The sequence below is a fragment of the Nannobrachium achirus genome (genome assembly GCF_963921795.1).
Source record: "Nannobrachium achirus genome assembly, chromosome: 23".
NCBI classification, from domain to species: domain Eukaryota; kingdom Metazoa; phylum Chordata; class Actinopteri; order Myctophiformes; family Myctophidae; genus Nannobrachium; species Nannobrachium achirus.
Window position 1 is genome coordinate 34,833,646 of NC_137830.1, and position 124,536 is coordinate 34,958,181.

The 124,536-nt window shown below is 43.2% G+C and overlaps 1 protein-coding gene across 1 annotated transcript; it reads right to left on the minus strand.

Annotated features, from left to right (window-relative positions):
- Nucleotides 1-5,882: 5,882 nt before the first annotated feature.
- On the minus strand, nt 5,883-114,527 carry pcloa (piccolo presynaptic cytomatrix protein a; the record flags this gene model as incomplete). Its single annotated transcript, XM_080754347.1, has 27 exons — nt 5,883-6,026; nt 9,061-9,206; nt 10,592-10,726; nt 13,222-13,283; nt 13,469-13,610; nt 16,005-16,220; nt 17,660-17,947; nt 18,817-19,075; nt 19,672-19,743; nt 22,069-22,162; nt 23,347-23,373; nt 28,375-28,505; nt 29,635-29,685; nt 32,110-32,318; nt 36,801-36,865; nt 38,136-38,244; nt 42,305-42,430; nt 44,799-44,874; nt 49,323-49,405; nt 52,513-52,560; nt 54,300-56,328; nt 59,264-60,723; nt 61,251-65,352; nt 68,774-70,909; nt 105,515-106,483; nt 109,258-109,957; nt 114,322-114,527. The coding sequence occupies 27 exons, from the start codon at nt 114,525-114,527 to the stop codon at nt 5,883-5,885; spliced, it is 14,085 nt and encodes a 4,694-aa protein (XP_080610473.1).
- Between the last annotated feature and the right edge of the window lie 10,009 nt (nt 114,528-124,536).

Sequence of the window (124,536 nt, forward strand, 5' to 3'; positions counted from 1 at the left end):
CCCACTCACTAAACCCATTGGAAATGCATTGGGTGCTTAAAGTTAAACATTTTTATTTTTTATATTTATACTACAAAACATTTCAAAACCAAGAATACAAGCACACCTGTCCTCAGTAAGCTGAACACATAAAAATTTGAATGGTGTTGAAAGGTGTAAGCGTTTAAGAGATGAAGCGCGCCAAAGTTTTGAGGAGATACTGACTGACTGATAGATAAATAATGAAGATAACATACGTGTGCTCGCCTTCCAGGCGAGCCCACAATTATTCATGGACAGCTTGCCTCAGAAGTGCCTCAGAAGTGCCTATAAACATCATATTTGTGTGGGTTTTTCTAAGCGGTGAAAGCTGCTTCCAAGGAGTGGCTTTGTGTGTCCCGTACATGTCCCGTGCATGCAGAATTGAGGATTGGTCAAGCTTCACATGACAATTTGGCCCTCCAGACAAAATCATTCAGAATTCAGAATTCATAAAAATATAGAACTAAAGCACATAGAAAGTATAGATCTAGAACACAGAATGTATAGATCTAGAACACAGATTTCATAGCTCTAGAACACATAGAATAAAATGTCACGCTTCACTTCGAACCGAGGTTTGATTTCTTTCTATTGATTACTCACGCCATGGAGACTTGATTTCAATAATATTTCTTGTTTTTTGTCGCATTCCAAGGACAATAATTTTATTACAATAAATGTACCCCCCTGGATGGGGACCCAAATGCATTCGGGACCCCATCAGGAATCAATGGGAGTAAATTTACTAGGCCTATAGGTTTGGTGGTGTGAATGAAGGGGTCTCAGAAGTAATGTTGGATAACCCAGACCGGTGCCCGTTGGGCTGTCTGTCTGGCTGGCTCTCTTTTATGCCCATATATGGTGTTCTGTGTCCAGGCCAGTCTGTGATGTCCTCAGGTTCTCCAAAGTTGGGCATTGTTGATGTCAGTTGGGCATTGTTACCATGGTGGTGACTCTGTTTAGTATCAGTGATGTCAGCATGCAGACAGACGGTCAGACGGCGGACAGACATTCGGTAAATTAATAGTTAGATAACACCCAACAAACCTATCAAGTTCAGTTCAAGATGGTGTTCTCAAAATAGCCTAAAACTGACATGAACAAGTCGCTCAATACTGCCACCGTGGGCAAAAGCTATAGGCCTATTGCAACAGATGTTATAGTGATACACAGCTGCCTGCTTGACTGCAGCTAATAACACAGTAGGCCAGGGGTCTTCAACGTTTTCAGGCCAAGGATCCCTTAATTGAGAGAGAGATGAAGCAGGGACCCCCACAACCTTTTCATAGATTCCATATAGGGTATTTTGGATTCATGTCAATTTGTGTTTTCAGATATCATTACCTAATAAACCTTTCCCCTCTACACCAAACCTCTTTGCCGAAAAATAACTGTTCTACAAGCTCACAACTCTAGAAATCAAAGGCAACACATACACAATGATAAATCATTTGTACAGATATTTAATATTTAGTAATGGGGCAACAGCCATTTTTACAGCACAATTTGCATAATTTCTCAATACCTCCTGTGTACAATCACAAAACCATGACAGCTGATTATTTTTTTTTTTCTTCTCTTTACGTACAAGTGGAAAACCAGACAGGTTTTTTACAAGCATAATCTTTGTACAGTCAGCATACATTGTTAAATTATTTGAATATTTTTCTTCATAAGCTCCCTCTCGATAGCATTTTTGTTCAATGACTTTCTCTTAATATCTGTCTTGTTTTTTTTGTCGTTTTTTTAATAGTAATTGATTGGACACAAAAATAGTATGAAGCACCAACGAAACATGCGACAACATCCAGTGTGAGCACATTGAAATTCTCCTGCAACTACTTGAGTTGATAACGTAAAGCCCAATTCATGCTTGGTTGGACGACGGCCTCACGCGCTGAAAACAGCCAATCTGATTGGCTGTTTTCTGCACGCAGCGGCCGGCATGCGACGGAGCATAAATTAAAGGAGTAGTTCACCCAAAAAACGACTTATTTTTTCTATTGTTTCTTTATTTTTATTTTCTTATTCATTCTTGAGGCAATAATTTGATTGAGTGCTACTGAGCAGCCACCAGGGTCATCAAATTATTGGCTTAGGAATGTGACAAAAAGTTAAAAAAAAAACGTCAACGAATCCAAGGCGATCATGGGATGTGTAATTGTAATTTTTTGGGCGAACGATTTCCGTAAGGCAATATACTTTCTGTGTGTTTAGACTCGGGTAAACCTCTGTGTGTTCAGTGTCTAGGGCAGCAGGGTACATTTAGGGTCCATATAGACAGATAGCAAGTCATTCCTCTCAATGTATCCCCTGTACATCGATCGAGAGAATAACACTTTGTTAATTTACTGTTGGTCAAACGATCACATGCCTCATTAGTCTGGTAAAAGACCTATTTCCCCCCCCCCCCCCTTCCTTGTAGAAAAAAGTTAAGTATTTACAAGGTTGGAAAGAAAGAGATGGCATCTGGTCTGTGTGAAGGTTTTTGTCGTATGCAAGTGTGATTATTAGTGTGTGTGCGCGCGTGCGTGTGAGTGTGAGCGAGTCATTATCTCAGACAGACAACATTTAACAGAGGAGAGGAACGCTGAAGACAATACCATGCGATGGTCTTGTAGGCTACACGGTAAAATCCTGGGTGTTCGTTTACAGGTTAATGCAGGGAGGGGTCTTCAACGTTTTCAGGCCAAGGAGCCCCTGGTTGAGAGAGAGATGAAGCAGGGCCAGGGACCCCCAAAATATTGTCATAGATTCCATAGTTTCATTGTTTGACAGCACAATTGTCAGTGTGTTTTGGATTCATGTCAATTTGTGTTTTCAGATATTTAACCACTTGAACCGTCAATACTTGATAAACTTGACCTTTCACTCTGTACTTAGTCTGCTCTTTTTCCCCTAACCCTAACCCCCGAAAATAGCCGATCTACAAGCTCACAACGCCTCGCAGCGCAAAGTTTCTATCAAGATTTGGAGGACCCCCTGCAGTAACTCTGAGGACCCCCTAGGGATCCCGGACCTCCTGTTGAAGACCCCTGGGTTAATGAGTTAAATGAACACTCAGAATGATACTGTGTGTGATGCTGTTGCTGCACAATAATAATAAAAAAAAGAATGAAAAAATGTACAAATGCGGACCTCGTAAAGATAAGATAACAAAGATTACTAATCACACATTTGTTGAAACTCTTTTTTGGTATTTGTTTTGAAAAAATATAACACAAATACTGGGGAAGAGAAACTATTAAGTAGGAGTGCGTGAAAAGCTGCAAATGCTTGGTGTTGGAATGATTCTTTTCGCTATAACTTAAACCTAAGTGTGGCATTCATAATCTGTGCATGTGTTGTGCATGTGCAAGGGCTCGAAAGTTGGTTCGCTGAGTTTCTTGCCCTCTAAAATTGTAAACAACCACTACATTGTGTATAAAAACAAAACTTAGCAATTATCTAGTATGTACAACTGACGTAAACAAACATAATACAACGTAATAAATAAAGAGGTAATAATAAATAACATACGTAGCCTTAGCGTATAGAAAAATAAAGTTACACAAATCAGAGGCAAATTAAGTGAAGGTGACATCCAAACTGGGAACAACATAAAAATACAGATGTTACAAAAAGAAACCACAGAAAAAGTGTCACATGATTATAGAATATTACTTCTTGAAAGCGAATCAAGATTCAGTCACATGACATAGAAATCACGCAACCAGTACTCTTGTGACAAAGTTTGACACAACACCTCCTGACCCTTGTAACCTTGTATACGGAATAGCCTTCCCCACAAAGTCTGAGACTGTCACCGAAGTGACACTGTAGATTTTGGTTTCATCAGGACAGTTAAAATGATAATAAATTGTTATCATTTGAGCCGTGCCCGGTAAGTGACCGACGGTATGAATACTCATCTACTTAAAGTTTGGAATTAGTTTGGAATTATGTTTAAAGACAACATTAGTAAGCATATTTTAAATATATATATTTTTTCTTTTACTCCTAAAAGTCATCTAACCTCAAACTTCCCCTTTAACCCTTGTCACATCGAAGTACAGTATAGGGCTTAAGTCGTTAAGACAAACACAAGGACAAAATGGAAAATGTCTTAAAATGTGGATAATCCTCTCATATCCTAACCTCACAACACTGTAACGCTAATGTTGCTTCTCCAATTCCTAACCTTGGAAATCTCCCAGACCAAATCTTTAGACGCAGGGAAGTTGGTTCTACATTCTGAGAAGAAAGTGCAAAGTAATATGTAAGTGTGCATTGTTACAGGATTGCCCACATTTGGTTCAACCACAGGACTGGAGAACAACTATGAGTGTGGATTTCATAACACGGTGGGTTATGAGGGGGGGTAAATTAAACGTTGGTGCTTAAATCTCATATTCTATCTGTCTCACATTCTAAGGGGCAACATGAATAGATAAAATATAATGCCACAATCATTAAGACGGGATTGTCTGTGATAAACATATCTATATCTATCTCTCTATATATTATATTTATTTTCCAACTATGACATTTTACTTCACTATATACAAAGTGAACCTTACAGGTGATATTTGTGCAGATCATGTGGCACTGGATACCACCGTAGATGAGACTCATCCTGTGCACAATAGATAGTGTCCAATTTGATATAGTAACATCAATTCTCAATAGAACAATGATATACTATCATCTCATAGAATTACATTTACAGGGACAGAATATCCAAAAGTAAACAAGGTAATATTTTGTCGATGGATTTAAAAACATGCTTACCGAGTAAATCTTAAATTGGAATGCTAGGTAGAGTGTTAAAAATATATCATGCCTCCCAGGGTAGAAATTCTTCAGTACTTAAATAATTGAGGAGAAGACAAATGATAGAACTATTATGCTATTATAATACTACTAATAATAATACAAAAATAAATAAGAGGTCTTCAATATTTCATTCCCAAAATGCTTTGTAAATCAGTACAACTCAGGAGATTAATAAAGCAACGAGGAGAGTCTATTTAAATAATCTCACTCTCACTTCATGATTAAAACATCTACAAATAAATAAATTGTAATCTACAAGTGTCCATTCCCTGTATATATTCAAATATGTATCTTTCTCTTGAGTGTATATAATGTGTGCAATATTGTAGAATTATGATTCTGTGTGTGTGTGTGTGTGTGTGTGTGTGTGTGTGTGTGTGTGTGTGTGTGTGTGTGTGTGTGTGTGTGTGTGTATGTGTGTGTGTGTAATACCTGGTTGATTCGGCGCTTGTCTTGTCATCTCAACAACTGTACCCCCGCCCATTCTACACTAGTTCCTGTAAACACAAGTTAATTTCTTGTAAACACACTACTGCTTCCTCCAAACTACCTGTATCACAACATCATCTCCAGCTGTACTTTTTTAAATTCATCTTTTCTCCAATATGACCAGTCGCTCTTTGCAAGCTATTCTTTCCCTGAAACAGAGATTCAAAGTAAAGTTCATCACACACCGGGAGTTCTTTTTCCCCCTGCGCGATTAAGTCGCCTGAATTCTTTTTTTCCTCAACACTGTTGTGTCATGAGTACATCAACACAGAAAGGGAAGGAGATTTATATTCGAAACGAGGCCGACTTCCCACCGCGAAAAATAGCATCGACCAAGATGAACGACGCCTCAACTAGGCTATATATCCGAATGCGAAATATCCATCCATTCCGCGACTCTCCCGGTGTGTAAAGACATGAACAGATATTGTGCCCCGACCCCTGGCCTCATCGTCATCATCATCACCCGGCAGTGGACCTGTGTGGTGCGATCTGTAAAGACTTGATCGGTGACATAGAACGGTGGCATCTGCTGAAGCTCTGACGGAGTCTTCGTTTTATGAATGGATCTGGGCCGTGCTGGCCAGCAGTTTATGCCAGCTGACCACTCGCTTGCGCAGGTCCACTTTGTCCAGCCACACGTACGCCTCCCCGATGAGGGTCTTCTTCACAAACTTGCCCCCGTTCGACACCAGGAACAGCTTGACGATGCAGGAACAGAAGTAAGAACACAAGGCATAATATTTGATCAGTGGTGGAAAAAGTACTCACATTTCTTTTTAAGTAAACGTGTCGATACTGCAATGTAGAAATACTCTGTTATAAGATCGGAATTCAAATGTAGGCTACTTGAGTGAAGATACAAAAGTATTGGTATAAAAATGTACCTAAAGTACCAGTAAGACTCCCTAATCGGGAGATAAGCGACCGTAGGTCACTTATCTCCACAAATAGGGCAAAAATGTGTTTTTCCAAAATCTTCCTGATCCATGTTGATGACATGAGTGTAGACATAGTGTGTAGTGAGTTTCGTGATTTTAGGGCAAAATCTGTAGGAGCAGTGTCCAAAAATGTGTTTTAAAAATCGGCCTGAAGGTGGCGCTAGAAGAGGGGCATGTGAGAAATGAGGGGTGGGGTCTCCGCGTTGCCTTGGCGGACGAATAGGTACCGGGCCCGGCTCTCCCGGACGCTCCTAGCCCGAGTTACGGCATTTTATGTGAGCTGCAGTGGAGGGGGTCCTCCACTGGGGGCGCCACCACTTTTGCATCCGTTCTGGAGCAGCAGGAGTGGGTGGTCCCCAGGAATTCCCCGTGAGCAGCCCCGTTGGGGTGGTCATTTGGTCATTTTTGCACATGTGGTCATTTTTTACACCTGGGGGTCCCCCAGGGACCTGGGGGTCCCTGGAGCTCCGGGGGTCCTTGGAGGTTGTAGTTTGGCAGTTAAGGAGTGTGTGTGCAAAATTTGGCATGGATGGGGGCAACGGTTGTGGAGATATGAGCAGGACAAAAGTGTGACGTGTGACTGACGGACTGACTCACTCACGGACAGCCCGTGGAGGTTTTGGTAGTAAATGCGACCTACGGTCGCAACCAAAAGTATAAATGCAGAATGTCCCCTTTCACAAGTTTTCAAATGTATGAAATGGATAAAAATCTTTTGAAAATATACTGTATGGCTATTTTCAAATGGCCAAAATGTATATAGGGCTGAAGTGGTTAGTGTATGTTTTGTAATAATAATCAAAATCTACAAAGTAACTAGTAACTAAAGTTTTCAAATAAATGCAGTGGAGTAAAAAGTACCAGTAAGACTCCCTAATCGGGAGATAAGCGACCGTAGGTCGCTTATCTCCACAAATAGGGCAAAAATGTGTTTTTCCAAAATCTTCCTGATCCATGTTGATGACATGAGTGTAGACATGCTGTGTAGTGATTTTCGTGATTTTAGGGCAAAATCTGTAGGAGCAGTGTCCAAATCGGCCTGAAGGTGGCGCTATATGGGACAGATTCATGGTGATGGGATGAGTGTAGACATACTGTGTAGCGATTTGCGTGATTTTAGGGCAAAAACTGTAGGAGCAGTGTCCAAAAATGTGTTGTAAAAATCGGCCTCATGGTGGCGCTAGAAGAGGGCCATGTGAGAAATGAGGGGTGGGGTGTCCGCGTTGCCTTGGCGGACGAATAGGTACCGGCCCCGGCTCTCCCGGACCCTCCTAGCCCGAGTTACGGCATTTTATGTGAGCTGCAGTGGAGGGGGTCCTCCACTGGGGGCGCCACCACTTTTGCATCCGTTCTGGAGCACCAGGAGTCGGTGGTCCCCGGGAATTCCCCGTGAGCAGCCCCGTTGGGGTGGTCATTTGGTCATTTTAGCACATTTGGTCATTTTTTACATCTGGGGGTCCCCCAGGGACCTGGGGGTCCCTGGAGCTCCAGGGGTCCTTGGAGGTTGTAGTTTGGCAGCCAAGGAGCGTGTGTGCAAAATTTGGCATGGATCGGGGCAACGGTTGCAGAGATATGAGCAGGGCAATAGTGTGACATGTGAGGTGTGACAGACAGACGGACGGACAGACTGACTGACTGACGGACTCACTCACAGTTTGTGCAGGTTTTGATAGTAAGTGCGACCTACGGTCGCAACAATATGCGCCTCTGAGATGTAGTAGAGTAGAAGTAAAACAATTGCAAAAACTCCAGGAAATTAAAAAAATAATACCTCAAAATGTTGGTACAGTACTTGACTAAATGTACTTAGTTACTTTCCACCACAGACTAAAACATACTATGTTCATTGCAGAGCGTATATTCTGCGAGTGAGGTAGTCAGAGATTGGATGGGCACCTGTAGGGAGTGACCAGTGGGAGTGAGGTAGTCAGAGATTGGATGGGCACCTGTAGGGAGTGACCAGTGGGAGTGAGGTAGTCAGAGATTGGATGGGTACCTGTAGGGAGTGACCGGTGGGAGTAAGGTAGTCAGAGATTGGATGGGTACCTGTAGGGAGTGACCGGTGGGAGTAAGGTAGTCAGAGATTGGATGGGTACCTGTAGGGAGTGACCAGTGGGAGTGAGGTAGTCAGAGATTGGATGGGCACCTGTAGGGAGTGACCAGTGGGAGTGAGGTAGTCAGAGATTGGATGGGTACCTGTAGGGAGTGACCAGTGGGAGTGAGGTAGTCAGAGATTGGATGGGCACCTGTAGGGAGTGACCAGTGGGAGTGAGGTAGTCAGAGATTGGATGGGTACCTGTAGGGAGTGACCGGTGGGAGTAAGGTAGTCAGAGATTGGATGGGTACCTGTAGGGAGTGACCGGTGGGAGTAAGGTAGTCAGAGATTGGATGGGTACCTGTAGGGAGTGACCGGTGGGAGTAAGGTAGTCAGAGATCGGATGGGTACCTGTAGGGAGTGACCAGTGGGAGTAAGGTAGTCAGAGATTGGATGGGCACCTGTAGGGAGTGACCGGTGGGAGTAAGGTAGTCAGAGATTGGATGGGTATCTGTAGGGAGTGACCAGTGGGAGTAAGGTAGTCAGAGTTGGATGGGTACCTGTAGGGAGTGACCAGTGGGAGTAAGGTAGTCAGAGATTGGATGGGTATCTGTAGGGAGTGACCAGTGGGAGTAAGGTAGTCAGAGATTGGATGGGTACCTGTAGGGAGTGACCAGTGGGAGTGAGGTAGTCAGAGATTGGATGGGTACCTGTAGGGAGTGACCGGTGGGAGTAAGGTAGTCAGAGTTGGATGGGTACCTGTAGGGAGTGACCGGTGGGGTTCATGCAGAAGCGGAACGTCTCGTTGAAGGAAGGCTCGCGGTCGTGGCGACACACTCTCGTCTTCTTTTTGATGATCCTCTTTTGGGTGGCGATGTTCACCACGTACAGCTTCACGTACAGGTCTACACACACACACACACACGCACGCACGCACGCACGCACACGCACGCACACATGCATACATGAATGTTCATTCGGTTAATCGTTCTATACGTTCAGTCTATCAGTCTATCCATTTATCCACCTATCCATCCAAACTATGTATTGACACAACGCTTGCCAGGTATTCAATAATTCATTCATCCGACTCTGCCTGGGTTCCAACGCTGTCTTGGAAGGTCGGACGATCTTTTTTTCTTTCTCCCGGAAAAGAAGAATTGTAACCGCGATGATCCGTTTAAAGCTTGTTTTGAGCGAAAACGCAATCTGGGAAGAAGAGCTAAATCGATTTTTCTAAATCCGATAGCTTTGGAGCAGAAATATAGGGTGAATAGGTCAATTCCGGTTCTAAGCATCGCATAGCAACCGGGGACGCTTCATAGAGTGACCGATTCATTCATACTTCCGTGATCACTGAAAAAAAAATAAAAAAAAATGGTGGTGAAGCGTGTATATCTCTGCTGTCGGGCTGAAACCTCCTAACTCCAAAATGTTCATTTTCGGGGAAAATGAGCTCAAGTGGAGTTAGGAGGTTTTGTCCCAAGCACCTTTTACTACTTTCCATTGGTTCAATATTATTTTAACCAACACTAAGCTGTAAAGGGTGTTCAATAGCCCTGATTTATGCCAAAAAATCAAAAACCTCAAAAATGGAGTTAAGAGGTTTTGGCCAGACAGTGATATATATGTCACGGTTTGTTAGAGAAACAGTACGGTCGAGAAACGGAGCACTCGCCGTGCGGCACGGGGCGGAACAAGCGGTCGCCACAACAACGTCCTCCAGGCGGAGCCGCTCGATTGTCCACGACATTGCAAGCGGCGCGAAGGCCAGCGGACCTGCTCTTCGCCCCCGAGCGCCGCAGGCGCGAGTGGCCGCGAAGAGCAGGCCAGGGCCGCGCGGCCGGCGGAGCGCCGCGCGAGTTACGAAGCCGTGGTGAATGCAATCGTTATATTTATGCCCAGGCCGTAAGGCCTGGGCAAGCCCACGATAAACACCCTGTCCAAGTGACTACAATGGAGCTAATGGCTAATGGCTAATGGCTAATGGCTAAACACTGCCGAGCTAGGCTAGTAAATAAAGAAAGAGAGTCGCAAACGAGTGACGTCAGCGCCTTCACTAGTGAATGGCTGTCGTCGCCATCTGGTGGTGATTGGTGTGTGGTGAACGACAAAACAAGCGCTCTTACAATGAACGTACTGAGTTACCCAACATACTGTTACAACATACTGTAACATATATATGTATGTACGTCCTTGGTGGCGAATGTCTAAAAATGCATTAATGCATTGAATGACCACTTTAATCCTCACTGTCTGTTTGCGTGTGTGTGTGAGTGCGTGCCCTGACCTGGCAGGTGGTCTGGTGTCTTGAACTTGTAGGTGATGTTGCGACACTGCAGGATCTCCAGGACCAGATGCTCCCCCTCCGTCTTCATCTCCTTCTTCAGAGCAATCTTTATCTCCCCCATCACCTGCGTCTTGCCTGGACACACACACGCACATGCACGCACACACGTCATTTATATTACTTTGCTTCAACTTTTCAACATTTCAGGATGGTGCTTTGAGTTATGCCATTTTAATTTTTGGCATTTTTAATTCATAACCCTGAAGTCAAAAATAGCCAATAGCCGTACAACCTAATAAAATAAAATAAAGGCTATGGCTTTGGGAACCGAATCACAATGCACTGGCAATTATGTAACCTGCAAAACATTTGATGAACTATGACTGAAATGACATGTTTGTTCTCTCTTATGTATGTGAACACCGCCCTCTGCTGGACCATAAGTGTACTGTCAACATGAGTACAGACAGTGTGGCAAACCAACCACATCAAGCACCTGAAGATGTTCTAAACAGCCCGGAATGACCCCCGGTTGCCTTGGCAACTGAAAGGAGAAGTCATTTTCTTAAGCTTGATAAGCAAGACTCTGGTAAACACTATTAATAAATCAGTAAGTGGATGACCGAGGAAGAAAGATGGAAAATGAGTTTTTTTCTATTGGTTAGTCACGCCATGGAGACTAGAGTTCAATAATACTTTTAGTTTTTTGTCGCATTCCTAAGACAAAAATGTGATAACAATAAATTTACCTCCATTCGTTCCGGATGGGGACCCGTTTCGAAACGGGTCCCCATCCGGAATCAATGGGGGTAAATTTACTCGAATAAGATTTTTGTCTTGGAATGTGACAAAAAACAAAAAATATTATTGAACTCTACTCTCCATGGCATGAGTAATCAATAGAAAAAAAGTCTTTTTGGGGGTGAACTACTCCTTTAAGTACAGTACTTCAGTAAATGTACTTGGTTACTTTACACCACTGCTGTCAGATGCCGCGTGAATTTTGTGACGGATAATTTAACACCTCTGAGCTGTTTTCATGTCTGTCAGGTCGTGTCACACTGTTCCTATGTCACGGTAGTCCTACAGTTTGTGATGATTTTGTGACAACTCAGAATCCAATTTGGCACAGAGGGGGGGAAAACCCCTGTCAGAGTCTGGTGAAAATAACCTGTACACGATGAGGGAAACGATGCGTGTGAAGCCCACGCAAACACATGGAGATGGAAACACAACAACAAACACATTAAAGCCCTTTGCACACAGGACAGTTGCGTTTCTTCCGTTTGCTGTATGAATAAAAACGCATTGGATTTGGTGTGCAATGCTGTGCGGAATCGGTGCTGCGGATCCCAAAAGGAGTCATAAAAGGAGTGATACGTTTTTTACCTCATGCGACAAGACGCACGAATCGAACTGGGTTCGATCGAGAAAAAACCGCACGGCCGCAGCCACTCGTTGCACGGCTAATTCGGATCCGGTGTGCATGAGGTCGTAGAGAATCATTGTTTTCTTTAAAAAAAATGAAATTGTCAGTTTTATCCGTGCGGATAAACGCGCCTGTGTGCAGAGGGCTTAAGCCAGTGGTTCTCAAACATTTTCATGTCAAGGACCCCCCAAATCGACACTTATTAGCCCGTGGACGCCCATTTGAAATGATATGCCAGGGACCCCCATAAGAGAAGATTTTTACAGCTCTAGCAGTGATTCTCAACCACTTTCATTTCAAGGACCCCCAGTTTGACATGCATTAGGCTACAGAACCCCCATTTAATGGCATTTCTATCTCTGAGACCCCGATCTATATTGTAAAATCAATGTTTGTTTAACTGAGTGTACAAATGGAACCAAATGGACATGTTAGGGTCCATTTGGTTCCATTTGTACACTCTCTGAGTTTGGTTCCTAAGGGTCCATTTGGTTCCTAACTATCATTTAGCTGGACTCCCTGGAACCCCCTCAATGACCCCTGGGGGTCCCCGGACCCCACTTTAAGAACCAATACATTAAGCTAACTATGGGGTACACAACTCCTCAGTGTCATGTCTGCTTGCTTATCACTGCAATCAATACTAATCCTCAAAATCTAATGAAAAAAGAAAACAATACTTTTATGTCTCTTTATATTGACATCAGAAAGTAATTTCAATTCATAGCAGAGTAAAGTACTCTTCTGTTAAACAATAGTGTTTGCTTTTGGAAATGGTCTAAGACAACGCGTCTTTCGTGCCGTGTTGTGAGCTTGTTGATCGGCTATTTTCACTACTTCTCAAACATTTGTGTTCTAATTTATGTTATTTCTTTGATTGCGCCCGTAGGTCGCATTTACTATGAAAACCTGCAGCTCCCGTGCGTCAGTCAGTCTCGCCTCATGTCACGCTCCATATGCTGTATACATACATACGGACAAGCTGTGCCGGTTCTGACAGTAAACTGCGACGTACGGTCGCAATCAATACCATCAAATATGGTAAAAGTAACCAACATTAATTTGTTGAATGTATGCATTCATGGGTACACATAAGGAAATGTATAAAAAGGTGTATAAATGAGATGTAGAGATATGTCCTGAAGAAAAGCAGAAAATAGTTTAGCACAGATGGACATGCGCCGATGCGCGCAAATCTAACCTTCAGAATCACTGTGTCCCATTGATGATTTCATCACGTCAGTGCCGTTTGGTATCTTTCCACTAGAGAGAAGAAAAAAAAAAGGTTCTTTAATATACAGCATAAAACATTCACATATAGTGGGGCAGAACTGAAAAAAGACCAGGAGATGAGGTTGAGTCTTATCATTGTTTAAGTTATAAAGATGCTCATACAGTATGACACTATAGGTCTTTATGAGCAATGTGAACTGAGTGAGCAGACTCACAATCGTGGGACCTGGAAAATGGCACTGTCCACCTCGTTGGTCTCTCCCTCCTCATCCAATAGGCTGTAGGCGCTGCCACTCAAACCGCTGTCCAATGAGGCTGCCGTGACGGGGGCGTCGCCAGACCTGTAGCCGGACCGTGCTGTGTGGAGATCGGAACGCACAGGTCACACAAGAGAAACACATGCGCTGCGTCCGAAATTCCTTACCAACATACTATTTGCTTTAGTGTGCCAAAATAGGATGTGAGATTTTTTTGTGTATGTCAGAAAGCTTAGTAGCTACTCAATAGTACGTGAAATGCATACTACATTAGGGAAATATTACCTTGAGCAATACTGGACACTTCGGTGTTATGAATGTACCACAATGCAATGCGGTAGTGATGACGACAACAACCTACACGAATTGGCGGACAGTGATCAAATTAAACGCACCTAGAATGTTGTTATTTGTTGAAACCGAGGACCAGGGCCGCAACAAACCATGTTGGTGCCTGAAGCACAACTGCCCCCCCCCCCCCCCGCGAGTGAAATGTCCGCGAAATTTGCGGGGTTTCCCGAGTTTTGCATGCAGTAACAGCAACCATGATCACATCATATAACAGATACAGTAGGCTATCTAACAGCACAGCACCATAACTCCACTGCCATGTTGATATAGTTGTTGAGCTGGGCAGGGATAAGTTACTTCATAAGTTGATTCTTACTTGCAATGTATCAGATCAGATCAGTTTATGACCTCCACTGGGTGAGTGTCTGTCTGTGAGTGAGCGCAGATGACTCAGAGTGTAGTGGACTGTGCTGCGGCCCCGCCCCCAGATCAAATGGATCGGCTTGGCTCTTCTTTTTTCTTTTCTCTCATTTTTAGGACAGTCCAGTAAACAACCTTAACTTTTAAACACAATGATAAACTATTCTATACTGTACTTCTGCTGGCCACCATGGGACACTTTGCTAACACAACTGAAACGATTAAATTGTGTATGCACTCAAAAGAATGTTGAAAAATAGCTAATAGTGATTAGTGTGTAGCATGTAGTGTCTTCTAGAGTGTGATTTTGGACAGGAGAAACAGGAAGACAAGCACTCAAAGATCCATGAATGTGCCACCAAGAGCCAGGAAACATCACTGAACAATTCAAAAGCCATCAGAATATATCTGTTAAATACAATTATAATTACCTTCTACTGTATAAATAATACAATGCAAAGTTAAACAAAAACATTGAATTGAATTGTAACGGACATTGTAAGGGAAAGCACATAAACACTGGTGCGAGGCATGTGGACAGGAGTAGCATACTTAAGGGGAACACACACTGGACGCGGAGGCGGCACGGAGGCGGCACGGAAGCGGCGCGTCAAAACATATGGCCCCATTATTTTCAATGTACTAACCCACATCGGCACCTCGCCTGCCACGCCGATGCGCCGCTGTTCTATTTTTCCAGCGTTGCAGCGCGGTGAATATGTTCTCCCATGGTTCTCCCCACCGGGGGAAATAGATGTACTGTGTGGCAGCGCGCCACATCCAGTTGGGGTTACTGTGCGTCACTTCACGTGCGTCGATACCGCGACGCGGCGCTGCGCAGCCGCCTGCGTCCAGTGTGTGCTCCCCTTTAGCATACTTTCTTTCACAGAGACAGGACAGGTAGATGTACAGTACTAACCCACATAAAAAGCATCAACGTAAAACGGATAAAAAGCCATAGGAATATTATTACACACACAGGTAAGGACAAGGAGTAAACAAGAGGTTACGTAGACCCTAATGACAGCGTTAGTCGTCTATATGGAAGCGCTACGTGTTACTGTGTGTGAGAATCTACCATCTGATTCTATTTATGGCTAAACTTTGGTTTTTAAAAGTGCTTTAATTCTTCTTTGTGTCTTAATGTAATTCCTGTCAAAAGACAGCCCGTTTGCACATTTTGTTTTCCAAACGTGAACAAGGTGACAGTCGATAAGGCATTGAGGTCGAGCATGAGTAATGTCTTAAAGATGCATGGATGTCGTTGTCACTCAGTATGCATGGCGACATGGTTCACTTTTGCGGCTCATCAACACCATGTGATGAAGGAAAGGTTCATTTATTAAAAAGTGTTTTAATAACCCAAAAAACATTCCCTTTCATGGTATTACTGAATCCCGTGAAAAGCCACTAACCACTTTTAACCTGGCGTCCCTATTTTTGGGGACCAAAAAGTATGTTGTAGGACTTTTTATGGTTAAGTAAGTAAGTTATGAATCACTGGTGACGTTTCTGAGTGCGTCTCTCTGTCCTATTCCTGTCATTTTTTTTAAATAGCTTTTTTCCCCCCACATTCCCTTCTTTGTTTCCTCTCTGCAGGTGTGCGTTAGTAGCAGCAGTTTCCCATCATCCTCTCTTTTTCTCTCACTCTCTCGCTCTCTCTCTCTCTCTTTCTCTCGCTCTCTCTCTCTCTCCTCCACCCCTCTCTGCTTCAGTCACACGACAGGAGAGGAGAGGAGGACTCGTGGTTGAGGTGAGGGGGAGAGAGAGGGGAGGTTCTCACCTCCGGCGGCCTGCGGCCTCTCTTCCGACGCCGCCTTCCTGAGGGTCATGTGTCTGCCGTCCGCTCTGCTGCTCCCACCGCCGCTGGCCGCCGCGATCGAAGGCAGGGCGGGCAGCCAATCGGACGCTTTCTGCACGGTGAGCACGCCCGCCACGCTGTGCCTGTGGTGCCTCAAGGTGGCGAGGCGGCCTCGTTGGCCCGGCGGTCGGAAGGCAACTGGCGAGGTTTTTTTTTTTTTGTTTGTTTTGTTTGTTTTTGGTTTAGCAGAGCCCGGAGAGGTCAGAGGTCAACGCCAGGAGACAAAGGTCATGGCCGGATGGGTCATATAAGTCAACATGGGGGAGGGGGGTGGGGGGAAGGTGGGAGGGCGAGATGGAGACTCAGAGAGAGCGGTATATCTTCATCATGGCAAACCAGCTTGCAGTGTTGATTTCGTCGACTAAAACTATGACGAAAGGGTTTTTTAGTTTTTTAGTAAAATTAGACTAAAACTAATACTTTTCAGGTGACTAAATTATGACTAAAACTAGATGACATTGTATTCAAAAGACTATGACTAAAATTAAATCTAAATTTGCTGTCAAAAACAACACTGCCAGCTTGACATGTCAATCACATGCAGCCACCAATCAGTGCGCGGTGCACATGTGCCCTGCCCCGCGTGTCACTAAGGGGTGGGGCGGGGTTGTGCAGCGTCTACTGAAGTGCATTGTGGGTCCAGTTGTAGTCAAAACAAGAGAGAGGGCGGGGAGGGGGCAGTGGACTACATGCACAGCGATGTCACCGGAGCAGCTTCGCAGCAGAGCCGTCCGTCGTTTGTTAATTATTAAAACAAATCAAAAGGAACTAAAATAAAAGGTTAGTGATATTTAAGAAGAAAAAGGAAGGGAGCAACTTTCTTCTGTTTCAGTGTTTGCGTAAAACAACAAAGTGTCCGACTTTTAGATAGACGTTTGATTGTTAGATCAAACATCATTTTTTTTTTTGTCATTTTATCGAGTGAACAACTCCACTGAGTCCACTCATTAGATGTGTCATAAATATTTATATTTTCTAGTTATGGGAACATGGGTGATTTGTGACAAGCGATCAACAGAACACTGATCCGACCTTTCACTCTGCGGCCGTTATGTCTGTTGGTTTGGGTCCAATTTAGCAAAAAAGCAAACAGAGTCGTCCAAATGTCATAGGACTCTAAACAAAGAAGTGAAATCGAGTGCAAAATCTCTGCTTTGAACCAATACATTTGAACTTTAAAAGAATATTCTTTTTTGTATTTAAATTGTTTTAATTATTCATTATATGCATGCAGCTTGATCATATATTAAATACCTTATTAATCAACAAGGTTTAGAATTAATTAAAGGTTAAATTAATCAATTTAGAGGTTTAAAACAGGCGGGCGACCTGTTTGGGTCGATTTGTGAACAGGGTGACGGCGCGGGTGAGGAGCTAGGAGATCCAGGCGGTACAGAAGAAAAGCGGAGTGACACGGACGCACTGTGGACACGAGGTGGAGGGGGGAGGGGGGTGTAAAAGAGAGTCAACTGAGGAAAAGGAAGGGAAAAAAGGAAAGAACGTAACAGAAGGTGGAACAGATGAGTGCTCGGAGGCCATGCGGCAGAGCAGGAGGCTTCATTTGCGTCGTGGTTTACTTGATTGGAGGCGCTGCTGGGGCGGTGGCTGCTGCTGCTGCTGATGCAGAGGCGAGTCGCCCGTGGCTACGGCGGCATCGCTTTCACCGCTTCCAGTGGCGCCGTCTCGGTGGTGGTGGTGGTGGTGCTGCCGCGAGGCAGCGCTTTTGCCGGAGCGTGAAGCGTCGCGTGAAGCGCCGCATGAGCGAGCGTGCTGCTGACCGTGTCCGTGGGTTTGGCTCTCGGGCGGGGAAGGCTTCGAGGCGGCGGGGCTACTGTGAGATTTCTCAGTAGCTGCCGCCTGCGGGTCTAAAACAACCAGATTCACCAAATTACCAAAAAACTTGCGAGAAGCCAACCTACAGTCTGTTGACTGTAGTCTTTCTGAGTCGTGTGTTATGCCGTTTAGCTAACTTGGCTTGTAACTTGATTTCATCCTGGTAATTTGAATAATATTTAGCACTAAATCAGGGTAGAATTCAAAGCCTTCCACGGCCACGTTGCCCTCAGTGACAGGAAAAAGCAGCGTTGGGGGAAGCTAGAGGCCTCTAAGCTGAGTGAAGACATGGCAAACAAAAGGAAAACACAAAGCAGCGGAAAAGCGTGAAGCTGAAGCTAACATGGGTGATGAAGAGTGTTTATAGAAGAATCTTATGTTGATAATCAGAAAGATAGATAGATAGATAGATAGATAGATAGATAGATAGATAGATAGATAGATAGATAGATAGATAGATAGGGCACATTAAAACATTTAAATGTATGTATTTAGTTTTAACAGCAAACAATTGACAATCTACAAGCTCACAACGCGTTGTGAACTTGTAGATTGGCCATTTCCGCTATTCATCATACAACAAGGTAGTAGTTCACCCCCAAAATGATTTTTTTTGGCACGAGTAATCAATAGAAAAAAAGTCATTTTGGGGGTGAACTACTCCTTTAAGGAAGAAATAAGGAAAGAGAAAGACAGAGAGAAAGGAAAAATGGAAGAAAGAAAGAAAGAAAGAAAGAAAGAAAGAAAGAAAGAAAGAAAGAAAGAAGAATGGAATGACAGAAAAGAGGACAGAAAAGAGGACAGAAAAGGCACAGATGACAGAAGATTGTGGTAGGGGTGGTGTTGGAGGTGGAGGTGGACGACACGGGCAGGTGAAGCGGGGAATGCCATCATCTCTTACCCTTGGCTGGATCGGGGAAGATCCCGTGACTGCGGCTCTTGATGACCGACGACTTGGGCGATTCCTGGCTGTCCTGCTGGGCCGAGCCGGCGGTCTTGGGAGAGGAGTGTTGAGACTGAGAGGAGGACGGTTTGGAGGAGTGCTGCCGGCCCTGGCTGGAGTGAGACCGCCGGTGGTTGTCGCCTTCAATCTGCTCCTTCAGAGGGATCCAGCGAGGGATGTTGTCCAACTGGACCGTGTTGGACAGATCTATGAGGACCTGGGTTGAATTGATTGATAGAATATCAGACTGTGCTACCCCTTGGACATATTTGTTTGGGAAATATGACTATTTATTCATGAGTGTAGAATAGCGATGGGACGGTAAGCGATATTATCGTTTATCGTGATAAAAAACACTCGCGATAATCGTATCGTGGAGATTTCATTTATCGAGATATCGTCCTCCGTCATGCACTGGGATCAATTCAACTTTTATTTGCCGAGCTGCATATCCGGTACCACTTAAACCCTCTATAATTGGTAAAAGGTACTTAATAATATACATACTTGATACAGTCTTTTCTTCACTCTCCATCAAATGTCTTTGCCAAAAAATAGCCGATCTACAAGCTCACAACGCGTCACAACGCGTTGTGACCTGGGATCAATTCACCTTTTATTTGCCGCGCTGCAAATAAAAGACGCGTTGTGAGCTTGTAGATCTGCTATTTTTTGGCTGCCCCGGGATAATGGATTTTGATTATCGCGATAATATCGTAAATCCCGATTTCTTTGGTCGCAATAAACGTGATATGAAAATGTCATATCGTCCCATCCCTAGTGAAGAATATGCGAGCTGTAAATTGATCTTACCTCCCCTAAGAAGTCGTTGGAGGAACACTTGTCATAGTCCCACACGCTCACTTCTAAGGTCTTTTTCCTCAGCTGAAATGCACATGTCGAAAGGGTTAAGTTACACACACAAAAACCACCTTATCTTGGCCGAATGACAGGGGGAAAAAAAGAAACAAAACGACAACGAGCGTTAGAGAGAAAAGGCTTGATGTCAGCATCAAGGCGAAAACAGACATCTAAGACTGTCTAAGAAACTTTAAACACGCATACCAAGAGAAACCCCAACAAAACACACCAAGTCTGTGATTGATATGGGCTCAGTGGATCATGTAAAATAGGATAATTAACTCCCGATGGTGTTGCCATCTGCTCTGCAAAAACGATTGACCCCCCCTTCAATCACAGGGGGGAATTATATTAAGAACAGTTCCGCACTGGTAGTCAGGGCCCCCAGCGGCAGGCACGAGGGGGGGGCGGCAGTGGGGGGTGATTTGTCGTCTCAAACTAGCAAGTAGACGGGGAAAAGGTACAAGTGAGGTCATGCAGCGCAACGGTAATTAACACAAAATCTACTGGAGACAAAAGACTGCTGAGTCTCAGTAGCCTAACGTAGAAACGATGTTTGTACTGAAGGATATTGTTGTGATGTGCTTGTTTGTTTGTATGTATCTTCAACATTCACAGGTTTTGAAATTCTTTGAAAATTCGAAAGATTTGGGAAGGTTTTCACCTATGACCAAAATACGAACGCCAGGTAGACTAGAAAGTGGTTTATACTGATGCTTTCGTGCATTGCCAGTTGCCTGATAATGTACAATTGTACAATAATTGCTGCTTGATAATTTGTGTGCTTGTATCGGCGCCGATTCGGCGTTGCCTATTTAGGCAGCCTAAGCAAATTCATAGATAGTAAAGTTAATGCACCCTTTTCCATAATGACACTGTACAAATTAACCCTAAACCCAAACAACTGTGCCTCCCCTGAATTAAAATGAATGAATTGAAAGTTAAAAAAGCCTAACACCCCCCCCCCCCACCCCACCCCCCCAAAAAAAAGGAAAACAGCCCAACCACAACCAAAAATTACTGCAATCCCATAATCGAGTAAACATGGTCCACATTTGAAGTCTGTCTGTAAGGACTGTACACTCCAAATTGATGAAACATTTTATCTCTTTGAGGGACGTCACGTTAGCTTTGTGTAGGACATACAGTACAGTACGCACCCTGGCTTTAGGGCCGTGGTTCTCAACATGGGGTCGGTTGCAGGGGGTCCCCAGAAAAATGTAGGAACCAAATGCACCCTAAAGGGGTTTTTACTCCACGACTGTACAAACGGGGGTCCATTAGGTTCCATTTGTACACTCTCAGAGTTAAAATAACTTTTACAGTGTATATTGGGATCCCAGATATCTTTTTTATTTTTATTTTATCCCACGATTTTGTAACCCATTTTTTCACCCAGTGCCAATTGCCTATGTAATCCTGGGCTCTGCTCTCCCTCTGCCGCGCCTGGGGAGACAGACGGACTGACCTCATGCTTCCTTCAATGCATGAGTAGTCAAAGTTGTTTCTTTTCACCTGACAGGGGGGATTTCCGCGGTATGGACGTAGCGCGTGGAAGTAACACGTTATTCCAACCAGTTCCTTTCCCCTCCATCAGGCGCCCCGGCTGGCCAGGGGGAGGCATTATTGAGACCAGGATTACTGCATGTTTTTGTGAGGGTCTCTACCCTAGGAGACACAGGGAGAACATGCAAACTCCATCTGGGATCCCAGATAGATAAGAAAAATCCTGTCAAATAGGGGGTCCGTGGCCTAATCAATGCATATCAAAATGAACGTTTTATTACGTGGGTTCAACTGAGACTGAACAAGCTGTAATCTCTATTGTCCCTCCTCAATCAACTCATTCATTTCTGATCCAATCAGATTAGCCTAACTCATGACAGCGTCCCTTTAAAAGGACTCCTCCTACTTCCTTGTCTCACTCATGCTCTGCTCTGTTCAGGTCACCCACCACCTCCCCGACACCGCCCAAGCAGCAGGCACCACCAGGTTGGCCCTATCTATCTACAGGGGGGCGGGCTCCTGAAGAGCCCCCTGCCTTCATCAGGCAGGATCTGATCAGGACGGATCTGATCGGAATCTTCTCTGCGATGGGGCCCGCGCCAAAGTGTTTAAACATGTCAAATCAATTATAATTGCATTCTCTATTAATGTAGCGTCACGGCCGGGAGGCGAACCCGGGACCCGCCTACATTAATACTACTGCAGTCATGTCTTAATCATATTCATAAGTGAAGTCTCTTAAGTTGAACTGGGGGTCCTTGAAATGAAGAAGTACTGCTTTAGGGAATGTGTAGCCAGTGTAGAAAAATGAATACAAATAAAACGTCCCGGGCCGTGCTGTACCTGCTCCAGGTGTATGTTCTTATAGATGACCGTCTGGTTCCACTCCGGGTTCTGCGTCCTGCCGGCATGTTTGGACCGTCTCTTGTTTTCAGCACTGCAGGGGAGGGGACACACAACACACCGACACTCCGGGTCAAAGAACGAGGCGTACCGGTCCGGGACGCACGGAACGGGAGCGGAGCGGAAGTTTACGGGGAAAACCACAATGCAACGAGCAACAACACAGGAGCAACGATGTCACGCTACGCTGCAAAAACCCAACCAGCATCAATTTAAGCTCGGGAGACTTAAATGTGAACCCGGGATTTTGCAGTGTAGAAGGCATGTATATGAGGGCGAGGCGTAGTGTTTGGTGATGCCACATGTGACCACAGTGTAATAGCCTGATCTATACTCCGTATGAGGACGGTGTATAGATGAAGCTTACGTATATGGATGCCAAGAGACTTTGAACACAATGTATATATTGTAATATTAGGTGATATAGGTATGATATGATGAGATGTTAGGGGTGTCAGTAGTTTTAGTCTAATGTAGAACTAGGGTATACACTGTTAGCAGGGTACGGAAGGGAGTACATGACAATATATGGCAGAAGTCTACCACAATGCCTTGTGAGGGGTTTTGTGGAGTTTAAATGTATTTGAGAAAATAAAGAATGCAGGGCAAAGTAATGATTGTGTGTGTGTGTGTGTGTGTGTGTGTGTGTGTGTGTGTGTGTGTGTGTGTGTGTGTGTGTGTGTGTGTGTGTGTGTGTGTGTGTGTACATACTGTATACTGTGTGTTTTGTGTATTATTAGGCTCAATGAAGAACACTAGTGGAGGATTCTGAACACAATCACAAGACCAATCAACCCAGAAGGTGCAGGGCTCTATTATGTTTCATGGTATCAAATCACAATGGTTAGGAAGACAAACATGGGCGTCTAACGGGGGAGAACACAAGAGTTAGTTGGGAGAGAGGAGGATATCGTCAGCATACAGTAGTATGTTACAGTGAAATGGCTGATGTTAATATTTTAGTTTAAGGGGCATAGCTTTGCTCTAAATTGCATGGAAGGGGGTAGGGGGGTCAGGGTGACACACAAGTGTGTCAGGATGAAAAGGGGGTTGGAAACACTGAGCTAAATTGACCTCCGCAAGCAATGGCCTACCGGTTGAGGGTTAAGAGTACGGCATCGACTGTTCCGCAACCGTGACCAACCAACAAACCAAATTTCAACCAAGGCAAAACAAAGGACCAAAAGTGTCATAATCAATGTGGGACAAGTCACATACCTGGCGTTCTGGACAACCATGACCTGACTGAGGGGTCCAGCATGCATTAGATATAGAAAACAACATACAGAAACAATGGTCAGTGGGCAGTGAAGGGGTCAGAGTGGGTCTGTGGATGCTTTAACCCATTCAGGCCTAGAATTATTGAATGATTTAACTATTGAAAAATAGCAGATATACAAGCTCACAGCGCGGCACCGAGTGCCGCGCTGCGAGCTTGTAGATCTGCTATTTTTGAAAAAGTCGTGAAAAAGTGCGCAAATCTTTGAATATTATGTATTTTCAAAGCGAACGTTTGTAACTGAATTTTTTCTTCTGGGGTGGTCCCTGGAACTAGATATTTTGAGATGGGGGGTGGCCAAATACATATCATTTTGGGGGTCCTTCACATGAAAAGGTTTGAGAACCACTGACATAGTAGTCTCTCAAAAACAGACTAACTGTGAAAAGGACCTTTTCTTTGACGATGGCTTGCCAGATTGCTGACATAGAAACGTAGGTTTTTCCAAAAATCTTAGAAGGATTCAAAAGACACTTATGGAATCGGGTCAAAATTCTAATTTTCACGATTTTTCAAAAATAGCAGATCTACAAGCTCGCAGCGCGGCACTCGGTGTCGCGCTGCGAGCTTGTATATCTGCTATTTTTCAATAGTTAAAGCATAAAATAATGATACACAATAATGTGTACCCGTTCTGAATGGGCTAATGTGCGTGTGTGTGTGTGTGTGTGTGTGTGTGTGTGTGTGTGTGTGTGTGTGTGTGTGTGTGTGTGTGTCATTGTGTGTCACAATTCACTGCAAGATATTCCAAATACCCCAGATATTGTGTTCATAAATGAAAATAGAAAAAACTGCTACTATCCTTGAAATAGGCTGCCCTTTTGATTTGCATATGGACATTTGTTTTACATCCAAACTAATGAAATATCAGCCTTTGGTGGAACGTATTATGGCTTTGGGATATAACTGTCAACTTATTATCCTTGTGTTTGGGAATCTCTGGGACACGTTCACAAACTCATGCTTCGCGGCCTGCAATTGGGAGGATTGCAAAAGACAAACGCAAAAAAGTACTAACTAACTTCTGTCTCAGCTATAATGGGCATGTCTGTCTATCTGGAGAAGGCGATGTTTCGTTTATCCCTGAGTGTAAAGGTAAAAAAAAAAACGAACATCTGTTAAATTTCTGTATAGTATGTCATCAATGTGATATCTTGTTTTCCTCTGTGTGTTAAAATTTAGGCCTGAACACATTATTACGCAATATGTTATGCTTTAAATATTAAAAAGTAGCAGATATACAAGCTCACAGCGAGCTTGTAGATCTGCTATTTTTGAAAAATCTTGAACATTTGTGCAAATCTTAGTCTGTTTTTGAGAGACTACTATTTCAGTGGTTTTTCACGACTTTTTCAAAAATAGCAGATCTACAAGCTCGCAGCGCGGCACTCGGTGCCGCCCTGTGAGCTTGTATATCTGCTATTTTTCACTGGTTAAAGCATTCAATAATAATGTAGGCCTAAATGGGTTAATACTCATGTGCAGCAGCTGTATCTGGTATGACCAATATAATGTAACCTTCTTCTGATCAGTATTTGGATCTATCTGTATTCATGGGTTGCATTTGTAGTCCTAAACCGGCCATATCGAGGATCCATCTGTGTTCATGGGTTGCATTTGTAGTCCTAAACCGGCCATATCGAGGATCCATCTGTGTTCATGGGTTGCATTTGTAGTCCTAAACCGGCCATATTGAGGACCAACACAGGTGTTCAATGTGTTTGATAGGCATAGAACCAATGTTCTACGTTAATCAAAACACCTGTGTTGGTCCTCAAAATGGCTGGTGTAGGACTAAAAATGCAACCCATGAATTTGCGCTTTTTGTGCAGATCCAAATAAAAGAATTCAAATGTGTGTGTGTGTGTGTGTGTGTGTGTGTGCGCGCGTGCGTGTGTGTGTGTGTGTGTGTGTGTGTGTGTGTGTGTGTGTGTGTGTGTGTGTGTGTGTGTGTGTGTGTGTGTGTGTGTGTGTGTGTGCACACGTGTGTGTGTGTGTGTGTGTGTGTGTGTGTGTGTGTGTGTGTGTGTGTGTGTGTGTGTGTGTGTGTGTGTGTGTGTGTGTGTGTGTGTGGATGAGGAAAGTGTCGGTACTGTTACAGTAAAATAATGGACGTGGTGATGTGTCGTCACTCATTGGTTTGTAGCTTCTAGTCCGATGTTGTGACCGTCGCCATCTTGGCGTTCAGCATGTCATCATTGGTGACCATAATTGGACGGACAGAAAGGTGGAGCTGGGGATATGCGTTTCTGCACAACTTAGCCATGAAGAAAAGCATACACTACTTTATTCTCTATTTCAAAGGTTCCCAATCATATTTGAACACGAGGACCCCCCAAAATAATCACATTTGAACTGGGGACCCCCCCACCCCCACCCTGACAAGCACTTTGAATTGTAGGCAATACATTTAGTTTGACTCTGTTCCACAGATAAATACTGTGAAAATAGTCTGAGCTTGTAGATTGTCTATTGTCACAATGTTTGCCTCTTTCTTACGTAATAATTGACAATTTCGCCATTTTGGTATTGAAAAAACACTTATACAGTATGTTGTTGGTTTGGTTACTGATGAGTAAGAAAACAATTTTGCACATTAAGATAATCATCTGGGACCTCCCAAAATAATTTAGGGACCCCCCCAGTTTGGGAACCACTGCTCTATTTTACTCTAAATGAGAACATCATTTATGTGAACACGTTGCACTGCAGTAGATTTGAAGCTAGCGAATGAGAACATCAACTCATTAGGGAAATGTTTACTGAGGTTTTTATAAATCAGGTAAGAAGTAGACTTCTAAGTAATCTGACTTATTTTTCGCAAATAGTGTCGTCTTCCCCTACTAGCCATTACGTTCATTAAACCCTGCAGGTCATTAAACATTTAGATCATGGGTCTTCAACAGGGGGTCCGGGACCCCTAGGGGGTCCTCCAAATCTTTGTGTGATATAAACTTGTTTTTTCCCCCCTTTTTTATATTCACCACTTGAACCCCATGTGGGTCCATATTCTGAGAACTTTAGCCAAAAATAGCAGATCTACAAGCTCGCAACGCCTCGCAGCGCGAGGCGTTGCGAGCTTGTAGATCGTCTATTTTCGGCAAAAAGGTTTGGTGTAGAGGGGGAAAAGAGCAGGCTATAAGTACACACTGAAAGGTCAAGTTTATTAAGTATTGACGGTTCAAGTGGTTAAATATCTGAAAACACAAATAGACATGAATCCAAAATAAACTGATGGTCGTCCTGTCAAACGATGAAACTATATGGAATCTATGAAAATGTTGTGGGGGTCCCCGCTTCATCTCTCTCTCAACTAAGGGGTCCTTGGCCTGATAGAAAACGTTGAAGACCCCTGATTTAGATTATGTGTGTTATACTGTATCTTGTGATCCCATGGATGGGGCAGCAACAGGGGCAGGTGGTTGTGATGTTTTTGTCATATTTTTGCTTTTGTGTTTGTGAGGCACACATCACACATACAGTAAGAACATGGACCGTAGCTGCTGAGAGCTAAGAGCTGTGAGTGTATAAGTGCAAGCGGTGTGACACACACTTGCACTGTGCAACATGCATTTATGGTATCCGCTTTTATCTGAAATGGCCCCGGTAAATACATCAGCAACTCTCCAGGGACCCCACAGATAGAGCTCAGGAAATCTGGGAGAGCCAATTATATTATACTTACAGCGTAATCACCCTGAGCGAGTAGGCCAAGAATAAAAGCGTGGCTCAAATTACAACCAAATATGGGACCTATTGATTTTCCGCGCCCCGGAAACCTGGAAACCCCCGTCAACGACGGCGATGTCAACACAAGTGCAATCTCAAGCCCATATAATTTACATAATTAGTTACGCTTGTCGTTTAATATTGATTAGGAGCTGATCAGTCCCTTAAACAGGGAGGGGATGTCAAATGACCCCATTGGATTTGTAAAACGTTGGGCCCAAACTGTGTGTACAGGCTAAAAATAGGTGTGATGAAATTGATACCAGGAGTGGTTGATGTGCTGTACACTCAAACATGTCATGGCAAGCCAAAATCAATTGTAAATCGATTTTTTTAGAATGAATGGAAATTAGGTTTGAGGCTTCAAGCTTTACGAAATGGCTGCTGTTGAAGCTGGATTTCAATGAGAATGTCACTATGAGTGAATTACTTATTACTCAGGACAGACTCGATTTATGGCTCCCAATACCAGCTGATAGTCGACATTTAAATATATTGAACACTAACTCACTATCTCACTGGTGAACATGAGGTCATGTGGACCTCATAATCATCAATCAGTGACAATCATTGTTTCTCATTCAGATGTTTCTCAAACTAAACTGTTGCCACCTGTAAACGTGCAAGATTGTTCAGACAAATTAACCATTAAACACAATTATGAATCCTTAAATACTAAAGATTTATAATATATATATTATTTAAGCCTTTGACCCCCAGTGATGAGTCCGTTCGCCATTTTACGCAAGGCTCACACCACCAAGGCGAGAGCTCGTCAAATCCTTATTTGGGCATGGAAGCATGAAGCCAGAAGTCACGTGATCTGAACAAAAAAATACGAAAATCTAATTTTCTCTGCTTTGTGCTGATTTTGGCCGAAAACAAGCCACAGTCAACTGGCAATATCTCTGCACTGAATTATCGCGGCTGGCAATTTTTTCACCAACACTAGAAGACCCATTGCGTCTTTTAACACCACCCGCAGATGGATTGTGGCGAGGCATAATATTCTATGATTTTTCAAAGGTATGTGAAAACATCGGGTTTGCTGGCAAGGGCAGAGCAGATGAAGTTTTACATCTGGCAGTCAAAGAATTAATATATTTCCATTCGAACCGCCTCCCTCCAATTTAGAGTAGGCATTTAGAATCTTAACAGTATAATGTCCAATACTCATTGATTTGAACAGTTCCTGGTGTGTGTGTTGGTGTGTGTGTTGGTTGCCCCCCGTGACTCACCCTCTCCCTGGCAGAAGGTAGACTTTAACAAAGGGGTCGGAGTAGCCATTGTTGTCCCGTGGGGCGAGGTTCCTGGCCTGGAGGACGTGGACAATCAAGTTGCCCAGCTGTTTATCGTAGTGGATCTGAAGCTGCAACGAGCAGAGCAGAAGCAGAATGTTGGAATCAAAGATAGGAACAAAACAAAACCTGTCAAGAGTTTTGTCTGACTAGGTTCTAGATATCAAACTATCCTATAGTAATTGTAAGAATGATGTTCTACAACAGTGGTTCTTAAAGGAGTAGTTCACCCCCACATTTTTGTCCTATTGATTACTCACGCCATGGAGAAAAAAGAAAAATGTATCACATTCCTAAGGCTGTGACCCCAAAGCTATTGTAGTACAGTGTTGTTTTTGACAGCAAATTTTTATTTAGTTTTAGTCATAGTCTTTTGAATAAAATGTAATTTAGTTTTAGTCATAATTTAGTCACAAAAGTATTAGTTTTAGTCTAATTTTAGTCGACTAAATATAATTTTGGCAGGCCTTGATGGCATCGTAATGACTGATTTTGCACTTGATTGTGTGCTGAAAATAGACGATCTACAAGCTTACAACACGTCGCAGCGCGACGCGTTGGGAGCTTGTAGATCTGCTATTTTCAGCATGCAACACCTGAGAGCAACCAAACATAAAATTATCTTCAGCACCAGTCTCTCCCTAATGTTTTAGTCTAGTTTTTGTTTAGTTGACAAAATTGTCAATAATATATTTATAGTCTTAGTTTTCAGTCATCACAGCTTAGTTTTTATTTAGTTTTTATTTAGTTTTCGTCAGTGAAAAAAACACAGTCGACAAACATTTTCTGTCATAGTTTTAGTCGACTCACTACAACACTGTTGTAGTGAGAATTGTCTGTCAGTCTGTCTGTCTGTCTGTCACTCTGTCCACACAAGCAGGTGCAGAAGCGGCTCACAAATCCACACCTCTAGGTTGCTAGGGAATGTGTGTCACTTTGTTAAAATGTGTAATACACACATGCAGGGGAACGCTGCAAAACAGAATAAATATAAATATACCTTACCATATACCTTATCATTTTAGTGAAACGCTGTTAAGCAAGTCATGTTTATTCATAGCCTCGTAAACCGCCCTCTTCCGGAAACCATTTCATTTTGGATTACGGAAGTTGGTCGTTTACTAGGCTAGTTTATTCATTATAGCACATTTAAAAAAACAACAGCAGTGGACCCAACGTGCTTTCCAATCAAAGATGTACCTGTATCTCTCCAGAGACAGGGTGGGACTGGGTCTTGACCGCCTCTGCTGTCTGTAAGACAATACATAATATAAGACATATATACTGTAAATGACATATATAAATGATCGCTGTCGGACAGAAAGCACAAATCGCTTGTTTTAAACATACGTGCCCTACTTTATGCTAGCAAAAACAGCAGATTTACAAGTGAGCCTGTAGAGCATACATGGGCAACTGGCGGCCCGGGGGCCACATGCGGCCCCCACCTTCACTTAATGCGGCCCGCAGGTTAATACCAGAATACTGATATATTATTGATTTCAGCTGTTACAATTACAACCATTATCTGCTTTAATTCCGTCAGTCTATATTAGTAGCTTAATGACTAGTATAGTAGTATTAAAATGTATTTTATGTCCATTGTTTTTTATTTAGGTTCATAAAGTTAACAGGGGTTTATAACAAAATGTGTTTGAATTAAAATCAAAATGTTACATTACAGGATTCCAATAAAAAAATAAAAATTCAGGATTCCAATTCAAAAGAAGCAAAAATTGCCGATCTACAAGCTCAAAACGCATCGCAGCGCGATGCGTTTTGAGCGTGTAGAGAACATTGAAGTCCATAGATGTTCTGAACAGCAATCAATCATGTTCACATTAACTTGCAGATTGATGCATTGTTCTTGCTGTTGTATATCCAACCATAGTAATTGAAAATGCCATCAGACATTTGTTGCCTTGTGTATGCGACCTGACCAGGCCTGGAATTTCATCATTTTAGGGGCAAGGCCACTTGGCCTTTGGGGTTGTCCATTTTTTTGGGGCACAAAGGCCAAATGCCAGGGCAGGAAGGCCATCAAATAAAACAAGATTTTAGTCCATTTAAATAAGTTAAGGGTTAACGATTTTAAATGTAATATGTAGAATATCTGCTGTGAAACAAATACATTGGTATTTACAATCTGATTCATGCTCAGCCCTGCACAAATCAAAGATACTGGATTGGTTTACAAATGGGTACTCAACAAGACACTGGTGTCTACATACTGACAAGACAGAGACAGAGGAGAAAGTGTTACAGTCAACTGGGGCATTAAGGCCACTGTGGCCTCAGGTCATACCATTTTTTGGAGGGGCACAAGGCCAAACTGAGGGGCAACGACGGCCATGGCCTTCATGGCCTCTGTGAAATTCCTGCCCTGGACCTGACGGTCGCTTATCTCCCAATTTAGGGAGTCTTCCTGGTTTACTTTACACCAAGGGTCTTCAACAGGGGGTCCGGGACCGCTAGGGGGTCCTCAGAGTTACTACAGGGGGTCCTCCAATTCTCCTTTTTTATATTAACCATTTGAAAGCAAGTATCCATATTCTGAGAACTTTAGCCAAAAATAGCAGATCTCCAAGCTCACATTGTAGATCGGCTATTTTCGGCAAAGAGGTTTGGTGTATACTGTAGGGCAGGGGTGGGCAACTTTGATGATGGAGAGGGCCACTATACATTTCCGACTTCACTCTAGAGGGCCACATTGCATATTGCTACGCCCTACTTTGTCATTCTAGTATGTCATACAAAAGAAGCAAAAATAGCGATCTACAAGCTCAAATGTAGATTGGCTATTTTTGCGTCTTTTGAATTGGAATACTGAATTTTTTTTTTGTTATTTTTTTAATTGGAATCCTGAAATATAACATTAATTTCAAATGCATTTAATTATACTTATGTTAACTTCATGAACGCAAATACAAATAGCCTACGTTGGACACAAAATATCTAACATTTGAATGCTACTATACCAGTCATTAAGCTACTAATAGACTTGAGTAAATTCAACCTAGTCATGTTTGTATGATTGGAATTGTAACAGCTGAAATCAATAATATATGATTGTTTTGATATTAACCAGCAGAGGGCCGCATTAAGTGAAGGTGGGGGCCACATGTGGCCCCCGGGCCGCCAGTTGCCCATGTATGCTGTAGGGGGAACAAGCACGGAGTGTAAACTATATATGGAATCTATGAAAAGGTTGTGGGGGTCCCTGCTCCAGCTCTCTCTCAGCTAAGGGGCCGTTGGCCTGGAAACGTTGAAGACCCCTGTACTGTACGCGAGTATTCCTACCATAGGAGACGCGGTTGCATAAATTAGAAGGCGCGGCTTGTGATTGGCTGGAGCGGAGCTCTGGAGCGCTCGGCTGTGGTCACTTGGACTGCGCGGGCGGGTGTGAATGCGTTTATCGTGGGCTTGCCCAGGCCTTACGGCCTGGGCATAAATATAACGATTGCATTCACCACGGCTTCGTAACTCGCGCGGCGCTCCACCGGCCGCGCGGCCAGGCCTGCAGGACCAAGGTCCGCTGGCCTTCGCGCCGCTTGCAATGTCGTGGACAATAACTGTGACATCTAACCATAAAACGAGCGCTCCTTCAAACGGCGTCTCCTACGGTAGGAATAATAACGTACTGTACACCACCGCCGACCGCACAGACTCCCTCACCTTGCTGCCGTGGCGTTTCCTGCTGCTGATGGAGGGCGAGCTGGGCTGAGCGGGGCTGGAGGACGCCGAGGTGGAGGTGGCGGGCGGAGCCGAGGAGGTGGAGGTGGTGGTGGTGGGGGGCTGCTGGGGGGCCTGCTGCTGGGACACCTTCTGCAGCTCGGCCGCCAGCTGCTTGGGATCCACGCCGGGGGACCTGGGAGGCCTGTCACCTGGAAGACACAGCACGCACAGGATATATATATGAGCACAGGGTTCAATGTGATGCAACGCCATGCATTTTCTTAACCCATTTAGGGCCTAGAATTATTGAATGCTTTAGCTATTGAAAATATCAAACCTCGGTTCGAAAGTGAAGCGGTGAATTTGTATTCTATATGTTCTAGATCTATACATTCTGTGATCTATACTTTCTATGTGCTTTAGTTCTAGTTCTGAATGAATGAATGATTTTGTCTGGAGAGCCAAATTGTCATGTGAAGCTTGGCCAATCCTCAATTCTTCATTCTGGACATGCACGGGACAGACAAAACTAACCAATCACAGTGCAGAGATGCACGGGACAGGTACGGGACACACAAAGCCACACCTTGGAAGCGGCTTTCACCGCTTCAAAATAGCAGATATACAAGCTCTTTTATATCTGCACAGACCCTTTAGATCTGCTATTTTTTTTAAAGTCGTGAAAATGTGTGCAAATCTTTGAATATAATGTATTTTCAAAGCGAACGTTTGGAACTCAAATTTTGCTTCTGGGGGGGGTCCCTGGAACGAAATATTTTGAGATGGGGGTCCGGTCCGTGACCAAATAAATATCATTTTGGGGGTCCTTCACATGAAAAGGTTTGAGAACCACTGACATAGTAGTCTCTCAAGAACAGACTAACTGAGCTCCATTTAACTCTTATTGTGCCTATTTTTTTTTATTTATTTTTTTTTTCGAGCCGGGCCGCCGGCCGTCATCTGTTTACACGGCCCGCGAGAGCGTCGCGCCGCCGATATTTACCATCCACTCCAATGCAATCCAGGATCTTTAGAGCTCATTTTCTCTGTTCCATGCATATCCATGAGGTGTGCAAGGTTTAATCATGGCTAAATCGCCGAAAATAGGGCTTCTAAAATGCTTGGTAGCCAATAGCTAACTTCAAGCTAACTTCATCCTGTCCCTGTTCATGCACAAAGGAAAGTGTTCAGGCGCGTCATGGCTGCGCACGGCTTGTGCATATACAGCGCTTGTCTATGGTGGATTCTATGGCCATTGGGCCCTCTAGTGGTGAAAAGGTGGCACTGAAAGGGTTAAGTGAAAAGGACCTTTTCTTTGACGATGGCTGGCCAGATTGCTGACATAGAAACATAGTTTTTTCAAAAAATCTTAGAAGGATTCAAAAGACACTTATAGAATCCTGGAAGACGCAGCATGCACAGGATATATATATGAGCACAGGGTTCAATGTAATGCAACGCCATTAGGGGTGTAACGATACATTTTAATAGCGATTCGATACATATCACGATACATGGTTGACGATACGATACATGGACGATATTGGTTCATTCATGGCGATACGATATGATTCGATTCAATGATTTAAAATCGAAATAGTAACTATTTAGCAAAGAAATTAAATCTGTGTGAAAGGTGTGGATAGTGCAGGTTTTTAAGGGAAACATGTATTATTATGGATATAAATAAGTAAACACAGTGATTATCTGCCAAATACATGGAAATTGTATATTGACAAACCTGCACCTTGACATGAACCCAGAGATTACACACATTTATCGATAGACCAGTGTAGCTATATGGAAAGGAAAAGTAAATAAACCCCTCTTTTTATTTATTTTTTCTTAAAAAAGGTAAATACAATGCACAAGTAGGTAGTATCGATACAATCGATTCTTTGCACTACCGATACCGATACGTATCGATACGATACAAATTTAAACTATTCGATTCGATTTTAGCTGTTTTCATTTCGATATACTTCGATTTTTTAAGTTAAAAACGATATTTCAATGCAGTTACTATATCGTTACACCCCTAAACGCCCTAAACTTTAAAAAAAATTAAAATATATATATTATATATATATGAGCACAGGGTTCAACATAATGCAACGCCAATTTTTATTTTGTCACACGCACATATATTCACAGGGGTCAACATTTACATCATTTTCATTATCATATTAAAGTTATTTTTAATCCTCCGTGGTGTCATTCTTCCGGGTCGTGTATTCAGTCCATTTCTCCCATTTTACAAGAAACAACTCTTCCTGTATCCTCTAGTCTATGTGTAAATCTCTCCATTACATAGATTTCCTCCACCAATCACAGCCACTCACAGTCACAAGTTTGCGAGTCACTTCTATACCACAGTCATGTTATTGCTTTTTTAACGCCATATATTTTATTAAAGTAAATAACTTAAAAAAAACTAAAATATATATATTTTTTGTTTTTGTTGCATTGCTATGCTAATAATAATTTGAAGACCAACAGTGGTTCCCTATGGAGACACAAACAGCCTGCTTTGTTCCCTGTGGAGACACAAAAGCCGGTTTTCCACAGGCCCAACTCCACACCACTCCACACCACACCGCCCACTTGTGTCAGGTTTTCCACTACAAGGAACTGGGTAGAGTGGTGTGAAAGTGGTACTTAACGGGGTACCAAAACGGCACCCAACGCCTGTTTGTTTTATAGGCTATATCTGTTTATAAAGAGGTCGATTATAGGCATAATTGTGTTCCCCAGCCCTAACCTCGCCCACCAGGCTTTCTACCCCAGTCCTGCAGTTGAGATTCCACGAAGCACCAAGAACATAACCAACACAAACAGCGGACATACATCTATCGTCGCGAGTCGAAATAAACAACGGCAAATGTGTCGGCCATCCGTTATTTTATATAGATCTTTATATGGATCTTCTCAGTGAGATGTCTCCTGTTTGTATTTGTAACTGCATGTGTTGAATGGGGAAAAGAATCTACAGTACATGTACTGTAGCTGCGGTAGTAGCATGTATGCTAGCGCAACTAGCACTACATTCTAGCATACTTCTTTGTGTAGTTTGGCCAATAAAGTTATTATTTGACTATGTTCACCCCGACGTTAGTCGTCGCTATAGTTGTAAAGACTCGATGAAGAACTGTGTGAGTGTGTGTCATCTAAAACATTGTCCACCACATCTCTAAAAAATAATTAGCGCAAGTTAGCTTCTCCGTTGTGTTTACAGAGAAAGGGGCGTTGATTTCTTTCGGGAGCGGAGGGGCGGAGGGGAGGAGAGGGGGGGGGGGGCACTGTAGTGGAAAACCTACATATAAAATGCGGTGCGGTGCGGTGTCGTGCGGTGTCGTGCCGTGTCGGGCTAAATACTGGTATGGAAAACCGGCTAAAAGAGTCTCCTCAAAATATTGGCTTAGGAATGCGACAAATGATGCTGTATCAACCAGGCCTGGAATTTCGTCATTTTAGGGGCAAGGCCACTTGGCCTTTGGGGTTGTCCATTTTTTTAGGGCACAAAGGCCAAATGCCAGGGAAGGAAGGCCATCAAATAAAACAAGTTTTTAGTCTATTGAAATAATTGGTTGAATTTAAGGGTTAGGGATGATAACCTAATCTACAGTGAAATAGATAATGGTATTTACAACCTGATCCATGCTCAGCCCTGCACCAATCAAAGTCACTGGATTGGTTTAAAGATGGGGACTCGGGGGAGTCAAGATTTCAGAATTTCAACAAAGGACACAGGTGTCTACATGACAAGAAAGAGACACTGGTGTCTACTGTCTACTTATTGACAAGAAAGAGACTGAGGAGAAAGTGTCAGCTGGGACATTAAGGCCACTGTGGCCTCAGGTCATGCCATTGGTTTGAGGGGCAAAAAGGCCAAACTGTGGGGCAACGATGGCCATGATGACCTTCATGGCCTCCATGAAATTCCTGCCCTGGTATCAACACAGCATCATTTAATGCGGGGGTGGGGACTGGGGACCGCTGTGACACCATGACAATCACGTACCAATCAGTAGCCTGCAGTGTTTCTCACTGCAAACTGAGGTGACCCGAGGTGACCATCATCTCAGCTCGACAGGCAGGGGCGTGCTGGGGCCCTGATTCAGCCCGGGAAAAAGAGTTGGAGAGGCCCTCATTGCGCGCTATAGAGAGAGATCTCTCTCCATAGCGCTGCTGCTACTCAAAGACAAGTGACAAGCCAGTGGGCCAATACAAGAGTTATATTTCGTCGTTGTCGGGTGGAAACCTTGTATGTCCAAAACCGTTTGTTTTGTATTTATCATTTAAAAATTGATTTAAACTAGTGAAAACAACCGATCTACAAGCACACAACGCCTTGCGGTGCGACGGCCTTGTATGATGAAGCAGGGCTTTGATTTGCGAAAAAATCTACAAATTTGAAACTTGGAAATACGAGGTTTCTGCCCGACAGTGACGATTTACTTTGTTGGCCGCCCAGCCCCCAAAATGGTACGAAGGCCGACATTTTATTTTTAATTTTTTCCTAAAGGCCGGCCTGAACTGGCCGTTCGGGAGTTGTCCTGCTTTTCCCAATGGCCAGCACGTCCCTGTCGACAGGGCTGATGATCAGAGAGAGAGAGAGCGAGAGAGAGAGAGAGAGAAGGAGAGGGAGAGGGGGTGCATACATGGTGAGGTAAGGGGAGGATTAAGATCACCTTTGTTGGGCTCATGGAAATCCAGCTGCTGGGAACTCTCTGAGTCAGCCAACATATTTAGATCACTATGAGAGAGACAGACAGACAGACAGAGAGTCAGAGAGAGTTAGGCAGGAACAGAGGAAGTCATACATTATTTAAAGTCCAAGGAAAAAAGCTGAAGCAAAACTGAAACGGAAGAGACAGCCAGGAGAAGTAAAGCGAGGTGACAGACGTCCTGAAATAACCTTCGGTACATTAATAACCATTTCAAACGGAAGGTCATGATGCTTATCAGCAGGTGTTCCTGGATCCATTAACGTTCGGTTAAGGTTAAATCCCAGCTTGATTGTGACATTCATGAAAGGCAGCGTCACGCGGGCGAGGCAGGATGCAAGCGTGGAGAGAGAGACAGTGAAAAGACTGGTAAGTGAGAGACGGAGGAGAACGGTGACAGCCGGTGAAAGAAGATAAAGGTGGGGGAAAAAACAGACGGATTAGGGGGGTTGAGAGCGGTGTTGATTTTGAAGACTAAAAACTATGATGACAATGTTTCATCGACTACATAATATATAGTTGTCAATTCCGTCAACAAATACAAACTAGAGCAGGGGTCTTCAACAGGGGGTCTGGGACCCCTAGGGGGTCCTCAGAGTTACTACAAGGGGTCCTCCAAATCTTTGTGTGATAGAAACTTGTTTTTTTCCCCCCCTTATTTATATTAACCACTTGAAACCTAGCATCCATATTCTGAGAACTTTAGCCAAAAATAGCAGGTCTACAAGCTCACAACGCCTTGCGCTGCGAGACGTTGTGAGCTTGTAGATCGGCTATTTTCGGCAAAGGACTTTGGTGTAGAGGGAAAAAGAGCACAGCACAAGAGTACAGAGTGAAAGGTCTAGTTTATCAAGTATTGACGCTACAGGGACGTTTTTTTGGGGGGGCTCTAAACTTTATTCTAAACCATTTTCAATGGAATCAATCGTCGGACCATCTAGACTCGGTCGTTGGAAAGCGTAGGACGAGCCAGGACCACCCACATCTCTACAAGCAGCTCAGGGTAGGTAAAATAGCAAAAAAAAATGTATTGTATTGAAAAAAAAGCCGGACTTGTTCGGGATACGAAGAAGGGTTAAGACTATTTTTCTAATATTTAATATTTTTTAAATTTTGGACAAAATAGCCAATTTTACATGGAGGAACCCAGATTTCCCTAGTACCCAACGAGTTGTAAGCATGTAGATCAGCTATATCTGCTTTTCTTGTTATTTATGTATGACAATCGTTTTCAACATTTTTTTTTGACGATCGGATGTACAGTATGTAATAACTTTAACAGGCCTATAATATACTTACAGTCTGACGCAGAGTTCTGCCTCGCCACACTGCTGTCCCACAAGCCCCTGCACTTCTTCATACGTCTTCCCCGACAGAGGGACGCCGTTCCACTCCAGGACTTGCATTCCTACACGCACACACACACACACACACAAGTACCATTACACATGCACGCGTAACAATTACACACGCATGCACAAACAGGAGCATGCGCACACCGCACACAGTCCACAACAGCAAAAACATTAAACCTCAAAGCCTGATAAAATTCATTTCAAAATTTTAATTAATCAATCTTACTAATCTGTATGGTAGAGCAGTGGTTCTCAAAGTGGTCCTAAACACTCTATCCATTTATACATTGGCTATTCAAAAATAGAGGATGTACAAGCTCACGGCTCGTCACTTAGTGCCGTGCTGCCAACTTGTGCATCTGCTATTTTTGAATAAAAAAAATTATAATAATCTCGAAAATGCTTGGAAGATTTTGAATAATTTAGATTCTTTTTAACACAAATCTTCTCCTCTGGGGTCCTTGGCGCAACATGTTTTCAGATGGGGTGTCCGCGGCCAAATAAATAGCAATTTCTTGACACAAAGAAGTTTGAGAACCACTGTAGAGTACGTTAATACAATATAGGCTAACTAGAACATCTCTAGTAGTTGGAGGTTTGTCTCCCTACTCTTCCATATTAGGGTAGGACACCTAAAATTTGGTTGACAATGTCAATAAAGTTATTTGGCGCAGCAGGTGGTGCAACAGATTGACCACTAATGTTTTCTTTCATATTTATGGTAGTTTGGACATTGTTGCAGTACCCTCTCCATCTGGAGAGCAGAGGACATAAAACGTCCAGCTCCAGATCGTAGCTTTAATGATCAGAAATATTCAGAGCAAGAATGTGTGAGCAGGTACATTTAAATGATGTGACTAGCCAGACATATTAGCAAGCCTCAACAGTGGGAGCAGCATTAGGCTAATCCACTGAGCTAGCCAAAGTGTCACACTGCCTTTTATCCGCAATTATCATTCAAACCCATTTAGAACGGGTACACATTATAGTGTATCATTATTTTATGCTTTAACTATTGAAAAATAGCAGATATACAAGCTCACAGCGCGGCACCGAGTGCCGCGCTGCGAGCTTGTAGATCTGCTATTTTTGAAAAATCGTGAACATTTGAATTTTGACCCGATTCTAAAGTGTCTTTTGAATCCTTCTAAGGTTTTTTGAAAAACCTATGTTTCTATGTCAGCAATCTGGCCAGCCATCGTCAAAGAAAAGGTCCTTTTCAGTTGAACTGGAGCTCAGTTAGTCTGTTCTTGAGAGACTACTATGTCAGTGGTTCTCAAACATTTTCATGTGAAGGACCCCCAAAATGATATGCATTTGGCCACGGACCCGCATCTCAAAATATTTAGTTCCAGGGACCCCCCAGAAACAAAATTTGAGTTACAAACGTTCGCTTTGAAAATACATACTGTATATGCAAAGATTTGCACACATTTTCACGACTTTTTCAAAAATAGCAGATCTACAAGCTTGCAGCGCGGCACTCGGTGCCGCGCTGTGACCTTGTATATCTGCTATTTTCACTGGTTAAAACAATCAATAATTCTATGTTTAAATGGGTTACGTGTCAGGCGTTAGAAGTGCAATCAGTGGCTAATTTCCTTTCCTCCAAAACCTACTCCCAGCCATGAAAACGTGCTGAGCAGGAACTGATCCTTATTAACCCCGAGTGAACCGAGACGACACGGTTCAAACGAGTCCACACACACAGCACAGCAAACGGTAACCACAGCACGCCACGCACCCCGCCTTCAGGCAGGACTTACACAGGTTCAAACAGCTCTTCAGCGGGTTCCATGATTTGAGTCGCACTCGTAAGTCTTGAGGTGCTGTGTGCATGATGAGCAACATTGTGCTAAATTATAAGGCTTTGTTCAGAGTCAGAGTCAAAGGAGTAGTTCACCCCCAAAATGACTATTTTTCTATTGATTACTCATGCTATGGACACTTGAGTTCAATAATATTTTTGAGTTTTTGTTGCATTCCTAAGACAATAATTTGATAATAATACATTTACACCCATTGATTGACTAAAAACAATTTTTTGTCTTAGCAATGTGACAAACACAAATTTCTTTTATTGAACTCAAGTCTTCATGGCGAGAGTAATCAATAGAAAAAAGGTCATTTTGGGGGTGAACTACTCCTTTAAGACTATCCTTTGGACTGACTGTCCACACCACACTGTTGTTTTCAAGTGATCAGAGCGGAACTGAACTCTGTGCATTCAGAGTTCTGACATCCTCTGCCAATATCTGTATTGATTGCTGTGATAACGACGTAATGACATACTGTAGGCGCGAGTGACGCTTAATTTATGCTTGCAGAAAACAGCCCATCTGCAAGCTCACAACCCGTTACAGCACAAGGCGCTGTAAGCTTGTAGATGTGCCATTTTACCGTGAGTGACGCCATCATACAACAGAGTATACATCAGATGAGACACATCTTTAGAAATCAGGTTTAAATCACATTTCAAACCACAAAATAATGTGGTTTAAATATTATTCACACAGTTCAGACTTAAAAATAAAATACAATAAATGATGATCAAAACAAGGATGCATGCACATACAGATGTTTCTTGTTGAGATTGGCACATTTCACCCAGGTTTTTTCAACTCACTCACTTCACCTTGTCTGCTGACCTCACTCAGCAATGAAATAAAAAGAAAATAAACAAAAATAAAAATAAAACAATTCACAGAAGGCAAGCAGTGATCACCCCATGATGTGCACTGCAATGTAGTTTCAAATGCACTACATTGCAGGTGCTTTTTGAGAGTGAAAAAAAAGAAGACCCGTGTGACATGATCTGGGCAGCTTGCCCCAGGAAATGTGCCAATCTCAACAAGAAACAACGGTACTGTGCGCGCGCGCTTGCGCTGTCACTCCCCGCTATGTTTGACACCGTTCACACACACCACTGTGAGACATTGTGTTCTGCTGTCATCATGTTGGCTGTGCCACAGCACATTACAGGCCTTCTGTTCGGTCCCGACAGGACGTCCAAATCAATGTCTCAATGAACAGAACCACAGACAGACACATCTTCACTGCTGGAACGTCACAGACATCAACATGTGTTTGTTTCTACTACAAGGCCTACAAAATGGGCCGTAGCTGTTAATGTCTTCCTAGTTCAGTAGAGCGTTGGGTTCAGTTAGATCAAGTTTTATGATCCAGTCAAGAGAGAATCACTGGATGGTCTGTGATCCCAAAAATAATTCCCAAACCAGGGGTGTCAGGTCATCCTACCCATAAACGTGTGGAATCAAGTCAAGTTTTTTCAAGTAATTCTTGGAATACATTGTTTGTACGTATGTCCATGGTGAGACTAGGCTCCTGCGCAAAACTGTAGTTACTGTAGCATAAACATTTCCTGTTCCCGGTTTGTTTCTCATAGCTTCATTTGATTGGCCCGGCAGCAGATTTGAACCGGAAAAACATAAGGTGTCATGTGTTTCCATATCTTTTTATGTTTGAAACTTTTTGAGAATAATGACATGTCCAAAATAGGGAACAAAATTTAAGTGAAACTGAATTCAAGGTCAATTGTGAGTTTGTTGATGCGCTATTTTTGAACATTTTTAAAAGGTAAAAAGATTGGACACATCAGCTGCATTGCAATTGTTGATAATGTATTGGCCCTATATAACGGTCAGGCTATAAAGATAAGATAAATCTTAAAAAAAAAAAAGCTTAGGCTAAAAGAAATATGGCATTGCATAGGTGAATCTTTTTATAGGAACTTTTATGTTGTTGTTTTGTGTTGCCGTTTCTTTTATGTGGAACCTTTTATGCTGCCTTCTTGGCTATAGGGCTCCCTCATAAAAGCAAATATGAATCTCAGTGGGACCACCCCTGGTTAAATAGAGGCGACAGCAAGCTTTTCATTGAAGAGACTTGGTATAGAGGTAAAAAAAAAGGATACATTTAGATTAAGTTTAGTAAGCGGTTAATAAGTGTGTTTACCCTACTTTCATTTCATATCAACGTGGCTGCCATAGAAAAGTATTACACACATAAAACTCATATATTTACACAGGGGAGGACGATGAAAAAGGATAGAAAGACAAGGGCTGTTGTTGTTTCTTTTTCACACAGACTTACCCTCCAAAATCTTTCCGGTTTGTTCTGCGGCACCGCCAGGTAAAACCTTGGCCACATACGCTCCGATGTCTCCGTTGCTTCCCGGAACCTCCTTCCCTCCGACCACGCGGATACCTAATCCATTTCCTGGTCCCAGAGAAACAAAGACATTCCTTTCACAAGCATTGAGATGTGCACACACACCAGGGACGTGCTGGCCATTGGGAAAAGCGGGCCAACTGCCGAACGAATGGTTCATTCCCGGCCATTAGGAAAAATAAATAAATAAAATGTCGGCCTTCGTTCCATTTTGGGGGCTAGGCGGCCAACAAAGTAAATCGTCACTGTCGGGCAGAAACCTCGTATCTCCAAGTTTTAAATGTGTACATTTCTTCGCAAAGCAAAGCCCTACTGCGGTGCGAGGCATTGTGTGCTTGTAGATCGTCTGTTTTCACTAGTTTAATTCATTTTTTAAATGATAAATACAAAACAAACGGTTTTGGACATACAAGGTTTCCACCCGACAACGACGAAATATAACTCATGTAATTGGCCCACTGGCTTGTCACTTGTCATGATCTGAAATGGCAAATCTTTGAGTAGCAGCAGCACTATAGAGAGAGATCGCTCTCTATAGCGCGCAATGAGGGCCTCTGCAACTCACGTCCCTGACCCACACAGCTACAGTATGACCTCTGACCTCTGGGCATTTCTCTCTCTCTCTCTCTCTCTCTCTCTCTCTCTCTCTCTCTCTCTCTCTCTCTCTCTCTCTCTCTCTCTCTCTCTCTCTCTCTCTCACACACACTCACCTGACTTGAGACATACGAGACAGAAGGAAAGACAAAGTAACTGTGACCACAGACAGACACGTCTCAACTTCATATAGATTATGTATATGGACCGGTGTGTGTGTGTGTGTGTGTGTGTGTGTGTGTGTGTGTGTGTGTGTGTGTGTGTATACACACACACATACAGCTTTGGTGCTATGCATTGTCTATGTAAAAGTTTTTTGTTTTTTTTCCTTAGCGCTGTGGCGTTAGACAATAAAAAGCACCGCCGTAGATTCAAAATTGGTACAAGCTGAACTTTCAAGCTAGTGTCCCGCTAGTGTTCCGCCAATCACAGCCCCCCATCCTCCATTTCTCCACCCACTCCAGAGACAGAAAATAAATGATCCGCTCTATAATAATAATAATAATACCTGGAATATATCCAGCGCTTTTCTATAAGAGAAGGGACCGGTGACCGCAATAAAACCCGTAAATATTGCACAACAATAATTTTTTAAACGTATATTAATCTGTAAAAGATGCCCTCAAAATCTCTTAGTTACACCAACATTGCACTTGTGAAGCAAGTGGTTTAAGCTTACTTATTAACTCATTAACTGCCAAAAACGTGAATCCCTTAAAAATCCCGTTGTCCCACCCTGCCACGCCCGTGAATCCCGTGAATAAAAAAAAAAAAAAAAAAAAATGTTTTTTTTTTTTTTTTTTTTTTTTTTTTAATTTTTTTTGGACCCCAAAAACGTTAGTAGGCATGATAGCGATCGCGAAATTGCTTGTTTAACCCCCATACAACCCCCATACAACTCAGGTAGCAGACCTCCAAGCTCACAACAGTGTAAAACATAATGGCTGCTATCTCATGAATGCCTGAACGGATTTCCATTCGGATTTTTTTGTTTGAAAGCTGTGAGCAATGTGGACACACGTGGTGCATTATCTAGGCATGGGTGTGCATGATCCGTGCACTATGAATTACATGGAAGTCTATGGAGACGAATGGCAGTTAAAGAGTACGAAGGTATTGTTAAATGGCAGCATATGAGTTAAGACAATATAGATTATTCTGATTGTGATAGTGTGCTGCCTCCTCCGTTGAGTGAGCACAGGCTCCCACTGGTCATGACTCACTGCTGTGAGCTTGTTGATCTGCTATTTTCAAAACGATCTCAAATGAAAATATGAGAACCACTGTTTTAAACAATCAAAACATTTGGAAACAAGCCCAAATAAGCAATTACACTTTAGATAACCTCGCCTCACCAGGCTTTCTGGGGGAAAGCCTGGTGTTCGTTTACAACGGGCCGTTGATCCGGTCTAGGCGGAAACCACAAGCAGAATAAGCGGAGTCGCTTTGTTTTGTTTCCCACCGTTTGTTTCCCCAATCCCTATTAAAATGCTCAAGTAGCCTAGTGTAGTCTTGCCAGTCGCTACGAGTTGGACTAAAAGATGCATATACCAAACAAATTTTCCGAAAGCAAAACTACGCCACATCAAGGGGTTTATTAGGTAGGCCCTAAAAGTATGTCCTTGGGTGCAAGGGAATATTTTGGGTTAAAAGTAAAACTATATCCGGTTTGATAGTTCCGGCCAAATGTAGTCCGTCTAGGACTACAACATGACATAAAGTGGTTTCCACTCCCGACCGGATCAAACCCCGAAAAGTGAAGGGACCCTAAAGCCCAAAGTCGCAGACCTGGCAACACAACACAGTTGTGGTCGTCCTTTACCTGAAACACTGCGGTCTTTAGGATCCCTCTGCAGGTTCACTCTGATGTGAGGGAACGGGTAGTATGGACCTTTCCCCTAGACACACACGCGCACACACGCACACACACACACACACACACACACACACACACACACACACACACACACACACACACACACACACACACACACACACACACACACACACACAACAAAGAGGTGTCATCGACGTACCTTTTAATAATGAACAGACTGACAGAAAGTGGACATAAATGTTCTGTGAATTACCGTATTTTCCGGACTATAAGGCGCACCGGACTATAAGGCGCACTGTCAATGAATGGTCTATTTTCGAACTGTTTTCATATATAAGGCGCACCGGACTATAAGGCGCACACAAAGCTACCGTTGCAATATGCATCCAACAGATGGAGCTGTGCTAAAGGGAATGTCAATGTCAATGAATGATCCATATATAAGGCGCACTGGACTTTAAGGCGCACTGTAGTTTTTTGAGAAAATTAAAGGCTTATAGCGCCTTATAGTCCGGAAGATACGGTACTGCAGGTGCTTAGGTGACTGTTTGGACAGAGATAAGACTATATCGAGCCTATGATTTATACTCCATAGCAGGTTGTCACATGTGAAAAAAAGAGCAGATCTACAGTACAAGCTATCAACATGTTGTTATGTAAGGCATTGTTATCTTGTACATCTGTTCTTTCTAAGCATCTGCACTCACACAATATTATAACGAAATACCCCTTAGAAATGTCACTAGGGGGGAGTAATAACTTGTACAGTAATACTTACTAAATACAAGTACTGTACAGTGATATAACTCGTGATTGGAGGTGTAAAATACTCAAGTAAAAGTACTCAAGTAAGTACTCTACTCAAGAGTAGTTTTTTTGAGGGTCTGTATTTTTAAAGTAATTGTTAAATGCTATACTTTTACTTTTACTTTGAGTTAAAAAAATGACAATGAGTAAGCGTAAATTAAATTCAGCTTTTTGACATATTTATGAATGCATTGAGACTGCTGCTCGCTAACCCCAGCAGGTGGCAGTAGTGCAAGATTATGTGAAGTGTCAGGTTGTTTTAGAATAGATCATTAACAACTCTGCTTTGGTTATGTTACCTCTCAGCCGGGAATGTATAGCCCATCTAATGCCCAGATGTAGAGTGGTCTATCTAGTTCAGAGTTATGGAAGGGACCCATATACTCTTATGTTGAATTGTGTGGTGGCCTGGGAGAGTGTGTGTGTGTGTGTGTGTGTGTGTGTGTGTGTGTGTGTGTGTGTGTGTGTGTGTGTGTGTGTGTGTGTGTGTGTGTGTGTGTGTGTGTGTGTGTGTGTGTGTGTGTTAAGGCATTAACCAAAAAGTCGACAAGTTGACTCAGTCAACTTCATTACACAAGTGGACTCCCACCAGGGAAAGTCTAAAGTCGGAAAAAATAATGAATAAATTAAACGTCAGATGTGCGTGTGCTCTCCACTCTGTTAACCCTAACCCTAACCCTAAACCACATTGACAGGTTGTACAGACAGTGCAGTGACTGCAGTCAGAAGTCCGAACAGTAGCCACCAACTTTATCCTGTTGGATCCAACATTATATAGGAATTAAGATTATTATTGTTCAATGGTTAGAGTGGAATCTATGATATTAACATAAAAACAAAGGCCATATTAAGGGAGAAAGGATCACCTTCAGGGGTGGGCAACTTTGATGATGGCGAGGGCCGCTATATTTCCACCTTCAATCCAGAGGGCCACATTGCATAATGCTATGTCCAACTTTGTCATTCTAGTATCTCATACAAAAGAAGCAAAAATAGCAGATCTACAAGCTCAAAACGCATCTCGCTGCGATGCGTTTTGAGCTTGTAGATCGGCTAATTTTTCTTCTTTTGAATTGGGATCCTGAATTATTTTTTGTACTTTTTTTTAATTAAATGTGACATTTTGATTTAATTTCAAACTAATTTAGTTATATACTCATGTTAACTTTATGAACCTAAATAAATATAAAATACATTGGACATAAAAAAATACATTTTAATACTACTATACTAGTTATTAAGATAGACTGATGGAATTAAAGCTGGTCATGTTTGGAATTGTAACAGCTGAAATCAATAATATCAGTATTCCGGTATTAACCTGCATGTGGGCCGCATTAAGTGAAGGTGGGGGCCGCATGTGGCCCCCGGGCCGCCAGTTGCCCATGTATGTGGCTTAAGCTGGCCGCACACTAGCCGATAATCGGGCTATTTAATTACCCCCCCGACAATCGGGCTGCCACCGACTGAAACGGGCCCGACAATCGGGCATGAACGTCGTCTAGCGTGAGGTCTCACAGATCCACTCGGTGCCCAGCCGAGTGGCTCGGAGGACGATCGGGGGTTGCCCGACTCTTTTCAAACATGTTTGATATTTTCCTGGATCAGTACTGGTCTGGAATAGCAGCAGGGGACTGATTGAAAATAGGTAGGCCTACAGCAGCCGCTGATAGACGCAAGTCTCTGAGCATCTGAGTGACAGAGCTATCAATCAATCAACAAAGACGTAAAACTAGGCCAAACCAATTAGTGCAAGTCTGGACTCGCTAATAACTTTCCAGCTCTGCTCTCCTCCTCCAACTCCAATTAAGTTACATTAAACTTATGGTTCTCACTCTCAAATGTATGATAAACCTGTGCATTCTCCATGTTTCCACCTCAAAGAGAGAGAGAGTTCTTCAAATGGACCAGACAGAACCGTCCTCTCTCTCTCTCTCTCTCTCTCTCTCTCTCTCTCTCTCTCTCTCTCTCTCTCTCTCTCTCTCTCTCTCTGGGACATTGGATTTGGATCTCCATGCCCTCGGATCTTTTTTTAATGATTAGTCTATATTTGATTGATCCATCCGCCCACACCGCGATAATTTGTTAAAAGACAGGGGAAATCATGATTGAAAGCCTATAGGCCATGGCCACTAAAGTAAAAGCAGACACGTGCCTGCCTTGAACTTGAACCTGTCTTGAACTTGAACCGTCCGTGGTGGAAGCAGCCTACAACAGCAGCTCACCCCACGTCAGTCACTTTCTCTGATGGTCCATGCACGGTGCAGTTATGTAATCTCTACTCCTTTCAAATTCCAATTGGCCATAGGTACAGCGTGTAGTTTAATTAATGGGCCATCATCAACTCGTTGTTTGATCTACCAGCTGGGTTAACAACTCCTGGCTGCTCCGGGCACAGCGCGCCCCGCATAGCCAGGCGTTTCGTATTTTAACAGACAGCAGGTTTAGAAAATATGCGCGCACGTTACCTTAACTATTATAAAATAAAATGACTTTATCAAAACTGACAATGATAAACCTGGAGCGGACATGAAAGAAACATAATGGATATAGGCCTAATAGGCCTGTCCTTTTTAAAGCATTAGGCCTACAGTATATTTGGGACTGAAAACTAGTCCCCCCCCCCCCAAAAAAAGCAATACACATAAATACACTGCTTATTATTTCAAATAATGATCCACATCCATCCTCCCAGGTTATATCATGATTGCTTGCGATGGGAATTAAAACTCAATGGTCGCGAGTTTGTTTTATATCAGCAGAAATAGTCACTACCAGTCCGTCAGGCGCAGACTGGAGTGGGAACAGCGCACGAGTGCAAGTAGGCCTACACGCCCACTGCCTGATCTACAAACCCTACAATGTGGCGCGGAGGGACGCAGTTTGATCTTGGAGATCTGATGTTCTCTGCGCAACACAGTCATACGACTAATCATAAATCAGACACCATGAGAAGCACCAGCAGACAGCGCGCAGCACTTGACTTTAGCAGTGGAGAGAGAGGGGGAAAGTCGATCAGAGTTGATCCATGGATGAACATGAAACGCGTCAAAGTGAACTCATAGTCATAGTATCATTTGAAGCTTTTTTTTTGTTCGTTGCGTGAGGCAATGGTGTGTTTGTGAGTGGATAGCATAATGTGTTTGTTTGTATGTGCGTCTGCGCGCGTGTTGCAAGGCGAAGCTCTCGGAACAGTGACGTTTTGTATTCATTATATAAATTATTTATTTATTATTGCTGTGTTTGGGCCCGACTCAATCGGAATAGAATCCTGTAGCGTGCGGTGCGCCCGACTGTTCAAAACGGCTAGTGTGAGCCCGTTTAGATTCTCTGGCCAGATAATCTGAAAAAATGATCCTGTAGTGTTTAATTCTACCCGATTCAGTCGGGCCCGATTATCGTGTAGTGTATGGCCAGCTTTAGGCTATTCTATGACGCCTCGAGGTAAGTAATTTTCAGGTTTTGTCCCCCATTCATGCCATCAATGTGATGACGTCATCAAACGATAAAGTCGACTTCAACTAAACTTTTTACTGAGTCGAGTCGACTTGCAAAAATCACAAGTCGTTAATGCCCTAGTGTGTGTGTGTGTGTGTGTGTGTGTGTGTGTGTGTGTGTGTGTGTGTGTGTGTGTGTGTGTGTGTGTGTGTGTGTGTGTGTGCGCGCGCGCTCGTGCGTGCGTGCGGGCGTGTGTCACCTCACCTGTCTCCTCTCCAGTCCGTTCTCTGTCCGTCCATCTCTAGGTTTGTCATACCAGTCGGTCTCTTCTCGCCTCAGGTGATACGCTTTCAGGTATGAAAACAAGCATGACTTCAAAATGACAGTCTGCCCTTTGATATAATATGAAAACACAGATGGTCTATTCACTGATGGTGGGGCATGCATACTGGAAAGTGAGAGGTCAAGATTAATTATAGATTAATTATAGAATAGAGGGACATGCTATAGAGAAGGCAGAGGCCAGAAAACCACTTTAATAAAGGTCAATTGAGGTTAATCTGTCTTTTAGATGAATATCTGTTGAACGGGGAAGTGGGTGAAGGCGTCAAAATAAAATAACAAGAGGAGAGGATGAACAAAATGGCGGGTATTTGGATCTAATAGCTTGAGTTATGAATAATACATGTTCAGTACACACTACACAGACACCTAACACAGTCATTTTCACACTATTTTTGTTGAAGACCAATGCCTACACTAAGTCAAAATATCAAGGCACACCTGCATTTATAATGAAAATAGTTGTTAAAAGTATCTGTTACTTTTGCTATAAAAAAAGAAGATACAAATCCCCACATATAATGGCATGTCTAAAATAGGGATGACAAGTTCAAAGTGAAATATACATATTTTGAGGGAGCCTCTGTATTGGGGAATTAATGTGCTTGTGAGGTTGAGTGATTTAATTAGTATTTTAGTTATAACATATAACCTATAATATAATCAAGTGTACCTTCTGTATTGTTTCATTTAGTTAACATAATAACATAATAGTATAACTTATATAACCAAGTGTGCCTCATGTGTTGTTTCATGTATCATTTCCTGTAATCATTCTGAGTCAACAGTTGTTTATTAAAAGCTTGCAGCAGGGCCTGATGCACAAACTTGTTAGCCTAGCGCAGCTAAACTCTATCCACCCATGTTAACACAAGGGAGAAAGATATCCATGCAGTGTAACTGCAGTGTGATACAGCTATGAACTTGTAGGGCTGGAATAGGTGTAGGATTCAGCAGGTAGGCATGGTACATCCCATATTTAGAAAAGGAAAACACCTGTCGGTGCAAAGCTATGCAGGATGCCACAGCCTATACCATCCAATTTTAACTTGTTCATGTATTCAAGCCCATTTTAGAAGGATGTGGAATTCAATGGGGTGCGGAATATGGCACCAAATTTGTAATGTCAAGTTTTATGTATTTATTTGCTTTCCACTATGACGTAGTATGATGCCAAGCCATTCAGGTTTGCAATAAAGGCCTTTACATCCTGTCTGAAAGGCACTTGGTGCTAGGTATTGTATCTGCCATCAACTCACTGCGGTTTGTAACTTGAATAAATTATTCAATTAAGGATACTGGTCTCTGTCTGGCTTTCCTGAAAACACTACACCTCAACATACTGATATATAATAAGATATATCTATAAGATATATATGTGATATAAAAAATTACAATAACGTGTGGTTGTCCCAAAATCCCAAAGCACACCTGGACTTAAAAAAGTATTTACATTTACGGGTGCACTGTGCTGAAGTACACGTTTGAGGTCTAAAAATGTTATCCTTTTACTCCACTGCATCTCAGAGTCAAATATTGTATCACTTCAGCCCTATATGTTTAAACTTTGACTATTTGAAAATAGCTGATCTACAAGCTCACAATGCATCCTGATGAGATGCATTGTGAGCTTGTAGTTCTGCTAAATTCAAAAGATATGTTTTCATTTGAAACCTGTGAAATGGGACATTCTGTCTGTGTACTTTTACTTTTGGTACTTTAATTATATTTTGATGCCAATACTTTTGTACTTTTACACAAGTTAATTTTGAATTCTGGACTTTAACTTGTAACATTGTATTTCTACATTGCAGTATTGATACTTTTAGATAAATAAAACATTTGAGTACTTTTACCACTGCCCTAAACTCAGGTCAATACAGTACCAAAGTCCTGACCCTCCCACAACCAGGGTCACAGAGTTCTTTTTTATATTGGAATTCCCATAGGCAAATAAATCTTATATCTCGTCATAAGCAGTGTTAATTTCGTTGACTAAAACTATGATGAAAAATGTTCGTCGACTACCTTTACGAAAATAAAAACTAAGCTATAATGACTAAACCTAAATAAACTAAATATTATGACAATTTCATGGACAGATAAAAACTAGACTAAAATGTTTATGTTAGACGATAAAAATATTATATTTAGTCGAAGAATAAAACATTTCAGATGACTAAAATATGACTAAAACTAATTCAAAGACTACCTTTATGAAAATAAAAACTAAGCTATAATGACTAAACCTAAATAAACTAACTATTATGACAATTTCGTGGACAGATAAAAACTAGACTAAAATGTTTATGTTAGACGATAAAAATATTATATTTAGTCGAAGAATAAAACATTTCGGATGACTAAAACTAATTCAAAGTTTGGTGCCAAAATTAGAACTGTTCCAAAACTTAACAAATCACCTCAGCTATTTTGTCAGGTATGTGACTCTGTTGTTTATGATATTTGAGTTACAATTTACAATTTAAGCATTTAGCAGACGCTGTTAATCCAGAGCGATTTACATTTTATAACGTCTGTGCTTGGAGAAAGAATATATCTAAATTCTCTAACTCTTTGGATAAATGTGTACTTTTTCCACCACCAGTTGATGCTTCATATCCATATGAGTAAATTTGTTTATTTATATGACTCAATCTAAGATTTGCCTATGGAAATTCCAATAGCAAAAAAATAATTGTGTAACCCAGGGGGATAGCGCCCTCTAGTGGCAGTGATGTCACACTTTATTGTGAATGTAGGCTACGCAACAGCAGTGGTTCTCAACCTGTGGGTCGGGACCCCCCAAATTATTTTGGGGGGTCCTAAGATGATTAATAATTAACAATAATTAAAAGGTTGAGAACCGAAGGTTGAGAACCGCTGCACTACAGTATGTTTTATTTTTTTTATTTATCTGAATATCTCTTTCAGTTAATCCTGTTAATTCAGTAATCTATTTCAGAAATCCTGTTAACTAGGGCACCGCCAAGTGGTCAATGTCTGCTGGATACCTTAAACGTTCCCCAACATTTAGTCATGGTTCTATGAAAATGGATGTGCATCTGGCAGAATTAGATAATTAGCTAAATAAATTGAACTAATACTCTACCATTGGTTGGATCATCTCTGTTCAAAGCCATCATGGAATCACTTAGGCCTGGAATCAAGGCAAAAGGGTTTAAATGCATAACACTGACACCTGTTTATGGGTCACGAAATGCTACATTCAAGACAAATCAGAACTGGGAACATTTTATTTTTATTTTTCTCCAAGCAATAAGACTAAACATTACTTTTTTTTTTCAGAAAACATTTAAATTTGTACTAAGAATTCTGGTGTAGACAGAATTATTTTTTGTTTGTTCAGAAAGGGATCTTTGATATTAAATAAAAAAGGAAAGTGGTCCCACACACTGTCTGAAACTTAAAAAGGATGCTCTTTATTTATATTAAATAAATTATATATTATATATTAAGAAGACGTTTCAAAGATCATTAGATCTTCATCAGTAGTCAGTACAACAGGGTTTTAAACCCATTTTTAACTACACAGTTAACTAGAAACTTCCCAGTTCCAAACTGTTCTGAAAATGTCTTATTATAAACATGTATTTATTATTTTATTTTAGTTCTTATGACTGTAATTATGAATGACAGAATGACCATTGGCAAAGTGCATACATGTAAAACTTTAACATGATTGTTTTGTACATGCATCTGCAATGATGAAACAGCAGATGTTTGTGTTAAAGGTGAATAGGGTAGTCAATTAGTATTCATAAACAGAAGGTGTTAATGCAGCCATTGCAACATACAAAGCCACATAAATATGATAATATATCCATGCAAACACTCACACAAAGGCATGCAAGTTAAGATTATAGATTTATTCCACTCACAGTAATATCGCATCCAAATGCAAAAACATGCATTTTGAAACAAGATATGGTCAAGCAAAACATGCAAGGTCCCTGTGATCATGTCTTACCTTCACGATATGTTGAGGTTAGCTACACACTACTTAGATGACCAATGTGTGGTATCACAGCACATTTTAATATGAAACTATATTTGTACATTTTAACAGTACAGTAACAGAACATGTTAAAATGTTGAATAATTCTCTCCAATAATACAAATCTACAATATAATACTGTATACATTTGTACTTCATACATTATTATGATACATAAAACATAGTCTAGATCGAAAGCTAGTACTGTTAAGTTACAAATGTTTTTTTTTTTTTATATATAGTGGGGAGGCACTTTTTGTGTGAATAAAATAAAATACAAATGGAAATGTGCTTGCAAAGGTCTAACCATAGTTTCGAATAGGGATTATTCTGCTCTTAGTTGCTCAAGCATTGTACGCTTAACAAGCTGGATTTAAGGGAGTAAAGGGACTATGGAAATATCTCTCTATCTCTCTAAGACTTAAGCACACAGCTACATCTTTCGTGTATTCAAATGGCTGCAGTGATGGTATGGTCTAAAATACATTGTAGGCTGCTGCAAGAGAGATGTTGCTATTCACAGAGGAATACATCCCACACAACGTAGCGCTAAAACAAAGACATTGTACTATCGACAGAAGCACAGCACATGCATATGCATTCAAGCAAACACCCAAAGAAAATTCCAAACTCAAAGCATGACAGCAAGGTGGACAAGACATCATGCATGCAAACAATTCAACAATGAAAAAATGTGTTGAAAATACGTTGATCATTGAGATAAAGAGGAGAAAAGAAAACAGACTCATGCAGATACAGTTCTTATAAATTCACACATTCTAGAAGCATGTAAAAAGAAATAAAGCCACATTCCAACAGCCTCAAAGATACAACATTCAGTAGCAGAAGTTCAACTGTATGACATGCAGCTTGCTTTTTACCTTCACCATCATCCATGGTTCCCTGGAGGTCGTCCATCAGAGCATAACCCCTACCCCTGGTTGGTTCCTCCCTGAGATGCTGCTGCTCCTGCAGAGAAAGGCATGAGCCAAACTGGTCCCTTGAATCTGCCGAGATGGGCGGCAAAGGACCCGCCGATGCCCGCGCCATGCCCATAGGCTGCCCCACGGGACTCAGCGGACTCTCTTCCTCCGAGTTCTGAGCCACAATGGGGAGTCGGCCACGCCCGCCTTGTACGATGGGCAGGCTGGTGGGCTTGGCACGACCTGAGGGGGTTTGGTAGTCCCCAGATGCCTCACCGTCCCCCTTGAGCCTCAGGGAAGAGCTGGACGGGTCTCTCTTTAAGGACAGGTCCAGGCCATAGCAGGAAGTCGGCCTGGACGAGGGTCTGGAGCGGCTGCCACTGGGATATGCAGAGTCCAGGCCCAAGCTCTGGCCCATGTTTAGGGACCCGGCCAAGTTGGCACCTAAAGTAGAGCCCAGGTATTTTTGCTGCTGCTCTGCAATGTTCTTGCGCAGGCCGAAGGTGATCTCGTCCTGCATGAGTCTGCTGGATCTTGGGGATCCACCGGTGGACCCAAGATAATTATAATCTGTATCCAAACCCCTTCCGTCTGTCATAGAGGAATACTTGGAGATCTTCGGATCCATCAGAGGAGTCTTGTGTTTTTGGTAGAGCATGGATGCGGGGAGGTTCTTAGCCGCCTGCTTCTCCAAAGTGAGCCGACTGATGCTGTACTTCTCCGTCTTGGGGTAGTGCCTCTGGGAGTAGCTGGAGATGCCAGAGCTTGGGGTGTAATAGTGGTGGGACAGACCGAGATCCAAGCCGTCCGTTCCACCCGTACTCCTCCTGAACTCCTGCTTCAGCTGTTGCTTCAGGAGCTTCAGTTCATAGGGTTCCTCCATGGAGTCTTCGTCCTCCTTGCCGTAGGTGTGAAGCCTGGACGTGGACCCCAGGTAGTCGGTCGACCCAAGATCTGCAGCACTTCGGCGCAGCAGCTTCTCCGCCTTGGCCAGCTCCCTCTCAGCGAGGCTATAGGCCGACGACAAGCCAGCGGAGCCCTTGGCCAGTTCCGCGGCGTCCTCTAGGAGCATGTAACTCCGAGGCGTGTGGTGTTCCACGTCCGTGTAATAGGAATCGGAGACAGCCGACATGGGGCTGCTTGCAATGCTTACCGAATCCAAAGCTCGGAGGTCGAGGTGGTTGCCATATTTGTCGTACTTGACACCAAGGAAGGCAGATGATGTGGGGTCAGGCTGGCGGCTGATGATTTCATATTTGGTTTCCTCTAGCTCTGAGAGGAGCGCTGCTTGCCTCGCTGCTTTCTGCTGCAGCAGAAGCATCTGCTGATAGCTCTGCTGCTGGGCGGCAGTGAGGGAGGGGACAGACGAGTATAGAGACTGGGACTGGTAGGACTGGGGGGTCTGGTAGAGGGACTGCTGGTATTGGCTTTGAGGATACTGGTAAGAGTATTTCCCATAGTCATGCTTGGTCTGAGGTGGGACAAAGTCGTCCAGTTCCGACTGCGGTGCAGTACGGGGCCGCTCAAGGCCGTGACTCCCCAGCTCCTCATCTTCACCGTCTACGTGGCTCGTCTCCCGAATGTTACTGACCTCGCTGTCCGACATGTAGTCTCTGTCCTCTGCCACGCTCTGCAGATAAGCCCTTTCCCTCTTCTCTCGTTCCATCAGAAGAGCATCTTTCCTGCGGTTGATGCCCATCTCCAGGTATCGAAGCTTGGCGTCGATCTCTTTCTCCTCCTCGTCCAGCTCAGCCTGCTTCTTGCGGAGCTTGGAGGACTCGCGCTCCACCAGGTCCAGCTCGCGGTCGATGTCTTGCAGGATCTTAGCGCGCGCCATGTTGGAGTTGCGGCACATTCTCCGCCGGGCGGAACCGGTGCTGTACGCCGTCTGCCCGGTGGTGGTCGACTCGTCTTCAGACGGCGGGTTGGGGAGCGTCCTCTTCACCTTCTTCTGGGTGCCTGTCGGGGTGCTGCCGGAGCCTTTACCCTGGGTACAAAAACACAAGAGAATGGACATGAGTGGGAACAGAGTTGAAATATATATATATATATATATATATACTGTATTTTCATCGTATTACAATCTACAGAGAAATAGCAAATAAGGTTCACTTTCAGGGCCGGATCTAGCCTTTAGCACTAAGTGGGGCAGGAAGAAATGATAGGGGGGTCACCTCCAGCCCATGCCGTGAAAAAATGGGGGGACAAACCCCCTAAAACACCCGAAATGCATAGAAAACTTTTTGGCACACTTATACCTATAACATGCAATACAAACAACAGTTTTACACCTATCTATCTCTCTCTCTCTCTAATATCTTATCAGTTTATCTATCCATCTACCTAGTTGTAGCATAACATTTCAAATAGTTTCATATTTTTGAGATTTTAGATTTTTGCATGCCATCATGTTTGGTGGGGCAGACAGGGCATTTAGGGGGGCATTGCCCCCCTTGCCTATAACTAGATCCGGCCCTGTTCAATTTCAATTATCCAATTATCAAGGAAGAAATATAATATAATATAAGAAAACTAGAAATACTGTGTGGGCTCGCATGTAACACCATGTATGGGCACAAATATCTACCCTTTGGCTGCACCTCATTGGCTAAGGGCCCTGCCTTACTGTACTGTCGAGGAGAACTTGACTGATAGATACATAATGAAGATAATATTCGTGCGAGCGAGCACACAATAAATAATGTCATACTTTTACTATCACTGTGTCTTCATTCTAAGTAATGACTAAAACCATGGAGTCTTCAAGAGCAAAAACCACGGCCCATCAATCGTGTTGTAATGGAATGTGTAAAGTAAACCACATATTCCTGCCTATAAATGTTACCTGCCTGCTCACTAAATTATACCCTCTTAAGGGCAGTCTCTGAGCAGTAATTTATTCACATTAAGCCTCTATGGATTTCTGACAGCTCAATATTTTCCTGCAAGCTCAGCTTTTTGCCCTTTTTTTGCTCCTTTTATGTATGTATGAGGTTCTCAGAAGTGAATCAACCAGGCATAAAGAAACTCCCTTCCACACCCCGCGACAAGAGCTAGAGGCAAAATAAGAAGCTTAAGTACAGTAAGTATGCATAACCTTCTTATGTATCTTTCAGATATATCTTTTCTTTAATTTCCCAGTATGTCTGCTAGTAACCCAAAATATTGCATACAGGTAACATTGCATAGCAAGGCATTATAATTGACTAAATCTTGAAACTGAATATAGCTGAATTTCTGCATCCAGATACCTCCTATATGCCATATAGCAGGGGTCAGCAACCTTTGTGCCGTGTTTTAATTTTTTGATAGTCAGTGTGCCATGTCAACATACATTTTAATGACACACCATCAAATAATCTGACATATTTTAATTGTCAGGACATTGGTTATAACAATCATTAGACATTAGCAATTAAATGTATTAAAGCGGCACTATGCAAAATGTAATGTAATTTTGTCCAATCTGTATGGTAGAGCAGTGGTTCTCAACCTGTGGGTCGGGAGGTCCCCAAATGGTTAACTTAATGTGCAACATTGTTTTCTCTCTCAACAGTAAACAAACCAACATAAAGTTTGAGTGTATGGAGGGTATCTGCACATTTCTAAAGGGACAATCTAAGGACTTTTTAATACCTCTAAAATGACGAATTAAACATTGGCAAAATTGTCAAATATTAAAGGCCGAAATTCTGAAAATAGCCAATCTTCATGCTCACAACACCTCGCTTTTGTGAGCATGTAGATCTGCTATTTTCACAAAAGAACCAAGTTATACAAAATGTAATGACTCAACTCTTAGTGCTCGTCACGGTGGGGGGTTCCCAGTTAAAATATGATTATTCTGGGGGTCGCGGCCTGAAAAGGTTGAGAACCACTGTGGTAGAGTATGTTGATACAATATAATGTATACAATTGGGGTGGTTGTATTTGGTATCCCAGCTCTTTTATTGAGACGTTTAGATCATGTCAAAGGTCATGTCTCACATAGACACAGGATCTGACACGAATTTTGACCTGAAGGTTTTTGACCAATTTATCCCCTGAGCAAGCAGGCAGGCTCTATTGGCTCAAAAGGTAAAACGTGGTTAAGTGAAAACTGTTCTGGAAAGATGCCTCCAGTAGCTATAGTTGAGAAGCTAAACGTCATTGTTAATTAATCAGCTTAAGCGGCAATGCCTTAGAAAGGCCATGCAATGAACGGATCACATTCATTTAGACAGCAAAACAACAACGCCTGAGGCTGCAACCACTGTGTGAGGCACAAAACCGAACAATACCCTGTGAAATCATTTCATGGCGGTATAATGTGAGGAGAGAGGCAGCCAGGGGCTCCTCTTAAAAATACAGGAGCTCGGAGCTCCCCTGAAAACATCATTTGTGACATTAAAATTAGGCTATCGCTGATGTAATTCATGCATGGGGTCTTGTTCACTAATTCACTTTTGTTGTTTTGTTGCTATTCTTTCCATTGAAGCACGGTCTGCATAATATCATGAACGTCACCTACTTAAACGTAATGCTCATGGCATGTGCGTATTGTAATATTAAGCTGTTTTGTTGTCTTTCAAGGCAGACAACTCTTCTACAATTCCATTCCTCGAATTCTATAGTCTGTAACGCTGCCTCGTGTATGTCATTTCTGTTCATGAAAATGGTATTCCAAAATCTCTTTAAAATAGAATTTAGAATTTCCATTGCATTTCTGAAGCAGACTTTTGAAGATTGTAAGCCAATAGTCTGTCTCAATAGACTAGATGATGACCCTCATATTTGATGTCTTAAACACATGTACCCCTGGCACCCCTATTTAACCCATTTAGACCTTAGGCAGATTCTAAAAACACCTTCTAAATCCAGCCTAAATGTTCTCAAAAACAAACAAAAATTATTAAGTTGATACATATTGTCGTCCTACTCACAGTGTAGCCATCGCCATATTGAACTCTTTCTTCTCCAGTTGGACTCATGGGCTTGGGGTCAGACAAGGACCTCTGCATAGCCTTCGGTCCCCTGGGGCTCAGGTCAGTGGCTACGTTTAGCTTCTGAGGGCTTGTATCACCCAGCGACTTGTCATAGGACACAAACTCGAGGGATTTGCTAGGGGACATACAGGGGGATATAGGGGAGTAAAGGACTTTTGGGGATTTGGGCGGGGCCTGAAGGGTGGCAGCGTCGACCTTGAGATTGGGGGACCCTATCTCTAATGGGGTGGGTCGTCTCTTCGGGGAAGTCCTTTCAGAGTCGGACAGTTCCATCCTGGTGTCCATCCTAATGTTTCCGTCTGTGTCCGTCTGTATAGAGATCTCTGTGTGGGCTTGAAGAGAGATGTCCGACTGCCCGCTCCTGTCTCCCCTTGCGGTACGAGGCCGGCTTCGACGACCCCTTTGAGCTTCCCACTCGTCTTGATCCTCGTCATCGGTCTGCACGCAGCTGTCCACGCTCTTTTTAGCGCTGCTCCTCTTCTTCCTCCCTGCCGTGTACGCCTTGCTGATGGTGTCGTCCTCCTCGTCCGTTTGACACCCACTGTCCGTGATTTTGCGGGCCAACACTGTGCCGTCGGGCCCCAGGATGATGGCCTCCTGCGGGCCGTGCCCAGGCTCCGGGTACATCTGCCGGTGTTTTTGCTCCTCGAGCTGCGCGCGGAGCTGCTCCTGGAGCCTCTGGATCTGCTCCAGCTGCTGCTGCTGCTGCGCGTAGGTCTCTTTTTGCATCATCAGGTGAGCCTGTCTCTCTTCCTCCTGCTGGGACAGGATGTGCTGCTTCATGGCCTGCAGCTCCTCCAGCTCCTTCTGCACGAGGAACTGCTCCTGCTCGCGGAAGCGCTGGATCTCCTGGCGCTCCCACTCCAGCTCCTCGGCCAGGCGCTGCTGCTTGAGCTTCTCCATCTCCAGCCTCTCGCGCTCCACCTGGTATTGGCCGTCGCCGGGAACCATGGGTGAGGACAGGGCCTCCAGCGAGGCGGCGATGGCCTCCAGGGACGCATCGGTGTAGCTGTCCAGGGAAAGAGAGCTGGTGGCAGTGGTCATGGCATCGTTGGCCTTCGGGATCTCCAGATTGAGAGGGACTGTGGTGGTAGGGACAGTGGAGATGAAGCTGTGGGATCGAGTAAGTGGCAAGTTCTGTAGGTTGGACAGAGAGGGCATTGTGTCGCTGGTGTGCATCCCTGGCAGGGCGTTGTATGAGGTGCTAAAGATAGAGCCAGGTTGAGTGGTGACGGCATAGGTAGATGGGATCGGTGCTGCAACGGAGGAATAGACAACCCCATTGGATGACCTTAAGACGCTGCTTGTGCCAAAGACGGTGCCTGCAGAGCCTGTGACTCTGGCTTGGGAATAAGGTGGAATTGTCATTCCTTTCTTGGAGTAGTCCACAGCTTCACCTGTCAAGAGTTAAAAATAGCATTTGAGTCCAAACAATGCAGATTAATGTCATGTTGGAGAAGTAGACAGCAAGCCATGCTCTATCCAAACGACGAAAAGGGCAAAAAGTCAAAGATATAAATGAAGAAAAAAAAAATTAAATAGTGCCAGGCCAGGAGAAGAGTGACAAGCCCAGACAACAGCATGCAGGCAAATGCAAAAAAAAAGAAAAAAAAGAAAATAGCCATGGATGAGTCGCAGCAATTCAAAGTGACATTTCAGTGAGAGTTCGGTGATGTCTGTGAGAAAAAAAAGCCAGGCAAGGAGGAGAGTGGCAAGTCCACACAAACAATGTTTGACAGCATGCAGGAAAATGCAAAAAAAGGAGGGAAAAAAATAAAGAAAATGAGAATACATTACAAAATGTCCATGCAAATCAGGATGATGAAAAAATTATTAAAACAAAAAATGTATCATTAGCCATGGATGAGTCGGGGCAATTCAAAGTGACATTTCTGTGAGAGGTCGGCGATGTCACCACACTGACCTGCATCAGACATCTTTGCTGAGGTCAGGTCTACTGCACCATCTGTGGTGCCATTGAAATTATAACTGTTCTTGCTCTTATAGAAGAAAAGCCCGGCCTCTGCCAGGTTAGTGTCAGACATTGACGGTTTGATTCCACCAAAGCCTCTCATGCCATAAGGTGAACGGTCGTACTGGTAGTGGTCATCTCGATATCCAAAACGGTCTTCAGGCAGAGGTGTGGTGGGCTCAGTGGCACAGCTCCCTACAAACGGGAGTTTGTACACGACGTCGCAACACACTGCCCTCCTCCCTGCGGTGAGATCCACAGGTTTGCCGTCATCTTCCGTGATCACGGCTGTGACCACTCCTGCAGAAGCAGCGTCCACTGACACCATCGTGTTGAAGGGTTTTGTGGTACTAAGGTCCACAGCTCCTGCGACTGTAGCTGTACCTGTAGTTAATCCATTTGCCACGCAAGTTGGAGCAGGAGCAGGGGCCATAGTGACAGGAACGGCTTGGAGCGGTCCTGAACCTGTGCTTGTTAAAACTGACAGGTTGATGGGGATCTCCGCACTCTCACTAGTAGACGATTGAGGGCCGAATGGCCGATAGATAATCTGAGAGACAGGCTCAAATGCCTTGTTTTTGGTTAGCTGAAGGGGCACTGATGAAGCTTGAGTAGCGTTTGCATGTTCATATCGCTGAATAGTGGCAGCGCAGGTCACAATAGTGATGCTATCTGTAACTATGGACACAGTAGATGATTCAGCACTGAGGTTGACCACAGACGACTGCACTGCGCTGTTATGGCGAACGCTGACATCACTTGTAATGGAATGACATCTTGACTCTGGGCTAGCAGACAAATCAACGCCTCTCATGTCTGATTCTGGGTCCACCTTCATGGTCCTGAGATCCACCACCTCCCCTGGCTGGAAGGCCTGCCCATTCGGTGCTGGTATTTGGGTTTTTGGTCTTTCCATTGACACTGGAACACCGTTTGCCCTAGGAGCTGGTTCTGGGGGCAGTGACCGTTCATGCACAACAGAGACCATGGTTCTTTGGAGTTCAGTGGTGACTACTTGAGAGACGAGGTTGGGCATAACTACGGGTGGCTGTGCTGAAGCAGATATAGCCTCAATAATATGACAAGAACTAGATACATGCTTTTCAGGGCCACAAATCTCTTGGCTTTCTATGGATTCGGAGACCCTAGTGTACGCCAGAGGCACCCTGGGTGATTGCGGAGGGTGTGGCTGTTGGTATGATTGAGGCTGAGACTGTGATTGATAATAACTTTGCGGATGGGACTGTGGCTGATAATGACTTTGTGGATGAGTTTGTCTTGAAGGAGAGGCTGGACCAGGACTAGAGGGGGCTTGTGTTGAAAGTCCCTCTATGGGAGAACTGGGTTGAGATGGCAGTGTGATGACCACATAGGTGTCACGAAGATTGCTGGTAAACCTCGGTGAAGAGGGGGGCGTTGGCGAGGGATGGAAGGATTTGCTTTCTGCAGTGGGGCTCAGATTTAGGGCTCCCTCAACAGGGCCTGCTGTGGGAAGCATGGTGGGTCTGGGTGGATGTGGAACATGGGCTGGGGATGTTGGCTGGGAGCCAGGCTTTGGTGCTATCGGTGGCTTGACACCGTCGCCTGCTCTGGGGCTGTATGCCATCCCAGCAGCAATAGATGGTTTTGGGGGAATTGGAGGGGGGACGTGAGGTTTGTACGTTGGTGCAACTGGTTGTCTTAAAGGTGAACCTTGGTTTGTGATCAAAGCCAACGGTTCTGGTCTGATTGGGGCTGCTGGGACCTGAGGAGGAAGTGGGACTGGAGCTTTCCTAGGGAAAGTTGTGGGTTTGGGTGAAGTGGGTGGAGGTGGCGGAGGTGGAACTGGGACATCTGCTTTTTCCTGAGAGTTACCCCTGCGTAGGACGTTTGGTTTAGGAGGCACAGGTGGGGCAGTTGACACTACGCTGGGCACAGTGGGGGTATATTGGGGGACAGTGGGTAAGGGTGACACGCTGGCAATGACCGGGGCAGGTGGTCTGGGTGGTACGCTGGACAAATCCACAACATCAGGTTGAGATGTCGCAGTAGTGGTGTGAGGCTGCCGATCACCAATCACAGCTGTGGGTGCAGTTTCAGAAGTTGATGCTGCTGCTGACGCTTCCGTTTTAGTCTTGGTTTGACACACACTCATCTCTTCATCAGACGACAATTCAACAGAGGAGCACTGCGTCACCTTCAAGTCTGGGATGGGATAGAGTGCCCTTTTGGGCACTGTGCCTTCCACTTCTGGATCCTGTTGGGTTGGACTGGTCCCAGGAGTCAGACCCTTCTTCATGAGCTCATCATAGGCAGCCTCAGCATCCAGCAATGGCCTCCCATCCTTGCCTAATGTTACTGTGCTGCTCTTGGAGTCATTGCTCTCAGCAGGTTGCAACACAATCTCTGGTTTCACAAGTTCCTTCTCCGGCTGCATCTTTTCATATTCTTGCTCCAGCTGCACAAACTCCTTCCTTTTCTTCAGCATATCTTCGTAAACCTCATCTGGTGAACGTAGCTGTTTGGGCTGAGCAGGAACAGTGATCTTCTCTGGTTCATCTGTCTTTTTACCGTCAATAAGTGAGTCATAGGCATAGTCCTCAATGAGCATGCCTCCATAAAGGGACTCTTTCCCTGGTTGAACCACTTCTTTCTCCACTGTTGGAGACTTGGCCCTCAACATAATCTCTTCATAGGCCTCATCAGCAGTTTTGAGCTGCTTTTCGTCAGTTGGGGAGTGAAGAGAAACCGATGAGGGCAGCTGATATGTTTGCTGCACAGCTGCAATCTTTGCAGCATGGATCTCAGACCCTTCAGGTTCTGACTCGATGCTTGGGGAGAAATCAGAGCAGGATGAACGTCTGATCTCTTCCATCTCAGCCTCTTGCCTCAGCTCTTCTGTGGGTGATGCGTCTTCAATGGGTGAGAGGTTGCTCGGTGGGGTCTTTGGGCGCTCTCGCCTCCGCTGGGCTCGAATCTCCTCTTTGTCTTTTTTAGATTTCTTCCCAGAGCCCTTATGTTTCTCCTGCTCCCTCAAGAGTTCCTCTTCCTCCCGTAACTCTTCTTCCTCAGAAGAGTCTTCAATAGTCGGTAGCACCTGGCCTGGCTGTCTGTGTTTGGCTTTCCTGTGTTGTTTTCCCTCACTAGAACGGATGTGGCTGGGACTGCTGCTGTCGCTGTCTTCATCCAGAGAAGATACGGATGTGGGAGATGTTCCAGGAGTGAAGCTGGATGCGTGAAGACTAGATGAACCATCACCTCTGGACCGGTCATCAGGTGAGTCTGTGAGACATTCCATCTCAATCTCTCCATCTTCTGTAGGCACACGCATTGGGCCACTGGTTGCATTGAGCTCAATAGTACGGAATTTGCGAACTGCAACACCACTCTCTGACTCACCTTCTTTGGGTTCTGCTTCACTCTCTTTCCGTGTCTCGTCATGTCTATCCAAAGAGGCGCAAATCTGCTTTTCTTCCTCATCATCGGGGCTTATAGTGCTCTTCTTGACAAGTCGTCTGGATTTCCCTGATGCGCTTCTCTCAACACCTTGTGTTTTCTCCTGCTCTCTGATCTTTCGCCGAATAAGGTTTTCCTCGTCGGATGGAGAAGCGTCCTCATTTTCACTCATTTCAATGATCTGTTTTCGAATGAAGTCTTCGTCGTCTCCTGACATTGGACTTTCTTTCCCGAAGCTTTCACTCGTGTCTCCCGGGGAGTCATCCTTGATATCGGCTGGCACAAGGAGCTTCTTCTTTGGGGTGCCGGTGTTATCTTTCCTCTCAGAAAGCTCTCTGTCCTCTTCTGAGCTGGGGGATTCAGAAGAGAGAGGAAGCACCTCTAGTCTACGCCTCCTCTTTAGTGTGTCAGTGAGTGTGTTCTCGTCCTCCTTCGATTGCGTGCTTGCCTGGGCTTCCAGAATAGGAAGCACCGTGCTCTCCAGCTTGGCGAGGTCTGAAGGGCTGGTAGGACTGGTCTCTGGCTTGCCCGGGTCTGAAGGGATGTGAGGACTGCTCTCCTTTGCAGCTGTGTCTTTCTCACCAGGTTCCTTCCGTTTCTCCTCCTTCATCACCTGCGCCTGTAGTAATGAAATGAGAGACAATTAGATTTTCCTTTCTCTTATTGTAACACCACAGCATTAATGCCACAACATGAAGTGATTTAAGCATATTTTAAATGTTTAAAGTTAAACTATAAACATACATTGCAGGTTCTTGAGGAGAATTATAGTACTTGCAGAGGGAAATGTTTCCAAGTAGCTATGTAAAATGTAACTGTTCCACTCCAGTAAGTTAATTTAGAGGAAAGAGGCTTTATTTTATTTTCAAATTCATGTTTAGCTTAAAGGGGCACTCCACCACTTTTCAACCTGTGTTCATATAATTGGTCCTCACTCAAAAATTTCTTTTTTTCTTTTTTCTCAGAGGGCGGCTGTGGGCAGGTCAGAAACCCATGGTCTTGTGACATCATCGATTGCCAATCCAGCTTATAGAAACTGCAGGCTTCCTATTCCTGAAAAGTTGCAATTTTAAAGTGGAAGCCATTGTTCTCGCGATAATAAAAATCTAAATATTTTTTTCAAAAATATTGATTAATTTTTTTTTGGGGAAAATGATGATGTCACAAGACGATGGATTCGGAACTTCCCACAGCTCTCCTAGGAGATTTGGACTGAGTAGATTTTTTTTTTTGATATTTTATCATGAACATTAGTGAGGACCTATTATATGAAGACAGGTTGAAAAGTGGTGAACTACTCCTTTAAGCATAATTTTGGAGATTTGTAAGACACGTAACAGCTGTTAAAGTTCCACTATGTAACCTTTTTTGTGAATAAAATTATACTTCGATGAATCTCTTCGTTAAAGACCCAATGAAATGACTATTTTGGGTATTTTATTTTGAAGTTTCAGTTTGAAAAGGAAGCCTGTGTGTTTCTGAACTAATCCGAGGGGACCAGCCCTTCAGGCGATGGGATGAGTAATGGGAGTAATGGGAGCCAGCAATGGGAAAAAACAGGTGAATGTAATCAAAGGTTCATTTATATTCAAAAACTCTATCCATGTCATCACTTTTTGAATTTCTGTTCACAGGAAGTAATTAAGAATGGCCTATTTAGGGACCTTTGATATAAATATACACAAAAAATGTTTATTTTCTATTTTGTTGGCATCTAGTGTTAGGTATGGCCATATTATCACTATAGATATGCTCTAAAAGTGTGAAAAACATGTTTTTGATTTCACCCCGTCTTTAACTTGTTAACTGCCAAGGGCCACAAGAGGCCGCCAAAGTGCCAGACATTCCCCCATAGCCCACCGCTGTAACATACGGGTACCCACGCAGCAGTGGATTTTCATTTCACGTTGACCAGTGGAATGAACATGACCCGGATGAAGAGCGCTAACAGATGGCTATAGGCTTTTTTTTTTTTTTTTGAAGCCTGATTTGCGGCGATTTAGCCGCAAAAAAAACTTTTCCGCTTCCATAAGAACACAGTTCAGAGAAAATGGTCTTCAAAGATGTGAGAATGTATTGGATTAGGCGGCGTGATGCGGCGGCGTTACCAGATTACGGGCCGGTGGAAAGAGATCGCGGTCGGCGGCCTGGATGAAAATTTAGAGTCAGGCTTCGTTGAGGCCTCCGATTATTTAATTCATTTTATTAAAGAAACCGGAATTGTTCGATTTCGGCACCTTGGATACGTCGCGCATAGATTGAGTTTTTTTGGGGGGGCTCTAAACTTTATTCTAAACCATTTTCAATGGAATAAATCGTCGGAACATGTAGAATGGCTCGTTGGAAAGCGTTGGACGAGCCAGGACCTCCTACGTCTCTACAAGCAGCTCAGGGTAAGTAAAATAGCAAAAAGAATATTGTATTGGATTGAAAAACCCCCCGAAATTGTTCGGTTTTAGCACTAAAAGAGTTAATACAATATAACAAGGACGATGATACACGAAAGAAGAAGAACAAACATAAATGGGGTTGTTGTATCATTATTTTTTATCTCCCTGATCTTCTATTGAGAAATGAAGGTCCTCTAGTAGATACCGCCTCAAAGTAAAAAGAAGAAGAAGAAACAAAAGAATATACTGTATCTCCTGAGCAAGCAGGTGCTCTATTAGCTCAGTGGCAAACATTCCTGCACATTCATGGGGACCCAGTTTCAAATCTCGGGCAGAAATCTTGGGCAGGACATCAGATACTTATTAAGTGCTCCTCTTCAAAAATAATATGATATCATACTATGATTAGTGTTAAATAGCTCTATGTTCCAATAGTAATCATTGCTATACTATAGAGTGTTTGTTTGGTAACATGGGTCTCCCTGTCTATCCAGTTCCTTAGTACAGGGGTTTTCAAAGTGGGTGACGGGGCACCCTGGGGTGCCGTGACGGCAGTCCAGGGGTGCCGCAAGATCATTTGATAATATTTGGAATTTATTAGGACACTTGAAAAAATATTTAGTATCAACTTGAAGTACAAAGTTATTTTCAGTCAGTTCTAACCAAAATGTCTATTATCTCAACGCTTTCCTCGCAACATAATCACTAAAATATCGCCACTGTCGGGCAGAAACCTTGTATCTCCAAGTTTCAAATGTGTACTTCTTTTGGTAAAGCAAAGCCCTGCTTCATCATACAAGACTTTCACACAAAACTAGTGAAAACAGCCGATCTACAAGCACTTGTAGATCTGCTGTTTTCACTAGTTTTAGTACATTTTATAGATGATAAATACAAAACAGTTTTGGCCATACAAGGTTTCCACGTGACAACGACGATATGCTATAAATATAAGGTGCTGGGAGTGAAAATTATAATGTAGGGGTGCCTCGGATTAAAAAAATATTTACGGGGTGCCCTGAGACAAAAAAGTTTGGGAACCCCTGCCTTAGTACTGAAAATCTCTTTTTAGGTCAGGATACCAATTTTATCCAATCAGGAGAGAGAAGTAGGATAAACAAGTGAAATTCTAAGGGATGAAACAATAAATAAATGTAAAATGAGCAGACAGAATTGATCGATCTACAAGCACACAACGTGCTTGTAGATCGGCTGTTTTCACTAGTTTTGTGCGACAATCTTGTATGATGAAGCAGGGCAAAAGACGTACACATTTGAAACTTGGAGATACGAGGTTTCTGCCCGACAGTGACGATATTTTAGTGATTATGTTGCGAGGAAAACGTTGAGATATTAGCCATTTTGGTTAGAACTGACTGAAAATAACTTTGTACTTTAAAAATTTAAATTAAAGTTCAAAATTATACTAAATTATATTTTTTCAAGTGTCCAAATAAATTCCTAAAATTATCAAATGATCTCGCGGCACCCCTGGACTGCCGTCACCCACTTTGAAAACCCCTGTGTTAGGCAGTTGTTATGGAAGTAGTTCGAAGTCAAGTCCTTGACATGAGTCTCAGAGTCTGCATTATGAATGAATCCTCTAGTGTGACACTATAGACTACTTCTCGTGCTACATTCTACAGTCACCTCTGCAACCGTGTCCAAAGCACCAGGCTTTTCCAATGGCTCAGCTGCTGCAGTCTGTTTCACCTCAGTGTCACACGTGTCTTCCATTGGGGCTTTGTGTTTGTCCTGCTCGCTAGCTACAGGGACTGGGATGTCAGGTTCTGCTACAGGAGTTGGAGATTTAGACAGGCTTTGGTTTTCTAAAGCAGTCTCACATATGCTACTTTCCTTGGATGCCGTGCTATTTCCAGCATCGGTCCCTGCACTGCTCTCTTTGTCACAGAGTGTGACTTCCTCTGATTCCGAAATATGCTCCTGTTTGCCAGCAGGTGGTGACTCAACTTCCCTCTCTGCTTTGACTGACGGCACGATTTCTGACACAGCCTCAGATGTGGCGTTCTGTTCTGCTTCGGTGACGTTAGGCGACACCTTTCCCTCAACATCGCTCTCTGGCTGTTTCACATCACTACCCATCAGAGCCGTCTCCTCTCTCTCTGTTTCCGCAGGCATGTCTGACTTTAGAGCTTCAGTGCCTGTCTCTCTCTCTACGGTGCTCTCTAGTTCACAGACACGCTCAGAAGTACATTTTTCCAGCACTGGTGTAGATTCTTCCCCAACTGGTTCCCCACCTGCTACACATGCAATAGGTTCTATTTCTTTATGGTCAACCTTTCCCTCTAGAGTCGAGACAGACTGCTCTTTCTCAGTGCCCATGACATCGTCTACATGTTTGGGTGGTTGCGGGGACTCTGTTGGTTCGGGTGTGCTACCACCGGGGGCAGCAGTAGGGCCATGGTCCGGCTCTGTGAAAACAGATTTCTCTGCTGGTTCTGGGTCTACCTTAGTGTCTGCTGTAGTTTGTTTCACCACTTCTGCTGTCACACTGCCTTCACTATCCACAGAATGAGTTTCTATAACGTCAGGAGGAGTTGATTCCTCAGCCCTAGTTGGCTCACAAGGCTTTGTTACCTCCTCCTCCTGTACAATATTACCTGGAATGGCGGGTTCGGAGGCTGGTGGAGGAGGTGCTACCCCCTCCTCCTGTACAGCAGTAACTGGAATTTCAGGCTCAGCAGGTGGAGGGAGTGCTACCTTCTTCTCCTTTACAACACTGTCTGTAATTTCGGGCTCAAAGCCTTGAGGAGGTGCTACATTCTCCTCCTGTACAACAGTAGCTGGAATTTCAGGCTCAGAGGGCGGAGGAGGTGCTACCTGCTCCTCCTTTACAGTAGTGTCTGTAATTTCAGGCTCAGAGGGCGTAGGAACTGCTACCTGCTCCTCCTTTACAGTAGTGCCTGTAATTTCAGGCTCAGAGGGCGGAGGAACTGCTACCTGCTCCTCCTTTAAAACATCATCTGGGATTCTGGGTTCCGGGGCTGGAGGAGGGACAGGCTCAGCTGGTTCTAATGTCGCTTCTGGAACTTTAGCACTAACTTTAACGTCATTACTAACGTCACCGTTAGGAGCCTCGAGGTTTGGCTCTGCTGCTGCCTCCACGGGGGCCTGTGTCTTAGCAACAGAGGCCGAACTCTCTTCTAAGCCTTTATCAGCCAACAGTTTTTCACTCTCAACAGCTTTTGCGGTTTCAATTTGTGTCTCTGTCTCAGCATTGCCTTGTTCTCTTTTCTCTGACTGCTCATCTACTACTTTCTCAGAGTTGCGTTCCTGTGGCTCAACTGCTGCAGGGTCAGTTACCCTCTCTGGAGAAGGTAACTGAGCTTCTAGTTTAGGTTCCAGTACCGTTTCCTGCAGTGGCTCTATTGCTGCTGGTTGTTTTGGTTCTATTGACTGTACAGTGCCCTGGCAGGGGCTCTCGGTAGGAGGAGTACTATCAGTAGCAGGAAGGGCATCAGTCTCAGGTGGGTTTGGTGCAGATGTACTAGGGGTGAGTTCGGGTACTACCTTGGTCTCGGGAGGTGGAGGAGGAGTTGGTTCTGCAGCGTCTACCACAGGTTCGCTACCTACAGCGGCAGGGTCAGGGAGGGTGGAAGGGGCAGGAGCGGGGGCAGGAGCAGGAGCGGGAGCGGGAGCTGGGGTAGGAACAGGAGCGGGAGCAGGCTGCTTCTTGGGGGAAGCCATGACAGGAGGTGGACCAGCATCTCCCAGCTGGCCCGACATGGCTCTTTGGGTCTGGCAGTTGAGACACAACCATTCTTTCTGTAAGACAAACAAAAACAAAACAAAAACAAAAAAAACATAGATTATTTACAATTTCATATCAATCTTCACCCAAAAAGTGTTAATCCTGGAATTCTGTTTGGTAGATTGGCTTCACCATGTGGTGACTGGTGGTCACATCAGGTATTCGAAACACAAATCCTTGTGTTCCATTCCCTTTGCTAGTTACAGTAACATCATCTTGAGTTATGTTAGATTTCTTTTTTTCTCACTACCGCTAGATTATGTTCAGAATAAAATGCTCAATATGGTATAGATAGTTCCTATACCATATGCATGCATGCAGTACATAATTTCCTGTGCAAGGACTGTAATCTATCCAGTCATATCTGGCAGGAATGTACTGTAGGGGCAGACAGCCACAAATAAAAGAATGGGTTTGCCGCTCTGACGTTGATCACACTCTGGCTTCACGCTCTGGCTTCACTGTGATGTCACACTAACAGAATCCCCTTTATGCCCATATATGGAGATCCCTGATGTAATCAATATTAAGGCCATATCTAACAGGACTTCATATGGGAATGCCCTGCCCATATATGGAGGCCACATCGGCATCATAGACATCATAGGACTTTCACATAACGAATAACTGAGTAGGCACGTTTGGGCTCTCACAGCAGATCTCCAATCCATATATGGGTATAACTGGTCCCTACATCACTGGCCAGATGGCCAAGAATTGGCTATTAATACTGTACAGTAAGTAGGTGAATCAGTAGCGAACATCATATGAGGGGCTGGTTTGTATTCCATAAAGGTCTTCAAAAGCAGTCAGATTCCTTGGGGAGAAACAAGTACGTTTCGATGTCAGTGGGTTGTTACGTAGTTAACACGTCACAGCAATAAATAATAATTACACTGTAAGTTACACGGGGTGAATGACCCTGTGCAACTTATTCTATTTCTAGGCTAGCTTTTTGCATTTATGTAACTTAAGAGATAGGCCCATCATCAATAATGCATGGTAATGGGACAGGGGTTTACCAAGCCATGTCAGAAAGGCTTGTAGGCTACGGTGGCTGTGCAGACATTTCATGGCCAAGCTTTAGCTAAAGCCAGGCCATGTTTGAGCGTGAGCCTGTCAGATTACACAGCTTGGAGAGATACAGTATATGGTTATGGGAGTATGTTTTTCACACGGCAGTCAAATACAACCCCACGTGATTTTCACACTAAAAAGACCTCATCCTAAACCACTCATCAGTCCTAATTCTAGCACCATCACCACAAAGGGCAAGGCATTCAACACAGCTGCTTCTGTCAGGACCCTTTTCTTATTTAACCACATGTATTATTAGGGCCCGAGCACTGGACCAGTCCGATCATCAGACTAAAAAAAACTAAACCTTTACGATGAAAGGTTATAAAAGTTGTCAAGTGGCGTGAACAACAGGAAGGGTTTTGCAACTCGACTGCACATGGTTAAATCTACCCTAAAGAGTTGCAGCCTGAAGGTATCAATATTAAATTATCCCCAGCATCAGTATTCTACGGAAAACCTTTGCGGAATATAACACATCTACACAGATCTATGCAAGGCGACACATTGTAAGCTTGTAGATCTCGTACTGTATTTAATGTAGATCGAAAACAGACAAGACACTAGTATAGGGCCCTGAGGGACTCCACTCCACAACATATGGGGTTCAAGTGGTTATAGTGATAGTGCTGGTAGTTTCTCGAGACAGACTGTTGGCTCACATACTTCAAAAGCTTCCACAATGCAGTCTGTACAATGGAAACGCAGGAAAGGTACAGGGCTGTACAGCGGATGTCTGCCAGCCCCCCACCCCAACTTCCGTTTCGTCCTACCGTTTCGTCCTAATATTCCTACTGTAAAGCATATCTATGTTGCCAAGTATCTAGGTTGTACATGTATTTATAACAATATTTTCGTGAACAGAAATGACGAACGAAGACAACGTCCTTTGCGCCGATTTCACCATGGGCTGCTGTGCATCCAGATGTGGACAAAGGTCTAAAGCTGCTTGCATCTTAGACCTTTGTCTAAGGCATCTAGACAAATCATAGTGAAAACCGCAGATCTACAAGCTCACAAAATGTGTTGATTTGCGGCACAAGTTTGAAAATCAGCTTATTTATGGCATTTGTTGTACGATGAAGTACAGTATATAGGTGGTGAAATCTGTCTGAAAGAAAACACAGATTCTTCAACACAGGACCATTAAAATAATGTCTTCGATGTGTTGCTTATGCTGGAAAGTGCCATAATCATTTCAGCAGCATTTCCTCACTACGGTCAACTGGGACCCAGTCTGTCCTAAAAGTGCAGAAAATAACTGCTCTTTCAGATAAACGGTAATACCGTAGCAAGACAGCCCGGCACGCTGGCCCAGCTGTTCCTATCTGCGCTCATTCTGTCCCGTCATGGTTATCTTATGACTGTTGCACAATCTCAGGTGTTCAATTAAATACGCAGGGGCGGCCAGTGGAGGAAGACAACGAGGCCCTGTCGAGGACCGTGATTCAATTGTTACAGACATTAACAGTCTCATATCCGATGTTATTGCACAGCTCAACAGGGAAATATATAATATAAACAATGATTCAAGCTTTCAACAACTGGGGATGAACAAGCCGAGAACAAAGCAATACTAAAATAAACGTAAGCCTGTACAGTATATCTGTTCGAGTTTCAAGCATAGAAATTCTCTCTCTCACATGCACACACTAGGGATGGGACGATAAGCGATTATATCGTTTATCGTGATAAAAAACACTCACGATAATCGTATCGTGGAGATTTAATTCATCGCGATATCGTCCTCCGTCATGCACTGGGATCAATTCACCTTTTATTTGCCGAGCTGCATATCCGGTACCACTTAAACCCTCTATAATTGGTTACTTATAATATACTGTACATACTTGATACAGTATTTTTTTCACTCTATCGAATGTCTTTGCCAAAAAATAGCCGATCTACAAGCTCATCTACAAGCTTGTAGATCTGCTAGTTTGTGGCAAATGTTTCGCCCCAGGATAATGGATTTTGATTATCGCGATACTATCGTAAATCGCGATTTCTTTTGTCACATTAATCGTGATATGACATTTTCATATCGTCCCATCCCTAGCACACATGCATGCATGTGCACACACCTCAAATGAGTCACAGTAATAGTCAGCATGTTTCCATGCAGCCTTCATACTGATGTAAACACATCATTTTCCACCCCACTGTCTGTAATCTCCAGTGCGGTGCTACTCCTCTGTGACTCTTCCCCCCCCCTTCCCTCTTTCTCTCTCTCAATCACACACACACACACACACACACACACACACACACACACACACACACACACACACACACACACACACACACACACACACGGTTGCCCAGCTTAACAGCAGGGTTTATGCTAAATTCAGCCTACAGAGCAGATCTGAGGTCTGTTAAGCCACCAGGCACAGATAGGCTCCTCTCCAAGTAGAGGCAGGGAGAGAGAGAGAGAGAGAGAGAGAGAGAGAGAGAGAGAGAGAGAGAGAGAGAGAGAGAGAGAGAGAGAGAGAGAGAGAGAGAGAGAGAGGGTATATGGGGGCATGAGTGAAAGGGAGATAGAGATGAAGAAACAGGGGAAGGAGAAAAAGAGTTGTGTGCTAGAGCAGGGGTCTTCAACGTTTTCAGGCCAAGGACCCCTTAGCTGAGAGAGAGATGAAGCAGGGACCCCAACAACCTTTTCGCAGATTCCATATAGTATCATCGTTTGACAGCAAAATCATCAGTGTATTTTGGATTCATGTCAATGTGTTTTCAAATATTTAACCACTTGAACCGTCAATACTTAATACATTTGACCTTTCACTCGGTACTTACGTTCTCAGAATATGGACGTTAGGGTTCAAGTGGTTAATATAAAAAAGGAGAAAACAAGTTTCTATCACATAATGATTTGGAGGACCCCCTGTAGTAACTCTGGGGTCCTGGACCCACTGTTGAAGACCCCCGTGCTAGAGGTAGGAAAAGGGGAGGTAGGGAAAGGGGAGAGAAGGTGGTGGAGGGACATAAACTAAGAGGCGGGCAAAAAGTCTGGAGGCGAAGAGACATGCATGGCTGGTCATCTAAGGGTGGCACAATTAAGCCTCAGGGCACGGTCACAAAATTCACTTTATTCACTTCCATTCTATATGAGCGTAGGGGCTAATATTAAATAAAACATTCAATTCTGGTGGCTTGTGAAGTGTGTTGACCCCACTTTTCTGTCATTGGTTGGTTATTTTGAAGCAAGCCAAGATGGAGGAGACAACAAACCACAACTCCTCACACAAACTCCACACTATTAATAGCAAACTGATTTCCGTGAGCGTCACATCCTGCGCTGCCCACGTTCAGCACACAGCAGATCTACAAGCTCACAACGCATCGTGTTGTGAGCTTGTAGATCTGCTATTTTCGAGGGGGAAAAAAGGAGTGGACCTACTATAGAGAGCCCTGGGGGGCTCCGGTCAACTAAGAATATAGGGTTTAACCCATTTAGGCCTAAAATTTGTGAATGCTTTAACTATTAAAAAATAGCAAATATACAAGCTCACAGCACGGCACCGAGTGCCGCGCTGCAAGCTTGTAGATCTGCTATTTTTGAAAAAGTTGTGAAAATGTGAGCAAATCTTTGAATATACTATGTATTTTCAAAGCGAACGTTTGTAACTCATATTTTGCTTCTGGGTGGTCCCTGGAACAAAATATTTTGAGATGGGGGTCCGTGGCCAAATAAATATCAGTTTGGGGGTCCTTGACATGAAAAGGTTAGAGAACCACTGACATAGTAGTCTCTCAAGAACTGACTAACTGAGCTCCAGTTGAAGTGAAAAGGACCTTTTATTTGACGATGGCTGGCCAGATTGCTGACATAGAAACATAGGTTTTTCAAAAAACCTTAGAAGGTTTCAAAAGACACTTATAGAATCGGGTCAAAATTCAAATTTTCACGATTTTTCAAAAATAGCAGATCTACAAGCTCGCAGCGCGGCACTCGGTGCCGCGCTGTGAGCTTGTATATCTGCTATTTTTTATATTTAAAGCATAAAATATTGCGTCATAATGTGTTCAAGCCTAAATGGGTTAAATGGTCAGTTGTTCACTGTTTCAGCACCATGGACAGCGCACGTTAAATACATACCGGTAGTGCTGAGCAGTGGTTCTCAACCTGTGGGTCGGGACCCCCAAGGGGGTCCCCAAATTATTTTGGGGGGTCCCCAGATGATTGGCTTAATGTGAAACATTGTTTTCTCACTCAACAGTAAACACACCAACATAAAGTTTAAGTGTGTAGAGGGTATCTGCACATTTCTAAAGTGACAATTTTAAGGACTTTAATACCAGAAATTGTGAAAGGCGTTGTGATTTTCACAATAGAACCGTATAATATAAAGTATAAAGTTATTAAATGGTGTAAGTTATTTGTCATATTAATTTTATTCATATAATGTTCCAATGAACGACAATTACATTGTCAATCGAAATTATTTGAGAGGCAATTAATCGTCAAGTAAAATGTCATAATGGTGACAGCCCTATCTGTATAAATACATTAGGGTTCATATTGGCAGTACCAGTACATTTTCAGCGGTGCCTACAGCTCCAACATTTGACCGAGTGTGTATGTCTGTCTGTCCATATGTCCGTTTGAGCACAGCCTCAACAGCCGCAATACCGCTGGATGATCGACTTCAAGTGGTGCTGTTGAGCAGCCTATAAGGAACTCCCATTTTTTGTGTTTATTTAAGGTATTTGAGCCACCTCTACAGCCCACCTATTCACCATATTCCGGGCCCCGCCCCCGGCTTCCTGTTCATATCCTGAAAGAGGTGGAGGCTGAAAAAGCTGGCCTGAAAAACATGATTTGGTTTCCTGTTGTCCTTGCATTAAAGTGTCAGCAGTTGGCGTTCTGGGCTCTGAATGTACCTGGGTTGCCATGTCTGCTTATAATAAGCAATTTGTGTCTTTAAAAATAGTATAGTTGCTTATTGGGCTTACTTTCTAATATTTTTTAAACATGTGGTTCCCAAATCTTTTCATATCAAGATTAACATATTTGTCCACAGTCGCAGACCACCATCTGAAGATATGTGGTGCCAGGGACCACCACACAGATTTATGTTGTTAAAATGTTTCAAAAATATTCAAAATATTTTTTTCCCCTCAATATTTCTTAAATAGCAAATATACAAGCTCACAATGTGTCACAATGTGACACATTGTGAGCTTGCTGATCTGCTATTTTCAAATGTAAATGTAAAGTAGTATAGCCTAGTTGCTACTGTTGGGCTTATGTCTTAGGCAAAATCTGGCAACAGACAATTCCCTGTCACTTCCTTACTTGGGGGGAAGTGAAAAGATGTTTTTTGAAGAGAAAAACTCTCTAGCGCGCTCTGTAAAAGAAAATGGCAGCCTCCATAGAGAGGGCCAGGAATATGGTGAATACCGTGAGAGTTTCTATGGCATAACTGCTCAATCTATTACGCCAGAGAGATTCATCCATCCGGCAGAGAGCCGGAGACAGAGAGATGCCCGCTGATAAAGGACAGATGAGATTGCCAGCCAGCCAGTCAGTCAGCCAGCCAGCCAGCCTACCAGCCAGTTTGTCAGTCAATCTATCACCCAGCCCATATAGATGAGCTGGCAAGCCATAACAGCAGCCTTTCAGCCAGTCCAGCTCCAGTTTCAGGGCCTGTCGTTATCGTTGGTGTTCATCGGCAAACATCACAACTTTGCCATAAGCAGTACGTAAGGTTTAAGGAAAATAGCCGCGGCGTGAGCTTGGACATGTCTGCTATTTTAGGTGTGCAAGGTGGTGCGCAAACAAAGTTAAACGTGTCACTCGTGGAAAACACCCACACACTTTTATTCTCAGTTGCATATTAATTAATGAATTTACTTTACGTTTCACGTGCTGTGCTTATATGTGGTTTCAATAAAATGATTTACATTAAAATAATAACCACACTAACAAACATGCATGCACACACACATACACACAAACTTCAGATCAGTGGGTGTGCCGTGACAAAGACAACATTCTGATCGCTGTGAAGAGCAGAATCCCCCTCCAGCCCATTCAGAACGACAAAGAGGAAAAACAAAGCTGGAATGGAATTTCAGTTTCAAAAGTGTCTCTAGTACTAACGGGTCCTTCAGTGCTCACTCACAACACAAGTCGCAATTAAGCCATCAAGTGGACGAGGGTCATCCACAGAGCCTCGTTACGATAAGAGTGTCACGGCCGGGTGAGCGTGTCTGCGCGCACATACTGTAGCAGAGTCGAGTTTGAGTGTGTTGATAGCATATGCTCACAGCAGCAGAGGAAAACTATCTCTCTCCATCCAGGAGCAGATTAACCATACGTGGTGCCCAGCCGCTTCTGTAGAAGTCTTCTTTCAAATTTGCCCCGCTGTTTAGGTGCCGCCCCCCAAAGTTGGTGCCCTGTGCTGCAGCACCTAAAGCACTTGCATTAGCAGGTATCGTTTTTTGTATTCCACAATTTTGTAACCCATTTTTCACCCAGTGTCAATTATCTAATTTAATCCTGGGTCCTACACACGCTACACTCCCTCTGCCAACCTGGGGATACAGACGTACTGACCTCATGCTTCCTTCTATGCATGAGGAGTCCAAGTTGCTTCTTTTCACCTGACAGGGGGGAGTTTCCCCGGTTGGACGTAGCGTGTGGAAGGAACACATTATTCCAACCAGTTCCTTTCCCTTCCATCAGGCGCCCCGGCTGGCCAGGGGGAGGCAGTATTAGAGACCAGGATTACTGCATGTTTTTTGTGATGGTACCTACCCTAGGAGACACAGGGAGAACATGCAAACCCCACACAGAAAGGCCCCTTTGCCAACCCCACCTATAGGGTACGGGGAACTGATGACGCAGAGGAGCGGAATCGACCCCAGGACCTTCTTGCTTTGAGGCGACAGCACTAACGACTGCGCTACCGTGCTCCCTTATTGCTTTTAAAAAAAAAAAATCTCCCCAATTTAGTCGTTATGCCAATCCATTCTTCCCCACACAAATATCTGTGTTGTCACTGCTGGACCACCTCATGGTGGTGGGAAGCTACGTCACCACTGCTCCACCCGGGCGCTCGACACATGTATTCTAAGTGAGTATTCCGAATGCCCATGTCACAACAACTTTCTAAAAGGACATGGTCACACTGACAAGTTCACGCCAAAATAAATCATGAGGATCTCGGGCAGCATCCTTCAAAGTGCATCTGGGACTTTAAGTGATCAGTCATCTATGGCCTACATGCAAGACTCCAAATGTGGGGCTTCAGTCCGATCAGAGACACATTTCCCAAAAAGTCATAATTTCCTTGCTGTTTTCGTGTTTTTTCGTAAATGAATGCCCTACTTGATCAAACTACAGCATCACACAAAAGCATCAAAAGTAGCAGATATACAGTACAAGCTCAAAACGCGTTGCAAAGCAAACACGCTTCGAGCTTGTAGATCTGCTACTTTTGCATTTAAAAAAGAGGTTAACTTTCTACCCAACAGAGACGATATGTGAAAAAATACATTTGCTGCTGATCGGTCCACAGATTTGCAAGATTAGCGTCAGACAAACAAACAGACCCTCTTCTAGATGCCTAGGTTCCTCTAGGGCCACGCATTGTTTCATCTGACAAATATCCACCATGAATTGAAACGTTATTTTGATAAATGAAGGAGTCTAAATGACACCTCCGTGTGGGTTATATCTCAGAATCACAAACCGCAGACAGCAACCGGATATGGTGAGACAGGCTGCGATATGGGGCTGTCCCCTGTTGGCCTCTGGTATCCTTCCCCAGGGGAGTTTAACATTTCACTTCTGAATGGGTTTGATCTAGAGCCAGAGCGATACCAGATTTTATGGTACGTTGCTGATCCAGATTTTGGAGAGTCCTATACCACCGATTACTGATGTTTTGACCCATATTTTGTCAAATAAATAAATAAATATACATGTAAATGGAAAGAAAACAAAATACAACAACCTTAGATTTCATTTAAGTTTTTATTTGAGAAGATGTGTCCACTGGAAGCTAGTTAGCATGTTGTAGCAATGCAAATGGGAATGATTCCGAATGGGGTCAGCAAACCTGTGGCTGTAGCGAGCTGCCAAATACTGGGTAGCTAAGCTGACAGTATTCGGTTTCACTGGCGTTGTAACAAAATGCTAACAAGATCCCACTGGAAATCTCTCAGTAAAGGTAGTGATGATTTCAAATTTGTTTTCAGCCCCTTCTTGAGATTTGAGATAAAACCCAGGAATATAAAAAACTAATTTGGATCAACATGGAAACATGTTGACGGAGTCTAGTCATAAAATAGGACACACCTACTTTTGTGTGTCCATGAGACATACAATATTGGCAATACAAAAAAAGGTTGGAGTAGGGATTGAATTCATGAAAGATCAGGTCATGATGACACACCGGATAACATGATACAATCTGACAAGGAACACTCAAACACAGGGTTTAAAACATAGGGACTAACAGGACACAGGTGAACTCGAAAGACATGATTAGCTAAGCCTTAGCCAATTAGGCCTATTTCATGGCCAAGGAGTCATTTTTACTGATAACTGATGGTTGGAATGGATTCAGCAGCCCCAAAATACCCTAATTACCCACCTCATACGCTCATATTGGCCATTATTTATTTTTCCCGCTTTAATCCCAGGCCCTCGGGATACCCCCAACTTTGATTGGCTCCCACAAAGTTTCTCAAGGGAGTTGTGATTGAAAAAGTTCAGAGGTGATAGTAGACACCTTTATGAACACATTTTGTGAAGAAAGCTATTGGTAATGATTTAGTTCCCCAGATTGGTCCAGCACTCGGCTAACTTTCCCTTACTATATCAAGTGTTGTGAAGGCCAGCACTTTGAAGGAATCCTATGAGGGTTTTACCAAACTAAATATAGATGGGGATTGACTGAAGGATGAGAGAGAGAGAGAGAGAGAGAGAGAGAGAGAGAGAGAGAGAGAGAGAGAGAGAGAGAGAGGAGAAGAGAGATAGCACAGGGAGGAAGAGAGAGAGTGTGTGTGTGTGTGTGTTATGGAGTAATAGTGACCAAAACTTTTCCATGCCAAGGACCCCCGCTTGACCTCCCCAAAATAGGGACGCCGGGTATAAAGTGGTTGAACTATCACTATAATCCTATGATTATTGACACACACACACACACACACACACACACACACACACACACACATTGATAACTATAATATAGACAAGATAAAGAGGACAAGAAAGAAACAGGGAGAGAGAGATAAATGGGATACAAACGAGATCTCATCGTACTTTGCTATAGGAAAGAAGGTGGAAGAAAAAGGTTGAAGAAAGGATGAGGAGGAGAGGGAGGTTGAGTGACTGAAAATGAGACAAAGGAGAGTTGAGGAGGTAAGGGGAGGGGGGGGGGGGGGTGAGGGGAGGACAAGAACATCAGGAAGGAAGCAGGAAGTACTTGATGACCATCCGATCTGACATGGCCTCCGAACACCTATCTTAACATTATCTCCAACGCTGTGAATCGATCAATAAGACTTAAAAAGGTAATAGATAAAAACAGGATGGACTAATTACAATGCACGCACCGTCGCACAGGTTGGGTAGGGTCGGGTTTGGGGAGAATTTGAGAACTCTATAGCTCTTTTGGTAAAACTTGTCATTCGTTACATACAGAACCATAGACACGTTAACTTTAAATTTCTTGAGCTCATACAGTAGATTGGCAATTAAACAAGTTTTCAAATGTATAAAGATCTCTTGAAAATAGCAGATCCTCTACAAAGCTCACAATGCGTCACACGCATCTTAACCTAATCCCCCCTACTATAAATAACGTTTTCAATTAACTGTAGAGGAGTAAAAGTATAATATTTGCCTCTGAGATGTGGTGGAGTAGAAGTAAAAGTACTGAAGATTGGAAATAGTCCAGTAAAGTAAAGAATCACACCCAATGTGAAGTGAGCGGTGGTCGTGCTTGCATAACGTCTTCAATTGGTAATTGGTGATGTAATACAGGCTACACACACACACACATTGCTATGGCAAAACGCTGAGGAAAAAGACTAGGATATAGGTCTAGGATGTAATTGGTGATGTAATATTGCTATGGCAAAACGCTGAGGAAAACACATTGCTATGGCAAAACGCTGAGGAAAACACATTGCTATGGCAAAACGCTGAGGAAATGTGGCTACAGACAGGTCTAGGATGTAATTGGTGATGTAATATAGCTACACACACACATATTGCTATGGCAAAACGCTGAGGAAAACACATTGCTATGGCAAAACGCTGAGGAAAGGTGGCTACAGACACACGCACAGCCACTCTATGGAGCGGTTTACCACCGCTCAAAAATAAGAATAGACTTGAGTATAGTTGGGGGTTGTATTGTTTCTCCCTGCTCGTCTATTGAGATCTAATCAAAGGTCATGTCTCACCTAGACAGAGGATCCGACATGAATTTTCACCTGATGGTCAGGATTCAATTTATCCCCTGAGCAAGCAGGCCGGCTCCATTAGCTCAATGGTAAAACCGGGTAGAAATTCAGGGTAGAATTAGAGGAAAGTTACATATTGTAGTGCTGCTTTAACTTGTAAAATAGCAAACGTGCCGATCTACACAAGAACGGCATTTTTTTTTTCATTGCTACTGTTGTGCGACACTCTTTAAAGTGATCCCTGACTAATACGACAAATATGCCTTAATACATTATAATTGTCCTCTATAACCACAATGTAAAATTAAAAACACCTTAATTATTTTATTTCTTCTAGAAATAGCTAATCTTTCACTCAACAGGGGAAATGCACGTCGCAAGTTGATGATGTCATAAATGTCATGTGTGATCTATCCCTATGGAATTTATGGCATGCACGTGAAAATAAAAACAAACTTAATACTTCATATGGTTAATATGAGCATCAACTCAATATCAACTTGCGACAGGCATTTCTCCTGTTGAGTGAAAGATTAGCTATTTCTTGAAGAAATAAAATATTGAAGGTGTTTTTAATTTTACATTGTAGTTATAGAGGACAATTATAATGTATTAAGGCATATTTGTCGTATTAGTCAGGGATCACTTTAACGACAAAGTATGGAATTAATTTAGGAAAGAATAATGAAAACGTAAAAAGTTGAACTATGGAGATACAAGGTTTCTGCCCTGCGACAGCAGCAACATGTCAATAACAAGGCTCTTCCTGAATGAGAAATGTTTCCCCCTGCAACAGTCTCCATGGAAACAGCAGTCAAAGCACATCTCAGTGACGGAGCTCTTGTCAAAATGAAAGTTTAGAAGGCTGTGCCCTTTTCTCTTTGATAAGGCACGCCGCGTGGCCAACTTAATTATGGTGAGCCAGATAGCGAGTGAAATAGCGCAGCATCAGCGGCCTTGCAAGCCAAAAATGTTCTTTGTTCTAATAAATGCCCAGCTGCTTTTTGAATCGTTCACATCTCTGCTGCCATGCGAGTCCCCTTTTTATGGGATTCAAGCGTTATTATTGCTACTGATTTCAACTTAAGGTGAAGGAGTGCTCCAACGTTTTTACTTAAAGGAGGACTTTGCCACTTTTCATAGAACCTATCTTCATATAAAAGGTCCTCACTAATGTTCATAATAAAATTGCAAAAAAATCCAAGTCTCTTATGTGGGAGGTTCAGAAATCCATAGTCTTGTTAGCCTGACACTCAGCCTGAATTGACATTTCGTTTCACTCCATTATTCAGTCTGAAATCGCTTCCCTCTGCAGCAGTTTCTGGGATGGGCGTTGCCAAAGAGGCAGTCTTCCGCGATTGGTTCACCGACTGACCAACACAACAGTAGCAAAGCAGATGACGTATTGTTGTTATGTGTGGCTGGCTAGTGGCTAGCCTGTAGTAATCAAACACAACATAACATGTCTGCTACTGATGTTTCATAGCGAGATCAATACGATCGCATTTTACAGCATTTTACCGCAACACGATGTGTGCGGTCCCGTCCGGCGGCGGCGAATTGCACACAAGTTCTTGTTAAACCCCACCCACGCTGATCACAAGACGCTGATTCACAACACTGATTCGCCATACGGATTTCCAAGCGAGGAAAACCTCTCCAGTGAGAGCAACACCAGACTCCCTGAATCGCCAAAACAAAATTTTAAAGGGGTGTGGCTAGCGATTCAGGGTCTGAACCAGGCTATAGTCTTGTGACATCATCATTTGACAGATATTTTTAAAAAACAATATTTTTGAAAAGATATTTGTGATTTTTATTATCAAAAAAGAACAAAAGCTTACACTTTAACATTGCAACTTTTCAGGAATAGAAATACTGAATTTTTTATTAGCTTGGATTGTCCATCGAACGTGTCACAAGACTATGGATTTCTGAACTTCGCACAGCTCTCCTAAGAGACTTGGACCGAGCAGATTTTATTTTTTTTGCAATTTTATTATGAACATTTGTGAGGACCTATTATAAGAAGATAGGTTGAAAAGTGGTGAAGTAATCCTTTAAGTAAAAGCACCACCATGTAGAAACACTCTTGCAACAAGTAAAAGTCCTGTATTCAAATGTTTACTTGAATAAAAGTATAAATATTGGCATCAAAATAAGCTTATCTTACAATAAATGCACCGAATCTCTATGCGTACTACTGTACGTATGTTCCGTATACGTATGTAGGTCTGTAATCCACGTATCTCGAGAACCGCTCGACCCACCGACTTCAAATTCGACGCACACGTCACAGACGACCCGAGGGAGTGCAGTGCCCGGGGTCGAGGCGGTCTGAGAGGCGGTTGACCAGAACCACCAGAAAAGGCTCTGGCTGTGTGGCCCAAATGAGCCAAGTTGCAGGGTCTGTTCAAGGAGCACTGCTGCGAGCTGATTAAAATTACTCAACTAACGTAAATGTGCCTCCACATTTTACTTCAATACAATAGGTTCCAACACTGGTAACAATTAATGTTACGTTAGCATACCCTTAGAGAAGCAATGACATCACCACTTGAATTTCAGATTCCTTTCTGAAAATGGCATGGCTAAAATAGGGATGCCAGGTTGATAGTGGTTAAAAGTAAATACTAAATATATTAATATTCCATTTACATGAGCATATCGTTTAAAATAAAGTCACCTTGTGAATGCATTTCTGACACGCAACAGATAAGAGCCCTGAATGTGTCGCTTCTCCTTGGTAAGTAAAGTGAGTAACAAGATACGTTGTTCCCTTGTGGTTTAGTGTCTCCCCCCTGTTTGGACTGAGACTGAGACAGAGGAAGAGAGGAGAGAGAGAGAGAGAGAGAGAGAGAGAGAGAGAGAGAGAGAGAGAGAGAGAGAGGAAGACACAGAAACAGAAACAGAGAGAGAAAGAGACTGAAGGAGGTACCAGACAGGTGACAGTTCCTATGTATTGGGGCATTAGGAGGGAGACAGCATGTTTAAACAGCAGCGTCACTTTATCAGATTCACAACCCATATTATACTGTCAGAGAGCCAACACTTTAACACCGTCTGCCTGTGTGACAAATGCTTATTTGAAAGTTACCACTTTCACCCCTTAAACTAAAGACACACAGCTGGGGAATTCAGTTTTCTATTCATCAGTGGTGTAAAGTAAATAAGTACATTTACTTAAGTACTGTAATTAAGTACAATTTTGAGGTACTGGTACTTTAATTGAGTACTTCCAATTTCCATTACTTTTACTTCTACTCCACTACATCTCGGATCCAAATGTTGTACTTATACTCCACTACATTTATTTGAAAACTTTAGTTACTAGTTACTTTGCAGATATAATTTATAATATAAAAAAAACATACATTAACCACTTTGGCCTTATTTTATCCCTTGGCTATTTGAAAATATGCGATCTACAAGCTCACAACGCGTCACGTTGTGATCTTGTAGATCTGCTATTTTCAAACATGTTGTACTTTTACTTTTGGTACATTTTTATGCCAATACTTTCATACTTTTACTCAAGTACATTTTGAATTCTGGACTTTTACTTGTAACAGAGTACTTCTACATTGCAGTATTGATACTTTTACTCAAGTAAAAAAAATGCAGTACTTTTTCCACCACTGCTATTCATGAAAACCTGTTGTATTCCTATGCTCTGTTGTATCAGCGACAACATGTCATGAGCTTGCAGGTGTGCTATCGGCACGCAAACTGCAAGGTATGAATCAGGCTTAAAGGGATATTCCACTTTCAAAATAACTTTTGGTCATTTTATCGTCTAATCAGGCTTTTGGGAACACCCAGGTCAGTTTTTGAATTTCTTCATTCAGTATTTAGATATTTTCCCACTTCCAGGACCTTCTTATACAAACCCATTATAACTTCAAACTCCATTTTAACCATGATAGATTCAAAGTAAACAACTTTCCTTTTTTCTGGTGACTCCTGACACCCTCCGAATACGTGAGCAGGCCGTATTTTTTCGATAACATTTTTCATTGATTTCTATAAATTGTTTGGGGAAATGAAAATTATTAAATACAATAAAAGATTATAAAAAAGAAATGAAAAAAGTTATCAAAAGAACACGGCCTGCTCACGTATTCGGAGTGTGTCAGGAGTCACCAGAAAAAAGGACAGGTGTTTTCATTGAATCTATCATCCATCTATAGATGCGACAAATCAAATCGAGAACCGTTCGTCCCACCGGCTTCAGATTCGGCACGCGCGTTCCCCGCCGCGGCGCGGAGTGCAGTGCCGGGCCTATCTCGAGAACCGTTCGTCCCACCGGCTTCAGATTCAGCACGCGCGTTCCCCGCCGCGGCACGGAGTGCAGTGCCGGGCCTCGACCCGACCCGACGCGCGGTTTTCCCGAACCGGCGCGAAACGTTCGGAATCTCCTTATGCAGAGCTGATTGTTGACATCAGGCTGTTCCGGAGGAAATCGGCGCAAGCGCTGACTCATTGTGTCATCACTTCATAAAAGGCTCTGACATCACGTACACCACATGAGTCAACAGAAAATGCCATGGTTACGTATTGAATGTCATCAGTTGGACGTGTTCTGATGTTCATATATGGGCTTAAATTGACACAGGGAAACATATGGCCTGTGTCCATATATGACAACAGGTATATTGGGGTTTCCATTAAGGGGAACTGGCACTGTGTCTGCAACACAGTCGGAGGCACAGACAGATACAGAGATCTCCATAAATGGGAATAAAGGGACACAGACAAACAGATACAGACATCTCCATATATGGGCATAAAATGGATGCAGACAGACAGATAGAGATATCTTCATATATGAGCATAAATGGACACAGGCAAACAGATGGTCAATACGGATCCTACAGAGATCTCCTTATATGGGCATAAAATGGACGCTTAGAGACAGATAACTCCATATATGGGCATAAATGGACACAGGCAAACAGATGGTCAAAAAGGGTCCTACAGAGATCTCCATATATGGGCATAAAATGGACATAGACAGACAGATATCTCCATATATGGGCATAAATGGACACACGCAAACAGATGGTCAAAATGGATCCTATGACAACAGGTATAATGGGGTTTGCATTAAAGGGCGGGGCATTCATTCCCTATTTACATTGTTCCCTAGTTGGCCAGGTTGCCGACTAGACTAGCTTCTAGTGGTTAAAATGGAGTTTGAAGTTATAATGGGTTTGTAAAGGAAGGTCCTGGAAGTGGGAAAATGGGGGGAAATGAATATCAAATATCTAAATAGTAAATACTGAATGAAGAAATTCAAAAACTGTCCTGGGTGTTCCCAAAAGCCTGATTAGACGATAAAATGACCAAAAGTTATTTTGAAAGTGGAATATCCCTTTAATGTGAAATTATTCAGAGATTAAATGTACTGTTTTACAAGAATTACTGTACATCTTCATCTTCAACGCCTGTCATTATGTTGTGTAATGTCAAACCGTAATTGTGCCCAATTAGTTACACTAGAAGCTGGGCCGCCCTTCGGGCGGCCCAGCGTCTAGTCGGCGACCTGGCCAACTCGGGAACGATGTAAATAGGGAATGAATCCCCCGCCCTTTAATGCAAACCCCATTATACCTGTTGTCATAGAACCCGTTTTGACCATCTGTTTGCCTGTGTCCATTTATGCCCATATATGGAGATATCTGTATCTGTCTGTCTGTCGGCGTCCATTTTATGTCCATATATGGAGATCACTGCAGATATAGTTCTGGGTCCATTTTATGCCCATATGCCCATATATGGAGATATCTGTCTATTTGTGTCCATTTTATGCCCATATATGGAGATCTCTGTATCTGTCCGTCTGTGTCCCTTTATGCCCGTATATGGAGATATCTGTTTATCTGCGTCCATTTTATGCCCATATATGAGATCTCTGTCGCTTTTTGTTTGTTTCTTCTTTAAGCAGAATACACAGCCTGCTTAAATCTGCATCATTCAAGTCATCCTCCCAGTCCCACGCTTTGTCGCTTGTCTTATGTTTGTTTTTGTCTCTTTTATTTTCTTTTTTGGAGCGGACCCCATGAATGCCCCATCCTTTAATGCAAACCCCAATATACCTGTTGTCATAGGACCCGTTTTGACCATCTGTTAGCCTTTGTCCCCACCCTTTAATGCAAACCCCAATATACCTGTTGTCATAGGACCCGTTTTGACCATCTGTTTGCCTTTGTCCCCTTATGCCCATATATGGAGATCTCTGCACACACAGTACCGGTTGCGGAAAACTCTGATGTCAGACATCAGCTCCGCATTCGGGGATTCATTTTATGCCTATATCTGGAGAAAGCGTGTGCCGGTGGGAAGAACGGTTCTCGAGATTCACATACATACATACACATTCACAGAGATTTTTTGTTGACTCATGTGGCGTACGTGATGTCACAGCCTTTTATGAAGTGATGTCACAATGAGTCAGCGCTTGCGCCGATTTCCTCCGGAACAGCCTGATGTCAACAATCAGCTCCGCATAAGGAGATTCCGAACGTTTTGCGCCGGTTTCGGAAAACCGCGAGTCGGGTCGGGTCGAGGCCCTGCACTGCACTCCGCGCGGCGGCGGGGAACGCGCGTGCCGAATCTGAAGCCGGTGGGATGAACGGTTCTCGAGATACGTGGATTACAAACAAACAAACAGACAGAGATTTGTCGCATTTATAGATAGATTATCAGTTTTCGCATACATAGGTTTATCCTCTGTTGTGCGCAAATACACCAGTACCTTGGTGTCTAGACAAGCGACCGATAACTGATGTTTTGAACACTATTTTATAAAAAAGAAATGCACTGCTTTGAAATGTATTTGGAGAACATAGATCAGATATTGTATAAGCAAATGATTTAATAAAAATAAACAAATCTGATGAATCTGAATTCGATAGATAATAAAAATGTATGAATCTCACATTGTGAGATTAATGACTATGACATGCCCAAAATAGAACGGCAGGTTGAAAGGGGTAATAAATTAACTAATCAGGACACGCATGTCAAAAAAGTAAATGAATGCCGATTACACATCACTGATGTGTAATCGGCATTCATTTACTTTTCACTGATGTGACATCAGTGAAACCAACATAACTTTCTAGTGTGTACGTGAGTGTCTACAGTTGTAAGATGGCATTGGAAAGAAGTGATAGGGAGGAAGATGGTCAGATACAACTGCTTCATTTCTGAGTTTAAAGTAACAGTTGTTCTTTCTTGTTTTAAGCCATTCAGAACTGGTACACGTTATTGTGTATCATTATTTAATGCTTTAATTATTGAAAAATAGCAGATATACAAACTCACAGCGCGGCACCGAGTGCCGCACTGCGAGCTTGTAGATGATAGATCTGCTATTTTTTTTTAAATCGTGAAAATTAGAATTTTGACCCCATTCTATAAGTGTTTTTTGAATCTGTCTAAGATTTCTTTGAAAAACCTATGTTTCTATGTCAGCAATCTGGCCAGCCATCGTCAAAGAAAAGGTCCTTTTCACTTAACTGGAGCTCAGTTAGTCTGTTCTTGAGAGACCACCATCTAAAAATATTTTATCAGGGACACCCCCAGAAGCAAATATTTGAGTTACAAATGTTCACTTTAAAAATACATATATTCAGAGATTTGCACACATTTTCACAAGCTCGCTGTGAGCTTGTATATCTGCTATTTTTCACTGGTTAAAGCATTCAATAATTCTAGGCCTAAATGGGTACTACAGAAAGAGGAGTAGAGGATGCAGGGGAGTAAAAGTAGCCCATGTGCTGAATTTAATCAGGGTTTTTAAACACCGGCAACGATGAAATTAATGAGGCATCTCCCAACGCACATCCTGAACGAGGAACATTTTAAATATAGACACGATTTATTAAAAGCTGCTCCCGCCACACTGGCTCCCCTGCCCAAATAATAATGTGTGATGTGATGTTGTGATTTTTTCCTTTTATAGTTTTTTGCTTTGATGATGGTAAATTCTGCCATCAGGTGTTGCTGGCATGACTCATTCAGATATCTGACTCACTAGTGCTGAAGCTAAACGGTATTAGCATTAGTGGGCGAGCGTGTACCACAATTGGTCCTTGGAAATGTAGGACCCTGGAAACAAGTGGTTAATCAGACCAGCTGGTAAATCAGGCTCAGTCGATTATAAAAATGTATTTGAATGCTTCATTATACAAATATTAAAATAATATATAGATATTAAAATTATATATATATATATATATATATATATATATATATATATATATATATGTTACAGGATATTTGGGTAACCCAGGACGTTCATTGTAAGAGCGCTCGTTTTGTAGTTCACCACACACTAATCACCACCAGATGGCGACGTCAGCCACTGGATAAGAGAGTTACGTCACGCTTTGAACTCGCCGCAGACCGGAAGTGTTTACTCTTTATTTACTAGCCTAGCCTAGCCTAGCCTAGCCTAGCCTAGCCTAGCCTAGCCTAGCCTAGCCTAGCCATTAGCTCCATTGTAGTCACTTGGACAGGGCGTTTAACGTGCGCTTGCCCAGGCCTTACGGCCTGGGCATAAATATAACGATTGCATTCACCACGGCTTCGTAACTCGCGCGGCGCTCCGCCGGCCGCGCGGCCCAGGTCCGCTGGCCTTCGCGCCGCTTGGGGCTTCGTGGACCCAGGGGGGCCTCGTAACTCGTTTGGGCTTCGTGGATACAGGGGGGCTTCGGTAGCCGCTCGCAGTGTCGTGGACAATAGAGCGGCGCACCGCCTGGAGTACGTTGTATTGGCGACCGCTTGCTCCGCCCCGTGCCGCACCACGAGTGCTCCGCGTCTCGAATGTCCTGTTTCTCTTTAAAACCGTGACATATATATATATGTTACAGTCAGTTTGGGTAACTCAGTGAGATTGGGGTAAGAGCGCTCCTTTTGTCGTTCACCACACACCACCCCTAACACCACCTGGATCAATTCACCTTGATAGTCTCTTATCAGCGCACCTGTGTAATTCTGCGTATTCACCATGAGATGGCGACAACAGCCATTCACTTGTGCAGTCGCTGACGTCACTCGTCTGCGACACCTCTCGTTGTTTATCTACTAGCCCAGCTCGGCTGTGTTTAGCCATTAGCTTACTATGCCTAACTCTAACCCTAACCTTAACCTCTGTAAAACTATGCCTAACCCTAACCCTAACCTCCGTGGGGTGAGGCGCTATCATTCCTGCCGACGCTACGTTGTCGTTGTTGTTGTTGTGGATCAAAGCGACCGCTTGTTCCGCGCCGCACGACGAGCGCTCCTGTTCTCAATTTATATATATATATATATACATACACACACACTCTTCTTGACTATTCGAAGAATCAAAAACGTAATCGATAGATCATCGATAGCTGCACGCCTACATACATCATCCATCTTATCTCATGAGTGTCACTTCAGCAAGCATTCCCTGGTTCATTAATGGCATTTATTCTGAAAACCTGTGTTAGAAGATCTGTATCAGGAGTGAGTGTTGGAACTGTGCATTTGAGATGTAAACAGCTTGCACAGAACAGGACCCCTGCAAGCCTGTGTGGGTGTGTGTGTGTGTGTGTGTGTGTGTGTGTGTGTGTACCTGTGCCAACATGCATGCGCGTGTGCGTGTGTGTGGGTTTTCTGCCTGCTTCTCTGTCTCACCAGGATCCAGAGTGTTGGCACAAAATGATTTCCTGGCTCCTGTCCTTTGTGTTCTTGGCAAACCAAGCACTGGACGGCTAAAATATGCCTCTCGCTAAGGCCCCGAGCCCTGGTAAATGAGATGGGGGATAATTGGATCTTATGCTCCAGCAAGAGTGGAGCAGGCGATGTTCAAAGCATAAACACACTAACACATGGCATGTATGGGAACAGTTTAGTGTTTGGTTCAATCATAGTCATTTAGAGGTTTGCGCTCGCTTCGCCCTTTTTATAGTAACGTTCACGTTCTTTTTGAATACTGTAAGTGTTGCAGAAACTGTCATCTAGCAGTTGGTCTCTGTGTCAAACATTCTGATTGATCTGTAGTTCTGACTCCAGTAACCCTCTCTGCTCCTGCCCCCAAATGATGTGATATGTGATGAAGTAGGTACCAGAGGGCCTCTGGTGTTAATTAAAGCCCAGACCATTGTGTGGTCAAAACTACAAAACAACACACACACACACACACACACACACACACACACACACACACACACACACACACACACACACACACACACACACACACACACACACACACACACACACACACACACACACACACAAGGCAGATTCTGCTAACAGCAGCACCACTACTCTCAACATATAGTGTTGTTGTTAGTAGGAATAAAGTGGAAGTGGACTAGCGTGGCATTAGCCACGCTGATAACATGGATTCACTCACACGGAGGAAAGGTGTGAGTGAATCCATGTTATCAGTCTGGCTAATGCCACGCTAGAAGTGGACTAAGAAAGAGGAGGAGCCAATCCGAGTTCCTGTTTCTAAACAAAAAAGGAGGAGTTATCACACACACACACACACACACACACACACACACACACACACACACACACACACACACACACACACACACACACACACACACACACACACACACACACACACACACACACACACACACACACACACACAAAACAGCGATTTTAGAACACTTTTACAATTGTTTTTTGAAAATGTTCGCCTCATGACATGGCCAAAACAGGAGCGCCAGGTTAATTTTAATGAACAAAACTATACAGTATGACAATACAACTAGTTACATCTGCAGTGGTTGGAGGTGGTCTCCCTACTCTTTCATTGAGACATTTAGACCGTGGTGTTGGTTGGATAGGACACGTCGGCTACCGGTCAATGTCAATGAAGTTATGGCACCGGAATGGCGTTTGGGTTGGGAATGGACACTAGATGCACTGCCAGCTTTAGGCTATTTATAGTTTGGACATAGTTTCATTGCAATTACTTTTCTACATCAGAGGAGACATAAAACTTGTGGACTGTAGCCTTTTTAATTTCTAAAAGTACCACCTCTTGAAAGCCTTCTGGCCGTGTGCGGGGCTGACTGCAGCTAGCTTGGGGCAGCAGGCATCAGAAATGCCCTTTCAATGGAACAAATATGAAAGAGGGAACACAAAAGATCAGAGAGAAAGAGAGAGTGTGAAAGAGTGGGAAGAAGAAAGAGAGAGAGAGAGAGAGAGAGAGAGAGAGAGAGAGAGAGAGAGAGAGAGAGAGAGAGAGAGAGAGAGCGCAGCTAGCCCTGCAGTTGTTTGTGTTCTTCACGTCATTCGCGGTTCTTTTGTGGCTGGGTCTATTTTGGTATATTTCATTTAGTTGATGCTCCAGGGCATGAGGGCGGCGCCAAAGAGAGAGAAAGAGAGAGAGAGACGGGACATCACTGGACAGTGTGGAGCAAGCAAAACACAAACACACACACACACATGTTATAGACTGGGACACAACATGACGCACAACAATACGGGGTTGTCTCTACAGTACGTCGAGGAAGAGGTGGATGATGTCACCATGAACAGGGTGTTGAGGTGACGCCGCTGCTCGGTCATGTCTGGCTGTGTTACAGTCATGCTACCGCCATGCCGCCGTGATGCATGTACGTGTGTGAGAGTGTGTGTGTGTGTGTGTGTGTGTGTGTGTGTGTGTGTGGACAGGGACGTGCAGAGAATGTTAGAGAGGCAGGGGCTGAAATTTCGAAAGGGGCCTTTTGGTGAAAATATCGAAAATAGCAGACCTCCAGCATGGAGGTCGGCTATTTTCGGTGCTCGATACCACACTGAACTAAGCAGAATCAAGTCAATACTGAAGATGTGGCGTAACGGCATGGATTTCTACACAGGGAGGGCTATTCTTTCAACATAACATGCTGCATTTAAGTTCAGGAGAGTTCGGACAAGGCAACTCACTTGAATGCTGCCTTCAGGTATGGCATGGAAAGAGGGGCATTTGCATTTCTTTCACCATAGTAAAAACTGCATTCGTGGTCTGGAGAAGGCACTTTTTACAGACGGATAAAAGGGCAGGGGCTCAAGCCCCCCTTTGATGTCTATGTGTGCACGTGCCTGGTGTGGGATCATCATATCGTGGAAGAAGATGGTTGATGGTGTGAGAGGGAAGTGTGGACACGAGCACAGAATAACAATGAAGGAGCACAGAGCACATGAAAGACCTTAGCGTGTGTCACCTCTAAGACACATGGCAGGACATGGACAGCTAGGATGAGGCTTACCAGGGACATGCTGGCCATTGGGAAAAGCGGGACAACTCCCGAACGGCCGGTCCAGGGCGGCCATTAGGAAAAAATGTAAAATAAAATGTCGGCCTTCGTTCCATTTTGGGGGCTGGGCGGCCAACAAAGTAAATCTCAGAAACCTTGTATCTCCAAGTTTCAAATGTGTTAATTTTTTCGCAAAGCAAAGCCCTGCTTCATCATACAAGGCTGTCGCACAAAAGTAGTGAAAACAGCCGATCTACAAGCACACAACGCCTCGCACCGCGAGGCGTTGTGTGCTTTGTAGTGCTTGTAATTTAATTCATTTTTTTATTGATAAATACAAAACACACGGTTTTGGACATACAAGGTTTCCATCCGACAACGACGAAATATAACTCATGTAATTGGCCCACTGGCTTGTCACTTGTCATGATCTGAAATGGCAAATCTTTGAGTAGCAGCAGCGCTATAGAGAGAGATCTCTCTCTATAGCGCGCAATGAGGGCCTCTCCAACTCTTTTTCCCGGGCTGAATCAAGGGCCCAGCACGTCCCTGAGGCTTACACACATAGACATATAAAGGTAGACGCCTCCTCCGACAGGGGGCTTTGGTCAAAGAGGACTGGCAAGCTTCCTGAATTCTGAAGGACGCTTCCTTGGGCGTGACAGATTGGGACGCTCGGTAGGCCAATCAGATGCGGGACTGGCGCTGGACTGGCGGGACTCCCTCTTTCCCACTGCAGGGGGCAGCAGAGTGCCTTCCACGAATCCACAATGTTCCACAGTTCCGCACTTCCGCCAGTCCTGTTTTACCAGTCGCGCCAATGAACTGCAGCGGCGGAGGAGGTAGCTAGCTTTTTATATCTGTGCTTACACATGCAGGCACGCATGCGTGCCAAATTAATATTCAAATATCGAATATTCCTCGAATATTGTACAAAAATGTACATTCGAATGTAAAAAAATTATATTCTAATTATTACAACAACAAAAAAAATAAAAAAATAAATCGGTCATGCACCGTTGTACTAAGAAATATAACTCTCGGCCACATGTCGTTCTACTCTTTAAGTATAGCTCTCAGTTGTGCACCCTTGTACTGGAATTATATAACTCTCTCACCCTGCTCTCTCATCACACAAGCTGTGATTGTGACCAGGGCAGGAATTTCAGGGAGGCCATGAAGGCCATGGCCGTCGTTGCCCCTCAGTTTGGCCTTGTGCCCCTCAAAGAAATGGCATGCCCTAAGGCCACTGTCGCCTTAATGCCCCAGCTGACTGTAGGCCTACCACTTTCTCCTCTGTCTCTTTCTTGTCCATATGTAGACACCAGTGTCTCTTACTTGTCATGTAGACAACAATGTATTTTGTTGAAATTCTCAGCTACAGTATATCTTCATCCATGCCTTACCCCTTATTGCTATAAACTTCTTTGCCTTTGTTTTACTATTTTGAAAAACATTTGAGAACCACTGGCCACTGGTGCCAGTACACCCAGAAATGTCATGGCAAAGAAACATACCAAAAAATATCTTCCAAGCCAATGAATGATTTAATTTTAACTTAAGAGTTTAAGAGCTACGTTTCTCAAATGCCCTTTGACATTAACACAATAAAGAACCGGGTTTTTTACGCAAATGAATAATGACCGGTAGATGACGTCAATATGACAATTCTTCTCTAATTGTCTTTAGTGCTTTGAAAAGTTTAAAGCCATCACTTAGGAAAAAATAGAAAGTGAAGAAGGTAAGAAATTAGACAAAAGTTCAGAGATGGCCATGGAAATAATACACTTGACTTTTAAAGCAATTTTTGAAAATGGGTTATAAATTGCTCCATCTACGCCTTCTCTCTCAGCTTTCCTACTTACTGGGATGAGGACTAACCACTTTCCCTCTTTAAAAACACACGTGTTCTCCATCATGTCTACTTGACTAGTATACATTTAGTATTTTATTCATATCATAGTAATATTATTGACCACTCCTTTTGTATGTCCGTGGCAAAAATATATTTTGAGGAAAATGCCCATCACAAGCCCAGGGGTTGATGCCCCCTGACAAATGCAGTACAAAAGCAAAAGCATTGCATAACCAATCAGTATAGTAGGACCAAGGCGTGCCAGGGGGTGGGGTGGAGACTAAAGAGGTGAATCTTCGGGAGCGTGTCGCTATAAATACATGTCATCTTTTCGACACCCAACTCTAACCCTCACCTCCGTGGGGTGAGTCGCTAACCCTCTGGTCGAAATGATGGTCGTTCGAAAGAGCGCAATTTTCCAGAATCTTGATCTGTTATACTCTCTATCTTGATGTCTTGTCATAGAATACGATAGTAATGCTTTCTTTGGTTTTTACTCACATCACATACCCAAAGATGTACATTCATTAGGGAAATGGATGGACTCATTTCAAATTATCCTGTCTTGGAGACCCATGAAAATAGGCTTTGTTTTAAATTGCATTGAGATGATAATTGTGCTTGAGAAATAGTTTCATAGTGGTGATATTAAAACATATAGTTTTGTATTGTAACAGTACAACACTTTTCGAGCGGACAGAATCGACCGGGTCCACTGCTTTAGATCATTGCCCACTCACTGTATGAAATGGTGATTGCCAGGTTGTCGCCTACTCCGTTAAATGTCGAAGAAGGGTTCAAACCTGTGGGATGCAGTTGGCAATTCTGTGGTTTGGTGGGTGGAATAAAGCTGTGCTGTATATTTGAACCCTCTCTTCTTAGTTACTTTGGTTCAAGCTAGACCAGGGGTCTTCAACAGGGGGTCCGGGACCAGAGTTACTACAGGGGGTCCTCCAAATCTTTGAGTGATAGAAACTTTTTTTCTCCTTTTTTATATTAACCACATTGAACCCTAGCGTCCATATTCTGAGAACTTTAGCCAAAAATAGCAGATCTACAAGCTTGTAGATCGGCTATTTTTGGCAAAGAGCTTTGGTGTAGAGGGGTAAAAGAGCAGACTAAGTACAGAGTGAAAGGTCAAGTTTATTAAAGGGGCGTGACACGGCCAAAACAGCTAATTATGGCTATCAAATTAGCCAATTTTTTTAATGATGTCATGTACCCCCATGTTAAATGACCCAATCAAATTAATGTATTGTAGTTACTGTACTGAAAGTAGTACTTTCTGTACAGTAACCGAAATAAATTAATTTGATTGGGCTAATATGGGGGGAGGGGCGGAGTCAATTATCCATATCATTATCTTTTGAAACTGCCCCAAAAAAAGCTGTCCGAGGTGTCTTTCCAACTTTCTAAACCAACTTTAAAACTATCAGTTCTAGGGGTAAAAATGATATAGCATTCGCTATAAAATCAATGGTTAGACCGATAAAAAAGTACATGTCTTCTTCAAAAAAGGTGTCAAAAAAGGTGTACGAGGGTCAACACGCTTTTCCCCGTCTATGCGACGGTTTTGTCGGCCATACCCTGCTGTCTCTTGCCCTAACCTGACTGGAGCACCCGGGACACCGGAGCAACCGTAGAACGAGGGACCAGCGATCTCCTCCTCCTCCTCCTCCTCCTCCTCCGCAGAGGAGGTCCGCGGCTCATACACTCTGTGTGTGTGTGTGTGTAGCCTGTGTGTGTGTGTGTGTGTGTGTGTGTGCTTTCGCGCGTGTGTGTGTTAGCTCTCGCAAATAGCCGTGCGGTGCAGCGCTAGCCACGCTACACGCTAACAACAAGGTTGTGCGCGGCACCGCACAACGGACGAAGTATACATTGCGCGGCACCGCACGACGGACGAAGTATACATTCACTACTAACTGATACGGCCCCGCCTCCTTTTCAGACTGTTTGAAGAAACACCACGTGACCTATGTATCATAATGTTAATTTTCGGCCGGTGTCGCCACTCCTTTAAGTATTGACAGTTCAAGTGGTTAAATATCTGAAAACACACATTGACATGAATCCAAAATACACTGATGATTGTGCTGTCAAACAAAGAAACTATATGGAATCCATGAAAAGGATGTGGGGGTCCCTGCTTCATCTCTCTCTCTCAGCTAAGGGGTCCTTGGCCTGTTGAAGACCCCTGAGATAGTTGAACCAAACATCTCCCACATTATGTAAGGCAGGCTAGTCTGGGCAGCATGCTTGTTACAGGCGGATAAGGGCAAGATGACACAGAGCCTGAGCTACAGACGCTAGGCTAGAGCTTCTCTCTGAGTGACTAGCGGAGGATAGACACGCACTCTGTCTCTCATCAAATTGAATTAAAGTGAGGGGAACGGCGGAACCGATGGCAACACTAAAAAGGAGGATCGGGCACTACCACCGTGTCCAGAGAAGAAAGAGGAGAAAAGAGGGAGAAGCTGTTAGAAAAAGAAGGGGCGGTCTACAACGCGATGGCAGTAGAGCCAAGAAGGAAGGAAAGGACTTAAAACAGGAAATCTGAGATGTTGAGATTGGACACCTAAAAGTAGCATCAGAGAGAGAGAGGGAGAGGGAGAGGGAGGGGGAGAGGGAGAGAGAGAGAGAGAGAGAGAGAGAGAGAGAGAGAGAGAGAGAGAGAGACAGACAGACATTTAAAAAAATAAAAACCACTAAAGCCGAGTGTGTCTCCCTGAGTGCCTATTCTTGCCACTAATATTGATGAGGATTAAGCAGGAATACCAGAGTCTTGGATAAGGTCTTGGAAGAAATGGTGCAGGCTTCCTGTTGCCATTTTAAACCCCTTAAGGAGACAGAGATTACTGATTCCGTCTGTCTCTTACGTACGTACTGAAGTTAGCACAAACACGCAAATGCTCACACACTGTGTGCCACGCAAAATTGGACCACGGTCGGATGGGCGGACAGACAGACAGACAGACATTTGTGTGGTCCGTCTGTCCGTCCATTCTTCCACCCAACCACAAACACACATGCATGCGCAAACCGTAGTTTTGCATAGCCAGATGATCTGCCGAAACATCTGGGGACATCTGAATTCATTGTAGGTCCTAAAACAGCGGCTACTGAAAAAGACATGATGACCAAACCAATCCTGCAGTCCCAATATGAAGGGCTGTCATCGGCCTAAAGTCTTTAGGCCTAAAGTCTTTAGGCCGAAAGACATTGGTTCCGCAATGCGGTTATTATTCTATTTTTTTTATCTCCAAATTGTTCTAGCCTCTAGAACGAATTTAAATGTCACTGGTTGTTTTGGCAGAGACGCAAGACTAGCCTACTCGAGGACTTTAGCCTTGGACAAACTCACTAAATGAAATAACTCTTTCCAATACAGAGCCAGGCAGTCCCGCGCAGACCCGAACCAATCCAAAGTAAACACTAACACGGCAGCGCTCCAGCAGACCCTCTCACAAATCTCTTTTCATAAAACGTATTATTCAATTCTTAGACGCTCGCACTGACCCACATACCCACGTCAAACAAATGAACCCTTGCCGACAGCCAGCATTATGGCAGGGAATGACACAGAAGTGAGGCACACAGTGCTCAGGGGGCGGATGACTCAACCGAGGCGGTGCATGCGTGCGTGTGTGTGTGTGTGTGTGTGTGCATGCATGCATTCATTGCATGTGTGTCCATTTGTGCATTAAAGTAGACTGAACAGCCACACATCCCCAATGAGTTGCTGCCGTGGACACAGTGACTCATATTATTCATCTATTGCTCATTAGAAAGACAAGAGAGTCTAATTTAACACTTTAAAGCAGGGGTCTTCAACGTTTTCAGGCCAAGGACCCCTTAGTTGAGAGAGAGAGATGAAGCAGGGACCCCCACAACCTTGTCATAGATTCCATATAGTTTCATTGTTTGACAGCACAATCACCAGTGTATTTTGTTTTGTATTCATGTCAATTTGTAATTTTCAGATATTTAACCACTTGAACCGTCAATACTTAATAAACTTGACCTTTGACTCTGTACTTAGTCTGCTCTTTTTCCCCTCAACACTAAACCTCTTTGCCAAAAAGGCGTTGTGAGCTTGTAGATAGGCTATTTTTGGCTAAATATGGACGCTAGGGTTCAAGTGGTTAATATAAAAAAGGAGAAAAAAAAGTTTCTATCACACACAGATTTGAAGGACCCCCTGTTGTAACTCTGAGGACCCCCTAGGGGTCCCGGACCCCCTGTTGAAGACCCCTGCTTTAAAGGGTTTTAGTGTGTGCGATGGGGAACCTCTTTATATTCTAGCTGCTATAGTGTGACATCCATCACCACAAGGCTGTGAACAGATGCTTTAAATGCAGCTGGTAGCACATGACTGGAAGAAATGCACCATTCACCTCGAGGTCCTTTCAATGCGTAAACTCAGTCGTGATGAATGGATGAATATCACATTGAATACTTCTCGCATCATCATAATCTAGGAAACAAAAAAACAATTACAAAAATGATGTGCAAATGAAAAGGGCTGATTTGGATTTTCGTCATTTTAAGGGCAAGGGCAGGAAGGCCCGGACACTTTTCAGTTAAATAAATAATGATTTCCCGAAATAATTTACCGGTTGAAGAATGACCAATATTTGTCAGAACTACTGAGTCAAAAGTTCATATACCCTCCACCCTGGACTAATGAGAGCCACTAGTTGCGTTTCCATAAAGCTTATTCGAAAATAGGAAACGAATTGTCAAAGATTAAAGAAAAGAAAAAGCGAATATAGCCTGTTTCCATCCACTGATGAAATGCGATTCTTGGGAGACCTGTTGTAAATGACATCCCGCGGGCCTGCACACAATGCACAGATCTGGGATCGGGCTGATCTTTTTCACATCGAACCCGAGACTTGACTGATAGCTTTTTGTCCGCCCCGAATCGATGTCTCATCCTGCAAGTTTCTGCGTCTGGAAGGTGGCCGATCTGCAAGCTCACAACGCGTCGCGGATGCGAGGTGCTGTGAGCTTGTAGATCGGCCACTTTTGGCACGCAACACGGTGTGACGATATACTGTATAGCCAGGATTTACTTGGGTGATGTGACGGACGAGGCTTGCACACAACAGCGCCATAAAATAAACATCCGATGCAAGGTACAGTAGTTGGGAACACGGCGCCAACAAGTTAGTAGCTCCCTTCAGCTCCTTTCAGCCAAATCGATTTCATGCAATTTCAATGCATTTCAATTCAAAACCTATTTGCTTAGTGTTTCCATTTCCCTTTTGCGCATTTAGTTTTTTCTATAAAGCCTCAAAATCCACCGCCTCCAAGCGCATAAATGTTTTTGCGAATAATAAAGGTTTATTCGAATTTTTAAGTGTTTCCATTAAAAGATTTATGCGCAAAAGCCTTAATGCGCAAAAAAACGGCTTTATGGAAACGCAACTACTGACTCATTGGAAGATGGGACTCAGGGACAGTTAAGAATTCAGAACTAAAGAAAAACCGAAACAATCAGCTATGGAAATGTATCTCAGGTCTTCTAAGATTTGAGGGGCAGATCGACCAAACTGGGTCATAGAGGCCTTCATGGCCTCTATGAAATCCCTGCCCTATACCCCCTACAAATAGTGCCCTACAGCACAATGGAAAAACGTTGTTTCAGTCTTAATAATTATTGATCATTTGTTATCATTTAGCCACTATTAGTTGTTGGCATTTGCACATTATGTGAAATTCCTCCCCTGCATTCTAATACCCATCCTATGAAATGAGGAGCAGTGGCTGCTATTAATGCAGCGTCGAGGGAGTGCTTAGGGGTTAAGTGTCTTCAACGCGTAGTCTGAATGGATTGGGGGGGGTCAACGGTGACCTTCCGATTCCCCGACGGCCTCTTCACCCACTCAGCTTGCTACGGCCATCCCGCACAGCCTCCCACTGTAGTGACATAATTGTTTTCTTCATCCTTTAACCCATTTAGAACGGGTACACATTTTGTGTATCATTATTTTATGCTTTAACTATTGAAAAATAGCAGATATACAAGCTCACAGCGCGGCACCGAGTGCCGCGCTTGCGAGCTTGTAGATCTGCTATTTTTGAAAAATCGTGAAAATTAGAATTTTCACCCGATTCTATAAGTGTCTTTTGAATCCTTCTAAGATTTTTTTGAAAAACCTATGTTTCTGTGTCAGCAATCTGGCCAGCCATCGTCAAAGAAAAGGTCCTTTTCACTTAACTGGAGCTCAGTTAGTCTGTTCTTGAGAGACTACTATGTCAGTAGTTCTCAAACCTTTTCATGTGAAGGACCCCCAAAATGATATTTATTTGGCCACGGACCCCCATCTCAAAATATTAAGTTCCAGGGACCCCCCAGAAGCAAAATTTGAGTTACAAACGTTCGCTTTGAAAATACATATATTCAAAGATTTGCACACATTTTCACGACTTTTAAAAAAATAGCAGATCAACAAGCTCGTAGCGCGGCACTCGCGCTGTGAGTTTGTATATCTGCTATTTTTCACTGGTTAAAGCATTCGATAATTCTAGGCCTAAATTTAACATAGAGAACTCAGCCGTGTGGTGCCAAAAGTTAAAATCCCATTCTTTTTCTGCATATAGTACAGAGTTTTTTCTTTTTTCTTTTACTAAGATTGTGTGGACAATATCCATATAATATATGTGTAATAAGAATGATTTAAAACACTTTGGACACACATGCACAATGGCTTATTAAGGGATAAGTAGTTCCTTCATTCTTCAATAAATGTATGAACGGAATAATTCATCCGGCTGGTTGGCCTGATCCCACGCTTAAAACTCTTCTATAAGGATATTGTGAAAGGTGTCTGACTGGAAATCTCGTGTACGTTCTGTTTACTGGTGCTAGATCCCGTGAGGGTGTGTTGCTGGGACAGAGAAAGGTCCATAATAACGTTGATTAGATTAGATTAGATTAATAGACAGACAGACAGACAGACAGACAGACAGACAGACAGACAGACAGACAGACAGATAGACAGACAGATAGATAGATAGATAGATAGATAGATAGATAGATACTTTATTAATCCTGAATTGGTGAGCTTAACGTTGTTTAATACAATCAGATAGGACTTTTTGGTTTCAATGAATGGGCTGTCAAGGGTTGGCATGGCAACGTATATAACAGATAGCATTATTATTAGCATCTTAAGTTGCTTGCGGCTACTGGGTTCCTGCAGCCCTGGCTCCTGGCAGGTGTTAATTTGAGTCTGTGAGTGAGTCACAGAAATAAGGAATAACTAAGCCTTTCTTCTAGAAATATAGCAAAACCTCTCTTGTCCTTTCTTAGATTACAATTATTGTCAAAAAGAATACACAGAACACAGTATAGAGAGTAGAGACCCATCAAAAATACAAAATGCACTGTCTGACACCCACTGAGTATGTTAATTACTTGCTCATAAAACTACTGAACCAAGACATCTACAGTTGCCTTTACAGTACCAAAACGTGCTGAGCCGACAGTACATACAGTATGATTCCATGTCTTTGGCACCGAACACAAACACTTATAATGCAAGGAGGACAAACAGGCCATAAGTGTTTCGTTTCTGTGTCACCATTATGAGCAACGCTTGATGTGAGCGTGCACGCACGCACGCACGCACGCACGCACGCACGCACGCACGCACGCACGCACGCACGCACGCACACACACACACACACACACACACACACACACACACACACACACACACACACACACACACACACACACACACACACACACACACACACACACACACACACACACACACACACACACACACACACACACACACAGTGTTAAATTACAGTTAGGTGTCAACTGTTTCAAGCGGAGTCCTCCTCAATAATTAGACGTCCATTTAGACACCCTTTATTTACCTACATTAACCATTAATCAGAGCTTAATATTAGGAGAACTGTCTTTTTGAGATTCAACACAACTGACCGCAAGCCACTGTCTCAGGTGTTACATAGCACACACACAACTTTAAGCTGGGTTAGGCAAAGAATGGTGTTGGTGTAACTAATGATAATAATATTGCCCTTCAAAAAGCATTCCACAATGCCAGTGCCAGCTACACTGCTGAGAACTAACTGTCATTACTGATGGTATCTCAACATTGACCTATTTCAAGGAAACATCCAGAGGATGTTTTTGTTCTATTTATATACAGGCTACAATGCATAAATCAGAAATGTAGAGCATACAACACATCCACTCTCATCAGGTGCAGGAGTCAGGACAAACAGAAGATCAGCATAACATATTGTTGTTTCACCTCGTGATTCACGTGCATGTGCATTTTCTAATGTTCTAATATCATCGTTATTATTATTATCTACTATTTTCAAAAAAGATGATACAATGATACAATTTGTTCTTAAATAGGTGTTTTTAAATCGTAATTCGCAAGCTAGCTTATTTTTTGAAGAATTGAACCAAAATTTAAGTTTAACATTTTTCACAATCAATGACATCCCCAGAATAGGGACATCAGGGTTAAGGCCCATTCCCACTGGGCCAGATAACAGATAAAAACCTTGTGGTTGTGTATGCGACCTGACGGTCGCTTATCTCCCGATTTAGGGAGTCTTACTGGTTATTATTATTATTATTATTATCATTAGCAGTAGTAGTAGTAGTAGTAGTAGTAGTAGTAGTAGTAGTAGTAGTAGTAGTAGCAGCAGCAGCAGCGATTATTTTCTTTCCTTTTGGAATAAATTAGTCTCTGATGTGGGACGGGACATGTAGCTAACACCATCACTGGGAACAACAGCTCTGAAGTCATCTCCTTCATCTCCAATAATCAGAGTGTTACTTTACATCTGGAACTCCTTAAAACATTTGCATTGTCGTCTTCTTTTTTAAACCACTGTAAACCTTCAAAACGGTTTTTGAAATAAACGATCTACGTCGCATCACAAGCTTGCAGATTGCCTATTTTCTAAAAATACTTTTTAAAACGTTTGTGGTTAAGTGGCAAACAATTGATGTTTCTTACCTCTCCAAGGTGAGGTGTGGGGTTGAATCCGCACAGGTTACACACAGTCTTCTTGCACTCTGTGCAGTGTCTGTAGTTGGGCGCATCAGTCGAGCCCACGTTCAGATCAACCTTACAGAGTGGGCAGTTCTGTTTGGTGGTGTCCGGTGCCGAAGGAGTGGCGTCCGCTACCTTTGGAGGCTCCAGAGTGGGCTCTGCTTCAGGGGCCTTACCCTCACCGTCCACAGAAAGGGATTTGGACTTGAACATGAACTTGGCTGTAGGGGTGTCGGGAGCAGATTCCGAATCAAGGGGAGACCCTGGAGGAGAGAAGGGGGAGTCGGGAACTGAACCTGGGGAGCAGGGGGAACCTGGCCCAGAGTCAGGAGGGGAGCCCGGTCCAGAGTTAGGGGATTCTGGGGGCGACTCTTCGTCCTTTGAGTCACCACCAGAAACCAGATTAGTCGCTGAGCTCAAGATGGACGACCCAAAGCCGAACATCTGAGAGGCGGATGCTGGAGGTTTCGCCGCTCCTGACCCCATACCCCCAAAACCTCCAAAAAACCCTCCCTCCTGCTTTGGGGCTGCCTGGCTTGGTTTGGCTGCTTCGGTGGTGCCTCCAAAACCAAAGCCACCGAAGAAGCTCGACTCCTGTTTGGCCTTTGCCGGCGAGGGCTGGGGGCTGCCTTTCGGCGGCTGAATGGGGCGGCCCGTCTTGGGATCAATTTTGGGCGATGCTGCAGCAGACGAGGAGGCTGGAGAGGATGGGGCTCCCGGAGAGGTAGGGGATTTCTGCCTGGGTGTGGTCGGCGGAGTTAAACCAGAGTCGGTGGTACTCTGCTGTTTGATCAGTAGTTTCCCCGGCTTGCCAGGCGCCTGTCTCTGTGGCGAGGGAGGGGCGGAGTCCTGCTTGGGCTTCACTGCGCCAGGGGGGTCCATGCCCCCCATGGCGCGCTGCATCTGGCAGTTGAGACACAACCACTCCTTACCCTGCCAACACACAGCGTGGGTTAGATTGGTCTAATGCATAATAGACACCATCATGAGCTCATGGTATGGGACACATGCAATCACAGGCCAGTGCGAGCAAACAACCTCATAATGATCGTCTCTTGATTTTAGCTGTAAATATATCGTCGCTGTCAGGTGGAAACCTTGTAACACTGTATACAAATCGTAATAAAGGAAATAGAAAATGCATGCATGTGCTCCAAAGGATCCAATGTAGTCATTTTGTCGCAAGCTCTTGTTATATATTTTTCATTGGTTAAATATTCATATAACCCACAGACAGACTTAACCACTTTCAACCTCTAACAAGTGGCTTGCTTAGTTTTGCTACTTTTGCATTACTGTTATAGAATGAACTATAAAAAAGGATTTGAGTGACCAACAGCATTCATTTCTAAATTTGTTTTTAAAACATAAGATGATATGGAGATATAAGGTTTCTTTGTCTGACAGCAAGGATATACTGTATAATACACAAAATCATTAACTCATAAGTCTAATTACGCTCTTTCAAATGACGTGACACAAGGGACTTATTATACTGTTGTCATGTTTAAATGTACTTCGTAATTAATAATTTTCCCCCTATATTAGGCACCAAGTAATTTTTTTGGGTGAACTATTTATCTGTGGAACCGAGTCAAACAAAATGTAATGCCTCAATACAACATTCCAAGTGCTTGTCAGGGTGGGGGGTCTCCAGTTCAAATATGATCATTTTGGGGGGTCATGGCCTGAAAAGGTTGAGAACCACTGATTTAAACCATTATAAAATAGTATAGTACTGGATAGTATTTATAGCAGGGGTCTTCAACGTTTTCAGGCCAAAGACCCCTTAGGTGAGAGAGAGATGAGGCAGGGACCCCCAAAACCTTTTCATAGATTCCATAGTTTCATTGTTTGACAGCACAATCATCAGTGTATTTTGGATTCATGTCAATTTGTGTTTTCAGATATTTAACCACTTGAACCGTCAATACTTAATAAACTTGACCTTTCACTCTGTACATATGCTATTTTTGGCAACAGTTCTCAGAATATGGACACTAGGGTTCAAGTTGTTAACACAAACTCTGCCATCAAAATACCCCTTTGTACCCCTTCTCTGCCATGCCCGTAGAACCCGTAAATGTAATAAAAATGTATTAAAAAACATTTTTTTATCGAAACGCAACTAAAATAGGCCGGAACTAATGCTCCGTGATCGGTTTCTACACGGACACATTATTGAGCGGACACCTTTAACATTGGAGTCCCTGAACCGGAAGCGGAAGTCCGTCCTCTATTTTGGCCCAGCTTACTGTCTGCACTCCGTGGCTTACAGATGGAGAACTTATTGATCGATTGAAAAAGTTTCAAGTGTGTCCGATCACGCACGATGGGAACTGGACGAGCGCCCACGTTAACAGGTAGGACTCGGAGAAGCCGGCAGTGAAAGACATAGAGAAATTAACGGGCTTTACGGCCGTAAACTACGAATGAGTTAATATAAAAAGATTTGAAAGATTTGGAGGACCCCTAACTCTGAGGACCCCCTGTTTTGAAGACCCCTGATTTATAGCAATATAGTATATTAGCACAAAGTCGGCTTTGTAGTACACAGGGTGCCACTCGGTCTGGTTAACTGTATTGCAGACAGTTCATGCAAGTATAGCCCATGTTGTATGGGTTAGCATCCCCGCTAGCTGGCACACAAAATCCTCCTGTCCCTGTGACATGAGTCACCTTGATCAGCCTCCCCAGTGTCCATATGGTCTCTCTGCTCCTCAAGTCCTTTGCCACTCACACAAGTTGCATTTCCCCTGCCAGGCTTTTGCTGCCACGCACCGTATGGTGTCAGGGAATTTGAAGTGTGCGATGTGCTAACAAGCAAACAAGTGCTGCTTTAAGTTAATGTAGAGCGACAGCGTGCTTTGATTGGATAATCTGTTGAAGACTGACATTTGAGACATGGAAAATGAAATAACGTTTTGTCCCTCCTCAAAAACGCAAGTCACCCATTTCTTAATTTGCCGTGAATAATGTCTACGTTGGTGCATGTCATAAAAAATATTGGAATATTTTGGTTTGAAAATTAGATCATCATTTGAAATATGTGACACCAACTTTGATAAAAAATGATTGCTAGCTGGCATCAAAGTATACCCATCATGAACCTTTACAGAGGCGGTTAGTAAGATTGGAGACAAAAACGGTGTAATCAACTGCCCGTATTTCTTCCCCAAAACATGATCATTTGACATTGGATTCTAATGACATTAGGGCTGTCACAATTATTAAATAATCGTATAATCGCAATTATTTGAAATAATCGTCTAATCGCAATTATTTGACATAATCGCAATTATTTTGTGATAATCGTTTACATGTTGAAAAATGTTTATATATCTTCAAACATTTAAAAAATAGTGGAAATAGCAGATCTACAAGCTAACAACGCGCCGCGATGTGACGCGTTGTGAGCTTGTAGATCGGCAATTTCCACTATCAATGTTCTTTTTAAAGTGTAAAGTTGTCAAATAGGTCCTTCATTTCTTTGTATATTTGGGTTATGTGTCATATCTGCCATGTGCAACTTCAAAGCCTACAAGCCAAACAGAAATGTAATTGTCAACGACAAAAACACAATTAAATCGTTAATCGCAATTATTTGAGTGACAATTGATCGTCATGTAAAATGTCATAATCGTGACAGCCCTACATGACATCGAAGAGGAGAGGAGAAGAGAGGAGAATAAGGGTTATTATCTTACCGCAGAGTCTGGGGGACTGAACCCACACAGACTGCACACCTGGCTCTTACACTCTGTGCAGTTACTGTAGTTGGGCGGGTCCTTTGAGCCCACATTTAGCTGGGTGGTCTTGCACAGCGGACAGAGACCACCTCCAGTCTGTCCAGGATCCCCTCCAGTCTTAGCCGGCCCTCCAGGCTGTGCACCGGCCTGCGGGCCAGATGGCCCTGGTCCAGGTTTCGCAGGTCCTTGGGGAGGGGGACCACCTTTTTGCTGGGGAGGCCCCCCTTGTTTGGGGCCTGGTGGACCCTGACCTTGCTTGGGACCCTGCCCAGGGGGTCCTTGCCCCGGTTTTGGGCCTTGTCCAGGGGGTCCCTGACCCTGTTTTGGGGTTCCTCCCTTGGGTGGCGGGGCGGCCTTGCCTTTTGGTGGTTCCTCGTCCCCAAACAAGGTTGACATGGACGACGACATGGAGCTCATGCCCCCGCTGAGGAAGCTGGAGCCAAACATGCCGGTGGACTTGGTCTCTGGGTCTTTAGGCTCTTGCCGGAATCGGGACTCGAGAAGACTGAGGGAAGAGGGGCTGCGTCCCGGTGCGGGCCTACCAGCCGGGCCCTGGCCGAACGCGTCTACAGTCCGACTCTTGCTGAGACCAGGCGGGCCCCTGGAGCCGCCGACTCCTACCTGTCCAGGCCGCTGCTGAACATCAGCCTCTGAAGGCCTGTGAGATGGACAGAGAACAGAGAGGAGGCGTTAGCTTTCACATCAGGACTGCAGTTAATTCTTCTGTTTTTCGGTTTATTTTGGCAACAAAAGAAAATGTTATCAATCGCTTAGTGAGTTGAATTAAAGTCAGAAACAAATCAAAGCAAATCAAATCATGTTACTGACCCAGAAGCCAACTAAAAACTGTGGATTAAAATGGACGGTGTAAGAGGGCATCAGGATAGTTCTGTAATCGGGTTCTTTTAACTAATTTCCTTGCTAATGAATCATGGCATTAAACAACTCAAACCCCCACTGAACCACACATCATCATAAATAGCTCACGCTCTTGCATTATTCAATACAGCCTGGATTCAAAGACTCAACTCGCTTAAACACGCTCACACATGCTCCCCTCACACATGAACAAGTACACTGTATAGGGAAAAACAATATCCTCTCCACTTTAAAAGTAAAGTATTTAATTTGAAACCTAACCAGATCTTAATCTGTGACGATGCTTTGAATACAAGCTCTGCAGCTTGGCTTGTGGCTGTAAGATAGCAGGATTGAAGTCTATGTGTCTCGTCACTGTCGGGCAGAAACCTCGTATTTCCAAGTTTCAAATGTGTATGTTTTTTCACAAAGTAAAGCCCTGCTTCATCATACAAGGCCGTCGCACAAGGGTAGTGAAAACAGCAGATCTGCAAGCACACACCGCCTCGCGGTGCGAGGCGTTGTGTGCTTGTAGATCCGCTATTTTCACTATTTTAAATCATTTTTAAAATGATAAATACAAAACTACCGGTTTTGGACATACAGGGTTTCCACCCGACAACAACGGTATACTAGAATAAACCATTTCCCTTTTCCATGACAGGCTGTAACATATTGAATCAATGTGTATGATGTGTCATTTTTATTAATTAAGGATAACTACATCTCTAGTCTCTCGCTCTACCTCCCTCCTCTCTCTCTCTCTCTCTCTCTCTCCCTATTTTTTTTTACAACCCATGTCAGTCACATTAACCTTGTTACATTGCCAGTTCCATCTCAAGCAATATTACTTGGGATATTGCCCAACTTCATTACCCGATATCGCCCACGCATCGTCACCACAATAACAAGCTGGAAGCCTTAGCATTAGCGCCTTCAACATTAAGGCCCTTTCATCACATCAGTGGACACGAACTAAGGCAGCCATGTAGCTAGCCGCCTCTGGAGTAACGTTGAAAGTGAATCGTGTTGAATGACATGGGAGTGTAGATCACAGAGATGCAGAGAAGGAGGGAGGCTCTGCTCTGCTCTGCTCTAAGGGGGTAAGACGAGACATCTTTATTAGGCCGGGCTGAGATGCAACGCAGACAACCTGAACCTACACACTATCAGGTGCAGCCATGAAACGTCAATAGGAAACCCGGTGGAGAAGTGTGTCAATCAATGGCAAGCGAGGAATTAGTTCACTGGCAGGGGTGGAAGGTAACTAAGCACATTTACTCAAGTACTGTACTTAAAGGGATATTCCACTTTCAAAAGAACTTTTGATAATTTTATCGTCTAATCAGGCTTTTATGAACACCCTGAACAGTTTTTAATTTGCTTCATTCAATATTTTGATAGTTTATGTAAATGTTATCTGCCCCCCAGGCTCAGGGCCTCTCCACATACACACCCATTGTAACTTCAAACTCAATTTTAACCATGCTAGATTCAACAAAAACACCCATTCTTTTTTCTGGTGACTCATAATACCCTCCTAATACGATAACTTTTTTCATTTATTTTTTATAATTATTTTTTTTATTACATTTTTTCCATTTTCCCAAAGAATTATTAAAAATAAATGAAAAACGTTATCGAAAAAACACGGCCTGCTCACGTATTAGGAGGGTAGTATGAGTCACCAGAAAGAAATATTGTGTGTTTTTAATGAATCTATCATGGTTAAAATGAAGTTTGAAGTTACAATGGGTGTGTGTGTGGGGAGAGGCCCTGGGCCTGGAGGGCCTGGTAACATTTACATCAAATATCTAAATATTGAATCAAGCAAATTAAAAACTGTCCAGGGTGTTCATAAAAGCCTGATTAGACAATAAAATGACCAAAAGTTTTTTGAAAGTGGAATATCCCTTTAAGTAAAACTGAATACAATTCTTTATACTTCTAATTCTCCACTACATATCATAGGCAAATGTTTTAAGATTATTTGACCTTAGTTATTATTAACCTTGCAGATTTAGGAACTCATTGATTTGAGCTACAGAACAAAACATTTGTCAGACCCACAATATTAACGTGATGCATACATCAATGCAGTGTTTCTCAAACTTTAAAATTTCCAGATCTCCCCTTAACTCTGACAGTGTGTACAAATGGAACCAAATGAACCTTTGTTACAGACTTGTATGGGTCAATTTAGACCCCCATAAAGGAACCCCCAGAGTCCCTGGAATCTACTTTGAGAACCACAGCATTAATGTATTATTATACTATACAATTATTATTATACTATACTATTACATTTTAGTTTGGTAAAATTGTAATTCCAATAGTGGTGTACTTTTACTCCAGTAAAACAATAACAATAATAATACAACAGGGCTTTTACTTGGTACTCGAATAAGAATGGCAGGGTACTTCTTCCAGCACTGTTCAGTTCAATGGCAGTAAAAAACAGTGGTGGAAAAAGTACTTGAATGTTGTACTTAAAGGGCACTCCACCACTTTTCAACCTATGTTCATATAATTGGTCCTCACTCAAAAATAGCTTTCCTAGGAGACTTGGGCTGAGTAGAAAGAAATTGTGATATTTTATCATGAACATTAGTGAGGACCTATTATATTAAGACAGGTTGAAAAGTGGTGAACTACTCCTTTAAGTACAAGCATCAATCAATACTGCAATGTATAAGTACTCCGTTACAAGTAAAAGTCTGGAATTCAAAATGTACTTCGATTAAAGGTACAAAAGTATTGGTATCAAAATGTACTTAAAGTATCAAAAGTAAAAGTACTCATTATAGGCCTATAGAACTAAAGTTTTCAAATAAATGTAGTGGAGTATACGTACAATATTTGGATCTGAGATGTAGTGGAGTAGAAATAAAAGTATTGGAAAATGGAAATATTCAAGTAAAGCACAAACACCTCAAAATTGTAAATCTACTTAGTTACTTTACACCACTGGTAAAAACAAGTTGTGGTTTGGGCCCGTTGTTTACACAGCGGTGGATCTCAGCACCATGGAGAGCGCCCACTCTATTCGTCAACAACACTCTTCCTTCTCCAACATGTAACACGTTTTAAACCAGTACAGAACGGTCGGCGAATGGTGGCATTTGCGCTACAGTAGCTGTTCTATTTATAGTCATATTAATATGTATGCAACCCCCTCCCCAGGCCTTTCTCAGATAAAAACAACATCATAACAATTCACTTGAATGGAAGGAATCAAAGCGTACGGAAGCCACACATATATCAGATAATGCTGAATTATATCTGTGGGTTATGAATTCTGCACATTATGCCTGATGTTATTTTCGTTGTGAGCAGTTCAGGGCTGGTAGGCCTACCATGCACAGTCTGTGCCATTACGACCAATTGCAGAATGGAGGAAAATAGCGGAATTAAGCCCTATACAATACAATCAATGGTGTCGCTTGCCTAAATAAAAACGCGTCCTTTTCGGCAGGCGACACCTTCATGCAATTAAGTAGTCTACTATTAGCCTTTACCCAGCAGGCATTTCGACTATTGTATCTCACACAAATAGCCTACTGGTGTGTGGAGGCGTGTCTCTCCCATAGAGTTATAATAAGAAGGTCTCTCCACATCAGATTCTAGCTATACACCTTGGATTCGGGTGATCATCATTTAAAAATCACAATCCCTCAAAGCAGGACTGTCAAAACTGAACGACGCGTTTTGAAGGATTGTTAATGGGCGTGAACGTACACGTACGTGCGCTCTGCTATAATGTGCGCCTAATAGTAGGCTATACCACCTCCCAAAACGATGCTCCACACCAGAGGCGTCAATTGGGTATGGCAAGCTATGGCAGCTGGCAGCTGCATGCCATACCTTAGCTACAGGGGAAAATAATACAATGTACAATCGTGCCTGTTGCTAAGGTATGGCAAAATGACTGGTGTCTTGCACGCGCAAAACACCAGTCATGTTGCCATACCTTAGCTTTTTTCTGAACTGACGCCACTGCCACACACACACACACACACACACACACACACACACACACACACACACACACACATCTGCAATGCCATAATGATGAAAACACAGCTGCCGACGTTGTGCTCTGCTGTGTGTAATGTATTCATCATCGTATTGTTACTATTATCATCATCATTATAAGAGCCGTGCCTTCGAGCAGCAGCAGCGCCTCCACGCGCCCTTGACATCATCGCCGCGGCCAGTTGCCTCCTGTCCTCCTCGCTGAGTTGACTCAGGTCCGGTGGCATCGCGCCCGGGACCACCACGAACCCGCCCTGCCCGTCGGGCTTCAGCCCCTCCGGTAATCCAGCGAGCGGACCCTCGCCTCCTCCTTCGAGGCTCGCTTCGTTCCCCATGATGATGATGACGGACCCCTCCCTCCCCCCTTATCTTCCCGTTAACGCTCGACGCTCCTCAGCGTCCAAACAGCGCGGTGGTGGTGGTGGTGGTGGTGACAGCGGTATTCCGCGGTTTCTTCTTGGAACATCTCAGTGCTTCTGTTCTTGTATCCTCCCGTTGCCTTAATTTGCCCGTTCTTATTAAATCCGTTCCACTGGCTTCTCTTGTGTGTTTGTGTCGCGCATCGCTGCAGGTTGCCCGTGAGGGGGTCTCCTCTCCTCTCCTCTCCTCCGTTCTACAACACTATACCACCTCCTCCTCCTCCTCTTGCTCGCCACCGCGCATGTTCCGTCTCTGACAGGTGATCAGAACACATCACTGACGGCAAAAATGCTTTTTAAAGGGGACGCGCGCACGTAAATCGGTTCTTATTTAAAAAAAAGAATAGGCTAATAATAGCCTACATTTTTGGAAAAATAGGCATAAAGAAGACAAGTTTGAAGAAATTGAAGTCTAGCCTATACTGCAAAGAGCCGATGGAAAAGTGGCTTCAAACTGACTAAATACCTGTTTTTGGCACATCATTATAGGAACATTCCAAAATGTTTTGGCATTTTTCAAAATGAGCAGTTATAAGCTCACAATGCCTCACAATGTGATGCTTAGCTTGTAGATCTCCTAATGTCACTAAGCAGGCTATATCCTGGGATCAGTAGCATTTTGGGTTTCTGATCCGGCCGGTATAGGCTATAGTGGAAACAACCTATGTGATGTCATGTTGGCTGCATGGAACTAAACCGGAATCAGTTTTAACCCAAAATAATTCCCCGCGCTCAAGGGCCTAATTTTAGGGCCTACACAATAAACCCCTTGATACAGCATAGTTTTGCTTATTTTTTAAAAGTTCGTAGTCCAACTCATAGCGACTGGCAAGACTACTAACACTTCTCAAGCATTTACATACAGGGATTGGGGAAACAAACAGGCTGGGGGACCTACAGTAGCTGTTTCACAGCCTGTTTAAAATGAATACCAGGCTTTCCTCCGAGGTGGAAAGTCTGGTGACGCGATGTTAGTCGCTATGTATCCTAGACACATAATAGGTCATGATAGGTTTGGTTCCTTCTGCTGGAGACAGATCATGGCCATGGGTGCTGCTGTGCATGTATAATTTGAGGGTCAAAGTTCAACATACTGGCTCTTGAGGCCCCAATCACATATATGCGTGAGACATCTTCTCCGTATCGTTTGAGAATGAGGGCAGGTTTCAATTAATCTTCTATGCAAGTCACATGGTTTCATGTCGTTGCCGTGTCTCTTGCTCAACCGAAGGCTGTCTTTTGACCAAGAGATTTGCAAGAGACAAAAAACCACGTGACCTCCATTGACAATGAATTGGACCTCCTCCTCCCCCCCTCATTCTCAAACGATACGGACACGATAGCTGTCGCAAATGTTTGGATGGCGCCTGAAAATGCATTCCAATTAGGCCGCACACACACACACACACGCACAAGCACACACACACACACTCAGCACGACATTGTCACTGTTTTTGGTTGTGCCAACTTCAACTCTCTTTTCCCCTTCCCCCAAAAAAACAAAGCCTATCCGTGTCCTCTGAGAAAATGTTTACATGGCCAGGGGAGGGACCTAGAATATGCTTGTATTTCTCCCCGATCAGCGGGGACACAGTAGCTTAGCTGCCCTGGGGTATCTGCCATTGCTAACACAAAGTCAGGAAGAGCCAGACAGCCAGTTTGTCTCTCAACTCTGCCCGGTCTAAGAGCGATGCAGCCGGGGAAAGTCAAGTCTACCTCCATGAGAGACTATACACGTTGGTGGTGGTGTACTGGTTCACTTTCATGTTGTACCGAGCAAATATTTACAGCTACCAGGGATGAACAAACACTCTGTGCTTTTGCGTTATTTCACATGCTGTTCCACACTGTAGTGAGAGCCAGCTCCCTTTGGAGAATTAGGCCACTAACTGTTTTGTTCATTCCCAAGTAGTGTCAGAGAATGAAGGCCATTAAACTGTGCAGAGGCGTCCTGACAGACAACGGTTCCCCCCTAGTGACGGATATGCCGAGCGACTGTCTGGCTCTTAATAGGAGCCAAATGATGATCTGGATTATTCTTGCTGATGCGATCATGTCAAACATGTCGTTTTACGTAGGCTGCCATTAGCAGGTCTTACGTCAGATATTCCTACGTCCTCTTCCCTATTAGAACTACAGGAGTCAAGTTAGTACTGTACTGAGCAACAAGCTAGAAATGCTGCTGACCTTGACGTTTAGGTTCCCACTAACAAACCATCACGCATTCCTTCTTTCCCTGCTTCCTTTAACAACAGTGGCTAGAGTTATTCTGTCCACACAGTAAAAGCCAGATTTGTGTTACTTTAACGGTTAAGGTTTGACCCAAAGGGTATAAAAATGCATTGGTGCATACTTTGCTTTGCTTCTCCTCATTACTGCATCGCTGCCTTTCTTTGACCTTTAAGCTTTGTGCTCTGCATGCAATCTTCCTTCTCAGGCTGCCCCTCATTCTCACAAGGGAAAGGGAGTATTTTCTGGTCCCGGCGGGGACGGGAAATTGCTTTTACAGCTTCACCCAGCTGATGGCCACATGTGGCTATGTGTATTGCACAGGGCTGGAGCAGTTAAAGGGCAACTTTGTTTTTTTACAACAAGGGTTCATATTTTAGATTGTAATTAAAGAATATAAAAGATGAGTGTTAAAATGTTTTTATTCACTTCTTTCTATCGTTTTAGATGTTTAATTATTTTGATTTCAGCGGCTGGGGGCATGCGTACAAGTGGCTAAATATGTCTTTTTACACAGAATAAGCACATTCCCAAGATGCACCGCAATCTTTCATGGGCAGATATGACTTATGTTGGCTAGTAGTGTTACTGTAAATAGCAATAAAGAAATTGCTGGCTTATTGTGTCTAAAAAGACATATTTAGCCACTTGTACGCATGCCCCCATGCGTATGCATGCCCCCACGTTTTAGCACGCTAAACATGATAAACCGATAGAACAAAGTAAATGAAAACATTTTAACACTCACCTTTTCTTTTTTCTAATTACAATCTAAAATATGAATCCTTGTTGAAAAAACTAAAGTTGTTCCTTTAAGTGGCTAAGTGTCTTGCTCAGGGACACTTTAGACATGTATCCTGGGGAAGACGGTCGAACTGGCAACCTTCTGGTTCCCAGACAGGCTTTCGTTACCCACTCAGCAGTGGCTGCTCTTAGTCTCGCGTAGCCAGACAGCTATTCCACAATCTCCGAATGCTATATAGAGTCTGGAACTACAGCTCCTGAACGGCAAGTAATGGAAGCTGGCATTTCCGTTCAAGAGAAAATATTTTAAAATGTCATTTCTGATAAGCAGCAAGCTAAATATGCTTAGATGATTTTTATTTATATAATGATAAATGTGCGTGATGTGAGACAGAAACGGAAGTGAGGATAAGGCTTCACTTCCTCATCATCCTTCTTACGTTATTCCAGACTGTAGCCTATGACGGGAGCATTTGCAAATCGCGAGCAGTCTGGGAGCAGTCTGGCCACGCGAGGCTAGGCTGCTCTTGACAGTGTGTGTGTGTGTGTGATTGTGTGTGCCTTTTCCTGCGTTGAATAGGCCTACATAATATGACTGGATAAAAGATATCCAGCAAAGATAGTGTCAATTCACTCACAAATTGGCCTCCTTAATGGAGAATTACATAAAATGGAACTGGTGACTGTGTCTGTTCCCAGTTCCCACATTAGACAACGACACGTTAGGAACACATTATGTAATGCTCACACGAGAGGTGTCTAAAGCAGGGTTTCCCACGCATAGGGTTGCAACCCAAGTGTCCCTAGAAGGCCCTAAATTTGTCTTTTGGGTCTCGTGTTGAAATTGTTTGGGAAGCCCTGCTCTAAAGTATGTGACAGGCATCCTTCCGGGATGCAGTCCCAATTACAATAGCCAAAGACTCTGACATCAATTAGAAAATGTCAACTGAGCCAACTGTCAGTGTGCAAGTTACTGTCACTGGAAAGAGGCGCACGTTCACTGGCATCTCGTCTGCGTATAAACCAGGAAACCAGTAGTTTTGTAAGAAGAAGAAAAAGCCTGCTATAAACTGCCCTCTGCTTTTTGTTGCCTAAATAGCTCTGCTTCACAAGAACACGTTTTAGTTTTTTGTTTGTTTGTTAGGACTGTGTTACCGTACATGTTCTCTAACTATTCACTTCTATTCGGTGTACTTTGTGATGCCCACTCAACAATACAGGTAAGAGATTCGCCAGAAAAAAACAAACCAAGCTTTGGCATCATGCAAAAAATATACTGTATATTTCTTTCTATGAATCTCTTACACCAAAATTGTTCTTATGAAGCCATTTTGTTCATAAAACAACACGTCACTACGTTACAGAAACCGGAGGATTTTGTTCCCAATGCGGGTGAAGAGTTGCGTAAATGATGCAAGGTCTAGTGTCGGGAGTTAATGGAACGAAATCAAGCAGCAATGGACACCAGCTCCTGTTCCCACATGATGCCAATGATATGGAACATTGCCAGTGGATTTACCGCTTTTAGTGCAAAGTGGCTTAAACACACACACAAACAGACACACACACGCACAACACACTCACACAGTGTAAATACATGACACCAACCACAAGCCTTGAGAAAAGGCAAATGTAAACATGGTTAATTTATACAGTATGCGCACACACACTCACTCACACACACACACACACACACACACACACGCATGCACGCACGCACGCACAGTCTACACACAGTGTGATGAACAGTGCCATTATCAACTGTTTCATGTAAAAGCCTGTTTCATGTAAAAGCCACACCACAGTGTGTGTGTGTGTGTGTGTGTGTGTGTGTGTGTGTGTGTGTGTGTGTGTGTGTGTGTGTGTGTGTGTGTGTGTGTTTGTGTGCGTGCGTGCGTGTTGCTAGGCCAGTGAAGACTGTAATTTGACTCTGGTAACCAGATCAGATACACTGCGCTCTGTTCATTAAAGTTGAATACTCAGCTGGATATGAGAATGACCCAACAAAACCTCTTTACTTTGTCCTGGAGAACGGCGGAAGATGAACACAGTCAAACACAACCCCCTAACCCACAACATAACACACAGTACCGTGCAGGCAAATGTGACAGATTTAAACAAGAATACCTAGAACAGGACTTAACAAATGTACAGAATCTTCTCCTGAGTCCTGACAGCTTCTTCACATCAAACCCAACTCCTCCCTTTCTCCCAATGGAAGATAAAAAGATAACAGTACAGTACAGACCTTCACATTAGTAGAAAGTGCCTGTTGGAGTGTTTAGGTAGGATCCTCTGAGGAAAAGCATGTCTTGGTTCTCCCGAGCCTGTGAGCGATGTTTCACGTCTGGTATATTAGCGCTGAGTCTCTTCTATCCCGATTAGCAGCCTGCCAGCTAGGCGGGCACGCGCCTTAATTCTGACCTCAACGCCAATTTCTACTGACCACTGACCGTCCAGACACCCAATACTAAAAATACTTTTAAAGGCACAGTGGCTCGCTTGCTTACTTAATCTTCATATCTTGTCCTGACTGACTGTAATGTACTCACTCACACATGCACACTGGCACACAGGCATGCACCCTCGGGCGCACCTGCCCACACACCGACACACATGCGCGCCGCCACACAGGCAGGCATGCACACACACACACACACACACACACACACACACACACACACACACACACACACACACACACACACACACACACACACACACACACACACACACACACACACACACACACACACACACACACACACACACACACACACACACACACACACACACACACACACACACACACACACACACACACACACTCCCCCTAATCCTCTTTTCTCTAAGCAGGCCAATCATTCACCTCTCTGCCGGGTAAGCTCCTTTCTGTCTTAACACACAGGTTTTCAAAGTGTGTGTTTGTAGGTGTGTGTGTGGTGTGTGAAAAGGAGAGGAAAGAAAAGGAAACATAAATACATCAATGAAATAATAATAATAATAAAATATTCAACAAATTTAATTTACCTTCAAAATTCATTAGTGTTCTTCTAGTTTAAAGGAGTAGTTCACCCCCAAAATGACTTTTTTCTATTGATTAGTCACGCCATGGAGACTTGAGTTCAATAATATTTGTATTCGTCACATTCCTAAGACAAAAAAGAAATGATTATAGTAAATGTTCCTTCATTGATTCTACTGTAGATGGGGACCCAAATGCATGGCCCTACTGTAGATGGGGACCCAAATAAGGCCCTGGCTGGGGACCCAAATGCATTTGGGTCAGAATCAGTGGGGGTACATTTAGGGTCAACTAAGGGTCAAGTAAATTTACCCCCATTGATTCTGACCCAAATGCATTTGGGTCCCCATTCAGGGCCTTTGTATTTGGGTCCCCATCCAGGGCCATGCATTTGGGTCCCCTTTCAGAATCAATGGGGGTAATTTTACCATAATCATTTTTTTCTCTAAAGAATGCGATAAATACAAAAATATATTATTGAACTGAAGTCTCCATGGTGTGACGAATCAATAGGAAAAAGGTCATTTTGGGGGTGAACTACTCTTTTAACCATGCACTTTCAAACTGATGGTGACGTCCCTATTTTGGTCATTGTTGTACAGATCGTTTCAAACATGTAAACCCATTTTGCAGTGGAGGGTGGCTATGGACCCGTTGGTCTCGTGTTAACACTCGTCACCCAGTCGTCATTGGGGGCCAGACTTGCTGCGTTGAAGTGTAAACAGGACAACAAATGAGCTGGCATGAAAAAGCCTCTCATAATGAATTATTCACTCCATGGCCATAGGGGTTGTATCTTACAGGGGCTCCAGAACCTTTCCATGCAGTGGAGTAAAGTATCTAAGTACATGTACTTTAAGTGCTGTACTTATGTACAGTTTTGAGGTATTTGTACTTTACCTTGAGTATTTTCAGTTTTCAGTACTTTTTACTTCTTCTCCACTACATCTCAGAGGTAAATATTGTACTTTTACTCCACTACAATTATTTGAAAACCTTAGTTGCTAGTTACTTTTTAGATTTTGATTATTATTACAAACCATTAACCACTTTGGCCCTATATACATTTCAGTCTTTTGAAAATAGCGGATCTACGGCTACTTCCTCCATTTTTGAAAACATTTGAATGCTTGAAATTGAAATCCTTTACAAATAATGACATGCCCAAATAAGCATACCAGGTTGAAAGAGATTAAACTGGCAATAACTGTAGTACACTTTTAAGTACAATAGTTAACTTCGAGATGAGGCGGAGGAGAAGTATAAAGTATCAAGAAAGAGAAATATTAAAGTTAAGTAAAAGTTAGGCTGAGTACTTGAAAACATGAGGCTACTTAGTTATTTTCACCCACTGCACAACATCCTACTTTCCCTTTTTTGTGCCGTTCGTGGGTATTGAAAGCGGATGTTATAACTGGATTCCTGCTGGACATGTATTAATTCATATTGCTGTATGGTACAATACGAGTAATAGGGCATATACATCTCACAGCATGTGCTGTACAGGGTGTATTTTGCTCCCAGACAAATTTCATATGAGCGATGTTCCCTGCTGCTTTCTGTGGAAATGAAATTGCGTGATTCACAGCGAACGCAATCTTCAGACAGCCTCCGAGTCGCATATGTCCATCTATGCCCTCTGCTCTGTCTCAAATGACCCTAACACAATTCCCAATTTATATCAGGGTTCCCACACATCTTTACCATTTAATTTCCAAAACTTTTCCAAGACTTTTCCAGAATATTTAACCCGATTTCCAGGACTATATAACAATAATTCAGCTCAATAACGAGTCGCTTACTCCTATGCGCAAATAATCATATTTGAACTGGGGACCCCGGCACCCTGACGAGCACTAAGAGTAGAGGAATTTTGTGTAACACGGTTTTATTGTGAAAATAGCCGATCTACATGCTCACAACGCGTTGCGAGGCGTTGTGGGCATGTAGATCTGCTATTTTCACAATTTCTGCCTCTAATATGAGACAATTTGGCCAATGTTTAATATGTCATTTCAGAGGTATTAACAAAATCAATAACCAAAGACAATACATAGCTATTTTTTCCAGGACCTTCCAGGACCCTTGATCAATTCCAAAACTTTTCCAGTACTGGAAAAATATTTTTCTAATTTCAAAATATTTCCAGGAATTTCATGACTGTGGGAACCCTGTTGTATGCACATAAGTGCACATAAATGTTATTTTTTTTGCATTTTCTCTGACAAAACAGACCAAAAATAAACAAATAAAAATAACATTTGATTCAGTCTCCTGATGCCAACACTTATAATGTGAAAGGATACGAAACCAAACCATGTTCAGGACTGCTTTATGTCCAGGAAGTCATGATGTTGGTGTTCTGCTGACTAGTCTCCACCGTGGGTCTTTAAATAGAATTGACTGGTCGTTGTCTGGGGGCCAGCCTCCACAACCACTATTGCAGATTGGTGTAACAGCATCACGGTCTTCCTGCCAATGAACTTAAAGGTGATATCGATAACATTTTCAGGGAGACAAATGATAATAAATAAATATCCACAGAGCTTTTAAAAAGTTACAGCATGAAATAAATACATTTTAAATGTTTCGTCGGGTCCAACATTATTGTTTTCGTTTACCATTATCCATTGCCTCCATTTTCATTGTGAAAGGTAATCGTTTCCCTTCAGAGGCTTGGAGGCAGCCAACACGTTACAATGCTGCCTGCTGAGTGCTGCCTTTTATAGGCCCGATTCGGGCAAATAAGGAACCTTATGCCACAGAGGTGTTGCAATGTGGAGTGGAGTGTGGCATCTAGTGGTTGAAAATTGTCTATTGCACTTTAACCACATGATCTCTAGCATCCCTTTACTGGTCAAGTCATAATTTAAAGGGCCAATGACATGGCCCGAAATGATCACGTATGATACAGTAAGTCACATGGTCTCTCTGAAAACAGTTTGAAACAGCGTGCGACGTTACGTGCTGTATACGTCCCTCCTGCGGACATGAGCGATTTCAATCATTTCAATAAAAAGGGAAAACCAACAATTTCGTATGAACAATGTTGGTGTAAGTGATTTGATGATTTGAATGAGGATTATAAATATATATATATATATATATATACAGATCCTTCTCGAAAAATTTGAATATTGTGTAAAAGTAAAATGTCTTGAAACTTTCATATATTTCTAGATACATTGGACATTCAGTGAATCATTCAAAACCTTTTTTTGTTACATTTTTGAATGTTTATGCCATACAGCTCATGAATATCAAAAGTGCATATTTCAAAATATTACAATATTACACAAGACCACTCAAAACAAGGATTTATAATAGAGAAATATCAACCTTCTGAAGTCAGAGTTGCTTTAAGTCCAGTGGGAGGTTTCTGAAGTCAGATATGATTTGGGGTGCTATGGCATCTGCAATGCTTTTTCACACAATATTCAAATTTTTCGAGAAGGATCTGTATATATATAGCTGAAATTAATAGTTTCAGAAATGCTGCGCTATTAGCAGATAAAATGCAGATAAAATGGCATTTTTTTTTCTTCCTTTTTTTTGGATGTCAGTGGCCATTTAAGTATAGGGTTCATGTGGTTAAGATTCTGAGGTAAAGAAGTGAGAACAGAGTCCTTACATCAAACTCCCTTCAGACAGCACACAACAAAGCTGTTGCTGGTACGGATCTACTTAGCTTTACTTTAGTAGCCTTGACAAGAACTAGAGAAGATTCATGATTCTTGCTTAAATTTACACATCCACTTGTGATATTGGATGAAGAATTGCATTTAATAAAATAATAAAATAATAATTCATTCACTTTCTTGGGAGTTAAATAAGTGCTGTTGACATCTCCTTCATAGCACAAGATGGCAGAGTTGGCAGTGATGGAAAAGTACTCAAATTTCATACTTAAGTAAAAGTATCAATACT